The sequence below is a fragment of the Pipistrellus hanaki genome, assembly GCF_964339955.1.
Source record: "Pipistrellus hanaki genome assembly, chromosome: 8".
Lineage (NCBI taxonomy): Eukaryota > Metazoa > Chordata > Mammalia > Chiroptera > Vespertilionidae > Pipistrellus > Pipistrellus hanaki.
Genome location: NC_140510.1, coordinates 37,775,358 through 37,914,631, shown reverse-complemented (window position 1 = coordinate 37,914,631; position 139,274 = coordinate 37,775,358). Strand labels below are relative to the sequence as shown.

Sequence of the window (139,274 nt, the reverse complement as noted above, 5' to 3'; positions counted from 1 at the left end):
CTCAGAAGCTCCTGAGACACAATCAAGCATACCAACATATGTACGATGGGAGTCTCAGAAGGAGAGGTGAAATAAAGCAGAAATACTATTTGAAAAAATATAGTCATAAAATTTCCATATTTAATGAAAAACTACACATCCAAGAAGCTTATAACTCCAAGTGGGATAAACTCAAAGAAACCCACACTTAGACCCATTATAATCAGCCTGTTGAAAGCCAAAGACAAGGAGAGAATCTTGAAAGTGTCAAGAGAGAAGACACTTATCACATATTTGTCAGTAAGATTTACAGCCAAAGCTATGGAAGCAGAAAGCAGTTAGATGACATTCAAATACTGAAGGAAAAGACTTCCAATGAAAAATTCTATATCCAAACACTATCCTTCAAAAATGAAGAAATTAACACATTACCAAAATATATGTATAAACAAAATTAGAGAGAATAAGTCACTAGGAAATTTGCCCTCCAAAAAATACTAAAGGGTGTCCTTCAGGCTGAAATGAAAAGACACTAGGCAGTAACTCAAATCCACACAAAGGAATGAAGGACACTTGTATAAGGAACTACATAAATAAATATAAAAGACAGTACAAATATGTTTTTGTTTGTAATTCATTTTTTCTCCTATATGAATTCCTGAGTTGCCATATTTTATTATTTTAAATATCCAGTTTTCAAAATAAAAATATGGAAAACTATGATACTTACTTACAAAAAAAACCTCACAGCAGAAGCCGGTTTGGCTCAGTGGTAGAGCGTCGGTCTGCGGACTGAAAGGTCCCGGGTTCAATTCCGGTCAAGGGCATGTACATTGGTTGCGGGCACATCCCCGTTGGGGGGTGTGCAGGAGGCAGGTGGTCGATGTTTCTCTCTCATTGACGTTTCTAGCTCTTATCTCTCTCCCTTCCTCTCTGTAAAAAATCAATAAAATATATTTAAAAAAAAAACCACAAAAACAAAAAACACACCAGAAAACAACTGAATAAAACATATTTATAAATCTATGTTGATGGGCATTTAATGTATAAAGATATAATTTGTATTACAATAACAGCATAAAGGAGAGGAAAGAGAATGAAGCTATATAGTAGCAAAGTTTTCCTGAACTACTAAAGTTAAATTAGTATTAATCTGAACTATCCTATATAATAGAAGGCTAATATGCAAATCTACCAAATGATGGAACAACTGGTCACTATGACGCATACTGACCACCAGGAGGCAGGTGCTGGACTCAGGAGCTGCCCCCTGGTGATCAGTGCACTCCCACAGGGGGTGCACTGCCCAGCCAGAAGCCCTGAGCTAGGCTTATAGCTGGCAAGCGCAGTAGTGGTGGAGGGAGCCTCTCTCACCTCTGCAGCAGCGCTAAGGATGTCCAACTGCCAGGGAGTGGGCTTAAGCCCTCAGTCAGACATCCCCAGAGGGCTCCCGGACTGCAAGAGGGTGCAGGCCAGGCTGAGGACAACCCCCCCCCGCCTAGTCAAGTGCACAAATTTTGTGCACCAGGCCTCTACTATCGTTATAATTTGATAATTTTAATCCCCAGAGCAACCACTAAGAAAATATTTTTAAATGTATAATAAATAACGGGGAATTAAAGTGGTACATTACGAAGTATGTATTTAACACAAACAGCAGCAACAATGGAGGAATAGAAAAAATGTACAAGTTCAAAAGATAAATTACAAAATAGCAAATGTAAATACTACTACCTTATCATTAATTACATTAAGTGTAAAGATTAAACATTCCAATTAAAAGGCAGCAATGGCAGAATAGGTAAATTAAAAAGAAAAAAAAGATTGAACTACATGTGGTCCACAAGAGACACAATTTAGATTCAATGACACAAATATATTGAAGCTTAAGAGGATGAAAAGAATTTATATTATACAAACAGTAACTATAATGGTATAATAACTTTGAAAATTGTTCTGGCATTTTTTATAAAGTTAAAAACACAATTATAATGATAATTGATGCATAGCAACTCCACTTTATATATTTACAAAAAATAAATAACTGTCCCTCTCCCATCTCCTATGCCCACATTTCACCTACCTTTTTGGAGCATGGTCATTTAATATCATCCTACAGTCAAATTTTATCATCCCTGTTTTACTTATCTGCCTTCCAATCTAAACTTTTTTTTAAAGTTAATGTTATTTTATTTTTAATATGTTGTTATTATTATTTTTTAGTTCTCATGCATGATATTTTTCATTGATTTTTAGAGAGAGTGGAAAGTAAGGAGGGAGGGGGAGAAAAAGAGAGAAAGGAGTGGAGTAGAGAGGAAGGGGGAGAGAGAGGACAGGAGAGGAGGAGAGAGAGAGATAGAGAGAAACACTGATGTGAGAGAAACTCATTGATTGATTGTCTCGTGAATGTGCCCCGACTGAGGCAGGAATGGAACCTGCAACCAAGGTACTTGCCCTTGATTGGAAATCGAACCTGCAACCCTTTGATGAGCAGGCTGATGCTCTACCCACTGAGCAACACCAGGAAAAGGAGAGGGATAGACAGATAGAAACATCAATGAGAGAGAAACATCAATTGGCTGCCTCCTGCATGCCTGAGCCTACAACCAGGACATGTGCCCTCACCAGGAATTGAACTGGTGACATCTTAGATGAGGTACCTCAGTTGGGCCCCATCTAAACTTTAAGCTTGAGAACAGAGAACATAGCCTGGTCACAGAATGTACTAAAAATTAAAATAATAGTTATCCAAGTACTTTTGCTTACTAAGAATATTCAAAAGGATCAAGAAATTTTTTTAAAGATTTTTTAAAAGTGATTTTGGGAGAGAGAGAGAGAGAGAGGGGAAGAGAGAGAGAGAGAGAGGGAGAGAGAGAGAAACATTGATGTGAGAGTGGTACACCATTTGGCTGCCTCCTGCATGCCCTACAGGGGATTGAGCCTACAGCCAGGCTTATGTCCTGACCAGGAATGGAAATGGCAACCTTTTGGTGCACAGCTGAACCACACTGGCCAGGGCCAGAAGTATTTTAAATCCACATACAGCCCCTTTTGAGATTAAAAAAAACCCACAAATAGACAAATTCAAATTTATGGAATTTGAATGACCACATATTTGATTTGAACATTACATGCTAATGCTTAAAGCATTCATTGGGTAACACCCATTGTGGCTTTGTATGCAATTATGAAATGTTTGATATATGTCCTAGAATCATAAATTGCCAAAAGTTCACATTATTGAATATGTAATACATACATTGTTGTCAGAGAAACTTTTCTATTCATTTGGTATCTTCTGAACCTGACAGTATCGTTCAATGAAAGACTATCTCTAGCTAGTAGCATTACTAACATACCCGCTCCAACTGTATCAACCTTATAAAAATTTCCTCCCCCTTTTGAAGGGCATTATATGCATATACATATAATTTCTTCTATATAGAAAGTCTGACTGTGTGTCTAATATGATATTGCAACAGTAAATGCTTCAGATAACCCAACTTTACAATCATGAATCTCAGAAGAGGGCTGTTGCCATTTGAATTTTTAAGACATACTTGGAAAGAATTTAAGAAACACATTGTTTTCTGTTCAAAATTCAAAATCAGTTTTAATTGTTATACCTAATTATAGTTTTTGAGTTATGCAGTTTCTGAGTATTATAAATAAATACAGATCTAACACAAGAAAAAGGAAAAATAAGAAAATATTTACTTTTTAAAGTACAGTGAATTAATTTAATGTATAAGACCAATAGGATAATTGTTACTTCTGCCAGATGGTATTTTACATTTTGATAAAAAGATATATTCTTAATGATATATGTCAAGAAAAAGCGACCATATGTTGTTAAATTCTTCCAATTTGTCATTTAATTTAAAAGGCACTACTGATATTGCCATAAAATTTTTGATAATGTGGCCTGAATATCCTTAACGTCAATAAAATTTAATCTTCTCAAATAATTTTCTTATTTCTCTTTGACTTTTGAGAAATTAATTTAACGAAGAGTTTTTTTTAGCATCTATAAAGAAACAATAGTATATAAAGGCTAAATCAGAACCTAGAGTCTATATTCCACTTGCTAATAGGTAAAAAGCAAGACCTCTGTTTTCCATGAGCCTCTAAAATGTAATTTACTGTATTCTAGCAAAGTAAATACAATATACAGAGTAATTCAAATGATTCCAAATTGATGTGGCTTAAGTTCAGAAACCCAGTATATTATTATTAAGGTTTAAAAAGTGAATGATTACATCACAAAATAATTTTGCACATTACAAAATGTTAGATATATGCAACTACAAATATGGACTAACTTTTAAAAACCTTATGGAGTCTGGCCCTTGTTGCTCAGTGGTTGAGTGTCAACCTATGAACCAGGAGGTCATGGCACATGCCAGGCTTGCATTCTTGATAACCTATAATTAAGTCACTGCCTCCTTCCCCAGATACTGGTCTTGCAGAACTGGTTACAGAGGCCATGGGGCTGTGGACAGTGCACTGCCTCAGAGGGAGAGTTATTAATGCTGGTGCCAGGCCAGACCATCAGATATGGCCTGGAGACCCCCAACACCTGGGGGCATTCTTGCAAGGCCCATGAAAAGGACCGGAACAAAGACCAGTCCTTTGTGTGTGTGTGTGGGGGGGGGGGGGGGATGGAGGAGGGGAGGCAAAGACCACAGGGAGATATAAAGGAAAGCCCCATGCATGTTCCTTCACTCAGATTTGGAAGGCTGTTCCCTGAGTCCGTTGGTGTATTAAACATAGTCCCTCCTCTTCTTTGAAGCATCCTTGGTTTTCTTTGGTCTTCTGCAACAGTCCTAGCTTATGCCTGGAGAAAGTTTCCGAGCCTCAGCACAGGAAGAGAACCCAGAGGTCTATCTGAATTGAGGAGACAGAGGTGGGAGTCTGGGGAAGCCGTGCTGCTAGAATTCAGCGGGCAGAGAACTAGAGAGGAGGGAGATGCAGAGGGAGAACGCCAGAGATCTTCAGAGAGACCTCTTGAGTTCAGTGGTGATCAGTGCGATGTGTGTGACTGGAGAAAGAACCATGTGAAAGGAGAGGGAATGGTGACTGGCTGGAAGGGGCCAGAAATAATGCTTGTTTCCAGTACGAGGACCAAGTAGGGTATGCTTCAGCAGCGGGGAATAATTGTCCCTAGATTAAATGCAGGCCTGGTCCTGATTTAAAAAGTTAAAGCAAGACCCCAAAAGATCAAAGTGTTTCTAAGTAACTGAACCAGACTCAATAGTAAGATTCTCCCCAAACTGATTCTAAAATTCAAATGGAAATGCAAAGGACTTAAAAATAACCAAAACAACTCTGAAAAAGAAGAACAAAATTGAAGGACTTACACTAGCAGACTTCAAGACTTATACAGCTGTAATAATCCAGATTGTGGTATTTGACGGTTCCAGAAAGAAATCCTATTTCCATTTCTTACTTATTTTGGACAAGTTATTAAAAGACTATAAGCTTCAGTTTTCTTTATCTGTAAAATAACAATGTTAACGTCTTGTAGGATTAGGTGACTAAATGAAATAGTATACAATGCGTTTAGCACAGTACTGGACCTGTAAAAAGAATGTCAGCTTTTATGATCCACTCAACCTCAGGCTCCATAGGACACAGACTGTATTTGCTTTATCACTATGTCTTGGGGCCTTAGAAGGTAACTGAGATTCAACTATCTCAAGCAAAGAGTTAACAAGAAACCAGTTAACTAGCTAGTTAAAAAGCTTTAGATATTATCCAGTTGACAATTAGCTCATACTTTGAGTGTAAAAATATTAGTGACTCATGGGTTCGGACTTACATGAAGCTCTGAACCTTTTATAAAAAAAACTTGATTCATTTACAAATATGAAAATTAGATAAAAATGTGTTAAGTATCAGAAAAATGTTGCTCCAGCTAAACTTCAAAAGCTTTCTTGGCCTCTAATGAGGTAGCTTAAACAAGATCATTTTTGTTGGATGATTTTAATTGGGTCTATAAAGAACCCTATTATTATCAGAGTATAACTACTTTTATAATGAACTTACTTGATTAGTAGATTAGTTCACTAGAAACTCTTTTCATCTTTATATTAGTTTTCTTAGCATTGTGTGATTTTTTTTCTGTAATTGTTGTATGTTTAATAAGTTAAGCAATAGGTTTAATGCTTTAAAATGTTAGTGTATTAAATTAATTTCCTAACGATTTGGGTGAAAATGAGCTCATTCATGGAGAGGATTTAATATTCATTGACAAAATGACAAGAGAGATGGTCACATTTTAAATAAATCTCAGCCACTGAGTAAAAGGTTCAAAAATGGTAATTCTGAAACAACAGCTAGCTTAAGAATTAAATGAAGGGCAGATTATTTTTCTTCACTAAGTTAATTTTTTACTTTATGTTTCAAAACAAAATTGGGCCAATAATGCTTAACAGAGCAATTGAACTATTAATTGTTTTGACCAAAAAAATTAAAAATAATATTCACATATAACACATCAAATCTTTTATTGATGATAACATATATGTAACTTTATGTCACTAGTATACAAAAAGGCTCTCTAGGGTTGTAATACTAACCATGGTATCTATGGCACAGAATTTCCTCAAAAATGACATCTCAAAATAAAATTCTTTGGAAATTTGGCATTATGCCAATTTTCATTAGGTTGTAAAATGTTTCTAATGAATTTTTAATTGTTTAGAGAAATTTAAAAACAACTTTAAAAGCAACACATACACTGTATGTTTCTTTGCATAGTCTAGTCAATTTTTTCTAACTTGCACACTTCTAGACTCTATAGTGCTATCATAAGTAATTAATCAGTAATGGAACACACGCAAAAGATTTAAAACTAATCAAAACTACTAAGAACTAGCCGAAACCGGTTTGGCTCAATGGATAGAGCGTTGGCTTGGGGACTGAAAGGTCCTGGGTTCGATTCCGGTCAAGGGCATGTACCTTGGTTGCGGGCATATCCCCAGTAGGGGGTGTGCAAGAGGCAGCTGATCGATGACTCTCTCTCATTGATGTTTCTAACTCTGTATCTCTCTCCCTTCCTCTCTGTACAAAATCAATAAAATATATATTTTTTAAAAAACTACTAAGAACTAAACAAATTGAAAAAGTCAAAGGCTATTTATTTAATTACTACAAAAGAGGATTTAGTTCAATGGCTAGTGTAGTGTTTCATTTAATGTTAACAAAGGGTAGTAAAAAGAAAAACAATCAGCATGTCTGGACCACATTATGGGGCTAACTTTGTGACTTTAAATTGTTTAACTGCTCTGGTGCACAACTGGAGAGTGGTTCTAAACTTCTTCCTCTTCCTCTTTTTTCTTTTTCTTTTTTTCCCCCTAATTTTTTAAATTTTATTAAGGTATTATGTTCTAGTGTTAGAACATTTCATCAAATGGTGTCTGACATGGAGCATCAATATACACAGCGGGTACATGCAGGACGCCTCTGTGGAGATGGTGGACTGGACACTTGGAGCTCTCTGCAGATTTGTGTTTGCTGTTTTTCACTGTATAAAAGTGTATGTGTGTGTGTTTTTAAGTCTGATGACGTGGCTTTTGTTTCTGGGTTATATATACTCAGGAAAGGATTTTAGAGCAGAAAATTTATTTTAGACAATCATAGCTTCTTTCTTCAAAGACTTTTACATTTAAAATTTGATCTATCTGGATTTTACTTTCATGTAAGGAATAACTTAGATCTCCAAATTCACATTTTCAAAGGTTACTACCTAATTGTTCTTCCATTTATTATTTTTTTATCCTATTGATTTGAAATGTCATTTTTCTCCTATAATAAATTCTCACATCTCATCAAATAAATTTATAGTTTTTGGTACTTTAGTTTTAGGGATGCTTCCATCTCTCCATATCCTTTACCTATTGCCAAGAACAAATATTATATTCTAGTCCTTATTTTTTTAAGCTATAAAGACTTTCCGTTCTGTATACTGATTGTTAGCATTTTGTATATCTTTTCATGCCACACTTACTATCCTTTATTGTCAACTGAGCAAAAAATATTGACATGCATTGCAGTGATAACCAAATAAGACATGTAAAAATCACTAGCGTAGTGGTTAAGAGCATGAATTCTGAAGCCAGAATGGGGATAATTATGCTACTTAATCAATGGAGCTGTTGTGAGGATTAACTGTCTTAATATTTGTTAAACAGTTATTATGATAATTATTGCATGTAATCTAGAGATCAATTCATTTAACTAGTACATTATACATTTAACCTTTTGTAAAGTCACTACTACCCTTATATCTTAACATGACTTTTTAACTTATCGATGTATAAATTTAGTCAGTATTTCTCTCATTCCTCCACACCAAGGATCTTAAGACACTTGGACTCCAATAAACTCTTCTTTCATCTCCCATATTATTATTGTCCAGTTCCATCTTGCATTCAATATTCTCATAATCATTATACTTATTTTTCAATTCAATGTTAGGCTTATCCACATGGTATCCATAATCAGTATTCAATATAGTTTTTCTTAAACTTTCATGTGTTTATTTTTATGTGTTTATTTTTCATTTCATATCTCCTATTTTTAAATATATATTTTTTGCTACAAAGAGGAAGGGAGAGAGCTAGAGAGCTAGAAATGTCAATGAGAGAGAAACATCGACCAACTGCCTCCTGCACACCCCCTACCGGGGATGTGCCCCCAACCAATGTACATGCCCTTGACCGGAATCGAACCCGGGACCTTTCGGTCCGCAGACCGACGCTCCACCACTGAGCCAAAGGTTTCGGCCTCCTATTTTTTTTTTTATGTCGACCTGTCTTCACCATCTTCAACTTCTTCCTCACTTTGTAATATTCATTATCCTCAATTATTTTGGAATTCCATAAATAATTTTTAGTTTAATCTGTGCAATTTAAAATTTTATTTTAAACCTTAAACAGAACCTTTGGATGTAGCCGGTTCCATATTGTCCTAATCCAACGACAAAACAATTGCCCTGAAACTGTCACATTTTACCACTAGATGGCACCTATGTCTAAATAACACAATCTTGCCCTAGCCGGTTTGGTTCAGTGGATGGAGCACCCGCGTGTGGACCAAAGGGTCCTGGGTTCGATTCTGGTCAAGGACATGTATTGTACCTTGGTTGTAAGCTCCTCTCTGGCCCAGGCCTACTTGGGACTTGTAAAGGAGGCAATCAGTAGATGTGTTTCTCTCTGTTTTTCTCTCTCTCTTCCACTCTCCCTAAAAATCAATGGAAAAAGATACCCTCAAGTAAGGATTAAAACAGCAACAAAAGAACACAATCTTTACTCTTTAAGTTAAACTATTTGGAAATAACCTTTTCTTCCCTTGAGGCAAATCCTGCTAGTGAATTTTGATAGATCTTCCCTTCCCCCAAGTTATGTCATATTCCGTCCATCAGTTGGGGGAAGGGAGGATTTATCAAATTTTAATAATGGGTAAAATTTATCTCTTTAAGATGTAAAGATTTGTTAATTTTAGACAACTTGAATTAAAATCTTTCTAAATTTAGCTATATATTCCACTCCCTTAAACTAGAGCATAATAGAAATGTTCCTGATGATTTCCAGTGATCATTATAAACATCAACTTATAATAGTACACAACATTATTCTAGTGTTTGATCCTACATTAAACAGTATGCTTTTGAAGCTTACTTTTTACATTATTTTAGTCTAATCTAATATTTTGAGACTTGTATATTTAATAAGCATTTTCCTCTTTTTTCTTTTCAAATATTACTTTTTAAAAAATTTATCTTTATTGTTTTAAGTATTAAAGCTGTCCCCTTTTTCTGTTGTTGTTTTTTCCCATTGATCACCTCCACCCCCACCTGTGCCTGCCAAACCTTCACCACACTATTATTGTCTGTGTCCATGTGCTATGCATATATGCATATAAATTCCCCTGTTAATCTCTTCTCCCACCCCCAATCCCACCTTCCTTCTGAAATTCATCAGTCTGTTCCATGGTTCTATGTGTCTGGATCTATTTTGTTCATCAGTTTATTTTGATCATTAGATTCCACATACGAGTGAGACCATGTGATACTTATTTTTTTCCAACTGGCTTATTTCTCTTAGCATGATATTCTCCAAGTCCATCCATGCTGTTGCAAATGGTAAGAGTTCCTTGGTTTTTACTGCCATACACTATTCCATTGTGAAATGTATCACAGCTTTTTTACCTACTCATCTGCTGATGGGCACTTGGGCTGTTTCCAAATCTTAGCTATTGTAAATTGTGCTGTTATGAACATAGGGGTACATTATTCTGTCTGATTGGTACTTTGGGTTACTTAGGATATATTCCTAGAAGTGGAATCACTGGGTCAAATGGGAGTTCCATTTTTAATTTTTGAGGAAACTACATACAATTTTCCACAGTGGCTGCATCAGTCTGCATTCCCACCAGCAGTGCACTAGGGTTCCCTTTTCTCCGCATCCTCACCAACACTTGTCATTTATTGATTTGTTGATGACAGCCATTCTGACAGGGGTAAGGTGATACCTTCATTGTTGGGGTTTTTTGTTTGTTTGTTTGTTTGTTTGTTTTGTTTTGTTGCATCTCTTGGAGGATATGTGACTGAGCATTTTTTTAATATGACTCCTGGCCTTCTGTATGTCCAGTTAGGAGAAGTGTCTATTTAGATCCTTTGCCCATTTTTTAATTGGGTTGTTTGTCTTGCTTTAGTTAAGTTTTATGAGTTCCTTATGGTATATTTTGGAAATTAACCCCTTATCAGATGTATCATTGGCAAATATGTTCGCCCATGCAGTGGGGAAAAACAGCATACAATGGAGTGTCTTTAAGGAATGGTGTTGGGAAAATTGGACATGTATATACAAAAAATGAAATTAGACTACCAACTTACACCATACACAAGAATAAACTAAAAATGGATAAAAGACAAACATGTAAGTCATGAAACCATAAATATTTTTTAAGAAACCATAGGCAATGAAGTCTCAGAGATCTCTAGTAACAATATGTTTACCAATACATCTCCTAGGATAAAGGAAACTAACAAGAAAATAGATGGGACTACATCAAAATAAAAACCTTAGCAAAAGAAACCATCCAATATTACTTTTTAAAAATAACTTTTAGAAGCAAATATATTCTTTGCCCAAACTTTGTTTTGAATCATTGCTACTTCCAATGTATGTATTTTTATAAAATAAACCCCAAATATGTAGTTACATATTAAAATTGGGTTAAATATAAGTATATACTACATATAACTTTTTGTGTTACACATATTTTTATGGCATCTGATTTGAGCACTCTATGATCTGTTTGAGTAGAGATGAAGTTGTTTAATAAGTGACATTTGAATATATTATTATATTTATAATTAAATATTATGTACAGAGAGTTCAAAAATTTGAATGCTATTTAATATATTGATTTATATTTGATGTCTGCCTCCTTTTCATTTCTGCAAAATTAGTATTATTCATCCCATTAAGGTGACTCTAGGTGTAAGAATTCATTTCATGTAAGTAATTTCAGATCTATTTTTTATCCTTTACAAATGTATTTTCATTTCTATTGAAAAATAACTTTGTTTATAAAGAGAAAATATTTGTAGAAATTTATGAAAACATGAATATTAACCAAAAAATTTTTGTATACATCATAATCAAGTAGAGATTTTGTTACACATGTCTACAGATGCCAAGGCCCCCACTTCCAGAGATTGAATTTCAACTCCTATGAGATAAACACCTTAACTGATTCTTTTACCTCTCTGTGTTTGTCAGAATTATTAACTGAAACTAAAGAAGAAATTCTCAGTTGAATAGTAGATGTAAAGTTGGGTGTTTCATTTTGAATTCAAAATTAAGGTGTGTTATACAATTGTAACTTACAGGAAGGAAATTAATTTTCACGTCAAAGCCTTTTCCAAAGTAAGACAATATTGATAATTCAATTTAATACTTATTGTTTCATAAATATTATTTGAGGACATCTCTTCATAGTACAAGTCATACCTGAAGATGGCAAACTAAAGTCACGTCTGATTACTATTTATTAGTTGGACTTTCTTATATGCAATTATGAAAATTTAATTAAAATTAAGATTACTATCTCAGGTTTGCTTTTTTTAATATTGATCCTTGCTTATTTTTAAAATACTCTTTCTAGATCTGGATCTTTTTTTGTTTTTTTGTTATTAGATTCAGAGACATAGAAACATGGAACATCGAATAGACCATCAGACCTCAGAGGGAAGGCAGGGGAGAGTGGAGGAAGAGGGTAAGAGATCAACCAAAGAGAACAACACATGCATGCATATAAGCATAAACCAATGGGCACAGACAGTAGGGGGATGAGGGCATGTGCTGGGGTTGGGAGCGGTTAGACAGAGGTCAGTGGGGGGTGGGGAAGAGGAGACATATGTAATACTTTCAACAATAAAGAATTTATATTTTTTAAAAGCCGAAGAATGAATTTTTAAAAATGCTCTTTCTAAAAATAAACTTTTGCCCTTCTTACCTGGTAGTAACATTTTTCTGCGCCTTTTAAGTGACCCTGTTTTGAGAAGTATTGACACTGAGGGGAAATTTCCAGGTATGTGTCAGGTATCTTTTGATTTGCTTTAATGACAAAACAGTCTCCTTGTTATCCTCACTTACTCAGCCAATGCATGCGCTTACGCTTGTGTTTAAACAGTACATTATTAGTGTTTTTTTCCTTGTCTAGTCTTTTGCATCATAAAACTAGAGTTTATTACCCGCCAGGTAATGGGTCCTCCTATTTACAAATTACTTGCAGATCATGTGTGGGCAGCATGATTGCTGAACCTGCCTAACAAATACATTCAGTGTTTAATTTTTTTTCCTGTTGCTATTTTCTAATTTGAAGTGGGTAGACCAACACCAATTAATTCTATTCCAGTTTTCCAGGGCTTTGCTGCATGCTTCTCCTGTCACTACAGATGCTTCTGACTCTTAATGTATGGCTTTAAATAACATTGATATTAGAGATGTGCTGATATTAAACTACATGCTCCTGATAACTGCATCCTTCAGGTAAACCAGAGCTGCTAATTACTTTAAAAAGTCTTAGGTCACACACTCATAATTCAACTTAGTTTATCTTCCACAAAACTACTTATATTCAGATGGCTTTAATAATAATCATAGCCTCAGAACAAGAAATCTTTAAGAAATTCAAAAATATAGCTCAAAGACTGTAATATCTAGTTCAGTATGATTTTACAAGAGGGGAAATTTGTGGGGTTCTTAATACCTGAATATGAAATTAATAGATCCAGAGATACAGAAGCATGAAGCAGACTATCAAATTTCAAAGGTAAGGTAGGGGTATGTGGATGGGTGGGAAGTGATCAACCAAAGAACTTGTATGCACATATGCATAATCCCTGGACACAGACAATAAGGCCTGGGGCGGGAGTTGGAGGGCGTGGTGCTCGGGTGGACTAGAAGGGGTTAAAGAGGGAAAAGGGGAACATATGTAGATTTTTTTTTTAAATAGACATGCGATACTTTAGATGAAGCAGTTAGTAGGGTTTTCTACTCAATAACTAGTCAATAAAGATTATGAATGAAGTAGAAGAGCAATTTTTCATTGTAAAGACAAGCACTTATTGAGGCTATCATAAAAATTCCGAAATATGAAGTAATTTTTATAGTTTGTGACTGAGATGTTAGCATTAATATAAACAGAAAGGTGAATTTAATGGACAGGTAAATATTTATGCACATATACCTTGGTACAGTCATAACCCTAACATCACAAGAATCAAATATATAGTACAAATATCTTTATTTATTTTCATGTTGGAAAATTGTGAACTGATTCTATATCATAATATTAGACAAAATGACATTTCAGTAACCCTAACTTTAGCATAATCACGGACAAATTTATGTGACATGAACTAGCATTACACACTTGAAACATAAGGAGTAGTGTGATATAAGTAGATTTAAATGTAACTATTTTTAGTATGTATTATATTTCTAGCACTATGTTAGGTATAGGTTATTTTATTTAATTCTCAATATTTTACATTCAGTGTTTAATTTTTTATGTTGCTATTTTCTAATTTGAAGTGGGTAGACCAATACCAATTAATTCTATTCCAGTTTTCCTACACTAATGAATTTACTCTATAAACACAGGGGTAATCTCAATCTTCATTTTGCCAATGAACAAATAATAATTTTCTCCTGGCTTATTCATTTTCTTGTCAATTATGCATGCTCCTGCAGAAGTAAGCATTATCATTGCTTTGCCACAAAGAATATTAATGCTAAAGCCATGTAAGTACTTGAAGAGATTCATCCAACCCTAAGATCCTATACATTTATGTGACACTGCTCTATTTTAGATCATGGAGAAGTCTTAAAAACCATACAGCTAGGGCACAAAACCATTAGGATACTATGACTATGAGGCACAAACCATGTTCTGAGGCTCATAGGTAGATAGGGTGCATTCATGGCAATCTGTCCGGGAGAGTTTGGAACTGATTATGTATACAAAATTAATTGTTTGTTCTTTATTATCTACATCATAGTAAAAAATTACCTAATACATAATACATGGGAAAGATTGGCTAAAAAGGATTGCCCCTGCCCCATTTTTTTTAAACAGTAAGCTTTATTCTCTCACCTACAAAATGAGCAGGGGTTAGAACATTCTAATTCTATTTCTCTGTAGGACACCAAAAATAGAAGCAGCTTGCATTGAAATAGTACTGTGACTAAGCCTAGCCTCACTGTTACATGTTTCTAATTGCATGCACCTCAAGGTTTGAGGGGTTTTTTTTTTAGAAAGCTATTAAAAAGTGGGAAAGTAGGCTCTACAGTATGACAGAGTTTACTTTCAAAAAATTCAACTACTTAAGTTCACCAGAATTTAAGGCAGTGATATTTTTCACTTTTTTTACTTTAATCTTTTTCATGTACATAGATAATTATACAGACAAGTGGCATGCTCCTGTGTATTAGCTTAAAAACAAAACAAACAAATGGGGGAAAAGAAAATATGACCAGTTAGAAAAAATATAAAAGAGAGACTAAAGAATATTTAATAAACTTTGTCTTACTATAATATTATCTGTGTCTACTTCACATGGTATTTGTGTTTGAATGAACTCCACTGACAAAGAATTCTTAAATGTTTTCTTCAATAAACTTGGGAGAAAGTTTTTTTGTTTTTGTTTTTTTTGGTTTTTTACTTAATTTCTCAGATATGTTTGCATTCTTACTGCAATTGCTTCAACAGTGCAATTGCTTTTTTGTGAGTGTGGGGCCTGTAGGTTCTTGAAGTCTGTCCCTAATTTCATTCAAGTCAATGTTAACCTCGCTTTTAAAAAAATTGTTTAAAATATACATAATATAAAATTTACCATTTTAGTCACTTTTAAGGGCACAGTTCAGTATCATTAATTGTATTCACATTGCATTACAATCACCACCACCATTCGGCTCCATCCATCTTTTTTAAAAAGCTTTATTGCTAGAGATGTAGAATTGGGCCATTGCTGTAGCTTTTCTGACCCACACTTACATTTCTAGTTGGGTTCCATAAAATAAATTTTCCAAAGGCCTTCTAATCTAATACATTTATTTATCTATCTGTATTTGCTAACTACAAATACTAATAGCATAAGTGATGACAGAAAATGGATGAGCCAGAGCAAATTATGTGAAGTGATAAGGAGGTCTGCAGGCTCAAGGATATTTTAAATTTTCTGTAAAGTTGTAATCATACATTTGAAGAAAATAATTTGTGTTTTTATTGGTTTTTAGAGAGAGAAGAAGTGAGAGTTAGAGATAGAAACATCGATGCTGCAGGAACATTGCTTGGCTGCCTCCTAAATGCCTCCTCTTAGGAATTGAGCCCACAACCTGGGCCCTAACTGGTAAATGAACTAGAGATCTCTTGGTGCATGGATTGACACTCAACTATTGAGCCACATTGGCCAGGCTAAAGTAAAGAATTTTTTACAAATCTCAACAACTGAAAACTAAAGTTAAAAGCTATGAAATCCTGTAGCATGGAATTTTTTCTTTAGAATATGAACTCTAGATATGAATTTACACAAGATATGAATTTACATGGTATTAGGGATAAAACTTGTGAAAATATCAATTCTTTGTACAGTAATTATTTGTCTATCTGAACATTTTACCATGGATATTGAGTCTCCAAAAAAGCTTCCTACAGTTGCTCTCTAAATGTGTGTGTAAGATAAGGCCATACTCACTCTTCCAGTAAATCAATTCATTCCATAATTTAGTTTTCAATTGAGCCTGAACATATATCAGGTGAAAATAAGATGGTCCAGATCTGTCAGTATTGATGTGTTCATAGGTGGATCCTTTATTACAATTTGTGAAATGCTTGCGAGCTGTCATCTCACATGGAGAGAGAAAATCAAGATCCACGATGTCAAAGTTCAGTCAAGTTGTGCAGTTTCGTGAAGTGATCAAGTATAGTAGGTTTTAAATAAACAAGGCAAATTGTTGGTCCGAAGCATTTTAGTGCAAGTTATTTGATATCTTAAAAGTTATTTCTTCTCAGTCAAAAGTGACTGACAGCACTCCTGAATTCACTTGCTTCCATTTGAGTGGCATGTCATTAAAAACCCCCACGCTGAAACGCCTGTTATTTCTCTAGGAAGTACTGCAATCTACATCAAAACTGTCTGCAACCAGGAGTTGTCTTTACATTAGCTGCTTTTCTATTGTATTGAGAAAATCACTTTTGTTTTTCAATTACTTATTGGAACAGTTGTCAGGAATAAGCTTACAGTGGCGAATGGCTGCCTCAGTAGGTGTAAAATCAATTTGTAACTTTTATTTAAGAAAAAGGGACATGCCAAACTACCTACTGTTCCTTTAGTGACTGATTTTTGGTAGTGATGGCATACCTAATTCCAAAGAGAAGATTTTGGCCCAGCTGGTGTAGCTCAGTGGTTGAATGTCAGCCCATGAACCAGGAGGTCACAGTTCAATTCCCGGTCAGGGCACGTTCCTGGGTTTAAGGCTCAATGCCCAGTAGGAGGCAGCTGACTGATGTTTCTCTCTCGTCTTGGTATTTCTATCTCTTTATCCCTCTCCCTCCCTCTCTTTCTAAAATCAATAAAAAACATACTTAAAAAAAGAAAAAAAAATTTTGAGAAGCAAGATGATGTATTTTATCACAGAGTCAAGCATATCATGAGCTATGTTGACTTTTTCAAGCAATAAGTTTTTTTTTTAACCTTTCTCTCCTTCGTATGTCTTACTTTTCTCCCTGAAATATATGATCATCTCTTCACCCTACGAACAAATCTATCTCAGAATTAAACTTGACCATGGAGAACCAATGATTGAACTTATTTGTGGGTAAGATGGAGAAATGACAAAGACTACAGAGAAAGCTAAAGGAGCGAATATGCCAATAGGTGTTATGGTAAAATAAAGCTTGTAATTTTAGGGTTTTTTACCCTTTCTATTTCTCTTCAGGTCAACTTCTGCACTTCAAAATCAACGATGAAAGCAGCATAAGCAAGAACAGTAGGTAGATCTGCTGTCTAGTATGCTTATGTTGATGCCAATCCTCCTTTGACATAGAAGAACCATGGCTGGTGTGCAAAACGAGACCCCACAAGGCATTTCGGTTCTTGCTTAAACACACCAAACATTGCAATGAATTTGCCACGTGGAAGATTTTGATACTTATCAACTAGGCAAGTCCAGTGCTTGCAAGTACTCGAAAAACAATTTTAAATTACCCAAGGCAAACTACGAACGACCTGCAATTTGAAAACAAAACTGTTGCCTTGAAGTGTAGCCAAGTCGGGGGGAAAAACAAATGGTTGTGAGAAACCTGGTCAAGCGGGTAAGTTCTTGGGAGGTCCACCTGAGGAGGGACAGAGATGGGAGAAGTCACATAAGAGCATTCTGCTTTCTGCCTCTCCCGTTCTTGAGAGGGTGCCCGTTGTTAAAGCATCCAAACACAGAGCCACCAAGCGCCATTCACACCAGAATACCAGCTTGTGTTTACATCGCCAGCTCTGCGGGTCGTGCTCCTGCTCAGTGCACACAGAGCCAGCGCCCGCGTACACGCCGTCCGCCGTGGGGAGGCCCGAGACTGTAAACACAAGCTGGTATTTGGGTGCGATCACGCTAATATGGCGGGTTGTGGGGTCAAGGGCGGGAAGGTGAATCAGGGATCCAGCATTGCCTTGCTTTTGTCAGTGTAAGTCAGGCTGCTTTTGCAGGAGTTGCCTTTCAAACATGATTAATAACCCAGCTAGTTTAAAGGAAGACCTACCTTAAAATCTGACACTGGCCCTGGCTGGTTTGGCTCAGTGGGTAGAGAGTTGGCCTGAAAACTGAAAGGTGCCAGGTTTGATTCCGGTCAAGGGCACATGGCAGGGCTGTGGACTTCATTCCCAGTGCGGGAGGGGGTGGGGGGGGAAATTGCGGGAGGCAGACGGTCAGTGGTTCTCTCTCATCATTGATGTTTCTATCGCTCTGACCCTCTTCCTTCCTATCTGAAATCAATATATATATATTTTTTTAATCTGACACTGGAGAATGGCCCTCTGGACAAAGTAGTGGAAACTGCATCCCTCAGATCCTATAAAATTAGACCTCATGAGGCACGGTCACAATATAGTTCAGATATAACCATGTGGTATGTTAGTCACAGCAATAGGGTTGGGTGAGACAACCTGATGTCCCTACCTCTAACCTCAAAAGAAAACCCTTTCGGTGACCAGTTTTACTGTTAAAAGTCCATGGGGAGGAGAAACCAAGATGGCAGCATAGGTAAACACCTAAACTGATGCCTCGCACAACAATTTCAAAACTACAACTAAAAGATGAAACTATTGTACAACCCAGAATCACGGGAAAGCTGGCAGAGTGGAAATTCTACAACTAGAAGGAAAGAGAAAAGAGCATTGAGACGTGCACAAGTGCTGAAAAGCTGAGGTACGGAGGCACGCGAACTGGGCTGGTGGCGGGCATTGCTTTTTTCAACCCGAAGGGAGACAAGTTCCTGATTACTCTGAAATCCAGTTTCTGGGGAGATGCTGGGGACTCAAACTCCTAAGGGGAGAAGCTGGATTGTCTTCCATCAGGTCTGAAAGTGAGGGTAGCTTGCTTGCAGAGCTGCGTGCAGGAATCGTTGTTTACTCCCTGGGGCGCGAAACATGGGGATGTGGAAACTCGAAGACGCAGAGACAGCTGACTGGCAGCCATTGCAGTTTGCCATTCCCTAGCCTAGTGACTCCCTGAACCCAACCTCGCATAATCTACAAACCCACCCAAGCTCTGAGCAGCATCTTTTGCATATGATCTTTTCCATATGATCTTTTGCATAGCATCTTTTCCCCTATCGCAGCTTAACCTAACAAACTGCAGCTCTTGTCAGACTGCTCCAAAACCTCCAAACCCCAAGCAAAGAGGAGAAAACTGTAGTTCTCACTGTAGCTCCTTCTGGGTGGCCTCAGAGAGTAGCTGACCTGCACCCCATTGGAGATCCAGAAGCCAGTGTACCTAGTGGTAAGTGTGAGACGAACCACAGTTCAAGTCCTCACATCCATAAGTGACACATTCAAGAGGCAGACTCAGTGAGCACCAAAGTCCCCCTGAAACAAGTCCTGCCCCATAAGTGTGTCTCTAGCGCAGCAGTTCTTCCATCATAAACACAGCAGGTCTCACAGCCAATTGGCCTGGAGGTCAATTCCTCCCAGTGTAACAATAGCAATCAAGGCTTAACTACACCAAGACTTTACACTCAGCTCACAAATGGGTGCACCAAGAGTGTCCACCTCAGATGATTGGGGAGGCTGATCCACTGGCCCATATAGGTCACCTACCACACAAAGCCACTCCATCAACACAGGGTAGCAGCCAAAATGCAGGGACACAGAAACATGCCACGAATGAAAGAAATGGAGGAAAGCAAACTACTGGATGACACAGAGTTAAAAACCACATATATAAGGTTACTCAAGAATCTTCTAAAAACTGCTAAGGAACTTGATGAAACCTATGAGGAGCTTAATGAGAACTTCAAGGATCTTAATAAGAATGCCAAAAAAATGAAAAAGGAGCAGTCAGAAATTAAGCATACACTGTCTGAAATAAAGAATATACAGAAACTCAACTATAGATCAACACACCCCAAGAATCAAACCAAAGATCTGAAATATGAGGAAACAAAAACACCCAACCAGAAAAACAAAAAGAAAAAAGAATCCAAAAATATGAAGATAGTGTAAGGAGCCTCTGGGACAACTTCAAGCATACCAACATCCGAATTATTGGGGTTCCAGAAGAAGAGAGAGAGCAAAATATTGAAAACCTATTAGAATCAATAATGACAGAAAACTTTCCCTACCTGGTGAAAGAAATATAGTTACAAGTTCAGGAAGCACATAGAATCCCAAACAAGAGGAATCCAAAGAGGACCACACCAAGACACATCATAATTAAAATGCCAAGGGCAAAAGACAAAGAGAGAATCTTGAAAGCAGCAAGAGAAAAACAGTTAGTTACCTACAAGGGAGTACCCATGTGGCTGTCAGCTGATTTCTCAACAGAAACAATGCAAGCCAGAAGGGAGTGGCAAGAAATATTCAAAGTGATGAACAGCAAGAACCTACATCCAAGATTACCCTACCCAGCAAAGCTATCATTCAGAATTGAAGGTCAGATAAAGAGCTTCACAGACAAGAAAAAGCAAAAAGAGTTCATCACCACCAAACCAGGATTAAATGAAATGCTGAAGGATATTTTTTAAGAAGAGGAAAAGAAGGAAAAGGTAAAGATACAAGTTATGAACAACAAAATGACATCAAATATATACCTACCAACAAGTGAATCTAAAAATCGAGTAAATAAAAATCTGAAAAACAGAATGGACTAGTGAATATAATAGAATTAGGGAGTGGACTGACAATTCTCAGGAGAAGGGGGTTTGAGGGGAGTGGGAAGAGATTGTATAAAAATCTCTCACCTATGGATGAAGAAAGTGGCAGGGGGTAAGGGCATGGGGTCGGGTGGAGAATCAGGTGGAGGGGAAGTATAGGGGGGAAAAGAAGAACACCTGTAATAATCTGAACAATAAAGATTCATTAAAAAAAATAAAATAAAAGTCAAGAACAATAATACATATACTCCAAAAGAAAAGTAGGACTAGACTAGAATAGTTAATTCACAAATGTGGAAATATCTAGACCATAAACATATGAAAACTCAATAAAACTCATAAGTAATCAAAATTATAAAACTAATAGGACAATAAAGTATCATTTCTCACTTATCAGATTATAAAATATTTTTAAAATTTCAACATTTAATATTGCATAGGCTTGAAAACAAAATCACTATGACTTTTGAGGACAGTTTGGCTGTATTATCAAAAGTCTGAAAATTATGCAGACTCTTTGATCTAGCATTTTTTATTTCTTTTTTTTTTTAATATATTTTATTGATTTTTTACAGAGAGGAAGGGAGAGAGATAGAGAGTTAGAAACATCGATGAGAGAGAGTTATCGATCAGCTGCCTCTTGCACACCCCCTACTGGGGATATGCCCGCAACCAAAGTACATGCCCTTGACCGGAATCGAACCCAGGACCCTTCAGTCCCCAAGCCGACGCTCTATCCATTGAGCCAAACCGGTTTCGGCTAGCATTTTTTATTTCTTAAGGAAATAATGTCAGATGCAAAAAGATGTCTTAGAATATTAATTATAAAATATTAGAAACTAACCAAGTGTTGATCTATGGAGAATTATAAATTATGGAATATCATGTAATAAAATATAAATTTTTATGGTAGCCATTAGGAATTGTGAAGACCTGCATTTATGGACATTAAGAGATAGCAATGATTATACTTAAAAAAAAAAAAGCAGGCTAAAAACGAGTATGTATAGTGTCGTCTCATTTTATAAATATATAAAATTAATTAGTGGAGAATAGATAAAATATTATTAGCTAGTTTTTTTTTTGTTTTTTTTTCTAGATGACACAGCTATGGTTGACCATATAAGAAAATACTTTTTAAAATAGTATTTGGCCAAAACTGGTTTGGCTCAATGGATAGAGCGTCGGCCTGCGGACTGAAAGGTCCCAGGTTCTATTCCTGTCAAGGGCATGTACCTTGTGTGCAGGCACATCCCCAGTAGGGGGTGTGCAGGAGGCAGCTGATAGATGTTTCTTGCTCATCGATGTTTCTAATTCTCTATCCCTCTCTCTTCTTCTCTGTAAAGAATCAATAAAATATATTTAAAAATAAAAATATTATTTGAATGTTTTCACAATAAGAATATTACATATTTATAGTCAATATAAATTCTTTCAGTTTGATTGAAAGTCTTTTTAAATCAGAATAATAGCAATAAAATACTTCCCTTTTGAAAAGAAAAATATGAAAAAAAAAGCTGTATCTCTTACTATAAATATGGAAACAAGTCTACAGGACTCAAAAATAGGTCATATCTATTTTTTTCTTCCTTGTCTAGGTTCTCATAAATTATTCATGAAAGTTCTATCTATACTAATAATTATTTTTTTCATTGTTCCTTTGCATTTCTTTTCAGAAAGTGACAGTCATATATATTATATTTTATAATATTCCTCTTAATTGCTATTTTCTTAAGCCATGTTTACTTGATTCAAAAAATTAGAAATAAAAACAATTACATTGAGTAAAATTAGAGGATTTCTACATAAACCAATAATTTTAGCCTAAATTGGAACTGACAAACTTGAACTGAAATATTACTTCAGGATTATTTTTAAAGTTAAAGTCAAGATTATTTAAAAATCAAGTTTCCCTCAATTACTTAAAGAAAAAAGACAACTAGAAAATACTCTTCAATAAGACAAATTAACTTTACAAATAATAGCAATTATGCAATTTTTCTTTATAGCATTATATATCTATATTTATGTACTGGAGGCCTGGCGTATGAAATTCGTGTTATAGTCCCTTGGCCTGGCCTTCGATCAGGGCCATCTTCCCCTGCTGCCTGCAGCCAGCCCCTCACCCTACCGCCATCCACCCCGGGTTCTTGTTCACCTTCGGGCCATCAGAGCCTGCCAGCCAGGGGAAAGGGACCAAGAGGTGGTCTATGACTTCATAGTGACTGGTTGAACGGTGGTTCTAGTTGTTCCACCATTAGAGTCAATTTGCATATTACCCTTTTATTAAATAGGATATAAGTCTATTGATATATATACATAATTTACATATATTTGTAGGTATGTAAATCCTGGGATAAACTAATAAACTACAGAGCTTGTGTAGGACCCATTACTAAAGAAAATTACTAAACTTTATTGAGAGGCATAAAAATTTTTGAAAAGTGTCCCTATATGGGGAAAAGACAATATTATAAGGATGTCCCAATTTATTTATACATTTAATGCAATTCTGTTTTGAGTTCAGGTGAATTTTAAAGTCCAAACTACCTTATACAATAGTAAAAAGTCTACCTTATAGTGAAAAGTCTACCTTATAGAAAAAGCAAAATTTCCTCTTCCCTACAATGTCCATTCCTACTCCCTAAAGGTAACCACTGTTAACAATTTTTGTCTCTTTAAGGCACCCACTCACATACACATAGACAGACACTTCTATGCTTTTTTCAAATTTTTATAATTATAGAAGAGATCATATACATAATGTTCTAAGACTGGCTTTTTTCACTTAATATACCTTTGGCATTTTTCCATAGCAAAACATATGTTCTCAAGTGAATTTTTTTACTTCATAAAGTAATTCTGAAATATACAAAGATTAAACAGAAAAAAAGTGACAAAGAAAAAAAACTTTGGGAAAACAAACTACTGAAGAGGGACTTGAGATACCAGGTGTAAGAACGTATAATTAAGACATTGTGATAAAGGTGGAAGAATAGAGAAATCAATGGGGCAGAAATTAATCTCAGCAGTGGATCCTGGAATATAAATGCTTTCAGGTTGATTCAAAGTCTTTTTAAGTCAGTAAGAAAATGTATGTTATTCAATAAATAATCAGGGACAATTGCTTAACAATGGAAAAATGATCAAATCCTCACCTCACATAATAAGTATATTACTGATTAATGAAGCATTAAATGGATGAAATGAAAACAAAAACAAAACAAAGCCATCAAATATGTCATAAAAATATACTAGTAAGTGAATATGTAATCTTTGGGAGAAATATTTTCTAAATGTACATGCAAGAATAGACATGTTAATAAAAACATTTCAGAAATTGATCATTTAAAACAGTGTTTCCCAAACTTCTCTCATGATGAGAATCACCTGGTGGAGTTGTAAAAACACAGATTCCTGAACTAGAAGTGCTAAACTAGAATTTTTGGGAACATATAGGTAAAATTGTATACTTAACTAGTGCTCAAAGACAGATTTTATATACAGAGCACTAAGTTAGGTATGCAATTTTACCTATATGTTCTCAAAAATTCTAGTTTAGCACTTCTTAGTTGGGATTCAGGAATCCGTGTTTTAACAACTCCACCAGGTGATTCTCATCATGAGAGAAGTTTGGGAAACACTGATTTAAAAGAAAAAAAATCAATAAAAAAATATGATATTAGATTGGAAAAATACTTGTAAAATGTATGGCACAATGTTACTATTTTTACTATAAGAATGCTTGCCGAAACCAGTTTGGCTCAGTGGATAGAGCGTCTGCCTGCGGACTGAAAGGTCCCAGGTTCGATTCTGGTCAAGGGCATGTACCTTGGTTGTGGGCACATTCCCAGTAGGGGATGTGCAAGAGGCAGCTCATTGATGATTCTCATCGATGTTTCTAACTCTCTGTCCCTCTCTCTTCCTCTCTGTAAAAAATCAATAAAAATATATTTTTTAAAAAGAATGCTCATAAATCCATTAAAAAACACACACAAATATCTCAAGAGAAATAAAATTATTAATGTATAGAAAAAAGCAAGCCATAATGAAACAATATAAATAGCAAACAGACATATGAAATATTTTAAGTTTTTCAAGTAACCAAAGTAACAAAAACCAGAAGAACAGTTTTTTCAAACATTAAATTAGAAAAGATTAAAAACATTTAGTGTTGCCCAACCTGTGTGGCTCAATGGTTGAGTGTCAACTATGAACCAGGAGGTCACAGTTTAATTCCTAGTCAGGCACATGTCCAGGTTGCTGGCTCAAACCCAGTAGGGGACATGCAGAAGGCAGCTGATCAGTGGTTCTCTCTCATCATTGATGTTTCTATTTCTCTCTCTCTCTCTCTTCCTCTTTGAAATCAATAAAAATATATTTAAAAACAAACAAAACATTTAGTGTTTCTGATGATATAGAAAAATGCATATTCTTAGACATATTCTTTGACATTTTTTTAGTATCTTCCAAAATATACTTCTATTTTGGAAGATACTATGGGTTTATGTTCAATATTTAAAAACAAAACAAAACACACCAAACATTTTGACCCTGAAATTCCTCTTTTAGAAGTTTATGTGGAGTAAATAATTATAAGTGTATTAAAATATTGTCTATAGAGATGTTTGTCGTAGCGTTGCTTATAATGTAGGAAAATTAGAAGCCACCAAATACAGTGTTAGAGAACTTGTTCGATAAACTATGGTGCACTAGGTAGTCATTCTAAATAATTATGTTGACAAATATTACATGAAATGGGACATATTTGTTATATATTTCAAATGGATAGGATAGCTCACAATGAGAGATGTCATACATTCTAATTATTTTTAATATATGTTTGTTGCATAGTAAAATATGCTCTAAGGATACACTCTAAAATATTGACAGTTGTTATCTCTAACTGGCTGCCTTGTGGGTGATTTTTATTTTATTACTAGAGGCCCAATGCACAGATTTGTGCACTGATGGGGGTGTGGCCTTCAGGGATCGGCCCCTCCCGGTCAGCTGAGTGGCTGTGGACCAGCCCTCTGAATGGCTGCTGAATGAGGAAATTAGTCTGAGCTGATATTTAGGGGTAATGTCTTGGGTAAAGGTGTGTTCTGTGTCCTGGAGGAACCTGGCAGAGAGCTTTGCACCCCAAAGCCACTCTGTGAAAGTCCTTGATGTGTGATGCCAGGTTGGTGACACCTTCAGGGATGTTCAGGGTAGCCGTGCTCCAAGATCCTCAGCCATCAGGACAGCCTTTCTGGGGGGTCCACAGTCACATCCCCTCTTGCCATCCGCCTATGCCAGCTCTCCATGCTCTTTTTAGAACACACCTTAGGGGGCCTGCATCAGCTGGTGGGGTCAGCCCAAAGTCTGGATTGTCTCAAGTGTTTGATAGGTGCAGAGACTCGGCCTCACCCAGGGCCTGCCAGTGGCTGCTCCTGCTGCGGGAGTAGCCGCTCATCCTAGTTAGCCTAGTAGTGCTCCCCTGTGGGAGCACACTGAACATCAGGGGGTAGCTCCTGCATTGAGCATCTTCCCCTTGGTGGTCAGTGTGCGGCATAGCGAATGGTCAACTGGCTGTTCTGGTCATTCCACCATTTGGTTGCTGGGCTTTTATATATATAGATATTATTTCCATAATTTCCACAAGAAACACATTAGTTTTATAATCAGAAATAATCTTAGAACAATAACATACTTCAAAGAAATATTTATAACACTAACATTAGACTTATGGTTTTTTTTACAAGTGACTGGTTGCTTTGGGATACTTTATTTAGACATAATTCTAGGTCAGCTTCTAGGCATTTCATTTTTAAAAAATCATTAGAATAAAATTATATGTTGATTTTGTTAAAAATAAAAATCTTTTGCTAGACAAATCACAGAGCTAAAATATATTTTTGTTTTTTTAAATGAAGCAAATGACTATTATAATTAAAAATTAAATGAGCATTATATACACTGAGTGGCCAGATTATTATGATCTCTGAACATATAATAATCTGGCCACTCAGTGTGTATGTGTATATATATATGTGTGTGTGTGTGTGTGTGTGTGTGTGTGTGTGTGTGTGTGTTTGTGTGTGTGTGTGTGTGTATGTGTGTGTTTTAGAGGCCCGATACACAATATTCATGCAAAAATAGGACCTGGCTTCACTCCCAGCTGTCTGGGAGCCAGCAAGTCCCCACTCCCAGGTCACCTGGAGCCAGTAAGTCCTCGCTTCAGTAGCTCCCTCCGCCGCCCCTCCTTACCCTCATAGCAGGCTTCACACTGCTCTGTGCCTGCATATACAAATTAACCTCTATCTTTGTTGGGTTAATTTGCATACTCACTCTGATTGGCTGTTGACTAGTGGAGTGATAATTAATTTGCATGTTTCTCTTTTATTAGGTAAATATATATCTCGGTGCATGAATTCGTGCATGGGTGGGATCCAGCCAGCCTGGCCAGGGGAAGGGGACATGGGCAGTTGACCGGCCTGATTGCTGCTCAAACTCCTGGTTAAGGGGACAATTTGCATATTAGCCTTTATTATATATAGGATATACACTGAGTGGCCAGATTATTATGCACTCAGAGATCATAATAATCTGGCCACTCAGTGTATATTTAAGTAGAGATTAAATGTCCCCTACTCCTACTGAAAAAATATATTATATAATTTAGCTTCACTTTTTAATTACTGGAAACACCAAAAAATAATTTAATGCTCAGTAATAGATCATTTTTAATAAAAACTTTCTAAATAATTTTTCCATACACTAGTCATAGGGGAGAAGTCATACCATAAAATATAGCAAGTTGCTTCTAGAAAAAGTCTTGACTGATTCTAGAAAAAGCTGACTTGTTGACTTGATGGCAAACATAGGTACACATATTATATTGAAAATAAAATTAATGTAAACTTAATGAAGTATTGAAATTTTGAAGTGCAAAGCAGCTAGTTAAAACTACTGTTCTTTCATTTACTTTTAAAACGTAGAACAAACTTTGCACAATACTCAAATGGTTAATTAAAATGAAACTTTGGGCCTCTCCGGGTAAAGATGGCAGAGCGCGGGTACAGCTTTTCGTTGACTCCTTTCAGCCCATCTGGTAAACTTGTTCAGCTTGAACATGCTTTGGCTGCTGTAGCTGGAGGAGCCCCTTCAGTGGGAATTAAAGCTTCAAATGGTGTGGTATTAGCAACAGAGAAGAAACAGAAATCCATTCTGTAGGATGAGCGAAGTGTACACAAAGTGGAGCCAATTACCAAACACATAGGCTTGGTATATTGTGCCATGGGCCCAGATTACAGAGTGCTTGTGCACAGAGCTCGAAAACTAGCTCAGCAATATTATCTTGTTTACCAAGAACCTATTCCCACAGCTCAGCTGGTACAGAGAGTAGGTTCTGTGATGCAAGAATATACCCAATCAGGTGGTGTTCGTCCATTTGGAGTTTCTTTACTAATTTGTGGTTGGAATGAGGGGCGACCATATTTATTTCAGTCAGATCCATCAGGAGCTTACTTTGCCTGGAAAGCCACAGTGATGGGAAAGAACTATGTGAATGGAAAAACTTTTCTTGAGAAAAGATATAATGAAGATCTAGAACTTGAAGATGCCATTCATACAGCCATATTAACCCTAAAGGAAAGCTTTGAAGATAACATAGAAGTTGGAATCTGCAATGAAGCTGGATTTAGGAGGCTCACTCCAATTGAAGTTAAGGATTACTTGGCTGCCATAGCATAATGAAGTGACTGAAAATCTGGAATTGCACATAATCTCTATACTTAAACATGTTTAAAGTATGTTTTGTTTTGCAAACTTTTTGCATATTTGTTTCTACATGATTTAATAGATCAGTGTTTTTAAAATGATACTTATAACTCATAATAAACTGTTAAATTAAAAAAAAAAAAGAAACTTTAAAAGACTCCCAAGTAACAAATACTGCACATTCTCTTCTTTTAGGTGTAACTAATTTGACTGGCAATTCGATAAGCAACACCTGAATGACATATAAATAGGAGGGGGTAAATTCCAAGCACAGCCTGAATGAGAAGAGCAACTGATTTTCCATAACCCAGATAGATGCCTTTTTAACACATGAGGCCTTCTCTGTCTAAAACCAGGTGCTGTTCCCAAAGGAGAAAACACTGCCCTCCAGTGGTCATTATTGGAGAAACGGAAACAGTTTTAGGTAGTACCATGACTGCAGCATTTATACAAAACATCCTGTATGTCTCTAGTCTCATTTCTGGCTGTATTTCTTAAGCTGAAAGCTCCGATTACAACCGAGCATAAGGACAAAACCTCCTAAGTAAATGTTAACACATAGGTAGCTACTTCGGCTAAATACAACTGTTAGCTAAGAGGAATGCTCATGACTTTCTGACCCCTTCATTTGACTATCGTAATTGGACTCTGCCAGCCACCTATCGCGTCTCACTTCCCCGGCAAGGGAGAAGAGATTTCATCTCTGTTTCCCTTGTTGGCCAATTTTTTAGCTAAAAGACATTTAAAATTGTACAGCAGGCAGAACCCCAGGGGACCGAACAGTGTTCCAACATCCTTAAAGGCTTCCCATCACTTGAAAAACCAAATTCTTCCTCCTGTTTCTTAAACTAACCAAAGTAGGCAAAAGCAATTTTAAAAAGTCTTTGTGTCTAGCATTGGAACTTTCTCATATTTCACACCATTATATAAATGTCACTCTAACCTATATGTATCACAAATGCTACGCTAAATTAGGGCCAAATTTGCAACCTAGTTTAACTGGGTTTCCTCTTTTTGCAAATGCAGTTTTTGTGTGTCTGCATTTAGCAATGCAGCATACAAAACTGTCCGGGGAGCTGACTGCTTCGAATTTGCTAAAATTGAGAATGGACGTGGAGATTGCCTGAGTCTTGATGCATGTGCCAAAGCAGCCCTGTTTCCAGTCATATAAAGACTTCCTAATCAAAGGGACCTCATCTACACTGCTAAAGGCCCGGACGACTTCATTGACTCTTTTTTGATTTAGTAAAGGAAGAAAGGAGTTCTAAGAGGGGATGGATGGTTTTCTAACCTCCTCCATGCCGCTGTCCCTCAGACACAAGAGTGGAAGTGCCTCGTGTGGTAAGAGTGTGGACTTTAGATTCCCACGGCCGTAGAGCCTCATCCATTACTAGCTATGTGACTTAAACTTGGTCTCATTGGCGTTTTCAGTAGAATAAAGATGATAATGCTGGTCTCATAAGGTGGTTATTATGAATGAATTGGGGAGTATGCGTGAAAGTGTCTAGCATAGAGAAAGAACTTAACTAAGAAATTATTATTATTCTATCACCAACACTTCTTCGACTAGTAATCTAATGGTGTCCTAGAAGCATGATTTTCTAAAAATATTACCCTTTCTCATCTTTAGTAAAGGCTCCCCATTCAGTTCACTGTATAGATAATGTGCAGAGTTCTCCATATATATATATATATATATATATATATATATATATATATATATATAAAATTGATTTTTCACAGAGAGAAAGGGACAGGGATAAAGAGCTAGAAACATCGATGAGAGAGAATCATTGACCAGCTGCCTCCTGCACGCCCCCCACCAGGGATGTGCCCGCAACCAATGTACATGCCCTTGACTGGAATGGAACCTGGGACCTTCCAGTCCTCAGACCGATGCTCTATCCACTGAGCTAAACTGGTTTCGGCTCTCCAAATAAATTCTTCAAAACAAATGCCCCATGCTAAGATATGATATTTTAACAACATATTGATCCAATACAGTACCTTTAAATAGAAAACAATTTTTTTCTTTCCACTCCTACAGAAGGTGGTATCTATTATATATTCATCTGGATTCACAAAGCATTTTAGAATAAAAATGACAACTGTAAAACGTAATTATTATGGAAATAGTATAGGAATTCGATATATTTTCATATAGTGTAGTGAGCTATAAAGTTTCTGAGCTTGAGCGGACTGAGTTCCGCCACCACATCTGTTTTTAGAAAATGTACACGTCAGAAAGAAATACCACTTCCTTTAGGAAATTATGCACTCTCCTTCCAGATGAAGAGAAAGCTACACATATTTTTTAAGGAGACACCTAGTTTCCCCTTTTCACTAGCTGTGGCTGTAAATTTCTACTGAGCCATGGTCCCACGTCTTCATCTCCTCCCACTGTGTGCACCTGCAGCATTCTAAAACGTGATGTCTCTCTGGATAGGCTAATTGAGTGTTGTCTTCACTATCTATGACATCACACCGATCATCACATCATGATACTTTGAGACATATAACTTGGAATCTTTGATGAATCAAAATAGTTCTTATAAAGCAAACTGTTTGTAATTCAAAACAGTGGGATATATTGAATTGAGACTACAACAATGATTTGACAAATACGGTATATTTAGCAAACTCTTAGAATATTTTGAGATGAAGCTCCACTTGAAGTTGGAGCAATATTAAGTCCAGCTAGAGACTGCAGTGGGTTTCATTGAAGCTTGTGCATAACATTATCTATGCACCAAAAAATGCAAAGAAAATAAACTTTGGTTGTAACAGTTATAGCTACTCTAACTCAATGAATTTGTGACATTTTGAATTTTTAAAATGCATCATATTTGTACCAGTACCAAAATAATCTAAAGTCAGGACACTTTTTTCTTCTGGATATAATTATATTATTATAATTTTCTACCTTGACAGGTGACAATTTTAGAAAACTCTAAATACAACTTCTAGTGTATGCACTAAAATAAAATGTAACAGATAGACAACTCACCATAGTATAAGTAACACATTCAAATTTAGTAATTTATTTTCCAGGTGGAAACCAGGCTTCTTGGAAGACTTCAAACTCTGCCAAATGGTCTGATTTTACCATAGAGGTAGGCACTAAAGAACTAAATTTACTTCTGTATAATCTTTGTTAACTACATTTTACATGCAAATGTCTATACAACCATGTTAATGAAGTTATAGAGACAGAAAGAAAGTTGGCATTCCCATTGTTCTGTTTTATTCAAGAGCAACTTTCAACTGACTAGCTGCATCATTTTAAACCACTTTTTATTTAGTCACAAGAAAAAAAGAAGCCTAACAATGTATTCAAATTCAATCGCAAGTCAAGAAAAATGATACCTTAGTTTTGCGTAAAATTTAGGTTTGACAGTTTTTCTCCCATACCTCATGATCTTCAGGACATAGGACACTTCTACTGGAATCAAAAAACAGTTCTGTTAATAATAAATATTCAGAAAAGTACATTCTTCGGACACAGAGTTGGTTATTTAAAGGAAGGAATTTTTGTCCTCCTAAGTAGGGACTCAAATTTTTCTGTATTTCTAATGAAATGGATGCTTAATTAACAGTTATCCAAAATATTTTTCCCCCAAGAAATATAAATAAATATATTTAAATTCAATATGGGTGGATTTTCTATTAATATTTGGTATTCCAAGTTTCGAAACGTACATTGGCAATGAAAGTGCACGGTATCCTTTCAAGTAGAATGTTCATGATCCAAAACTTGTCTTGGATTCTAAGTGTCCCTAGGGTTGAAGAAAAAGAATGTTTTTAATCTAAAGTCACACTTGATATGTAATAAAATTGAAAGTAATAACACCAGGAGTGTTGGTGATAAAAGGAGAGAAAAAAATGGTGGCAACTCTGCATGTCTTGTCCATGTTACAGCCACAATGAATACAACTGCATCCCCAAACAAACAGAAAAATGAAGCAAAATAAACCTTCTTCACCCTTCCACATGGAAGAGAATCAGGATCCTGACCCAAATTTCAAACTCTGTAAAACCCCCATCACCAACGTCTCGGAAACCTGCCACACACATCCCAGAAATAGGCAGATCTTCAACCTTGGAAACAGGACTATTAAGAATTCACAGATTATCTGAAACATTTGCTAATCACCCCACCCCCGTGCTAGAGGAAGAGGAAGACTCGAAGCATTAGGGAGAGAGCCTGCTGAGAAAACGCCAGCCTGGCCCTTTTAGGGGTTTAGGTTGTCAACCTAATCCCAGACACAACTACCGTATGACTGTATCAGGGAATGGTGCACGTGTGTGTGAGGTGGGGGACTGGAATGCTAAGAAATTTAACCAAGTTAGATGATATTTTTTTCCCTTTAAACATTTGGGAGTGTTGTGTTTATACACGCTGGGCAACAGAAACCATAAATCGTGCTGGGTTTCTGCAAACTGCTGCGTTGCAGCATGCGAGCAGCATTCCTGTCGAGGGGAGGAAGAGACAGACAGAAATCCAGACCGAGACAGGCAGCCACCGCAGGGCCTGAAGCTGTTCCTGCTGCAGGCTGGAGGGGAAGGAGATGCTGGCGCCCAGAACAAAATGTCCTCGGCGGGGATGCGAACGCTCTCCCTCCGTGGTCTCTGTGCACAGGAAGGATGCTCAGTGGCAAGGACTTCATTCCCCTCTTTTTCTGGACTCAAAAATACAAGAAGGGCTTTTTAGTGATTTCGAAACTTCTTCCTGTAGAGTCCATTGTTGTGTTCCAGGAAACAAAATTCAGCAAGACAACAAAGACTTGCTCTGCTGGAGGGAAAGCAATAAAGCGCACGTCCTCTCCAGAGGGCAATTAATCCTTAGTCATTCATCCTGGAAGCCCCAGTTACGGTTGAGGTTAACGTTCAGGTAGCTTCTTTCTATTTCCTTAAGAAAAAAATTTTTTTAACGTTCCCCCCCCCCCCCAGAATGTTATACTATTAATTGCCAATTTGCATATGTGTGCAGCTGCTGTTTTGGCTCTGAACTCCATCCTGATAAGCTTGCTGGAGGTATCGCAGAGCACTTGGCAGCTTTCCTATTTGAAAAGAAAGCCTCTCCCCACAACAGAACAGCTGATCGTCTATCAGCGATAGACCCTGATGGCGTGAATTACAATTACACTACTTTTCACACTAAATCTGGGTGATAGCTACTTGGAAAGAAGTTTCATCATTTTTCACCACAAACTGGAAAAAGAATTACATGGTCATGCTGTGCTTTTAAAGGCGGTTTGGTTCACTTTTGTCTACTTAACACCTAATTCCAAGAAGTCCATAGGCATCCCAGAGATCTGAATGGCGCGCGTAATGAATTCACTGTTTAGGTGGGAGATTTTTTAAAAAATCTACCTCAAATTACATTTATTTACAAGGCGGCCAGGAAGTGTTAAAGTTGTGAGACGCTTCGTTTATTAAATAATTTGTGGGTATTTTCAGTTGTCATATCTAGAGTCATGGGGTTTGCTTTTTTTTTTTTTCTTCTTCCCTTTTTTAATTAGCAATCCAAAACAATGTAACTGCGATTTAACAATTCGTCGTCACATCATCTCGGGCTCCTGCTCAGCTGTGAGTGTGAGGTAATGGGGTTGTTACGTTGGTGCGTTGACAAGTGACGTGGGTCGCACGGTGCTGAGACCCAGCAGCCCGGGCAGTCCCTACCTCACTGGCATCGCCTGGGAGCGTGGGGGGCCTCCCAAGAACGCATGTTGGGAGTTTAGCTGCACCACCCCGGAGGCAACAAGGCATGGGGCGGGGACCCTCATCATGACTGGGTTTGTGATCACTCCTGGATTGACCTCCTGATGAACGCACACGTCCTGCCTGGGAAGCTCGGCACCTCTTCACCAAAGTGCTTCCTGCCGGAACCCTCCCCCGGCTCACTTTCTGGGACGTCAGGAAACACCGTCTTTCCTCCTCTTGCAGGAGCCCACCGGTCGGCAGACAATGCAAAGCGGCCCCTGACCAGCCCCCTGCCTCTTCCCAGGCCTCCCCCCCATCTTGACATTTAGACGCATTTGTAAATGCATAAATAATAAATAATTTGTAAACACACAAATAACCGAACAGTTAAACCCACCTCCAGCACAGAAGTGGGGCGCGGTTGCCCTCAGAGAAGGTTTCCCTCGCTTCCTCGCCGGCTGCATTGAGTGTCCCTCTCCCAGCCTCTCTACCCGGAGACATCCCCACTGATGGATGGATGGATCGCCCGTGGAGCTGCATTTGGTGTAAAGAAAGAAAAAAAATCACAGCTTTATTGGCTCCCAGGAGACACAACAAACAAAACAAGATATTCCTATTAATGCAAACAATGCAACAAACGAGGGGAAGGATCGCCCGCGGGACGAGGCGCAGCGCGGCCAGGCCGAACCGGGCCGGGTCGGGAAGGGCCTTCGCCGGCCCGGGCGCCGCTCGCCGGGCGGGACAGCCAGGCCCGAGGCCTCCAGCCAGGCCTAAGCTGAGCCCTCCGCGGGGCCGGGCTGGAGGGTCCCTGAAAGCCCCCTGGTTTCTCCCTCCCCGCTCCGTGCATTGGGACCAGCGCCCGTCTCCCTTTTGCCTCTGGGTCCGAAGGGGCAGAACGCAGGGCCCTCTTTGGAGGGAGGAAGAGATGCCATACGCATGCACACTCAGTTTGAAAGGCTCACCTTGTCGCGGAGGCTATAGAAACACACATTTAAACACAACACTACACAGTGTATAATCCAAAGCGAGGGGGGTAGTTGGTACAGCAAATGCGGGGAGGTATGGAAGAGGCCCCGAGGCTGCCTGCGGAATGAGGAAGGAAGAAAGAAAATTCCAGGCACAAAAAAAGGATGTTTGCTCTACACCTAACCACACGCCCCACCTCTCCCCAAACCCACAAAAAGAAAAAGAAGGAAAAGCTGTTAAGACTTGACTTCACATCTTTACAGTCAATGATGTATTAACAAATAGGGTCACCAAGTATTGCGTAGGGCATACTTATACTAAAAGTTATTTGTTGTTTGTTTCTAATTCAAATTTATCTGGGCACCCCGTGTTTTTATTTGCTCAATCTGTGTAGCATAATTTAAAAAGTATTTTATTGAAGAGACTATGCAAGAAGACAGGCTTATGCTGTGATGCATATCAATGAGGATACATATCAATGAGGCATTTTTACTGGGACTTGGCCTTGGAAAGGAGATGAGTCATCCCGACAGCATACTTCTCCAAGCACCTTGTAGGGTGGAGGAGAAGAAGGATTGACTGAAATGCTTAGAAATGTCCTTATATTTGGGGGGAGGTGGTACCATCCTTGACTGAAAAATGGGCCAGCATTCCTCCCTGGGTTGGCTCCTTTCCCGGCCAGGGGAGGTACCATAGCAGGCCCGGAAGTAGAGGGAAAGTTACTGTCGTACTCCCATGTCAGGAGTATACATTTTCTCTAAACTCTTACTATAGGGTCACCTTGCTCATTGGCATTTATTTTGAAAACAAAACAAGAAAAAGTTGGGCCTTGAAAACTTTAAAGGCAGAAGGGTAAGAGCACAATCTGCTCTGAAATTCGTCAAGTGCCCTAAACTACAAGTAGATTTTATCTAGGCCTTGTCGCTACGGAAAGAAAAGACTTTCACAAAGCCAACGGTAAAAGCTCAGAAAAAAATCACAAACAAAACAGTGGGCCTTTGCATATTGGAGTGCCGCAGTGTGTGTGTGTGTGTGTGTGTGTGTGTGTGAGTGAAAGCTGCTTAATAGAGGAAGCCTGCTGCTTGCTTTTCTTCCTCAGTCCGGTTAGAGAAGCTTTATCGGGAAGTTTTATCACCCTTACTGATCCTTTGGATTCCCAGTGAGCTTGCCTTCCTTCTAAGCCAATTGCTTGTCATTGCATAATGCCCCCTTTCTCACTGGCGATTAGTGCTATTTAACAACTTTAAAAAGGAGAAATTATTTATCTAATGAGAGCTGTTTCCAGAGCGGATTTATCAACAGTTGAAAAGATAATATAGCATAGAGACCTCCTCATGAGCCTCAAGGTTATCTCTAGACAAGTGCAGGCCAACTCTTAACTCAAATAAAATATCTGGTATAGAAAATGTTTTAGTTCTAGTTTATTAGAACTAAAACATTTTGGAAAATACGTAGACTCACCCCAGTTCATACTGGCTTGCTTTTTACCTCCTTTCCTACCTTAGTTTGGATCTCAGACTTAAAAAATATATTCCAACACTTGCTGTTCCCTCACTGGGGCAGGCATGAGAAGTGTTCCACACTCAGCATGCTAAAGTGCTTCTTACTCCCAGCAGAAATATTCTGGGCCCTGTATTCTGGTGATAAATGGATAATCCCTAAAAAGACACCCCACCCACTGGTCAGGTGGAGGCAGGCTCCTTACTATCTCATTGGTTTAGCATAATGGTTAGTCTCCTTGTATACAAAAGACTTCTGATACAATGATTTAAGCGTCCTTAAATTAAATTAAAAAAGTGTATCCTACCCTAACCGGTTTGACTCAGTGGATAGCACATCGACCTACTGACTCAAGGGTCCCAAGTTTGATTCCAGTGAAGGGAAGTTTCTAGCTCTCAATCCCTTTCCCTTCCTTTCTCTAAAAAAATCAATAAAATATATTTTAAAAAAGAAAAAAAGTGTATCCTTTTTTAAGGTGAGGGATTATTGTGGAAAAAATAGTGGATTGAAAGGCTGAAGAGCTTGATGCAGGTTCTACCCATTTGAGTGGATGTGAAGGACTCATTCCCTTTAAACAGGTTTTTTTTGTTTGTTTGTTTTGTACACACACAAAATATGTTGTATTATGCAGTCTTTAAGATTTTGTTATTTCTAAGGCAGTTATTCCTTGAATTAATTAATAAGCAATAACTCATATTCTCTACACTGCTTCCAAAGGAGATAAGCAAGATATTTTTATTTTTAAAAAATATTTATTTTTCTATTTATTTAGGAGAGGAAGGGAGAGGGAGATAGAAACATCAGTGATGAGAGAGAACCATTGATTGGCTGCCTCCTGCACGCCCCCTACAAGGAATCAAGCCCTCAACCAAGGCATGTGCCCTTGGCTGAAATCAAACCTGGGACCTTTCAGTCCACAGGTAGACACTCTACCCACTGAGGCAAACCAGCTAGGGCAGCAAGGTATTTTTTTAAAATATATTTTATTGATTTTACACAGAGAGGAATTGAGAGGGACAGAGAGTTAGAAATGTCGATGAGAGAGAAACATCGACCAGCTGCCTCTTGCACACCCCCACAGGGGATGTGCCCGCAACCAAGGTACATGCCCTTGACCGGAATCAAACCCGGGACCTTTCAGTCCGCAGGCCGACGCTCTATCCACTGAGCCAAACCGGTCCCGGCAGCAAGATATTTTTAAAAATTATTTGTGATATAGCTCTAAACAGCAAAGGAGGCATGGGCACACTCCAGTTTTCCAGGAATTCCAGATTCCAAGGGGATATTCAAATGAGGGAGACCAGTTCAACATAAAAGGTTGAACAATCAGGTGCGAATACTCTGGAAAAGTGACCTAAAGACAAACAACCCTGTCCAGACAGGACAAAGGCCCAAGTCTTGACCCCAATGAACTATTTGGTGTAGAAAATGGTTTAGTTCCAGTTTAATAGTTTGGAAAATGCATAGGCTCACTTCCAGTTGATACTTGCTTACTTCCCCCCCACCCCTTCTTCCTTTATATAACCTTTGGTTTGGAATTTGGACTATTACAAAGTGAACATTGTGGTTTGGACGTTATGATGAGGCTTGATTCCATGCTTTGGAGGTACATGTTTGAGCATTTATACATCAGTCCTATTTGGGGATTGAGAGCTCAGAAAGAAGAGGACTGAAATAGAGCAAAAGCTGAAGTTTTTTAGTAAATATACCAGTTTTGAATATTCTAGTGTTTTCTGTATGTTAAGTCTTACACATTCATCCACAAGGACCTCTGAGGCTGGAGGAGGTTAGTAATCTAGTTTGAACTGCTTCTAGAACTGACATAGGAAAATGTGCTTCCTGATTTTCTATCCGTGTTATAAGGTGACGTGTCTTAATTTCCACAGGTCCTCCTTGAACTGTAAGCTCCAACAAGCTTTTGCTAAACAGACTTCATTCACATTCTGAATCTGGTTTTTGTCTCACACATATTAAATTTTACAAAACAGAAAGAAACAATAGAGCTTATTAGGAAAAACTTGTTTTGAATAGTAAATTAATCTTAATGGAAATAGGCACATGTTTTATCACGCCCCCCCCCCACTTTTTTTTTTTTTTAACCAATTGAACATTTACATCTTTTTCAATGTGCTGTGATTTCCCCCTTAAGTCTTAAGCTGGCACCACACACTCAGTTCAAGAAATGAGACTTATACCACTTGTATCTACTGAGAGAAATCATTGTAATACTGTGGATTTCAAATGCATAGCTTTCCGAAAAGAGATTTAAGCAACCAGCCCTAAACTGTATTAATCAAATCATTGTGGCAGTCTAAGGATCCAAAGAACCACCTCATTTCAAAGACAGCGAAAATCAACTGTCAGTTCTGACTGGTTTCAGATTATGCCTTGTTCTTGGAGACTGGAAACCTGTACATTCAGGGGGACACCTGACTACATGGTTTGTTATTGAGAGATATGCCCCAGGTGGAGGCAGCTTCAAAGCCAATATATTTTCTTTATAACTGGTGTCAAATTGATGTATATATTAAAAAATCTTGGAAAATGATCTCAAAAAGGAAGTAACAGCCCAATGAGCCATATGTTCAGGGAACCTAACAGGTTTCCACAGGGACCAAATTTCACTTCACCTTTTTGTCCTTATGTGCAAATAAGAACTTAACTGTAAATGCACCATTAAAACAATCTTGCAAATTTGTGAAGTCTAAAGGCTGAGGAGAAATTACACTAAACCCATACCAACCAAATTGTTGGAAGGTAACAAATTTGATTAGCGATTAGAAATACGTCACATAGCATGGCATTGACTTACATTTATTTGAGCTCTATAGATTCATTGCTTCAGAGAGATACTTTGCTTGTATAGAATTGGTTAGTGAAAGAAAGGCTGATTAGAATAGTAAACACATTGCTTAATTTTGATGCTGATGGTGCATCTGAGTCTCCAAGTTTACGTTAATAAATATGTAAAGGTAATTTTTCCCTCTGTTATATAGGTTGCTATATTAACAGATTTCAGATGCCAGGGAGTTTTTCAAATGCCAGACCCTACTCCAGGGCTGAGAAAACGGTGAGTCACTAAGGACAGAGAGGCCTGCTGGGTGGTTTTCCAGAATGGAAACCACAAAGAATTAACATTTATTTACACACAATGCTTAATTTAAGTCTTTTAAAAACTGTTAAACATTCTGTATTATTTTAGTTGATCCTACTAATTTTACATTCAGCCATTGTATTGGTGTGCTGAGGCTTATTCTAAAAGGAGAAATACTTGCTGTGTGCTTGTGTAGCATTCATATAACTAGGTCAATCATGGTGATATAAAAAAAACAACAAATCTTTTCAAGTGATTTTTACTTTTTTGTGTTGTACTTTTATTGTGAAACATTACAAACTGAAGGGTAGAGAGAATAGTATCAATATGCATGACAGTTTTATCAAATCTTCACATTTTAAATTGATTTAGAGGAACAATCGTGTGTGTGAAGTTGTGCAATGGTAAAGGTCTACAGGAAAAAAATTGTACAGCATGGATTATTTTCCAGCTGCTTTCCTTTTCCATCTATGGCTTGGGGGAAGGAAGTTTATGTTAATTTAGGCACCTGCTTAGCTAAATAACAGGGAACCCATTAGAAGGAATTGCATTCTCATTCAGTCTAAGTCCTACCAGTTCTCTGCAGCTGTGTTTCCTTTAACCTACTTAAACCATCAGAATGGCAATGTTTCAATGTTTTTAAATCTTTAAGGGTAGTTTATGTTAGGTCTGTAATAGTAAGAAGGTAAGAATAAAAGTGTATTTTTAAGCAGAAGCTTTTAAACTCAAAAAGCAGGAGGAAATTATATCCAAAACCACAGGTCCTGGGCCTCAGGTTCTGAGGGATTCTTGGTCCAGGGGCAGCTACAATCCCTGATGTTTTGACCCAACTTCTCTCAGGCCAGAGCCCAGAGCCAGCAATCCTGACCCCCTCAGGCCTCCAAGACACGGAGCTAGAGGGCGGGTGGCCGGCTTCTTAAGGGCTTTAGCTCAACCAGGGCAGTTTAATGGTGCGTCACCAAGAGGTCTAGAAGCGCCTTAGCCTAGTCTTGGGCCAGGAGGCTCAGCCTTGGGAGCACAGGCCTATCTGTCTTCCTTCTGGGCCCACTACATCGTATGTTAGTATAGTTCTGACCTGCGCTGGGAAAGCGGAGGTAGGTGGGGGGTGGGGGGAGGGGGTGGGAAAGAGGTTTTGGGGTCTGCGGGAGATCTGGGAACAAGGGCGATTCTGCTGGCCGCTGCTCCCGGGCGGGCAGGAGGCCTATGCAGCGGCCACCGCTCTGGGGCCAGATTCGGGGTCTGCCGTCTGTCCAGGGGCCTTCTTTGTTGTTCTGGGCCCTACTCTCCCGCCCTGCCCGCCCCTGGGCCCCTGGGCCCCTGGCCCTTCCTGCATTCGCTTAGGTTCCTGTTCGGTGCTCAGCGCGTGCAATCCACCAGCAGAAAGCGAGTGGGTTCCCGTGCTCTTCTCCGAGACGTGACACCACGGCCCCCGGCCCCGGTCCCAGGCGCCCGGGCACGGGTGGCCTCCTCGGCCCGGGCCTGCGATCGGCGCCCCCGGGGGCGGGAGGGGGGCGCACGGGGCGCTGGGCCGCGAGGGCCGCAGCGGGTCCCCCTCGCCAGCGGCGGGCAGGGCGCGCGGGAAAGCGGGGAGCGCGGAGCGGGCGGCGGCGGCGCGGGCCGCGGGGAGGAGGGAGCCGCGGCGGGAGGAGGGGGCGGGAGGGAGGAGGGGGCGGGAGGAGGGCGCGCGGCAGGCGGGCGGGCGGGCGGGCGGAGGGAGGGCTGATTAGCATGCAGCAGCGCTCGCGCGCCCGGCTCCATTGTTTTAACACCTCCCCTCTCCTCCGCGCCAATCTGTCACCGTTCAGCAGGCGAACGCTGCCGCCTCAAATGCTGCTCTTCTCAAATGAGACGGATAATTAGTTGCCCCGCACGAATGCCGCACTCTTCTCACCCCTGATTGCTATCACCTTCTTGCTCCTGGCAGTTTTGACACCTCGTAATCAGCCTGCTGCTTTTCCCTTTTCTTCCCGACTTCTGCTTCCCTCCATCCCCCCGCCCCGGTCCTGCTCCGTGTATTTTTATTATTATTATTATTATTATTATTATTATTATTATTCATTTTAAATGCAATCTGGCTCCTATGTGGACCAGGCCCCCGCCGAGTCCCCCGCCGGCGTGGAGACACATGCAATTGGAGGCACGTGCGGGAGTGGGAGGCGGGCCTGCGGTTTTGCGGGAGACGCCGCCGGCTCCACGCGCAGAGCATTCTCTCCTCTCCTTGAGCTGTCTCCGGGAAGGGAGGGACGGGAGCGGGGAGCCGGGGAGACCTCCAGGAAAGCCTTAAAGATCTGGGAGAGAGGAGCAGGCCGGGAGCCTCGGAATCTGCTGTCAGGAGCGCGCTCCCCGCTCCCTCTAACGAGCACTGACAGGCTCATTACCGCGGCCGCGGGCAGCTGTCGCGCCAGCAGCCGGGAGGGAGGGAGGGAGGGGGAGGGAGGGCGCCGCGGGCTGGGCGCTCCGGGCCGGCCCGACCCCGGGGAGGTGCCGAGAGGGAGGGAGAGGAGGGCCAGGCCCCGCACCCGCGAGCCCCGCGGGCAGAAGGCGGGCCTCGGAGCCGGCGGACGCGCTCCCGGTTCCCATTTATAAAGGCTTTACCTTGAAGGTTAAAAGATGTGAAAGGAAAAAGGAGGGGACGTGGGGAGTGGGAAGAACATCTCCCAGCTCCCGGCCACCTACCCATCCCCTTTCTATAATACCTCCTCGTGCTCCCCGCCCCCCCGTGTTGGTGAACTAACCACGCACCGGGCGGCGGGCGGGAGCCGGGCGGGTGTGAGAAAGCAGATGTCCCCGCTGGCACCGCCGCAGCCTCCGGGGAAGCGGCGCCGGGGCCTCCCGGGGACATCACCTCCCACTGCTCAGGCGTCCCGCGCACAACTGCCGCGCCTCGGCGGGGGTGTTCTTTTCAGACTCAGCGTTTCGCGGGTGCAGCTTTTTTACCTGGGAGCTGTTCCTACCCGGCCACGCCGAGCAGATGTCAGGACGCAGCCCCTGCACGACTCAGCAGTCAGAGACAGAGGGAGAGGCCGGCGGGGCCCACTCTCCGCCCCTGCAGCGCGGGGAGGGCCCGGGCTGCCCCCCGCGGGGCCCGAGGGGGCTTTGTCCCTGGGAAGTTGGTAGTCCCGGGACCCAAAAGAAAACAAGGGTTCCTCCACCGCTCTTACTGCACACGCGGTGCATGTGGGAAAGGAGTGAAGAGGGGTCAACAATACACTGTCATGGGAGTCACTTTCCGGGCTGTCCTTTCTTTGCGTTGTCAGTAGTCTAGGTGTCAACTGTGCGAGAGGGGCTTTTCCTCTCCCGGAAAAGCAGAGAGAAAAAGAATTCCCTTTCGCGATAGGTACAGTGGTATATTCTGGCTGGTACTCACTGGAGTGTTTTTATTTTTAATGTTTGTGTGTGTGTGTGTGTGTGTGTGTGTGTGTGTGTGTGTGGTGGGAGAAGTGAGAGGGGAGGCTGGGGGGGGGGTGGAGGTTGGGGGAGAGGGGGAGGCTGGGATAATTGTCTAGGCATTTCCATTCAGACCCAGTGGCAATGAAAGAAAGATGTACATGCCTCAGACACCTTCACAGTGAATACCTAATAACCACCGTGTCACCTTGGTGAGGAAGATGTCAGTGTGATGTGCTTGGCACCCTGAGCAGTTGAGGCACTGCTCTCCTCCTTCCTCAAGTGAAGGCTCTTCACTGTGGCACAGGGGCCTGCTCCAATTCCCTCATCCTAAGCCCTCCAGCTTTTCCAAACACATGTTCCAAAGAAGGCTTAACTTTCTGTTTTGAGAGTTGCAAATCAATGTTTACTTCATAAAATGTAAGTCGTGCCTCAACCATTTTAAAATATTGGGGGTGGGGAGGGAGGGAAGAGAAACCTAAAAGAATTACAGGGAAGGAAAAGAAGGGGGAGCGTCATTTTAAACATTCTGCAGCCTTCTGAACTGGTATCTTCTCAAATGTCTTCCAGTGGCCATCAACCAGGCTGCTAACAATGAGTAACAAATCTATCAACAAGAATGTGAATATTACTAATATAAGTAAATATGGATAGTTTTAGATTTGCTCCCATTAAATACATGTTTCTTTAGTTAGTTTGAAAAGTAATTTAAAAATTCAAAGTGAGCTACTGGTTATAATAAAATATTACCTGATCTGGTATCACTCTTCTAACAAGTTACTGGGAATAAAACATGCATTTTATAAACTTCCCAAAAATGTGTTTTATTTCCTTTACATTTTGTCACTCAGGAACAAAGAACACATTAATGATCACTATATAAGTAACTCTTTAAATAAATTCATTTCATCATGTAGCTACACAGAAAAAATTAAAACCAAATATGTTATTTTAAGAAATCTAAAGTGTTTAAATAATTTTACTAGTGATTTTATCACTGGGCAATAAATGTCTTAGATTTTGTATTTAGATGCTCATGTTGTCTGCTATTCTCTATTATAGGTTTATTAAAAAAGAACATCACATAGAGCATAAATAATTTAAAATTTTTAATGAAAACAAATGAAACATTTGACATCACCAAATTCAATAGATATAACTAGGATTCCAAGCAATAAGCTTAGATAGTTGAAGCATACATAAATTATGGTCATACAATTCTGTAAGTCACATACATAATTTTGAATTATGGTAACAAACACTGTAAACATGAACACAATCAACTGCAATTTGATCTTTTAAAAGACAATAAAGGAGGGTTACAATATAAGTTTAGAAAAAATTCAAATATCTTTAATTTTTCAATAAATGATCTTGAACTAACTTTGCAATCAAGTATCTACAGTATTACAAACCCCGAATCATCACATAGAACAGTGATAAGTCTGTTTTCAAAGGCGTCTTAAGTCTCCTCCTTAAAGTGTGAATTAAGATGCCGGAGGAAATCCCCCATGGAAGTAATGGATGGCGGGAGAACTTCGTGACAGAATTCACATACTGGAGGTATATGCAGTTCTGAGCCTGTGCGACTTAGTACCGATGAGAAATCACTGTCTTGTTTAGGAAAGGGTTTCCAAACAGGCTGCAGGAAACAAAGAAAGACATTTCCTGTTATTTGTATTTAAAATCAATTTTCATTGAGTTTCAAATTCAAATAGTTGGAATGGGTATGTGCATATATATGAATTCCCTAATATGAAAGCAAATTACCTTTCCATGGAGTTAGCATGAGACATGACTCAATTTAAAGGGGTACAACTAAACTGTGATTAAAAAATCACTTAAAATACACTTTCATGTACTTTATTTTCACATATTTTAAAATCTTCCAACTTTAACACCAGCATATTTTAATACCAGTACCACAAAGGCAGTAATTATAGAACAACAGTTAATAACTGAGACTTTAAAAATTAAATTCTACCTTTTCTATTTTATAATAGAAACCTTAAATTATAGGGCCTAATTAATCAATAATGATACATGGTCCACTAGACATAATATGAATATATATGTGCATTGTGATGAAGAAAGATTCAAATTTCACCACCTATAAACAAATACATAATGAATAACGTATATGCAATTTTTTTTCATTTTTGAAGTTTTTTTCTTTGAAACTACTAAACAAATTCCATTGATTATTTGTTTTTTTAAAATCACAAACATTTAGCCCTAGCTGGTTTGGCTCAGTGGATAGAGTGTCAGCCTGCTGACTGAAGGGTCCCAGGTTCGATTCCAGTCAAGGGCACATAACTGGGTTGTGAGGGGGTGGATCCCTGGTGGGGGGCATGCAGGAGGCAGCCAATCAATGTTTCTCATCACTGGTGTTTCTCTACCATTCCCTTCTTCTCTGGGGAAAAAAATAAAGTAAAAAAAAAAAAAAGAAAACACACACAAACATTTAATCATTCAACAAAATCTAACACCTGATTTATTCTTTCTTATTTTGCTCCTGTTATGTAGTGCATAGTCTGGCCTTCTTTATTACTTTTAGTGGCCGAATAAAGTAAAAACTGTTAATAGTTACCTAATTAAAGACTTATAGAAAATTATAATTCAATAAAATTATAAGCAGCACATAAACACCCTTATATAACTGAATTTATTTGTAAAAAAAAAAAAAAAAAAAAAAAAAAAAAAAAATACCAGAAGGGCAAGGAAAAGCCTTTTAGCTCCTTAAGAGGTACGCAATAAATACTTGTTGAACTATCTTATTTTCCTAAAGTGTTGCAAGCCAAATTATTTTTTAAACTTGCTTTCTTACCTTGCATAGATGAATTACCTTGACATACCTAAATTCTGATAGTTTGAGGAAAATCACCTCAAAAAGTCAATTTAAAGAGACACCTTTGTGCTCCTATTAAGAATATGTTTTTAAAGTAATAGCCTAGTTCAACATCTAATACAGTATTAGTTTTCATTCCCTCAATCAATCTCTTTCATTCTAGTTAGCCAATCATTTACAAAAAAGGTATATGTATCACTAGTTGAAACATTTAGATAACATGGAGGACTAATAATAACACTGACTCAATTCCTTTTGTGAGAAGTGGTAATTTTATTACATAAAACAGTAATATCTGAAACATACATTTTGAAATAATTAAAAAAAAACCTTTTTCTTGATAAAGAAGCAGTAATAATTTTGAGTATATAAGCAAATGTCTAGTTAGCTAGATTTAAATTTTACTGCTTGCAGTTTAAACAAAAAGTACAATTGATTACTACCTACCACCCTAATGGGAAATTGATTTAGATATAAATAATAAAAGGCATGCTAAAATAATAATTATTAAGATCTATAAAATACTAAGAAACAGAGTCAGAAGCAATTTAACTTCTCAATTTGGTGAGCCAATCTTCTACTGCAATGTATCTTCAAAGTCCGTATTTATCTTTCTTTGTTAGCAGCTATTAATTAAGGTTTGATCTCCTCATAAAATTCCGATGGGGTCCCAATGACTGACTCAGCAAAAGTCGGAAGAAAAGAAAGTCACACAGAGCAAAAATAAGCAAGATATATTTTAGATTTTGTAATGACAGCTGAACGTATTTAAAAAGTGTTCAGTAATAATGATTGATAAAAAGTAAAAATTTGAAAGATGTAACCACAATTTTGCTCCTCTGTTATTTCAACTCAAGAATTTTGTATTTATGATACTAGCTTTATTAATACAAAAAAATAAAAAAATATTTTTAAAAACCCACCTTAAGAAATAGTTTTCCAATCCTAAACTGTACCATGACCTTTAAAACAAACTAATTTTGCCTTTCCTGCCAAAATATCAATTATCTAACCTTATGCACTGTGTCTTGTGACAGCTCAACACCAATTCTCCTGCATTTTTAAAGCTGAATCCTTTTCCATCAAGTTGTAATCACATACCAGCTGTTTCCCTGCTCTATCATAGAAAGCAAATGCACAATGCAGGGTGCCATCTACTGAAACATGAATGCACAGGCTAACTAACTAGTAAAAGAACAAGCAAGAAATATAATGGAGAAAAAAGCAACAAGCATTAGAACTGATGCATTTCACAGCTCCACAGGAATTCAACTTGCAATAAATGAAATTGCTTAATTTGCTTCATTTAGAAGTAACTTATCACTAAGACTATGATATGAAATAAGGTACAAAGTAGAACATAAGTGAGTTTATAATTAAAGTTTATTGTCAGAGATGCCTAGTTTTCCTCACTACTGAAATATACCACAGCTTGGCTACTGCATCCTTTGTATGCTGATTTAAAAGTCTATAATCTATCAGAATACTTACAAAGCCAAAAGGTATTCAAGTTGTTTAAGACAAAGAGAAATCAAACAAATGTCTGTAAGTTATATAGACATTTACACCAATCTGTATTTTCATGAGTGTCTGTTTAATTTTAACAATTATATATTTTCACTAGCCTTCAGGCATTAATAACTTTTTTTTTAAAACTAAAAAGTTATCCCTAAGTTAAATTATTACTGAATAAAAAAGATGGTAGGAATGGATTGGGAGGGCATTAAGAAGTCCTCAAATATTAGGAACATTAAAGTATTTAATTAAAATAATATATATGCAGAAACTATTAAAAATATATGTTAGGCTGCATGTTCAGTGCCAGATTAGAAACCAAAACCAAAACTGAACTGTACAAATCTATGCACTGCATAAATGAGAATGTAATAGGATTATTAGTTAAAAGACAGATTACTTATTTTGCTAAGTGGGAATATACAATGCAATTATTTACTTATGAAACATTACAGATCCTTGCAAAGATGACTATGATCTACACAAACTGTTCCATAGAGAAATGCCATTTGTTTCACAGTATGAAATTTAGAAAAGAATCCTATTATAACACTGATGCTGAGTGAAGGAGCTCTGTAAAGGACTCAGAAAGTGACACATGCTTGATATGGATAAGGCTTACGTATATTTTAAAATGTGCCTTAAGTTTTAAGGTACTTTATAATAGAGCTTTCCCATATTCATCTTTTATAATTTCATGCCATTTATTACAGAGCTTGAATTTTATTGGGAGCTTAAATTGGTTAGTCATTAGTTTAAAAGGATGTCTGATAATCTGAAAGAGATGCATATCTGTGCCTGTTTGGCAAAATGTGTGTCCACACATAATATACTTGTTAATGCAAAACAGTTACCTGCTGTGGTCCTCGGATAGCTTTTCCCGGGGAATCAAGTGAAGGAAAAGGTGTATGAGACAGGTCCTCAAGTGGTAATGTATTTACATACAATGTATTATGGTCTCCAGGTGGCAAACACGGAGCTCTATCCAGAGTGGTCCTGATACAAGTGTTTACAAGATTTGAGGATTCTGTATTGTCAGTTGTTTTAAGGTTTTGTATAGCTGAAGCTATGGGGTCAACTCTCTGAATTTCAAATAAAGTTTCTTCTGTTTTAGCAAAGTTTCCTGGGTTGTCTCTGATATCGATATTGAATTTATCCTGGCACACAGCCTCAGACGCGGCAGGACCAAGGACATTGGGTCTTTCTGGAGTGCTATGCAGGAAAGTAGAGTCACTGTCCATAGGTGGAAACTTGACATTGAATTTAGAAAGTGATTCAAAGGAGGTGTCTTCTTCATCTTGGCCCAGTCCTCTTGGTGTGACAGATGTGATGCAGGATGCACTTCTATTTATATCATCGTTAGCCGGAGGCTCGAACAGCGCTTCTTGTTTATCTGCTTTATCCGTACACTGTATAGGCACCGAGCACTGTGTTTCTGCAGAGTAAAGAACACACAAGGAAAACAGTCATATTCCAATCATTCTTAAAAATATGAATTCAATTAGCCTTGGACAGATAAGCATTATTTTTTTCTATTGGTTTTTATAGGAACTGAAGACAACTGTAATTTTTTACATTTGCTACCGTTTTACACAGAAATATTAGCATTCTCTGGTGGGTGAACTGGAACGTGCTTATTAGCTGCAGTTTAACTGCTTTGTTTTTTCCCCCCAGGTCTTTTGCTATAAGCTTTGTATCTTGTTCACAGTTCTACTCTTCTACACTTCCAAAAAACGTTTCTTGTAATGTATACATTTAAACATTTTGTCATGAAGAGAAGCTGCAACTGCGAGCTTGCTTATTAGACAAATACCTTGTTAAAAGGGAAAATCCTTACAAGATTACACACAACACACTTTAACACACACACACACACACACACACACACACACACACATTTATTACAGATTAAAAATTTATATGAATTAGGTCATTTTCCCCTAATATCACTGTGTGACAGTATATCACCAATCTATTTAGCCACTGTCTACTCTCAATAATCCATGTGAGAGAGTGGTGGAGAAGGTAGGGATTGGGAGAAAGAAGAGAGTAGAGGCAAAAGAAGGCTGAAATTTTGGAATGCATGTGCAGAAAATTATATATGAATATATAAAATTTCATCTTATAAATTTAAAACAAAGGCCTCGGTAGATAACAGGTAGATAGATACCAGGTCCTCTGTAGCTCATTTTACCCAGAAGTCACTTGTCCAACAATTTCAGCTCTCTAGGACTTAGGCAAAGCTAAAAAGTAAGTAAATGGAGCTTCTCAGGAGTCAGAATTAGAGCTTCAAGTGCTATAGATATATGAATTTTGCTCTTATTCTCATATTAGATTTATTCTAACAAGCTTGATGATATTTCCCTAGCTCAGTGGTCAGTAAACTCATTAATCAACAGAGCCAAATATCAACAGTTATAATTGAAATTTCTTTTGAGAGCCAAATTTTTAAAACTTAAACTATATAGGTAGATGCATTTTTATTAACTTAATTAGGGTACTCCTACTAAACTGGCCTTCGCTAAAAACTCAAAGGGCCAAAGAGCTGCATGTGGCTTGCGAGCTGCAGTTTGCCGACCACTGCCCTGACTCATAGCTGGTTAGAAGCAGCATATTAAAAGGTATGCACATGAATTGTTGAAGGCAGATATACTTGTCAACAAGAGCTGAAGGCAGGAGAGGAGACAAGAAAAACTAAAAAGCAGATATAAGAACTCAGAAAACACTGGGGCTACATTTTTCAATGAAAAAACAAACAACCCAAAACAATAAAACAGTGATCAAGCGCTCTCCATGTTGGTGACCCTGAGACATTAGAAAAGGTTCCATTATGCTCTACAATGTTACTTCCAGAGGCAGTGAGGCTGGAAGTTGATAACATACTAGTATTTTCATTAAACGGGGCAAACAATAAAAATTAAAAACCATTATCACTTTAACAAGGTAAATATCAATGAAGTTGTACATTCACAAATGGAAAATTGACCGATTTTGGAATGCCAATTTAAACAGACAGCTGTACAAAGAACCTTGCGCAGTATCTGTCCAGGTTCATAGATACTTAACAAATGTCAGTTCCTTCCCTTCCTCTCGGGTCTTTGCTGTCTCATACCAAATGACATTCCAATCATCCAACTGTTGGTCCCTCTGTTAAATACCTTCTACATTTTTTTTTTTTTTAAATACAAATCACCTTCTCTTGTTAGATTATAGTAGTCTTTGAACTGCTTCCTTGCCTCTAAATTTATCTCATATTTAATTCATTCTCTACATACCCCCACTCCCTACCGCCTTAATGTTTCTGAAGTGCACATCTGGTCCTGTTACCTTCCCAATAAAACCTTTCCATGGCTCTCCATGACCCTCAGCCCCTAGTCACCTCTCCATTCGCTCATATTCACTATACCTGTCTCACATCTTACTCTGGCTATGATGAACTTTGATAGAGTGCTCCAAAATAGATGTGCTTTCTTCTTTTCTGGTTTTTGCACACGTTGTGCAGACTATCTGGTGTCCCATCCCACTACTCTTTGTCTAACTCTTATTTGCTCTTCATTCCTTGGCTTAAATATTAATTTATCTTGATGGCTCTTCTGGCTTCCCAAGACTGGTTTAGGCATGACTCAGGGACTCTACGGACTAAACACTCTGTAGGTTTCTTAAGGTTCTAAACTATGTTTTGTTTTCTACTATTCCCAGTACCTTGCCCAGTGTCTGGCGCATAGTATGGCGTCAATAAATGCATTCTGAATGAATCTGTATTCTCTTCCCCACTGAACTAGGTATAAGAATCTATATTTACTAGAAAATCTGAACTAGCAGTGGTAAATTGAGATCAAGCTCAAATGTTTAGCAAGATTTCTTTGTCTGCTGAGGTTCTTAAAGTCCATTAACTCTCAAGTTGTCATTTTCCAAGTAGTACGTTTAAGAATGGCAAAAAATTCTAGAAAACAGTACTTCCTTTGCAGATTATACTTGCTAATTGCAAATAATAAGGAAAACCAACAGTTGAGGCACCCAAATTCTGTATCACCTTAGAAGGAAGGAACACTTATCAAAATGACTATAACAAGAGTTTGCTATTGCTGATAATGCCAATATTAATAGTGTTTCTATGTGCTATGCATTATTATAATAACTGTATATAGTACACAAATTCATTTAATATTAAAAATAATCATGTGGTAGATACTATTTTATCCCCACTTTACCAACGAGGAAAGGAGCCATGCATGGAGAGGTAATTCCAAGGTACTTGGCTAATGGATGAGTGCTAGATGTGGCACCGGGACCCAGGCAACCTAATTCTACAGCCTGTGCTCTGGACCATTATGCTAAGTTGAACACGCCAGTTTCTATACACAGAGGAGTCAACAAAATGACAGAAATGTGCTGTGAATTTCTTTTCCTACCCTCCCTGTGAACAAAACATGAAAAACCCAAACAGCTGTATTAAAGCAGTATTTCTTTCAGCATAGCTACCTGGCATAGATCAGTCACATTAAAAAAATATCTTCTGAATTAATCTGCTCAAGCAATGAAAGTTACTTTCTAAAAAAAATAAAATAAAAAAAATTTAGCCTAGCTCGCATGGCTTCAGTGGTTGAGTGTTAACCTATGAACGAGGAGGTCACAGTTCCATTCTTGGTCAGGGCACATGCTCAGGTTGTGGGCTCGATCCCCAGTGTAGGTGTGCAGGAGGCAGCTGATCAATGATTCTCTCTCATCATTGACGTCCCTATCTCTTCCTCCCTCTTTTTTTCTCTCTGAAATCAATTAAAAAAATTTAAACTTAAGACTTTTAAGGCTGCTAGAAATCCAAGTTTAGAAAACTTAAAACTCAAATAAGGTACACTAAAGCACTAACAGTATACTGAGAAACATGATCAGGTGAGCAAATTGCTTTTCTATTTTGTTTAGTTCAAGAAAACTTATTATTGCAGGGGGAAAAATATAAAAATAAGAAATATTTTTACATTTTTAAAATTTAAAAGTATAGGCTGTCCACTGAGACTATTTTATAGTTTAACTTGTATATTGCCAAAATAAAAAACCCAATGGTTGTGACCCTCTAATCCAATTATTCTTTTGCTCCAATCTCCACTGAAATAGAACCCTCCTTTCCATCAAATAGTGGTTTTTTTGAAGCTACATTTGCTTAAATGTACATTTTATCTTTATTCCTTCTCAAGGCTATTGCCATATGTGGGTCAAAAGGAAAACGAAAGTAATAAAAAGGAAACAAACAAGTCTACTAACAGCAATTTTCACAAATTATATGTTTATTTAAAAGTAAATATCAAATATTAACAAAAGAAACACAGAAACAATAACATTAAATGTACTTTTTTCAGATCTATTATGCAAATCACATTTGAAATACTTCTTTTATGCTTTTTCAAATTAGTGTTTTATCCTTGAAAAACATGCCTAGACATCTTTTCCCAAAACATTTCTTTTTTTTCTTTCCCCTTTTGATCTAATAATGTCAACAGCCTAATATTTGATATTTTGGTTTCTGTTTGGACCCAGCAAAACTTCAGTGGAATCTGTGGCACAACGTATTTAAAACATTTCAAGAATAATGTTATGTTTATTATTTGTGATAGTTAATATAAAGCATAAGAGTAATGTTAGGAAGCAGCTTTAATGGGGAAGAAATTGAAGTTAAACACTCAGTGTTCTAGTTGACAGATACATACTAGATTTAGACCTGTGCAATTTAAAAATGGTCAAAATATTAAGCCATTGATAATGTGGTAAGGCCAATGAATATATCACCATTTCAATGTTTTGATAAGATGTTAATGTTCAAAAAAGCATGTTTATGAATTCCAGGTACTATTTCTCTATAAAATATATTTTATATATTTTTTGATAATCAGAACGTCAAACCTCAGGGAAGGTGAGGGTAAGGGGGAGAGACCAACCAAAGGACTTATATGCATGCATATAAGCCTAATCAATGGATACAGACAACAAGGGGGTAGGGGTATGAATGGGAGGTGATGGGTAATGGGGGGAATAAGGACATATATACATATATATATAATACCTTAATCAATAAAATTAAAAAATAATCTAAAATATTTTTATTGATTTTTTACAGAGATGAAGGGAGAGGGATATTGATGAGAGAGACACATCGATCAGCTGCTTCCTGCACACCTCCTACTGGGGATGAGCCCACAACCAAGGTACATGCCCTTGACCAGAATTGAACCTGGGATGACCCTTCAGTTTGCAGGCTGACATTCTATCCACTGAACCAAATCGGTTAGGGCTATAGCTAGTATATTTTAAGTAAAAATAATCATTTCACTTCATAAGTAGTGTTTTTAGTTGGCACAGATTAATCAATCTCTAACAAACATGACAAAAATTAAGATGGAAAAATTACTTTGGAAGGTAAGAAAAAGGAGGAGAAGCAATACATTATGTCTATTTACAAAGACTGTTTTGTTTTTCCTACACAACATGGTGTCCTTTTCCTGAAAACAAAATGGCAGTAGTAAGCAAAAAGTGAATTTACACTACAGAATGACTTTTAAATAGCACAGATATAAGAGCTATAAGAAATGGAAAGTGATCTTTAATTAAAGGGGTATTAGCACTGCTGCAACATCTTTCAGAGTGAAAACTGTAAATCACATCTCTTGGGAATTGCATACAGAATGTCTCAAATCACAAGGGTAAAGAAGAATTTATCACAACTGATCAGTTTACCTTCCTTTTGTTTACATAAGTGCTTGGTAGCCAGGTTCAATCCCCAGAATTTTGCTATTCATACGAACTACTGATGCAAACACCAGGAAGCCGTCTGAGGTTTTAGGAAAGGGTGGAGCTTAAAAAAACACACACTGTAACATGTGTAAAACAGATGTTCCTTTTAAGTTATTTTTAATACTAAGTTTGTACTTTGTGCCTCCAACAGAACTGGCCTCATAAAATGTGTAATGTTTACTTCTCAAACCAAATTACAAGCATCTATCTATAGTGTTCAATTAACTTTCAGACAGAAGTTAACAACAAAGCTGATGTTATAATGTAACTCAGCTCATATATGTTAGTGCAGTTATAAGATTGCTTACTAACATATAAATTAAAGTTTTATAAGATGCCAGAAAAGTAACTAAAAACTATGAGATATATACCCTATATTATTTTGTACTTTTTATTTATTTATATATTTATTTTGTACTTTTTCCAAGGTGAAACTTCTCATTAAGATGACTAGTAATTGTGTCATTCAATTTAATCTACTATATGTATCACACACAAAATAGAGGGAAAAAGTCAAGAAATTACATAAAATTATACATTATAAAACATAAAGAGCACTTAAAATATTTTCATAACAAAAAAGAAATTTCAACCAATAAAATTAATATTATCAATAATATTAATATTATATTAAATCAAACCTTACCAGCTGCAGTGACTGGGACATTAAGTTTGCTTAAGTGGTCTTTTTGAGCTTTTGCTAGCATGCATATTCTATGAAATTCTTCTTTCAGATCCCAGAAAGTCTTCTCTATATAACTCCTAAAAATAAATCAATATTTAAAAATTTAAGGATATTTCTTCAAATATTCTTTAATCATAAAGTTATATAGCACATATTTATGTATCATAAAATAATTACTGAAAAGTTAAAGTTAAAAAAATGTTTTCAATTCCTAGAAAATATCCCTGAAACAATTCTAATGTTTGAAGAGCCAGGCACAAAGTAAGTGAAAAATGACAAGTTCTAATACATAAATTTAGGGCAGACTAACAAATGTACTTATTCATAAATCACACTTATGCTGGCTGTCTTATTCACACATTAGAAACATTAATGCATTGACTTTTGTTCTCTGTAAGCTTCTTAAATAGAAGCAAGTTAAATATTCCTTATTTTGATAAAGTTCACATTAAGAGCCATTGTATAAAACAATGTGACCATAATAGTTGGTCTAGAAATTCTTAAAATAAAATATTGCTTTAGAAAATTCAAATTTAGATTCACCTCTGCTATAAATTATCTAACTTATTTAGGTTATTTTCACATTCAGGAGACCTAGATTAGTCTCTTGTAGTTCTACTAAGAGACTGCTATTTTCTTACAACTGCTAATATTTACAAAATATGTAAGTAAAAATATATTTCAATATTTATAATTTTTAGAGTTGGCAAAAAAAAAAAAAAAAGATATAGAACTACCTTTCATGGAATAAAGGAATGTCAAAACTCCTTGGTGAAGTTTCTTTTCTAGTAGAAGCAACCTCTTGTCTTCTTTCCTTAGAGATACAAAATAATTAACACTTTAAATTGCTTCAAAACTCAAATGAAAATGGGTAAACAAAAAACACACTGAAAAATTTAAATTCCTCATTGAAAAGTAAGTTTAGGTAGCTTATAGATATATAATAGATTCCCCCCTTCCCCTTTAAATGAAAATAAGGGGAAAAGGAAAACAAAGGTAAAAAAAAAAAAAAAAATAGGATGAAGACAAAGTATTTCTGCTCAATTATTTCCAATACTGGTAATTCAAGAAATTTTCTCAGACCCAGCTATTGATCAAAATTGCTACTCTGATCACTAGTAGCACCTGAAAGGACCAGAAAGTTTAGGCAGAAAAAATGTGTGTGTGTGTGCGCGTGTGAGTGTGAGTGTGTGTACACTTCTTTTCCACTTAAATCAATGCCTGTATTTATTATATATTCTTTGCTGGGGAATGCAGCTGTATTAGAGGAAGAACCGAAGCATCAGCTCCTTAGCATTTAACAGGCATTTTAAAGATAGAGCAATTTTATGTATTTAAGTTTAACACAAGTTCTTGCCTTTCACTCCCACCCTGTGGTTTACACTGGTATTACATTTATTCTGACATTTAAAAGTCAACATTGAAAAATGTGATATAATCATGTATTGTATGGTTTAGATTTAAAAAATATTTGCAATCATACCTAAAAAACATTATGCCTTATAAAGCTATAAACTGACAAATTCCAAGATGTGAAGTACTAATATACAATCATAAATTATAATTCAGACAAAATGGTTAAGGACTTAAATTTAAGTTCCAACTAGTGGACATTTATTTTTAGTGACTTTTAAGATTTTATTCAGTTAAGGTCATCATAGCTTTTATGTGATTTTACATCACTGTTTCTTATCATCTGAGTATATCTCTCTTTAATCCTGCTTTTCAAAAACTTCTTTCAATTTCATAGGAGTCTCATTTGTTCTTTAAGACTTGATTCCTGTTTTTTCTTAAAATTAGTATCTTCCCCAATTTATTTCAGTGTATTGCTCTACTTTTCCTGCTTTTTATAATATACTAGAGACCCAGTGCATGGATTTGTGCACTGATGGGGTCACGGCCTGCAGGGATCGGCCAGCTGCAGGAGCGCTGCTCATCCCAGTCAGCTGAGTGGCTGTGGACCCGCCCTCTGGATGGCTGTTGAATGAGGAAATTAGTCTGAGCTGATATTTAGGGGTAATGTCTTGGGTAAAGGTGTGTTCTGTGTCCTGGAGGGACCTGGCGGAGAGCTTTGCACCCCAAAGCCACTCTGTGAAAGTCCTTGATGTGTGATGCCAGGTCGGTGACACCTTCAGGGATGTTCAGGGTAGCCGTGCTCCAGGATCCTCAGCCATCAGGACAGTCTTCCTGGGGGGTCCACAGTCACATCCCCTCTTGCCATCCGCCTATGCCAGCTCCCCATGCTCTTTCTAGAACACACCTTAGGGGGCCTGCATCAGCTGGTGGGATCAGGCCAGAGTCTGGATTGTCTCAGGTGTTTGACAGGTACAGAGACTCAGCCTCACCCTGAGCCTGCTAGTGGCTACTTTTGCTTCGTTTGTGATCTATTTCCTTGTCTCGGCATTTTCGCAGCTTCCCTGAGTTGGTAGCCTTAAAAGTCTCTGTGTTCAGCTTGGATGGGGCGGAGTTTCAGGGTGGAGCCTATAGCCTTGGCTTCCGTCAGCCACGCCCTATGAGGTTCCTGAGTTTCAGTGTTCCTCAGTGTCCTTTGGTACTCGCTGCAAGCACCTCTGAGAGAAAGGTGCCCTCGAGTTTCGCCCGCTACCAAACAGTCTAGGCTCTCCCCTAATGAGCCCGGAACTGGGGTTCAGTGCAGTTGGAAGTGGGGTTCAGTGCAGTCTGGAGCTTTTGTCTCCTTCCTGCTAGGGCAATCCAGCAGCAGAGTCATCAGTCCATCCTCTGCGCACAATATGCGCCCCTCCGGGACTACCTTTTGCTGCTCCGCCTTACAGCCTAGATTCCCTCTGTATGAGCCTGGGTCCCCAGGGTCTCACCCAGAACTGGGGTTCAGTGCTGTCGTAACTGGGGTTCAACAGTCCGGAGCTTTTATCTCCTTTCTGCTAGGGAACGCCAGCCAGGCACTCAGCCACCCCTCCTCTCCAGCTCCGTCCTCTCCCCACTCGCACACCGTGTCTCCGTACCTTAGGCTTTTACAGCTCCTCTGATTTTCTTTTTGGTTTTCTCTTTCCTTCTAGTTGTAGAATTTCCAGTCAGTCAACTTTCCTGTAGTTTTGGTTAATGTCCATTTTGTATTTTAGCTGTATTTTTTGAAATTGTTGTGTGAGGCTGCAGTTAGGTGTTTACCTATGCCTCCATCTTGGTTTCTCCCACTCTGAGGAATTTTTACTGTTCTTTGGGGTTAGAAATACAGCTCTGCTTACTATTATTTTGGACGAAAAGTATTACTGATTGTTCTAAACAATGTATTGCTCCTTTTATAATTAACACCAAATAAATCTGTTGATATATTTCAAGTAAAAATTTTAGGTCCCCAACACCTCAAGAAAAATATTTTTAAAAGGCACCTTTTGACATGTTAATTCCATTGGAGAGAGAGAGAGAGAGAGAGAGAGAGAGAGAGAGAGAGAGAGAGAGAGAGAGAGAAGACAAGTAGGGTTAATCTAGAATGTAGTATTTTCCATTGACACAATTTTCTCTAAATGATCATTTTTTTTTTTTAAAAGGATTTAGGATTAGTATAGTCAATGGCAACTCTAACACTTTTTCAGAAACTTAGAATTTCTTTTCAATGCTAAATTATCTTAATGAAGATGTCTCAGTTTGTTGAGCATCCTAGAGAGGAAGTACACATTAGAAGAGATAACTTGTATTTTCCTTTCTACTTTCAATATTATATAAATGGATTCTGCATTGCAGGAAGTTGAAGTCATTACAACTTCAAATAAGAAAGCAAAGGAGAGTCTAACCAGTATGACTCAGTGGATAGAGCACTGGCCTTTGAACTGAAGGGTCCCAGGTTCGATTCCGGTCAAGGGCATGTACCTTGGTTTCGGTCACATCCCCAGCTGGGGGACGGGGAGGGGGGGTGAGCAGGAGGCAGTTCTCTCTCTTTCTAACTATCCTTCTCCCTTTCTCTCTGGGGGGAAAATATATATATATATATGAAACAAAGAAAGAAAGGGAGAGAACCAAGATGGCAGCATAGATAAACACCTGTAGTTGCTGTGTCTTGCAACCACATCAAAATTACAACTAAAAGACAAAACAACTATCATCCAGAACCATAGGAAAGCTGGCTGAGTGGAAGTACTACAACCAGAGAGGTAAAGAAGAAAGCGCATTGAGTCTGGTAGGAGGTGAGAGGTGTGGAATGGGCTGGCACTCAGGTGCACTGCTTTTTTAATCGGGAGAGAGATACAAGCTCCTGCTTGCTCTGAACTCCAGTTCTGGGTGAGACTCTGGGTGACCCAGCCACATATGGGAGAAACTGGACTGTCTAGCATTGTGGCAGGGATGTGAGGGTCACTTTCTTTCTGATGAAGGTGCTTGAAACGGTCATTGTTCCTGTGCTGGAACGTCCCAGGTGCAGGGCTGACTGGCAGCCATTGCTGTTTGCTCCACCCTGGAGATTCCTGGACACCTCTCTCTACCCAATTTAAAACCCCACCCAAGCTGTGTACAGTAGCTTTTGCATATGAATGGCTTGTCTTTTCTGAACCTAAAACAGGCAGCAGCTGGAGCAGGGAGCTCTATAGATATCAAAAGAAGGCCCAATGCTGAACCAGCACCAGCCTGCCTTGCTTCACAGCTGGGCCTCGTCTGGGTACTTCGAAACCCCATACAAAGAGAAGTAATCTGCAGATCTCTCTGTAGCTCCTGCTGGGTGGCCCCAGGCAGTGGCTGACCTTGCACTTTCTTGGAGATCCATGAGCTGGTATACCCAGTGGTCACAGTGAGAACATACTGGATTACAACTCTTCACATCCATAAGTGACACAGTCAAGGGGTAGACTCAGTGAGTACCAAAGCCCCTCTGAAGCAAGTTCTGCCCCACAAGGGTGTCTCCTGCACAGCAGCTCTTCCATTGTAGACATAACTGGTTCTCACAGCCAATTGGCCGGAGGTCAATTTCTCCCAGTGATACCAATAGCAATCAAGGCTTAACTACAACAAGACTATGCAAACAGCCCACAAAGGAATGCACCAACAGTGCCCACCTCAGGTGACTGGGGAGGCTGAGCCACTGGGCCCTATAGGACACCTATTACATAAGGCCACTCTATAAACTCAAGGAGACTTAGCAGCTAACCAATACATAGAAACAAACACAGGAAAGCAGCCAAAATGCAGAGACAAAGAAACATGTCACAAATAAAACAAATGGAAGAAAGCAAAATACTGGATATAGAGTTCAAAACCATGATTATATGGTTACTCAAGAGTCTTCTAGAAACTTCCGAGGAACTCCCTGAAATCTTCAAGGATCTTAGTGAGAATGCCAAAAAAAAAAAAAGAAAAAAAAAGAAAAGGACCAGTCAGAAATTAAGCACACAATGACTAAAATAAAGAATAATATACAGAGATTCCACAGACTAGAGGATCCCAAGAATCAAGTCAGAGATTTGAAATATGAGGAAGCAAAAAAGGATATTAAAATCCAGTGGTTTATCTTGTACTTTGAATATATCTTTTACCTATACATGATTTTGTAGCATCATGAATTTAGTCATTTGGAAAATACTGGTTCACTGAACTATGTAAATCTTCCAAATATTGATTTATTGTAGAATATATTTAAAAATCACATTTAACATAATCACTGATCTTTTCAGAAAAGTCTTTTACCTATACATGATTTTGTAGCATCATGAATTTAGTCATTTGGAAAATACTGGTTCACTGAACTATGTAAATCTTCCAAATATTGATATGAAAATTAAAACTGGAAAAGCAAAAAGAAATAAGAATCCAAAAATATTAAGTATAAGGAACCTCTGGGACAACTTCAAGTGTACCAACATACAAATTATGGGGGTGCCAGAAGAAGAGACAGAGGGCAAGATATTGAAAACCTATTTGAAGAAATAATGACAGAAAACTTCCCCCACCTGGTGAAAGAAATAGACTTACAAGTCCAGGAAGCTCAGAGAACCCCAATCAAGAAGAATCCAAAGAGGACCACACCAAGTCACATCATAATTAAAATGCCAAGGGCAAAAGACAAAAACAGAATCTTAACAGCAGCAGGAGAAAAGCATATGCAAATTGTCCAGGAAGTCATCACAGTAACAGTAATGACCAGCAGGCTGCCTGAGCAACCAGGTCAGCAGGGGGGTTAGTGAGGGATGACCAAATCACTCAATGGCAGGCTATGTGGGGTGACCAGGCCAGCAGGGGGGGGTAGTTAGGGGCAATCAGGTCAGCAGGCAGAGGAAATTAGGAGAGATCAGGCTGGCAGGAGGGGCAGTTAGGGGAAATCAGGCCGGCAGGCAGGTGAGCAGTTAGGAGCCAGCGATTCTGGATTGTGAGAAGGATTTGGGCCTAAACCGGAAGTCAGACATCTCCCAAGGGGTCCCAGATTGGTGAGGGTGCAGGCTGGACTGAGGCCTCCCTCTCCTCCCCCCCCCCCCCCCCCAGCCTGTGCACGAATTTCATGCATTGGGCCTCTAGTGAAAATATAAAATGCTCTTGCATGTTGCTATGCTATGAGAAATAAAGACATTTCCCTCTGATCTAGGATTCTTGTGTCGTCTTCTAGCATCCATTGAGCAGTAACTGACTTATTAGCTTGTCATTTAGTAAAACCAAATCTAGACCCTGAAACTACTGTCATAATACCATTAAATGTTACTTGGGCTCTCCCCCCCCCCCCCCTTTTTTTTTTTTTTACTGTGTTGGCATTCATACTCTCAGTTAAAAAAGAAAAAAAGCCAATTTCACCTAATAATGTCCTTGATGAGCCTATAAAAATGTCTTGAATTTTATTCCCCAGTTAACCTCTTATTAATATTGCATGACAAAATAGGAAATATACACAAGTGCCTTTGTTTCACAGTGAAGCACAAGGGTTGTCTTGGGGAAAGCACTAGTGTAATTTTTGCATTACAAAAGGAACTAGTCACTTTTTTTTTTAATGGAATGCCATTTTTACTTGAAAGAATAGGCAAGCTATGGTTAGGCAGGTATTTTCTAAAAAGCAAATGAATTTAGACTCTGACTTAAAAAAAAAAACCCAAACACAACTGAAAAGATTTGCTGTCCATAAGAAAATTTAAGTTTTCATGTGAAAATTAAAATTATGGATAACTTGTATCCATTACAATAAACTTGAAAACTGCCCAATATTTAAAAGACTTTTCTGAAAAGATCAGTGATTATGTTAAATGTGATTTTTAAATATATTCTACAATAAATCAATATTTGGAAGATTTACATAGTTCAGTGAACCAGTATTTTCCAAATGACTAAATTCATGATGCTACAAAATCATGTATAGGTAAAAGATATATTCAAAGTACAAGATAAACCACTGGTTTTTAATATAGCCATAAAGTCCATTAGTTTCCATTGTTATACTGCTGTTAACATTTAAGAAACTACTATTCATCAAGTTTTGGAACTGTATCAAAGAAGAATATCTAACAATTCTATAAGGGTTATTAAAATACTCTTCCCTTTCCCAACTATATATCTGTGTGAGGCCAAAATTTCTTCATATAATTTAACAAACAAACAAACAAAAGACACACCAATCTCCTCCCCTTCCTAAAAATACAAAATACTACAACAGATCAATGCTGACGCATTTCGTAACAATGAAAACCAAATATTTTAAATTTTGATGATTTTTAGGATGAAAGATTATGGCATATTAATAAGAGAAACCAGGTTGTTTTGAGGGCTAGTTCTAACCTACTGAGGTTGAGAACAGCCTTTTCTGCCTTGGTCAAGAGAAATCTGGGCTGAATAAAATATACAAGATCTTTTTTGTAGGCTCTGGAACAGAGTAGAAAAAAAAGAAAAGAAAATTGGGATATGTGAAAAGGGGAATAATTGGGGGAACTAAGGGGAGAAAAGCCATACATACTAAAGATACTCAAATTTGCTTAGAAACCCAGGAAGAGATTTAAAAACTAATATACCACTTCTCATTGTCTTCTCCCCTCAAAAACCCTGAAATGATGTATTGAATTAAAAAACACCAAAAACCAAAAACCAAAAACAGAGATCCAGAACAGGAATGGGTTAGAATGAATTAATAATTAATATTTGGAAACAAAATTTCTGCAGAAGAAAGTATTAAAATGCTTTGGATCTCAGTATTTAAAAAAATTTTTTAATTTATTTTTTACAGAGAGGAAGAGAGAGGGATAGAGAGCTAGAAACATCGATGAGAGAGAAACATCGACCAGCTGCCTCCTGCACACCCCCCACTGGGGATGTGCCCACAACCAATGTACATGCCCTTGACTGGCATTGAACCTGGAACCCTTCAGTCCACAGACCGACGCTCTATCCACTGAGCCCAACCGGTTTCGGCAGTATTTTTTTTCTTATTGTGACATATTTATTATGACACTTTGGAAAAAAACTTTGAACTTTTAAGCAATGAACTGTTTGAAGGTAATTATTTTTTCTTCTAATTATTCTACCAGAGAGTCTATAAACAAAAGACTAGTTTCCAAAGAGGAGTACTATAGAAGTGTTATATACAAAAAGATGGTTATATTTGATACAGTATCTAGAAATACGATAGAGGGAACGGGATATTTGCTCTGACTGAGACGGCAAAGTGTCCCTTTCACCACCCTCCCCCCCCCGCCCCCACACACACAGGTTTTCTCCAACTTTCTGCAAGCCCCAGCCTAGATTAACATTGCCAATGTAGAGTGGGCACAGCACCATTTTTACTGAATAAAAAGATGATGAAAAGAAAGAATCAAATATTAAAGAACTATAGGAACTTTTTTTTTTTTTTACAAAGTTGAGTAATGAACATAAGTCATCAAATTTATTTCAAGTTCCTTTCTTATAAAATGCACTGTGTTTAAATGATGTAAACCAGATCTGAGTTTCTCACAGAAACCACTTAGTAATTATATATCTTGACTAATGGTCTGATTTCCAACCTTTGTTCAAATGACGAAAAACAAAATTTTTCATAAACCTATATACGGTATTCTATTTTAAAACTTTTACAATGTATATAAAACCACGTATCTTATATAGCAACTTAACAAATAAATATAATTTGAGAGACTTGCAATAGAGAAAGGAATGTTGAGAAAAGCTATGCGGCCCTAAAATTCAGACGGAGATCACTAAATGAGAGCTGCTACTAAGTCTAGAGTATATGAAATACCAACAGTTCAAGGATGGGGATGCCATCTAAAACCTAGACTTGTGAGGCCAGTATTTTATAAGCCACAGAGGCCAGAAAGCAGAACAGAGTTTGAGTTCATACACTGTTGCTGAACTGTTATACATAATACATCACAGACAAATGCCTCTCACTGAAGGACTAACACAAAAAAGTTGGGAGCACCGTCTCCTCTGAAGCCCTGATTATGTCACTTAAAAAGTAAATGAAATTGCTCTTTCAAAATCCTCTGTTTTGGCTTTCAGTAAAGATGATGCTCTCTAATCATATTTAAAGTAGCCTGGAATAATTTTGGTTCTTGTCTGGAAATTACTTTTTTTCCATTAAAATTTTGTAGACAATTTAAATTTACATATCTATGCACACATGACCAAGTAATAATTTATTTTATTTTCCCTACTTGAACTAAATGTTGACCCCTGCTCAAGCCTACCTTCAGCTCACTGAACGTTTTAGTTTTAAAAATAACATCCTTTGTTTTATCTGTACCATAAAGTTATAATTAGTATTTAATTTTGTCATACAATTAGGACTTCACATTGTATAAAATGCTTGTTAATTGGTTTAGGTCTGAAACTGTTTCTCCAATCAATTTGTAGCTCCTTAAAGGGGATGCATCATCTCTTACTCTTTTTTATTTTTGTATTCCTGTCATTGACTAGCAAGAGTAGGCAAATAGGAAGGGTTCAATAAATACTTCTTGTATAAGTGACTGGCAGGTACATTTTTTTTTTTTTTTTCGCATTACAATGATCTTTAATTTTTTGGCAGGTGAATTTTTATACATTAGTTTTCTTCAAACGTTAAAGTGTCTATATTATTTGCAATTGCCAGGTATAGCACATTTCCTTATGTTAGTCAGCGTTGAAGGCAACTCTACAGTTACCTTCACTGTTGTAGTAATCTAAACCCACAAAATCTTTCCTAAAAGCTACCACATACTTGCTGATTTAATGATGAGAGCACATTAGAAATTTGCCTACTTTCTAACTGGTAACTTAAAGTAACAATTACATTCTTCATATTTTAAAAGTTTTGCTTAAAGCATACAACTCAGATAAAGAAGGACATATATGAAGAATAAATTAGAAATACATATAGAAAAACCAGAAATGAAACTCATTATCAGCTCTTTGGACACATGAACACATAATCTCTATTTAATAGAAAAAGTTCAAATAAACTCATTCTATATTTACTTTGTGTCTTGGGTCCTAGAAGCTGAAAAAATCTTTACAATGTTTTATAATATCTACTTGGGTTATTAAAACAAGATTTTAAGTCAGAGGGCAGGGACAATATCTCTTTTTTCTTCTGGTGGCCGACAGTGTCAGGGACACAGCAGTTGAGAATTACTGAATAAATGAGTAAAGAAAATTGACCAGATCACCATTTTTTAAAATGTATTCTATATTATTGCTCTCTACATATTTTATTGTATTCAAACACATTAGACTTTTGTATAATTGCCACAAAAATAAAAAAATGTGGCCAAAAGATGAGGGCGGACAGTTTTGTCAAGCCTTAGGGCATCAAGTATAGTATTTAGTTTGACAAATTAAGTGATTCCCAGAAGAGATATTATAAAAACACTTTATTTTAAAAAAAATATTTTAATTGATTTTTTAGAGAGAGAGAGGAAAGGAGAGGGAGAGACGATAGAAACATTGATGGGATGCCTCCTGCACAACCCCTACTGGGGATCGAGCATATTGGTTGCTAGTTCAGGAATTGAACTAGCAACCAATCTTTTGGTGCATGGGATGATGCTCAATCCACTGAGCCATGCCGGCTGGGTAAAAATAACTTATTTCTAAGATCATACAAATGACCCAGTATGATACAATTCTAATTTTAAAAAAGCAAATTAAACAATGCCAATGTATATTTACATTAAATACAAAATGTTATTTAAATAACTGCTATCATGACGCATGTTACTATCTCTGACAATGGTGTTCTACAAATAAGAGACAATAGTTTTTGGCAGAAAAAAATAGTTTTTGCCAGAATAAGTATATGTATTTTAGTATTATTTGATTTTATCTATATAAATATGTTTAATTTTTAAAATTGGTTATAAATATAATTAATAATAACATGTAACAGTTTCTTCTCTAAAGCACTGTTCAGCTATTCTCCTCTGGTAAGGTTATTTCATATTAGAATTTTTGAAATTGTTAAGATGATAAACCATGATATTTCTTTCTTGAGATTAATAATGATAGATTCAGGAAGTTGAATTCATTATTAAATTCTGCCAACTTCCTTTTCCTTTCATTAATATTTATCATATGGTAAATTAAGTACTAGTCTCCCTCCACTCCACTGTGGCCTGGTGACTCAGTTCATTGGAGCATTGTACCACACACCAAAAGGTTGTGCGTTTGATCCCTGGTCTGGGCACATACAGGAGGCAACCAATTGATGCTTCTCTCTCCCATTAGTTTCTCTCTCTCTCTCTCTAAAAATCAATAAAAACATATCCTTGGGTGAGGATTAAAAAAAATAAAAAAATACTAGTCCCCCAACACACCTTGATCTTTGGTACTCTCTTCTATACTACCACAATCTACAATCCCAATGATGCTTTAAAAATATATCTATCTTCCTTTCAAGGGGTAGAACTTATTTCCTTGCCTCTGGAGCACTTAGTGACTTATTTCTAATGAACAGAATAAAGTGGAAGGGAAGGTTATGTGATTTTAAAGACCAGACCACAGAAAACACTGTGGCCTTTTCCTTGTTCTCTTTCTCTTGGATATCTTACTTTCTTACTTAAAGGAAGTTAGCTGCCAGGCTGTAAATAGAGATTCACATTCCAGGTCTCCTAATAACAGTCACGTGAGTGAGCCGCCTGGAAGTAGATCCTCCAACCATAGTCAAGCCTTCAGATAACTAAGCCTTTGCCCACATCCTGACTTCGATCATATGAGATCTGGAATCAGGACCACCCAGCTAAGTCTCCAAATTTCTGACACATAGAAACTGAGATAACAAGTATTTGTTGTTTTAAGCTGTTAAGTTTTGGGTTAAATCTGGGATACTTACTCTAACATATGATATGATATATAATATAATACAATGTCCCCTTTCCAAAATCAGATCTTATCAAGAAAGACTGTGCAACCTGCCATGGAATACAAGAGTTGAAAGGTTTTCCATTAAACTGAATACTTCTCTAATGTTTTTAAACTGCAAGCACCCAATGATACAGGCTCTGTTGTCTTGATTTTATACCTTCTTAGGAGTTAAAGAATTATTACATGCTGTTTGTATAGGATTCATATGAACAGAAAGTAAACTATAAATTTTGTGCTTTCAAATAAAATTTTCTTTTAAAGGGCCTCTTTCCCCTTCAACTTATCCCTCTTTCCTCTAATTTCATTTTCCAAAGTGACAATAATTGCCATTTGCCATAATGTCCATGGGTCTTCCCCCCCCTCAAATATTCTAACCAAATCCTAAACAAAATAATCTGAAGAAAACAAATCCTCAAGCCACCCACCAAACAGGCGGAGGAAAGGACTATGGGTGGTTAGTAGGAGCTTCCTTCTGTTACTAGCTCAATGACTATATAGCCAGCTCTCAACATTTAATAAATCCAACTTATTCATTCTTTTAGAATGTATTTCCTCTTCTCTTTTAATCCCTTCTATATCTAGTGTGCATTAGTATTTTGGTTCTAGATATATAAAGGAAGATGAGAAAGCTAAAATATTAGTTGCTTTTTATTTTTACTAAATGGTTACAATATAAGACTAAATAGGTGAGATATTGAAGGTATTAAATATGTAGTGTCACATAAATCTTTCCCCTTTTAGTAATGATAATTAAAAGAACTCCCTAAATTTAGATTATTTCTTACATGAAGCTTTATGTTATTTCCTCTTATTGTCTGTCCACAAATAGTTACAACTGATGCACTATTAGTAATTCTTTGAAAATAAGTTACCCCTGACATGATTTGTTACTTATGGTTAATTCCAGCATAGGGGTGTGTGTGTGTGTGTGTGTGTGTGTGTGTGTGTGTATTTAAAAAATTCTGAAGGTTCCCTTTGAACACTATTGACTGAAAACTAAATCTAAAACTTTCATAAATAATGATTAACTTAAAATAAACTAAATTATTAACATATTTTAGAGTCTTTCACATCATCCCTTATGTTTTAACCAAGACTACCATCTAAAAAATATCTTTTACAGCCGAAACCGGTTTGGCTCAGTGGTAGAGCGTCGGTCTGCGGACTGAAGGGTCCCGGGTTCGATTCCGGTCAGGGGCATGTGCGTTGGTTGCGGGCACATCCCCGGTGGGGGGTGTGCAGGAGGCAGCTGGTTGATGTTTCTCTCTCATCGACGTTTCTAGCTCTCCCTCTCTCTCCCTTCCTCTCTGTAAAAAATCAATAAAAATATTAAAAAAAAAAAAAAATATCTTTTACAGGCCGAGACCAGTTTGGCTCAATGGATAGAGCGTCAGCTTGGGGACTGAAGGGTCCTGGGTTTGATTCTGGTCAAGGGCATGTACCTGGGTTGCGGGCACATCCCCAGTAGGGGGTGTGCAAGAGGCAGCTGATCGATGTTTCTCTCTCATCGATGTTTCTAACTCTCTATCTCTCTCCCTTCCTCTCTGTACAAAATCAATAAAATACATTAAAAAAATAATAAAATAAAAAATATCTTTTACATAGTTTGAACTAGAGATATTTTACCATCTTCAAAAAATGTAATAACTGAAATAAAAATAATAATTTTGATTAAAAAATAATGGTAAATAATGAAATTTAGAAGTCTTTGAAATAGGAAAAGTATTGTAAATATTATTCACTTAAGCACTAAATTTATGTCAGCATTTATAATTCAGTGACTTATAATGTACTATAATAAATCAAATCATAAAATTGTATCATAAAGTCAGAATCATTGTTTCTAAATTTTGTCTCTTACAAAAGAAACCTAAGAGAATGCTAGTGCCATTGTTTCTCATGTTTTTCAGCATCTTTAGATAAATGGAAATTGAAGTGAAGGTAAAGAGAACTGAATGATTCAAATAAAAAAATGATTCTGAATTAAAAAAAATATGAACTGGGAGATACTATAGGGAATTTCTCATTCTAAAATTTTTATTTATAGAAAATTATTAAAATCAGATTTCTCAGATTTGGTGTTAAATAAAAACAAGATAGTTTCAGTTATGGGATAAGTAAAAAAATAACCCTGACACACAAAGCTAAAATCTACATAATTAAAAGGAAAGAAAGATAGTGCTCTTAACTTAATTGATATTGTGAATATTACATGTCCTCATTTGTTAGAAGATCCCATTTTATTCAAAAGCTGTCTCATCCCACCAAAACCCAACTCACTTTATTTAAAAAATTCATTTTTTAAACATAAAATTTCAATGATTCAGGAAATACATGGATAATAATATAGAACTATATATACACTACCTTGACTTAACAAGTGTTAACATTTTGTCATGTTTGTTTCAGATCTTTTCTTTTTTTTTGTTAATATATTTTTTATTGATTTCAGACAGAAAGGGAGAGGGAGAGAGAGATAGAAACATCAATGATGAGAGAGAATCATTGATCGGCTATCTTGTGACCTCCTGGTTCATAGGTCGATGTTCAACCACTGAGCCACGCCAGCCGGGTGATATCTTTTTTTTTTTTTTTTAAAGAAAAGTTATACATACAACTGAAGCTTCCTTATTGTCTTCCCAGAGTCACACTCTCTTTTCTCATGGACTATAGAAGTGGTCATTTTTAAAAAAAAAGATGTGCACCCTTCTTATACTTTTACTACGTATTTGTGTTTTTAGAAATAATTATCATAACGTTTTATATGTTAAAAATTTACATAAATTATTCATGCTTTGTCATTTTGTAGTTTCCATTTTTATTCAACATTTCTTTTGAAATCTAGGCATATTAATATATAAATTAAGTTTATTTTACATTTTCTAACGTGCTTTATTGTAAAGATATACCATTCTGCTATTGATGGATGATTAAATTGTTTCTAACCAACACAGCATGCACATACTTGTACCTGTCTCTTTGCAGATATGAAATAGTCTTTCCTATCCTGCTTCAATGAAGATGTTTGTTTAAGCTGATGATGTGGCTCCCCCCCCCCCCCCCCCTCTTATTTTTAACTGAAGCACAGGCAATTGATAAAAAACAAACCCAGAATGCTATTCATTAATTCGGAATCATCAGTGTCTTACTATCTACCTTTGCATAATTTTTTATTTCTTTGTTAAATGCCTGAAAAGAGAATACCAGAAAATATGAAACTTAAGCCTTTTTTTACTTGGAAATGGTACTTCTATTGAGGATCATGTAAGTCATTTATTTGTATATATAGAGGTTCCGTTTAGAATTCAGTGATGAATCTACCTTAGGAAAATAAAATGAAGATATGTATGTATCAGCATTTGAATGCTATTTTTTGCAGAAGCAATGTTATGGTTGAAAAGAATCTTGCCAATATTCTCCCCTGTTCCTGACTACCCAAGTTATGATAGAATACTGACTAATTTAGGAAAACCGTGCAACCGGATTTCTCATTTCTTTAAGGAATAAGCCAGCAGTGCAATTACCTTTGATTCTTTTTCTTTTGGTATTCCTGATTTTACTTTATCAAGTGGCTGTTTAAGGGTCAAATTATTCTTCCTTGCTTCACTGTCTTCAAGCAGGGGCATACAGCAATAACTGTTATCTGTAAAACAAAACCCTCTTGGACATAAGTAGGAAACTCTTGTTTTTGATAGTACCTGAAAATGTAAACAGAATACAAATCCAAACCGCTAATTTTAAAGAGTAAAGACTTTGACAATTTAGATTTGCTGATTTTGATTTTGGCATATTTTCTTTATATATATATATATATATATATATATATATATATATATATATATATATAAATATATATATATATATTGATATATATATATATTTTTTTCATTTCCACTAAACATACAAAATCCTTATTCTACTTAATCAATAGTGTGAAAAATATGTAGAATTTATATAAGTTGTATTTTCAGGTATGCATTTCTTGTTTAAGATACTCATTTGTATAATTATTCCATGCTTATTGTAGGAAAATTACAAAATACGGACATGCCAAAAATAAAAAAATAAAAGCTGCCGATAATTTTTTTAAAATATATATTTTTAATATATTTTATTGAGTTTTTACAGATAGGAAGAGAGAGGGATAGAGAGTTAGAAACATTGATGCGAGAGAATCATCAATCAGCTGCCTCTTGCACAGCCCCTACTGGGGATGTGCCCGCAACCAAGATACATGCCCTTGACAGGAATCAAACCTGGGACCTTTCAGTCTGCAGGCCGATGCTCTATCCACTGAGCCAAACTGGTTTCAGTAGCTGTCGATAATTTTTATTATCTGAGAATTATTCCTGGATTATATTTTAGAAGATTTTCATATATATATATAAATTCATGTGAGAATTTTTTTGTGGCATAAATAAAATATTTATTTTTTTTATCTTGTTTTGCTCATTTTGCTATATATCTTAAGTACATGTCATGTTAATAAGTTGATCTATTATCATCACTTTTCTTGACTACATAGCTGTTCCTTATATGGATGACTGTAATTTAACTGTTGGACATTTCTTTATTTCATGTTTTTCATTATTAGAAATGCTATCATGAGCATCCTTATATACAGATTTTTAAGAACTTGAACAAGTATTATCTTATAATATATTCTTAGACCTTAAAAAGCTTTTGCTACTAATTGGCAAATTGTCCTCTTGGAAGTTTTATCAACTTAAGAGTTCCACCATATAGGACACAAGAATACCCATTTCCCCAGTGATTGAAAGTGTTCACTTCTTAAATAAACATATGTAAATCAGAGAAACAAAATAGAAAAACGCGACTTCCACCTTTTTCTAAAAGTGGTTCAAGAAACACATAAAAAATTAGCATGAGCATACCTTCACTGGAATTCACAAGAAGTAACTGTGATTTTAGCTTGTCAATAATAGTTTGTTGACGGGACAGCTGTTCCTGTTGCTCACGTATTCTCTGCTCATAGTTTTCAGTCTGCTGACATAAAAACCAGTTAGCCTGATGTTTACTGACAGATATATACATATATTTACTGTCTATTAATAATTATATATAGATATGAGTTGCCCATATTGCTATTTCCCAGGTATTGTGAATTTATTTATGAGTTAAAAATTGGCTCCAGCAATGTACTTATAATCATTACAAACATCTGTGATTTGAAACACTTTACAATTTAAAATAATCTTAAAAGAAAATTTCAATTAAGAGTTCAACAGATGGTTTCTAGCCTTTCAGTTAGGATAAAATTATAATTTACAATTTTATCCTAATGATAACAAAGAAAGGCATAAATAAAATGATGTTATATTAAAGTTTTCTATAAAATACCCACTAACTTAAAAAAGGTAAGATTTTATATCTTTTTAGTAATCACACTTTTGAACTTATTCTTAGGGACAAAATAAAAAGAAAGTGAGTATAACTAAAACATTATGAAAACTAAAGGGACACATAAAAATTACAAAATCCCATTGATCACAAACTTCCTTTTTAAAAGTTTTAAGAACTCAAGAACACAGCTAATTTTTAGTGGACATCTTAAATACCTCAATTTCCCTTGTATTTTTAATCCATCTCTTTGCTATCTTATCTAATAAAATAATAATATGCAAATTAACCATTCATATGCTACACCACAAGACACGCCCACCAGCCAATCAGAGTGAGTATGCAAATTAACCCCAACCAAGATGGCCATGGCCACAGAGAACAGGAGGGAGGTTTGGGTTTCCCAGGCAATGGAAGAAGCCAAGCTTTCTGCCCTGCCCTAGCCAGCCTAAGCCTCCACTCAAGGTCACAAAGTTTCAACTGTAGAAGGTAAATAAATTCCAGATACCAGGGCCTCTGCTTGGGTCCCCAGGGGGTGTGGCCAGCCTGCAAACCACCACAGCCCCACACCCAGGCCACCCCACGCCCTAAGGGAACCCCCATCCTTATTCAGGATACCCTTCAGGGCAAACCAGCCAGCCTCCCACCGGTGCACCAGGCCTCTATCCTATCAAAGTAAGGATAATAAAAGAGTAATATGCAGATTAACCATCACTCCAACACACAAGATCAAGATAGCTGCCCCCATGTGGACATAAGATGGCCACCACAAGATGGCCAGCAGGGGAGGGAAGTTGGGAGGGACCAGGCTGGCAAGGGAGGGCAGTTGTGGGTGATCAGGCAAGCAAGGGAGGGCAGTTGGGAGGCACCAGGCCTGTAAGGGAGGGCAGTTGGGGGTGGTCAACTCTACAGGGAAGGGCAGTTAGGGGTGACCAGGCCAGCAGAGGAGGGAAGTTGGGGGCAAACAGGCTGGCAGGGGAGCAGTTAGACATCAATCAGGCTGGCAGGCAGAAGTGGTTAGGGCAATCAGGAAGACAGGCAGCAGAGCAGTTGGGAGCCAGCAGTCCTAGATTGTGAGAGGGATGTCCAAGATTGGAGAGGGTGCAGTTTGGGGTGTTTGAGGGACAACACCCCACCCCCCCATGTACAAATTTTATGCACTGGGCCTCTAGTCATATTATAATGCTCTGAGAATTAAGCAATGAAAGAAGAAACAATTTGCAGATTCAGATACTGTAAACCTTCAAGCAAATTTAAAGATGTTGCATATCCATTACCAAATTAATACAGTCTTAAAAATATAATATCACATAAAATTAATAGGGACATTTTTTTTAAAGTTTTTTTTTTTTAGGGGGAAGGGAAAGAACAACATGAGGGGGAATGGGAGGAAAGAGGAGAGGTGCAGAAGGGAGGGATAAGGAGGGGAGTAATAGAGAATGTTTTTTTTTTTAACCAATTTCTATCACCAGAGGAACCAATAAATGACTAATTTATAAATTCCTTGAAATGTGAGATGGGGTCCTAATAATCTCATAATGTCCCTTCAACAGATATTAAATATTTGATTCTGAGCTGATTCTTAACCAAAGTTCAAAATCAGTAAAGCTCTATTGTTTTCAGACACCAATAAGCCTAAAGTTCCTTATAAATTATACAGTTATTCCTAAATTCCCAAAATAAGTTAGCTTAAGAAATTAAAGCAACCCCCCCCCCCATAATTTTCCAAGGGAAAATTCTATAATACACTTTAAACATAACTGACAGAGCTGACAAATAAACCAAGTGATGTGCATGCTGCCTGAGAGTAGTCTTATATAAATTGATACTTCCATAGAGCTCTGCAAGGTAACGTATACATAGAATGAATTCAGTACATACTTATTGAAAAAAAAAATTAAGAAAATAATCCAAGTTTAAAAAATCTAAGTAAACTTCATTATAAATAGAAGAACCAGTCTTGTGAGTCCACATGGACCATATATCCTATGAGGATCTGTACTGAACCACAGATAACAAAATTCAGACTAAGGCCAGGCTTCCTAGGACAAGGTATCTTATTCCTACACTAGAGGTCCAGTGCACTGATTCATGCACCGGTGGGGTCCCTTGGCCTGGCAGCCTGACCTGCGGGGGTTGGGCAGAAACCGGCTCTCCAATATCCCCCAAGGGGTTCTGGATTGCAGACCAGACCGAGGCACCACACCGGTGCACCATCGGGACTGTAGGAGGGCTACAGGGTGTGTCCGGCCCATCTTGCTCAGTCCTGATCAGGGCCAGCTGGGGAGGAACCGCAGGAGGTTGGCTGGCCAGGGGGAAACCGCAGGTGGGCTCCAGGGCATGTCCAGCCCATCTCGCCCAGTCCTGATCAGCAGGACCCCAGCAGCTAGCTAACCTACCAGTGGGAGTGTCTGCTCCCAGTGATCAGTGCGCATCATAGAGACTGGTCAACTAGTGACTGGTCGGACACTTAGCATATTAGGCATTTATATATAATAAATGCCTAATATGCTAATTCTGTAATACCTTAAATTTACCTGGGCTACAAACAGCCACCAAGGCTGAAGAATTGGAGAACAAGTTGATGTTAGTTTTCTTTATTTATTTCTGTGTATTTAGAACTTTCTCCAAAGAACTCAAAGCTCATCATAAACATTGACCAATATTTACCCATTCTTTTATTATATTTTGATAGGTATGTACATTCTATCCAGAATTAAATAACCAGTACAAAAACTTAGCAAGTTAGAGACAGGCCCAACCCATTCTCTATTATTTATATTCTTCATCTTAATGAAAAACCAATTGACCTGTATTTTTCTTTGGAACCAACTCAGAAAGCCTCTGCCAGGTAATTTTCATCTGGGTTAAAAACCTACTTTAGTACATCTGAACATAACTTATTAAATAAATAATGTTGAAAATGGATTCATTAGCTTAGGTAAATTAACAGATCAACAACTACTTCAAAATGAAGTTTTGAATTATTTCTTAAGCTACTTAATAAAGTACTTTATAAATGCAAGCAAATCGCGTAATAATTTAAAAACTAAAACTTTCTAGTATAGCAGGGATACAGAATAGCAATGGCTCACTGCTCTTTCCACATACTTACATTATAGAAATTATAGTATTCTAGTCTAATTGTCCATATACCCAATTTCCCTTTAAACTATGACTCCTCAAGGGCAAAGACTATTTAGTCCTGATATCTCCACAGTATAGCAGAGTGTCTGGCACATACAGAGATGCTCAGTAAACATTACTTGAACAAATAAACAACTTAAGCAGTTAAAGAAGTATCAGAGAAATAGATATGCTTTCACAAGTGACCTCAAGGAAAGGACAACAGGCATTGCTTATATTTCTGTAAGGGAAACAGGAACAATGGAGATAAGGTCAGCAGGTGAATAAGACAAAAGGAAGTTAAGTTTGAGAAAATGGATGCAAATGATAGGCAATGTCTGAAGATTTTTCTTTTTTAAAAAAGGGGAAGCTTAAACCATTAGGAAAAAACCCTACTAATTTGAGAAGAGAAAATACACAATATTCAGGAAATAGTAAAACACAGACACACACAAAAACTGGCCACAAGGCTGTGAGAGGGAAACTCCAGAGAATATTATGTCAAGTTGCAAAATAATGATAGAATCCAGTTTATTTGCTATGCTTGGAAACAGGGGAAAAAAAAAAGGGGTGTTTTTTAAATTAAATGCTTTTGTGCAATGAACAGATCTGAATGAAATTATAACCTGAAAAGTCCTTTTAAAAGGTTAGATAATTATTGCACTGTCACAGTATTTAAAAAGAAAACCAATTACAAAGCAAGTGCATTCCAGCACTACCAAAGACCCCATAAAACAGAAAAATCACTAACAACCGCATTGAAAATGTACAACAGCAATGTCTTGTCAACACTTCTGTACAGAGCACAGACATGACAGCTAAAACAGACAGAAGAGAAGATGCTTTTGACAGCCAGTGTGTGTGAATGATTCTTTGAGTCAGATGGCAGCAACAAGTTACCAACTAAGAGATCTGCATGACAACTAACCATCCATCTGTATCAAATACCATCTGGCCAAGATGACTCTGGCTTCTGTGTATTTGACACTCCTTCCAATTCTAAAGACTAGCAAAACAAGTGGTCTATCAGCATCTAAAGAGGCAAAACAGGTTCTTAGGTACTTGTATTATAATGCACTTTGTATTCTTTCTTAGTGTTCAAAAAGTTAAAACAATGGTGATCACACATAATACATATCTTAAATTTATTAAAAATGGCTGGCCAAACAAACTCTCAACTATCAAATCAAAAGCTTACCTTAAGAAATGTCCCTTTATCTAGGCAAAATTTGATATATCTTCAAAACTATGGCAGCGTATTTTCCATAATTTTGGACATATAGCTACATAAGTTTTCATGAGTTTCATAAATATTAAAATAGAGTTTTATAAATTAAATTTTTTCTATTAGACACTGAAAATTCTCATTTTTCATATTTCCCAAAGCACTTATTCCTAGATGAAGAAAAAAAATCTAGTGTCCTTAAGTTATTTATAATACTGTAAATAGATCAAACATAAGTTATCTCTCCTTGAACATAATCTCTTCTTATCCTCAAGAATCTCAACATTCTGAAAAATACCACTGTTTTCCTCTAAGTATTAAAAAAAAAGAAATTTAACAAATGCTGAATGAATTTAAAAAATAGTCTTAATTTAAAAACCTTTTAACTGTACCAAAATTAACAAAGAGAACAAAAGCTTTATTGAAATATTTGACTGTCTACCACAAATGCTTTCAATAGGGAGCTGCAGAGTTCATGAAGGAAGATAATTAAATATTATCCCAATTAGACACAAACTAATTGTTGTATCTTCACACTTTGGTAAACTAAACATCAACTTCAATTTTAAGTAAAAAGAAAAAAAAAAGAGATTGTATAGGATAAATAACTCAGGATCCTGGTTTACACAGCTCACTCTTCACTCACTCTCTGCTATATTCTCTTATAACTAGGCAAAAGTCCTGCCCTCACCAATATCAAGATTTATCTAGGCTGGAGCTACAATTTAACAAATCAAATTATTAGGTGACGGTGTTGCCATCAGTTTCACAGCATGTCAAATGATAAAGTAAGACAAACTATTTTTATTTTATAATTCTGTGCTTTGGTCCTGATTAATTTACTTATTCTCTTTGAGCCTTGGTTTCTTTCTCTTTGGAAATGAAAATAATACAATATTTATCTGAAGCACTGAAGGAGAGTGCATGTATAAGATATCAGGCACATAATAAGCTCCTTGTAAACATTAATTCCTTTCCTTTAATAATGAGTAAGGTATCTACATAACATCTATTACCATAGCCTATAATGCACACATCTCTTAACTAAAGCTCTGATTGCCAGTGAACACTGGCAATTTTAACCAGACTAACCCCATGCTCTAAGCCATTTTTTTTTCAGTCTTTCTTCTAGATCAGTGGTCGGCAAACTCATTAGTCAACAGAGCCAAATATCAACAGTATAACTACTGAAGTTTCTTTTGAAAGCCAAATTTTTAAAATTTCTTCTAACGCCACTTCTTCAAAATAGACTCGTCCATGCCATGGTATTTTGTGGAAGAACCACACTCAAGGGGCCAAAGAGCCACAGTTTGCCAACCACGGTTCTAGATCATTGTAACCTATACTTCAGAAGTTTTTTTTTTTTTTTTTTTTTTTTTTTTTTTTAAGAAATCAGAGTGGTATCTCCGTTGAATAAAAAACATTCTGTCAAGTAAAAACAACAAAAACTCTGGTTGTTCAAAGCTTCCAAAGAAAGCTCATAAAGCCTATAAAAATAGGCTAAGATGTTGGTGACAGGATGTAAGCTGACAAGGTCCTTGCATCTGAGGGGGCTAGCAGGGCTGGCCCCCTACCCAAACAGTTTTCCCTGACCTGTTTGGATGGCGATTACCAGTAGAATGAGAGCAAACTTTCATGGCTTGCCAAGAAGTCTGTAACTATTTACTGAGATTTACTGTACTAAGAATTTGTCCTTCAGTTCTATCTCTCCTTTAGAGATTTAAGAGGAACAAAGAATACATTCCTCTGGACAGACTTCCTAATTAGTGCCTTGTGTATAAAAAGCATTACGCAGTGAATAAACTTGCTACAGTTCCTCGATGACTTGTAGTCCTCCTGACCCCGCTCTTCTGTCTCTCTTTCTTTTCTCAATTCCCACCTCCCTACCTCAGCCCGGTTCAACTTGCCAGGCAGGTCCCCCGCACTAAGATGATAAGGAATAATTAATGGCTGTTAATAATATAAAAAACAGCATGTTTATTGGGAAAAAAATGCAAACAACAAAATGTCCATCATCACCACCACAACAAAAAGCCAAATATGTATAAAGTAAAAAGTGGCAGCCTTTTCCTTTTTTTTTTTTTTTTTTTTTAAATATATTTTATTGATTTTTTACAGAGAGAAGGAGAGAGGGATAGAGTTAGAAACACCGATGAGAAAGAATCATCAATCAGCTGCCTCTTGCACACCCCCCACCAGGGATGTTCCCACAACCAAGGTACATGCCCTTGACCAGAATTGAACCTGGGACCTTACAGTCAGCAGGCCGACACTATCCACTGAGCCAAACCGGTTTCTGTGGTAGCCTTTTCCTTTTATTTGCTTTCCATTCCTCCTCAGAGGTAATTCTACTGACACTTTGGTATGTACCCTTACAGAACTTCTGTGTACATGTATACATATTTCACTTTTTAAAAAATACAAATTGTTCTGTAATCAAATTTTTCAACAACACATTATCCTCATATGATCATTTCGCTGAATATTTATTATACACCAAAATCAGAGAGTTATATAATATATTCTTTATATCTCATTTATTCCTTATACTAACCTTCTGAGGAGGTTACAGATATGAAAACTGAGGCACAAAGAGGTATAAAATAACATGCCCAAAGTTTCTAAGTAGGTAGTAGAGATGGGATTTGAATCTAGGTTTACCTGACCACAAAATCCAAGCCCCTAAATAACCATTATGGCATATCATGTGAGTATACCGGTATCTAGCTCTATTGAGGTCTTCTGTTTACTATATACTTTCCCCTTAGACAATCTCATCCCCAGTGGCCAGTTATATGCAAGACTCAAATTACTCCTTCTAGTCCAGACTTCTCCTTTGACCTCCAGATCTATGTGGCCAAGTGCTACTGGAAAAGCATTTCAAATGTTACTTATTCAAAATTAATGATTACCCTCCTCCAACCACCTTACTGTGCCCCGACCACGCCCTGCTGCCTGCAAAATTAGGTCCTTTGCTAGTATTCCTTCTTTCAGTATCTGGCACCACTGTCTATACAGAAAGTATAACTATACTTGACATCTATACTTGTTCTATAGCCAATCCATTATTGTCAATTTTAATTTTAAATATTTATCCAATCTATCCCTTTTTCAACTTCAATGTAGCCATTACAACTTTAATAAACTACTTAAATCTATCAGTCGATACATTCTCTTCACACTAGTTACTGTGTTCTTTGAAAAAATGCAAATCTAACCATAATACCCAACCTCCGCCTTCCACCCCTAAATCTTAAATGGTTTCTTATTGCTCTTAGAATAAAGAACCAAAAGTTCTCAATATAGCCTCTAAAACTACAAAGTCTTGCCGCTAGCTCTTCTCACTGCACTATTTCCCATATATTTTCAGTTCTTTCAGGCCAAAGGGTCTTTATAACACAGGTCCTTATACCTAAAAAGCACCACCATCCTGAACCGAGCCCTTTCAAAAATCACTTCATAAAGATTATCTTCTCTGACCTCTTAGATTAGGTGAAGTAGACATTCTAATAGCAGTTTACCTTTCTTCCTGATACTTATCAGACTTTGAATCTTTACATTTCTGAGATTGTTTGACTAGTCTCTGCTTTGATAGACTGTGCCAACATTCCACAAAGCAGGGAACATGTCTGCTTCTCATTGCAGACCCAATACTTAGAGCAGTTCCTGTTATATTGAGTAAGGTGCTCAAAATAGTTTTGAATAAATATCAGAATTTTAATTTTTCTAATTATTAATGGATTTTCTTGAACCTAGCATAACTGTCTAAAAGTTTTGACAGGGCATATTTCTGGAAATAAAAACCTGGAACAAAGGTTACATTTTAAATTCTGATAGGTGCAAATGAGTCTATGGCAAAGCACTAACAGTGCAATAGAAGAAGTAAGGCATTGATTAGAAACAGCCAGAAGCACCCTTATTCTAATACCAGTCATTTCAGGAGAAAAAGCAGAGTAAACTGTTCTGTTCTCACCGATACTTTACACAGAGAAATATGTTTTTTGGGAACACAGAAAGGAAAAAAGGGTGGTAAACAATGAGATAATTTACATCTTAAGTAAAAGAAAAGGCATTAAAAAATAACATAAACCTCTAAAAGTTTGTAAAACATGTTTTAAAATGATTGCATGAAAGCATAAAATGCCTTTTTATAGGTACTATTTTTTTTAATGCCTAATGGTATAGAAAATAGAAAAAACAGTATTTAGGAGTCAGGGAATGTAATTATACTTGATGATCAATGGTAGTATGAGGGATCATCCTTTAAAACTTAAGTGAGGTAGTTTAGGATACATAAAAAGGCAACTTATAAAACTCTTCACTCCTTTGAAATGGTACAAATGAGAAAAAAGAATGGGTATGTAAGTTCAGGTCTGACATCAATTTAATGTGCCTTCCAAATGGAAATGAGATAGATGAGTCTAGAGCTCAGAGCCCTCTGTACCTGTTAAACACTAACTCTCCATTCTCTTCTCCTAGCCTCTAGAAACTACCATATTTTCTGTCTCTATGAATTAGATTACTCTAAGTATCTCAGAAAAGTAGAATCATCTTTTGTTATGAGTCTTATTTCACTTAACATAATATCTGAAAGGTTCATCTATTTTGTACCATGTGTCAGACTTACTTCCTTTTAAAGGCTGAATAATATTTGATTGTATGTATATATAGCATTTTGTTCATCCAAAAATTCTGTTAAGATGGTATTATCTTGACTGATTTTGTATGTTAACCATCCTTGCATTACAGGAATAAATCTGATTTGGTTAAGGTATGTAATGTTTGTACTATATGCTGCTGAATTAGGTTTGCTAGTATTTTGTTGAGGATTTTTACATCAACACCTATAAAGGATATTAGTTTAGTTCTCTTTTCTTGTACTATTTTTATTTGGCTTTGGTATCAGGGTAATGCTGGCTCAAAGAATGAAGTAGGAAGTGTTCTATCCTAATCAAATTTTTTTGGAGAATTTGAAAAGGATTGGTATTAATTCTTATTTAAAGGTTTGGTAGAATTCATCAGAGAAGCATCAGGGTCCTGGACTTTCTTTGTTGGGAACTTTTTGATTACTGTTTCAATCTCTTAGTTTTTTTATTTTTCATGATTTAGTCTTGGCAGCTTGAGTGTTTTTAGCAATTGATCAAAGTAATTGTGATTCATAGATATTTCCTTTTCATCAGCATTGAGCCAAGATCCTCTACCAGCGAAAAGATTATGACTTACTGAAGGCTCAGATGAATTTACTGATAAATCTGATGTGTTACTCTGTGCAAGTTTAAGGTGAATAGCATGTTATTTTGATACATGTATATATTATAATAAACATTGTAGTGTTATCACATTACATAATTATAGCAAAATGTTATTGTCTCTATTCATTTTATTGTTCATTAGATCTCTGTCTTATTTATTACTTGTTTGTACCCTTATTTACCATATGTTTGTAACCTTAAACACCATCAATCTTATTCCGCCCCCCCTGCCCCCCATGCCATCCCCTGGTTACCACCATATAACTGTTTGTTGTTGTTTTTTTTATAAGTATGACTTTTTTTAGATTTTACATATAAGTGATACATGATAACCCTTCTAATTTCTGGCCACTACTCCTTCCTGTCTGCAAACTTATTTTCATTTACAGCTATTTCTTTCCCTTTTGTTCCCTCTAGTTCTCAGAGGAATAGATGTTTTTCCTCTTGTTCACAGTAAATTCCTTAACCTATTACTGATCAATGGGTTGGTCTCATTTCCTTCCTCTTACCTTTTGATCCTTCAACTATTTCCTCACCCTAAACACTCTAAAAAATGTTATCCACATTCAAGGCTATAATAAAGCCTGTTATTTTATTTTATTTTTATTTATTTTTTATATTTTTATTGATTTCGGAGAGGAAGGGAGAGAGGGAGAGAGGTAGAATCTTCAATGATGACAAAGAATCATTGATTGGCTGCCTCCTGCATGCCCCCTACTGGGGATCGAGCCTGCAACCCAGCATATGCCCTTGATCAGTATTAAACCCGGAGGCCCTTCAGTCCGCAGGTTGACACTCTATCCATTGAGCCAAGCCGGCTAGGGCAAACCTGTTATTCTGTAATCTGCATTTGCAATCTTCTATTCAGAACTCTACACAGGCTCTAGATCCGGATTTGCAAACATCCATTAAACACTCCACCTGCATGCCCCATAGGTAACTAAACCTAATGACTAAAATCGAATTACACATCTTATTTCTCTATCTCCAAATTTGCACCTTGTCTCGTTCTTGGTTTCAGTTATCAGCACCATCATTAACCCAGTTTCTACTCCAGATATTTGGTTATCATTCTAGAATCCAGGCTGTCACCCTTAGAATGAGCCTGCATTCAGGTGTCACCTGCTTTCCATTCTATCTCCTACATAAATCTTAGATCTCTTATATTTCCTAATACTTAATTTAATTACTTATTTTGATTGCTTGAAATGGATGTCACTCATTTTTTCTTTTAAAAACAGAAGTATAATGTAATTATATATTAAAAGTACATAAAGTTCAATTGATGGTTGCCATTTACTTTTAAATTCCTGGCTCTTAGAACATTGCTTAGCATTGATTGAATTCCATATTGTTTTCTATCCTATCTTCTATGCCACAGTTTTTTATATAACTATATACTAGACTTTTCTAAAGCATATATTAATCCTTAGTAAATTCTGACTGAATAAGAATAAAGTACAAACTACTTAGACATATATTAATATGACCTATTATACCTTCACAGCTTCTTTTAGGAATCATAAGATCACACTATGTATAGAGGTAATTTTACAAAGCTGAAACTTCTGGTAAGACCTTAAATATTTCACTGAGATAGCTATTTTTCTGTTAAGACTATTATAAATTAGTAACAAATTAGATCTAGGATTCTTAAAAATTTGTACTGTCTTCCTACTTGACAAATAACAATGTAAAAACAAAACAAAACATGCCCAGCCAGGATGGCTCAGTGGTTGAGCATTGACCCAATGAGGTCATGGTTCCATTCCTGGTCAGGGCACATGCTTGGGTTGAGGGCTCAATCCCCAGTGTGGGGGATACAGGAGGCAGCCAATCAATGATTCTCTGTCATCACTGATGTTTCTCTCCCTTTCCTTTGCTCTCTGAAATCAATAAAAATATATAAAACAAACAATATATAAAAACAAAACAAAACACAAAACTAAGACAATGGTACTTCTTTCAATTTGTCATTTTATGGAAAAACTATGAAACTAATATAAAATATTGAATGTCAACAGTAATTGAAAAAAATTTTATGAAAGACCATTTGTAATATTTTCTTTATACAATCACCTTTAAATGAACTCTTCCCACAGGTCACATAAAAATCTCAGATTATATCCATTAATATAGCCCCATGTTTCAGTAATTATAGTTCTTCAGGATAGTTTCTAACAATATAATATTTTTTCTGTAGCAAAAGACTCTCAAATTCCATTTACCAGGATAAATAACTTTGAAAACCAAAACCATATACCTTTTGCTGTAGTTCTTTAATTGCAGAATCTCTATCCATACATGCCTGTCGGAAGGCTTCATAAGCTTTATTGAGTTGCTCACCAATGTTTTTATCCATTCCTCTCTGTCCTGTAGCATCCCTATAGAGGATGGAGTAAATGACAGGTCTGGAAAATAACCAGAACAATTATTGCTATTAAGTTAGATAAATCTCACTTTAAAAATGCATTTTTAAAGACAGTTCTATTAATATATAATTTATTATGAACATTATAGCATCAAGTACTTTAAAGGTTTATAAAGGCATAAAAATCTCATCTTAAATTCTAGTACGAAATACTGTGAAACCTTAACTTCTACATTTTAAAAAATATTCTTTACTAATGTTTAAGAAGCAAACGTGGTTCCAGTTGATAAAGATACTACTTTGAAAATAGTGAAGTGCAACCTAAAAATGGAGAAATATAAAAGGCCATTGTGTTATTAATACTTTATAGAAATGCACAAACGAATTAACAACATGGGAAGAGATTTCTTTTTACTAAATGGTCAGTTACTCCCACTTACAAGGTGATTTCTTGCTACACTGAAATAAGAGCAAAATTAAATACACAATAAATGTTTGTGGTTGAAGTTCACACTGTTGTTATCACAGAGCAATTAAGATGTGTGAAAATGCTTTTATTTTAGCACAAAAATCTAGGTAGAGCTGCTGTCGGATTGTATATTTAAAAAGAAAAATCACATTCCTTCAAGTATTGCCCCCACTCCATATTTGTTTTCCAACCTCCCTGCTGTTCTTGAACTACAGGTGATTTTCTCAGTGGAAGTACAGTAATTTGGTTTTATCATCTCAATTTATATAACATCTCTAACCACATTCCTTAGCTCTGAGCAGAGAGCCATCCAATAACTGATTCCTCCTGTCCAGCTGTAAAAACCATACCACAGGACCTTTCTTTTAACCTGCTGAAAGCCACGGAGTAGACAACATTCTTTATCAGTTATAGGAGGTATTGGGAGTACCAAATTATTTAGCTTCTTTTTAAAATTTAAGCTCTTTATTTTTTAAAGTATTACATGTCTCCTTTTCCCCCCATTGACCTCTTCCCAGCCGCTCCCACCACTCAGCACATGCCCTCACCCCCTACTGTATGTGTCCATTGGTTGCATAGAAGTTTTTCGGTTGATCTCTTATCCCCACCCCGCCAGGCCTTCCCTCTGAGGTTTGATGGTCTGTTCAATGCTTCCATTTCTCTGGATCTATTTTTGTTCATCAATTTATGTTGAGTGAGAGATGTTTATTTTTCTCCGACTGGCTTATTTTGCTTAGCATAATGCTCTCCTGGTCCATCCATGCTGTTCCAAATAGTAAGAGTTCTTTCTTTTTTTTACAGCAGTGTAGTATTCCTTTGTGTAGATGTACCACTGTTTTTTAATCCACTCATCTGTGGATGGGCACTTAGGCTGTTTTCAAATCTTAGCTATTGTTAAGTATCTATTAATACTTTACAGAAATGCACAACATAGGGTGCATATATTCTTTCTGATTGGTGTTTCTGATTTCTTGGGATATATTCCTAGAAGTGGGATTACTGGGTCAAATGGGAGTTTCATTTTTAATTTTTTGAGGAAACTTCATACTCCACTGTTTTTCACAGTGGCTGCACCAGTCTGCATTCCCACTAGCAGTGCACGAGGGTTCCTTTTTCTCCACATCCTTGACAACACTTGTCATTTGTTGATTTGTTGATGACAGCCATTCTGACAGCTGTGAGCGGTACCTCACTGTTGTTTTGATTTGCATCTCTTGAATGATTAGTGACTTTGAGCATGTTTTCATACATCTCTTGGCCTTCTGTATGTCCACTTTTGAAAAGTGTCTATTTAGGTCCTTTGCTAATTTTTAGCTTCTTTAAAATTAAAAATTCTTCACAATATCAGTTTCTAATCTTTCATAATGTCTTTCATTTTATCTTTGGGTATAATTCTTTTAATTTACTATTTTACATTAAGGTATAATTTATATAATATAAAACACACCAGTGTGTGTGTGTGTGTGTGTGTGTGTGTGTATATAAATTTTAGTGTATTCCCTATGTTGTGCAATCATTGCCATTATGATTCCAGAACATTTTTGTCACCACATAAAGAAACACTGTACCTATTAGAAGTCCCAATTCCTCTCTTACTCTATCCCTGACAACCACGGATCAGCTTTCTAATGCTATCCATTTAACTATTTTAGACATTTCATATAAATGGAATCATACAATATATGGTCTTTGTGTCTGGCATTTTTCACATGGTATAAAATTTTCAAGGTTTATCCATGCTTTAACAAGTAATAGTTCTTTATTGCTTTTTATGCCTGAATAATATTCCTCTGCAGATATACACATTTTGCTTAGTCATTCTTCAATTAATGGGCATTTAGGTAATTTCCACTTTTTTGGTTATTTTGAATAAAGCTACTATTTGTGTACACATATTTGTGTGAACATGTTTTCAATTCTCTTGGATGTATATCAAGGTGAAGAACTGCTAGGTCAGATGGAAATTCTGTTTAACTTTTTAAGGAACTGCCAAAATTGTTTCCAAAGAAGCTGTATCATTTTATATTTCCACTAGCAAAGTACAACAGTTTCAATTTCTTCATATCTTCCCCAACCTTTATTATCCATTTAAAAATTATATGTATCCTAGTGGGTGTTAAGTGGTACCTCACCATAGCTTTGATTTGCATTTCCTTAAAGTTGTTAAGCATTTTTCCACTGTCTATGGGAATAGGGGGATGAGGACAAATTTGTGATACCTTAATCAATAAAGAAATTTTTAAAAAGTGCTTTATTCAAAGTAATATCCATCACTAGCTACAAATTTCCCCCATCTTTCAGGTAATTTGTGGATACCGTCCCAATAGAACTTTTCTTGTTTTGAGGCAAACCATTCAGAGACCCAATTTTCCACTTCTTCATATGTTTTGAAGTGCTGCCAAGAAAGTGCATGTGCCATGGATCGGAACAAGTGGTAATCTGAAGGAGCAAGTTCTGGTGAATACAACGGGTGGGTTAATACTTCCCAGGCAAGATCTTTTAATGTGTCAAAATTTGACATATAAAGTTTTGAATCTTATTGTCAAAACAACAAAATAGCATAAATATCAAATCGCATATATATGTAATTCCAACTATTGAAAAAATCCATATTAACCGGTATACATGGTAAGAATTCTTTATATATTCTGAAAACTACAGACTTATCATATATACATAATATATATTATATATAACACACACATATATCACACACATATATATTGTACACATATATTATATACACACATATATGTATTATGTCTTATGTATTATCTATATAGTATATATGTAATATATCTGAACACACACACACACATATATACATGTGTGTATATATAATTTGTAAATATTTTCTTCCATTGTTTAAATTGTCTTTTCATTTCTTTGATAGTATCCTTTGATATGCAAAGTTTTAAATTTTGATAAAGTTCAATTTATCTATTTTTTTCTTTTGTTGCTTGTGCTTTTTGTGCCATATCTAAGAAACTACTGCCTAATCCAAAATTATACAGACTATCATCTATGTTTCCTTTTAATAATTTTGTAATTTTAGCTTTAGATCTTTGATCCATATTGAGTTGATTTGTATATGGTGTGAGGTAGATGTCCAGATTCCTTCTTTTGCACGTGGCCATTCAACTGTCCTAGTACTATTTGTTAAAAAATTCTTCTTTTTCCACTGAATGGCCTTGGCACCTTTTTAAAAAAATGGATGAACATTAATCACAATGCTCTTTTATATACCTAGGTAACATTTCAACCTTATTGGACATTCTTTCATTTTAAGATAATAAATACATTCTGAGGTCAATTTTCAGGCTTACTAAAAACAAATTCAAGGTTTTTAATTATGAGGACCACAGTGCTATTACTTTTTTTTTTTTTTTTAAATATATTTTATTGATTTTTTTAGAGAGGAAGAGAGAGGAATAGAAAGTTAGAAACATCGATGAGAGAGAATCATCCATCAGCTACCTGCAACCAAGGTACATGCCCTTGACTGGAATCGAACCTGGGACCTTTCAGTCTGCAGGCCGACGCTTTATCCACTGAGCCAAACCGGTTTTGGCGGCACAGTGCCATTACTTTATGAAGAAATAAAAGAATGTAATCTCTTTAAACATTTCACTCAGGAATTTTGTTTCTATTGCTACTTCTGATAGATGGAAAAGATGAAATACTGTTAGAATAATCAACATTGCCAGGATTTCTGACATGCCATAGTCATGATGGAAACATAAATAATTAGTATTAATACAATTAACACAGTTTGAATACTTTATATACTAAATCAATCAAATGAGGATTTAAGGCAGCTTACACAGGAGATTACAAATAAGCATATAATCAGGAAAAGAAATATATGGGTTAGGTAGCTACAGGGAGTATAATATACTACAATACGCTAATATAGAAATTAGAGGTTTTAAGTTATTGTATCACTGTCTTAAGAAGCCCCACATATCAGTACAAATTGTCAATGTAAATCTCATCCATATAGATTTAAATGTTTTTTAGATTGACTCTGGAGAGAGAGAGAAACCTCCATTGGTTGCCTCTGTATGCAGGATGCATCTGGACCGGGGATTGAACCCACAACCTGATTATGTGCCCTGACCGGGAATCGGACCAGAGACCTTTTTGGTACATGGGATGATGCTCAACCAACTGAGCCACACTGGCCAAGGCTTCTCCCATATTTTAAAATCTGGGACAAACAAGAGCCCTGAATTGGTAACTCATCTAGTTTCTTGTTTTGTTCTATCACTATCTGACCTCTGACCTTAGTTTAGGGCCATTAAATCTTTTTGTACCCAAGTTTTTTCCTCTCTAATATAAAAAAGATATTTGGAATCGATTTCTAAGAAACTACTTTGTTCTACAGTCCTTGAATCTGCAAGTCTAAAAAGCATGTCTGTTCCATCAAGAAGGTGCATTCTTGTTTTTTAAAATGTAAATGCAGAATTAAAAATAGTTGCATCATATGTAAGTAAATCATGTGGAGCCTTCAATTCAGGTCCTTGAATTAGATCATAAAAATGTCAATGAGTTACTGAGTAAATTCCACATGGATGCATTCTATTTCTTGAAATAAGAATGTATGCTGGGTAGATATGATTCAGGTCAATACAACTAAATAAATGATACATTTAATTCCTATCTCACAACCAAGAAGAGAATTGGGTGTTAGATCAGTGACACTGACCAGAGAAAAAGGAATCAGTCTCTGGGACCCAGATAATTAAACTGACAGATTTCAAATAGTAACACTTTGAACTTTAAAGCTACTTGTTCCTCTATTTTTAAAAGCATTTGTTAAATGTAAATTTCATTTCACAATTTAAGAAGCAGTCACATTTCAATTACATTTTGGCATGTCTCCTGCACAGACTCTTGGGAAATGGCTTTATTTATAGTAAACATGCTCAAACCCAAATCTTATGGCCATTCTCACAGCCCAAGCCCAGGAAGTCCAAGCTAGTGTAATCTCTGCCTTGGAAATACTCTGCTACTTATGGTTTAAATATATTTTTAAGAAAGCCTTCCATAGTAATTTCTTTATTTCTGGGCTTGGTTTGCTGGTTTCTTTCCATCACACACTAGGAAAAGTGCTCCCTCTCTCCTACTTCTCCAGAGGCCAGGGTAGTTTCAACCCACTCACCTCCATCAGGAATTCCTTTTTTCCTCTGGGTGGTTCCTGCCAGAAGGAAAATGGGGGGCAGTAAGTTCTTGTTCTGCTTCCCAGGTTCAGCACATACCACCCTGGAGGAAGTACCAAGATGATCCCTGGGCAGCAAGTTGCTTCTTCCTTTACTGATTCTTGGTTCAATAACGAAACTGTCCTAGGCTAGGAGAGGCAGCCTGTACAAGGGAGATAATCTTATCTTCCCTTGGTAAAGTTGCCCAACTCCAACAAAAGTTTGCCAACTGCTGGGACAAATTTTAATTTTAATAAAATACATCCCATTATTACTGAATTCAATTACAAAAAACTAAACTATTTGCTTGCTTACAACATGTAAAGCACTGTGTCAGGTGCAGCAAGGGGCTTCAGAAGCGGCACTACCTTAAGAGTTGGGTTCCTTTCACAAGGTTTTTTCACCAAGTCATTATTTCCTATTATTCATATTTCCATTGATAAGGCTCGGTGCAATTGAAATACTTGCCTACAGTTACAAATCCTTAGTTAAAAGACTTTCATTCAAACCTGTTGCAAAGCATTCTCCCAGAGTGCTACGGTGGATGTTCATTCAATACAACATTTACTGAGTACCAACTACGATCAGAGCTTTGTTGGACACCACTGATGCAGTGAGAACAAAACAAACATGAAACCTATTCTCGTGAAGGCACCACTAGCTGCAACTTAAAACATATATATATTCTAGCTGGATGAAATATTGTGGTGAGTCAACCAGATCCTGTGGTGAGGGCAATACTTCAAGGGATGGTTAAACAAAACAGATGGTGGAACAAGAATGAAGATGCTTAGGTTCTTGACATTGTGGGACTGCCAGATCAGCTCTGAGTGTCTTCTACTTTCAATTGGAATATACAAATGAAATAAAATTTCTGTCTTAAGCCACTGTGTTTGGGGGTCTCTTAAGAGAGGAGCTGAGATGTACCCTAATTGGTACAATATTCAAGACTGGTTCAGTGCTGAACAAACAGTAGGTAATCCTTGCCTTTTCCCCCTTCTAATTGGAGCTCATAATTTCATAAGGCAGACACACATGAAAACGATTAACCATATCAGTAGTCAATTACAAATGTGTAAAAAGATATGAGCATAGCTTAATAGGGTTCTGGAGGCACATGTAGAAGTGTATGTAGGAACTCACCTAATAGTTCACTCAAGATATGTGCATTTAATTGTATATAAAATTTACCTCAAAAGAACAAAAAGAAAAAGAGAACTGTTGGGCTTCACAGAGGATCTAACAATTAAACTAAAGCATCTATCTTATATAAAAACTGCTGTTTGAAATTTTAACCCTGCTATTTGGCTTCTGTAAATGCTTGCTTGCTTAAATAATAAGGAAAATAAGACTACTCCCACTTCAGAGGGGCCATTATACCTTCCCCAGACAAAATTATCAGTGCTGGCACCAGGCCAGGTCTTTGGTTGAGGTCTCAAGGCCCCAGCACATAGGGGCTCTTTAAGAACTTGCAAAGGGGGCTGGAAGCACACCATATTGGGGAGACATTTTCCTCTGGATCCGCACATAATAAATGTAACTCCATCTCTCTAAAAACACTGCTTGGTTTTTGTCTGGTTTTCTGTAACAAGACTGCGCCCTGAATATGAGAAGGATTTTAACAAGTAGAGAATGAGAGGAAAGAACATGCACTCTGAAAGGGCAGAGGTACTGAGTAGTATCTACTGTAGTGCATTTAGGGACTGGAGGTATTCTACTTATGGAAGTCTAGCAGATGTGTGGGATGAGAGGAAGTTCAGATAATCAGGGCCACCATCTAAGTTTGTGCTGCACTGCAAAAACCTTAGGGGCAGCATTCATGCTGGAATAGCATCCCCTAGAGATGCAGAGTGTACTAACTGCATAAACTATATGCAGCAAACTCAGTTATGGCCAGATTATAGTAGACCTTGAAATTTAGACTTTAAGAAATTTAGACTTTAACCTGCTGACATTAAGGAGAAATGAGGATTTACAAGTAGAAGATGGACATGTTTTAGAAAGGTAAACTGGACACCAGCATGGGATATAAACTGAGGGAGACAAAACGGGAATATTTGTAGGAAAGTTGCTCTATTTTGGGTGGGAGATGAGGGCTTGAATAGAGCAGGGGGAATGAAAGGTGGATGGATTTAAGAGATATTTATTTCAAAGGTAAAATCAACAGGATTAGTTGGCCAGTTGGATCTAGACAAGAAGGCAGCATCCAGGTCCCTGCATTCAGAATCAGTTACCTGGGAGGGGGCCCTGAAATCTACATTTCGATAAGCACAGTGAGCCAGGCGATTCTGTTGAAGATGGTTCATCAGCCATAACTTTCTTTCTTTCTTTCTTTTTTTTTTTAAAATATATTTTATTGATTTTTTACAGAGAGGAAGAGAGACGGATAGAGAGTTAGAAACATCGATGAGAGAGAATCATCGATCAGCTGCCTCTTGCACACCCCCTACTGGGGATATGCCCGCAACCAAGCTACATGCCCTTGACTGGAATCGAACCTGGGACCTTTCAGTCTGCAGTCCGACGCTCTATCCATTGAGCCAAACCGGTTTCGGCACCAGCCATAATTTTCAAAATACTTGGCAAACAGTGCTGATAGCCAGAAACAGAAACAGGAAGAAAAATTTTCAGGGGAAAGGTATTCAATTTTGGACAAAAGTTCTTGAAGAGACATTATTAACAATAGGCAGGGGAAAATGTAGCTTCTAAGTGATATAAAAAATCTAGAGGAAGAAATAAATACTATGCCTTCCCTCTTGCTTACATTCTTGAAGTACTGATCTGAATGTCCAATGTTATTTGATACAGATAACCAGACCAAAATATTTTTTCCATTGCAAGAAAAAATACTAATTAAAAAATATTTGTTTTTGTTGATTTCAGAGAGAAGAAGGAAGAGGGAAAGAAACATAGATGAGAAATATCAATCGGCTGCCTCTTGCACACCCCTACTGGGGATTGGGCCTGAAACCTGGGCATGTGCCCTGACCAGGAATTAAACTGGTGACCTTCTGGTACACGGGTAAATATACATGGGTCCACTGAGGCACACCGGCCGGGCAAAAAACACACACCCTTAAATTGTTAAAAATAATGGAGAGAGAAAGAAACAATATGCATTATTGTACCACTGTATGTCATAAGATGTACACTTTTTTCCTCCCAAGTATAAACCAAAAAAGAATAGGCTCACTTATTAGCTATATGTCAGACGGAAAACTAGGTAATTCCTAAAATAGAAAGGCATTTTAGTAGAAATCTGTGGTTTTATGTAAAGAGACTATTAACCAAAAAGGTAGGAGTGTTAGCTAATGCTTTGTTCTATTAACTCTTACATACTACTAAATAACACACAAAAAAAACCTCTTGTAGCAAGTTTGAGCTTATGATTTTTCTTAAGTCTTTGTTTTCCATTCTACCAAATTCACGACAATAAAATAGCATTACTAATGATGTTAACAAGAGTAGGACAACATTGTACCTATGCTCTGGTCTTAACCAAAAAAGTTTTTGGGAAAAAACAAACCTTCAAGTTATCTGAAAAAGATCCCTCAAATAGAAGACAATAATGTAAAAGATGTCACAGGATACCCCAGATTCATAAAGAAAAAGAAGCAGTTAATCTCATGAATCAACAGATTAGGGCTCTCCAGCATCTCCTGAGATATTTACTGTAAAAGAAAAAAACCATTATGAAAGAAGAGAACTCTTTTTTTAAAGGAGTTAAATTTCAGGAGACGGAGGACCTTTTCACAAAAAGGCCTGTTTTCTCTTAAATCACAGTTTAAATTGCTAAGCAGTCATTTAGCCTTGAGAATATTTCCGATGATAAATGGGAACAGGCAAAAGCCCACATAATCATAAAGCTGTATTCTGTGCTCTTATCCACTGGCACAGGACTCTACAGCTCTTCATATTCCTTCTTTTAATTTCCCCAAGGACACCTACAGACTGTTGGGCAAATGCTTGCAAGTCACAACTTGTTTTATTAGAAGTAATTGTGAGAACTCCAGTAAGAAAATAAATAAGATTACAGAGATCTCCAGATCTACATTTTCAGTCATCCCCAAGATGTTTAGGGTGTGACTTTAAATGTATTAATATGATAAAAAGTTTAAAACCACACATATTATTTTTACACCATGCAATCCACTCAAACTGCTGAATGCTCCTGAGAAAGGACCCACAAATCTCTGTGTGGCCTGACAAACCAACCTTTCAAATCTGCATTTGTGCCGAAATCACCCAAGTTTCCACTCTTTTCAAGGCCACACCATTTTTCTCTCAAATATGAATATTCAGACCTAGTAAATCCTAACACTGTTGTAGGGAAATTTAATAAGATCTTTGATTTGCTGTTTACTTCCTTTTGTATCTGGAAAAAATACAAGAAATACTATAAAATAAAGATTCCAAATAATTTTTAGATGAGATCACATCTTGTGTAATAATTTCTCTATTAAGATAATTTATAGATTATAATTAAATTTAAAAAGCCTAGTTAACTAAAGATAAAGTCAGAGTTGGCATAGAGAATACATGTCAAGTCTGGACATGCTTGTTGAGGTGAGAATGAGCAAGTCATTTAACCTTTCTGAGGACCTCAGTTCCCTCATATGCCCCAGGTTAGTATGTAGGGATAGAACATGCTGCAGGATATAGGTTTCCAACCTGTCAATACATTAGAATCATTAAGGGTAGTCTAAAAAACAAACACACAAAAAAAACAACCATCAACAAACAGTGTCCAAGTCTTCTTGGATCATATTTGCGGGTTGGGGGGGAAGCAGATGTGTCACAGATTTAGAATCACTGCCATAGGAGTGTCTAGTTATAACTGGGAAAATACTGTACTCCATAAAACACTACATAAATACGCACCAAGGTAGGGAAACAGGCTTTCATAGTGTCCTTTTGTTTCACAGTAATTTGCGTTTTTAATTGTTCTAGAAGAAGTATATAGAATGTGAAAACAAAAATAGCAGTTGCTAAGGTAGAGATTTTTATTTTTAAGGTATTTTGATATGTTGGCAGATGGCCCAGAGCAGTGGTCGGCAAACTGTGGCTCTCGAGTAGCAATTTGCCGCTCTGTTGATTAATGAGTTTGCCGATCATTGGCCCAGAGCAACAGCACTCCAAAAATAAAATTTTATTAGTTCCATAAAATTTCCACAACTCATCTATATACTTAAAAGCCTAAACAATCGAACAACCAACCAACCAACAACCAGTCAACTGGTAGGTATGATGCACACTGACCAGGGGGCAGACAGTCAATACAGGAGCTGCCCCGTGGTGGTCAGTGTGCTCCCATAGTGGGAGCACTGCTCAGCTGACACTGGGCTCATGACGGGCAAGCACAGTTGCTGTGGCATGAGCCTCTCCTGTCTCTACGGCAGCAGCAGCGTTACTAAGTGGTGGTGGCAGGCGCAGCAGGGCTGGGATGAGCAGGAGTGATGTAGTGCCTGGCCCAGGCTCAGGCTCCTCCCTGGCTGCCTGCTGCTTCATGCATTACTACTTCCCCTGAGGGGTCCTGGATTGTGAGAGGACACCGGCCAGGCTGAGGGAGCCCACCGATGCACAAATTCGTGCAACAGGCCTCTAGTCTATCTATAAGTGTTTTATCTATGAATGGAAGAGACTTACATTAATGGCATTTGTACTGAAGTTCATGTATCTGAGTGTGACCACAGCTCTTCTACCAAGCAGCAGTGATCCTTTTAACATGATGCTCCTCTTATCAATATTCTAATCATGTCAATTTTATTTAAATTCTCAAACTATCCACAGATAGTTGAGATAGGACATAGCTCCCAATAGCATGTCTTCAGTCCTGAAGAAGCACATAGCCTTGGGACAGAAGGACAATCTCAGTCTTGTTTGAATGTCAAGCATCCCAACAATGAAGGAGGTGGTTCTCTATTTTCTAATGGGAAACATTAGGGCAAGAGGTAGTGATCGACACCTATTGAAGGAATATTACTTGCTAGATGTTTTACATAAACTACCTATTTTAATCTTCCATCTGCAGAAGCATATATATATATATATATTTTTTCTAAATAAGGAAACAAGTCGTCAAAAGTTAAAATACATTGACTAAGGTCACAGAATTAGAAAATGGAAGACCTAGAAAATCCAGGTCTCTGTGACATTAAAATCTAATCTCTAGTTCTTTCCCCCCTAATTAAGTTTTTATTTTGTAATTTTTTTTTAATCAGTCAAATAGCTTCACAGGGCTTAAGAAAAACAACAGTCCCTTGCTCTCCTTTCCCCATTCCTGCTTCACCTTGGCAACAATTTTCAGCTCTTTTGGTTTATTTCTTTCTGTATCTAACATACTACATTGACACTATTAATTTTTCAGTTTTACCATCTTCCCACTATGTAAAATAAGGATTAAGTTCTCTTTAACAACCCCCCTCTCTACTTAATGTCCTCCCTGTTCTCCTATTTTTTGGTTAGAATAGGATTCACTTTTTACTTTCTTAAGACTATGTAATGTTATTCAATGCTAAATGATATTATAGAGTGGTAGGCAAAAGTAGATTTACAGTTGTGAATACTCAAAACACAAGAGCTTATTCTTGTATTATTATTTACTTACTATTATACTATTTATTTATATTATAACTGTAAACCTACTTTTGCCCATCCCATATATATGGCTTTTTCCTTTTATAAAAAACCTTTTCCCTGAAAAAACTTATTTATTTCTTTTCTTTTCTTTTTTTGTGTTAATCCTTACCCAAGGATATATTTTCCCATTGATTTTTAGAGAGAGTCGAAGGAAAGAGGAGAGAAACATCAACGTGAGAAATGATTGGTTGCCTCCTGCATTGTGCCCTGATCTGGCAGGGATCAAGCCAGTAACTGATGTATATGCCCTTGACCAGAATCGAACCATCACCCCTTCAGCTTGAGGGCTGACAGTCTATCCACTGAGCCAAACCGGTTAGGGCAGTTTATATTATCACTAATACAACTCCTCAATCCATTCAAACACTTGTTATTTTATCAATTTATCTTTTTAGAAGAAACTCTCCTTGAGCTTTCTGACTTGCTCCAGTCTAGACTTGTTGCCCTCCATGCGTAAAGGAGACCTTCTTTCACCTTGAATTTGGGAATTCCCTTTGGGATCTATGTCCTATCTCAACTATCTTTCTCTAGTTGAATCCCTCATTTTCAGAATCCCAAATCTTTATCCTTCTTGTTTACTTGTCCATTTGGTGAAGTTAACCCCACAATAGCTACTTTTGAGAAAGTGTTTGTGAAATTCATTTTTTGAGACCTTGCATAACTGAAAATAGCTTTACTCCAGCCTCAGATTTAACTGATAGTTTCCAGGTTAAGAGTTTTAGGTTAGAAGTAATTATTCCTTAGAATTTGGAAAACCTTGCTATGCTCTCTTCTAACTTACATTTGTTTTTGTTGAAATCCAGAGACATTTTGATTCCTGATTTTGTACTTAACCTATTTGGAAGTTCATCCTTCAGTTTGTGAAATTTTCTGGAATTATTTTTTGGGCAGTTTCATTTCTTCTGTGTCCCTTTCTGGGACTCTAACTATATGGATATTGAAACTTCTAAAGTGGTACTCTAATTCCTCCCAGTCTCCTTTTCAATTTTAAATGAACTTTTTTTCTTCTTTTCCTATTTTTAGATAAAATATCTTAAGCCTATTGTCTATGGCAATTAGTATTATTCTGCCAAGTAATAGGTAATCAATCCTGAATAAATCCTATCTAATAAAGAGGGAATAAATGGTGGAGCCCACAGTTAATAAAGAAGGAATATGCTAATTGATTGCCATGCCCTCAAAGATGGTGGTACCCACAGCCAATAAGGGAATATGCTAATTGATTGGTCTGCCCTCAAAGATGGCGGTGCCCACAGCCACAAGATGGCAGCGCTCAGTCCCCTCAGCCCTGCTGGGGTAGCAGGCACATGGCAAGGCTGGGCCTGCCCCAAGGCAGGCCCGGCCATTCTGCACACCTGCCCCGGGAGCCAACCAGTCATCTCAGCCCCCCAGGGCCAGCCTGAGGTGCAGGCAAGTCTTAGACGGTGGCTGCCCAAGGCTCAGGTAACCAGGGTGGGCCTAGGCTTGTGCTGTCAGCAGTGGCAGCAGCAGAGGTATGATGGGGCATCACCTTCCCCTGATCGTCAGGTTGCCTCCCGCCTCTGAGGGCTCCAGGACTGTGAGAGAGGGAAGGCTGGGCTGAGGGCCCCCACCTCCAGTGCATGAATTTTCATGCACCAGGCTTCTAGTAAAGTAATGGTGCTTATGGAGCTCCACTGAGACTAGGACTGTGTGAGCCAAACAATGATCCACCACCATTGCCCAATTTAATCAGAGCAGCTCAATTCTGATTATTTATACACACACGTACACACGCATTTCAAGATTAAAAAGAGACACAAGCTTAAAGATAGATTCCTACAACCTTCACCCCAGAATGATTTATAATTCTTTAATAAGATCTTCAAGATTAAAGAGACACAGGCTTAAAGGTAGATTCCTATGACCTTCACCCCAGAATGATTTATAATTCTTTAATAAGATCTACTTTTTGTGGGGTGATAGACAGCATGAGTGATTTGGGAGGTCGGAAAGACCGCTCTGCTGGGTTTCCCTCACTGCTAACACTATTCTAAGTATTCTGCCAGTGTTCACACTGTGAGAGGCCAGTTTAAATCTAAAGTAGTTTCAGGATGGAGGAAAGAAATTACCTGAAGTACCTACTACCTCTTTCACTATGCCCTAGAAAAGAAAGTCACCTGCTTTTCCCAGTCCCTTGGGAAATGAATAGTAAGAGTTCGAATTCTACTTAAGAGAAGTTGCCACCTTAGCAAACAAAGAGTTGAATAAGTGAGAGACACATCCTATCTTTTCTGTATCTGAGTTCTGTTGGCCTCCTCAACCACAAAAAACATCAGAAGCAAACAGCAGAAAGTAAGTCCATCATGTAGTACACAGGCATAAATAAAAGAATACCTCTGTCTCAGAAAGTTAAGGTAACCCTTTAAAGAAGTATGTGTGTTTTCCTTATTTGAAGAAAGGAAATGAATGAAAACTGTCACTCGTAACATTTACTTAACATCGTTTTCCACTTTTAAGAGCGCTCCATGGCAAAAGCAGCCAATTCCCCACATGACAGCTTGCATTTCTAGTCTCACTTTCCAGGTTGTAAACTTTGGTTATAGATATACCCATAGCATACTGCACTCTACTAGTACTGTTCCTGTGTCCCAATCAGACAGCTGAAATAATGGCAACTTACAGAGCCAGCAACGTCAGAATCTGGATTTTGTATTTTTTCCATAAATACAAATGCATAAGGATAAACAAGGTTGGCTAAATGCATAAGGATAAACAAGGTAAGACAACTTCACTGATCAAACTGAAAGCTCCCCGGATCAGACTCTCCATTTTGCTGGATGTTAGAGCTTCTTTTTGTGCTATCTTCTGAGAATTAAAAGAAGATTTCAAAGTCAGAGACCACACCCATGAGTCTCAGCTTTACCTCACTCCCTTTTCTTCTTGAGTTGTACAAAACTTCTTTCAATTTATCAAACGTGATGAGTTGAAGTACACAACTAAACAATACCACACCAAAAGGGAAACTGGCATGTGTTGTGCCCCTTTGAGGTGAACATAAACACTGGTACTGCTCAGTTAGCTTGCTCCGTTTATAAGGGGTCTCCCTTCCTCTGAGTAGGTGCCATGTTAGAATCTGGAGATGGGGTAGTGGCTATTGAATATTAAAAATCTGTTTTTATAAATTACATAAAGTAGGACTTTTTAGAATATTCTTGAATGGCAAAACTATAAGAGAAAGCTTATATTCTGTATGAGGAGGCATAAGAGGACTGTGTTGGAAGCAGAGGCACAAATTACAATCTCCTAATATATGTGAGATTTCAATGTTTATAATAAAGGAAATATGGACTCAAAAAGGTTGAGAAACATCAATATCAAAGAAAAGGCATTTCTAGTTTAGGGGTAGCATATATATGATGTTATAAAATGCCACATAATACATAGCTATGAATAGTAAAATCATTTAAATATCCCACAATAACAGTTAATTTTCTTCAATTAATTTTAAATAATATATTATCTGAGTTCCTGATTTCTGTCTTTTCTTTCTTCATAGCAAAATTCCCTGTTGTTTGTTCTGCCACTCATGGAAACAATTCTCCATATCTCATTCCAGATAATATCCTCCCTTTTCTCCATGATTGAACACCATTGCAGCAAGCATAGGCCATAGCAGAGTTTTACATCAATTGGCTATCTATTTTCATCTACCATTTACTTTTGGATAATGGGTATGGTTTAAAAAACATGCAATTTTTCTTATAAAACATGCCCTCAAATCATGTCAATAGTTATTTTTTCTAAATTAATAGATGGTCAATTAAAATACTCAAATATCCAATCATTCACATAATGCTTGCATCCCTATGTAAATGTATGAGTCTTCAGAAGTATATTTCACAGTATACATTTGCACACTGCTAAATTATATTACCTGCCTAAGGTAATATTCTTGATCTTGAAGATCAAAAAGTATCTTGAAGTAATCAAAGTATCTTGAAGTAATCAAAAAGTATTTAAAATAATCATTTATAAAAGTTAATAACTCTACGAAAGGTTACAAAATATACTATTATCCACATATTAACAGTCAACTATTAGTCACGTGAAAAGTAGTCTTTGGTTAGATAGTTTGTATTCCTTAGAAGCCAGCCCTGTTCTATGTGTGCCACACCACACACATACCTGGACTGTGAGACTGATATTTAAGTAAGGACAAGCATGCTTAGCTTGTGTATTTTCTCACTCACTCATTTTGAAACCACCTTTGGGATTTACCTGCAGTAGAATGTCAGCTTGGTTAGTACCTATAAAGGAAGAAATTTCCCAGCAAGAATAGGAAGCCAATGACAACAAACTGAAACTGATGCTCTTTCAATTGAGTTTCACTGTTGGTTTCTTTCAGGGCATATAATACCTTACCCATGTAGAAGCAACACCTTTTCTTTTGTACTATAACTGGAATAGAGGTGAGAAAGAGAATTTTATTACCAGCCTCAGTGTACCTATAGTATTTCCCCGGACCATAAAAAGAGGGGGTAGGGGGAAGGAGAGGGATAAAAACAAGTAGTTCTTTGTTCTCAACATTATTTGTGTTTCAGACCCTTTCATTTATTTTGAGAAGTTTTTATTTGCTTTTTAAAGTTCTGGATCTGTTTGCAAAATATTGTTGCTGTTTTAAGAACAATGTACTTTCAAACCAAGATGGTGTCACGAGGAGTGAATTCTTTCAGACTTTCAAAGGACAGAGAGCTCTTATACTATTTACACTACTTTAGAGCAGAGAAAGAAGGAACTCTTCACAGCTCTTTCCAGGAAACCTGCATAACCTTGATATCGCTTTGGCAAAAACAACACAGAAAAAGAACACTACAGATGAAACTCAATTATTGATTTTAAATAAAACTGATACCAAAAGGAACCTATATGCTTAAATATTACTCCACAACCAGGTGTAAGTTTGGATCACAAACTGAAAATCTACCAAAATAATTTACCATCCTTAAGTCAAAGAATTAAAACACATGATAGGTTATGACAGATGCCAAAAGCCACAGAATAGAATTCAATTTCCAGTCCTGATAAAAATATCTAGTGAAGTAGTAATGAAAAGACAGCATATTAAGAAGAAATAGACAAAATGAACAACCAACATCTGTTGCTTAAAAGTCCTCTCAAAGTGCTAGCCAATGCGTAGACAAAATAGACTTTGCACCCAATCCAAAATCTAATCTCAGCAAAAATCCTATTAAGCTAGAAACAGTAAAGACACATCCTTGGTAAAGAGAATTTATTGGAAATTAAATAACAGCTAAACAGGATTATTTTAATGAAATATGAGCAGTTTATATTTTACTGAAAGAGTGCAATATTCTAGAAAATTTTGAAAAGTGAAGAGGGGCTTGCTTTATGAATTACTAAAAAAGCCATTAATCAAAGAGATTAGTATTTGTATAGGAAGAGACAAATAGAACAATAAGAAGAAGAAGAAGAAGAAGAAGAAGAAGAAGAAGAAGAAGAAGAAGAAGAAGAAGAAAAACAAACCCATGTACACATTTTTACTATTTTAAGGTTGTATTATTTCTAGTCGGTTGGGGAAAAGAATTGATTTCAGGAAAAATGGCTAAATATCTATCTTGAATCATGTACAAAAATAACTCAGATGTTTTAATAAGTAAAGCATAAAAATTATTTTAAAAATTAAGACATATTTTAATAATTTTTAAGTGGGGATCACTTCAAGCAATATAAAACCTAGGCATTTTAAACTGAAAGACTGATAGTTCTTGAAAATATATTTCACAAAGGATTAATATATCTGAATTTAACAAAATATAATTTGAAGAATAAAGGGCAAAGGCTGTTTTAAGAGATAGTTGACTAGGTTATGGTACACCCAGGCAGAGGAATACCACGCTGCCGTTAAGATAAGGGGGTGTTGCATAAGGCATGACTTCCACCACATATTATTATTATTATTTTTTTATCTGAGAAGGCAGATAACTGAGTAGTATGCATATATCATCTTTTTTTTTTTTCCATAAGAAAGTGAAATGACATGTGTATGTACCTACAAGAGAGAGATGTCAAAGGCCATGGTGAACTTGGTTGGGGGCAGGGCTGAGAAAGCGTTTCCTTTTCTGCTTTATACGTGGTTGCATCATGTTAGGGTTTCCTCCCGTCCCCAAAGATAAGGGACACAACAATTTCCCAACAGAATAGAGCGCATGCTTCTCTGCTGCCTCTCGTTTGAAATGTATATTCCGATCGTGGCAGAGAAAAAGATCATTTTATTTTCCTGTCCCTTCACTTCCTTCCTTACCAATTCTCCCTTAGGAAAACTTTGCCAAACGCATCTGCGGTGACTTTTGACATAGCAAGGCTGCTCTAGCTGTGCTTGTTACAACATCACAGGACAGACAACTCCTTTTCCCCTGAGTATCCCAAGCCCTTCCTCCGCACCTCCCGCCAGCCCGGCTTTCCCAGCGGTGCCCCCGGGTTCCCCGGCCCGGATGGCGAGCCTCCGCTCCCCGCCCGCCGCCGTCCCCGGGACCCCGGGGAGGCTGCCCCACCGCCCACGACAGCGCTGCGCGGGCCCACGGGAAGGCCGAGGACACAATGTGCAACAAGTTGGGAAAAGTTTTCGGGAGCGTCACCGTGACAGCACGAGCCTCTGGAAGAAGGCAGCTCCGGTGCCGACTGAAGCTGCACGCCGGGCCGGGTCCCCGGCCCCCGGCCCTGCTCCCGGCTCCCGGCCCCCGGCCCCCGGCTCCACCGGGTAAGGCGGCGGCCAGAGCGGGGACACCGGGGCCCGGAAAGCCCCTCCCGGTCATCCCGGAGCGCAGGGCCCGCGGCTCCTCTCCACCGAGTCCCTCCCTCCCGGTCCGAGATCGGTTCTCCCCAGCTCCCCGCTTTCCCTCCGGCGGCAGCACACTGCCAGCTGTGCCTCTCACTCACACACACACTCACACACACTCACACTCACACTCACACAAAATCATACATACACACACACTCACACTCACTCACACACACACAAAATCACACATACACACACACCACACACACTCACTCACACACACACAATTACACATACACACAATCACACACACACACACAAAATCACACACACACACACACACAACCACACACACTCACTCACACACACACAATTACACAATTACACATACACACAATCACACACACACACAAAATCACACACACAATCACATACACACAAAATCACACACACAAAATCACAATACACACAATTACACACACACTCACACACACAATCACACACACACACTCACACACACTCACACTCATACACACACACACACACACACAATCACACACACACACTCACACACACACACTCACACACATACACACACAATCACACATACTCACACACTCACACACACTCACACTCACACACAATCACACATACACACACACTCACACACACACTCACACACACACACACACACACACACACACACACACACACACGTTCTCCGTCGCCGTGCTCACGGGCTCGGACACACCTACTCGTTCACGAAGTTTCTTACTCACAGTTCAGAGGCTCCGCGAGGGTCGGGTTCCGAGCGGGCCTTCCCGCTCCGGGTCGGCGGCGCCGGCCAAGTGACTCCGACCGGAAGTTGCTTTCCTTCCAGTTCAGAGGACAGCGCCTGCGCGCGGGAGCCATTGATCCTCACCCTGCACCCCCGGGCCACGCGGGGCCTCCCCCGCCCCGCCCCTCTCCGCCCACACCAGTCCTGCCTACCGCAGCCCCGCCCCGCCCCCAAAGCTCCGCCCAGCGCAGCCCCGCCCCGCCCTGCCCCGCACGGAAAACTGCCACTGAAAAAGGACCAATGTCAAGTATAAAGGTCACCTGAAGGTCTTGGTTAGATTTTTGCCCAACAATAAATAAACAACCAGGTCTAAAATCACCCTGCAGGTGAGCTAACGAACCCAGAATCACCCGAGAGTCTTATTAAGGTTCTAACAACTCACCCATAGAGATGCCTAGAATTCAGAGGATCTGGGTGAAGCCAAGGAAGCTATATTTTTGACAGATCCTCGTGTGGATATGATTAAGGTCTACGCTACACACACACACACACACACACACACACACACACATACACACACATTGTATTTCCCCCCCAACAAGTAACGCCTTTCATTCACTGTACTTGCTAAAATTTGAATGCTTGGTAAATGCAAATTTCCCACGATGTTGCCACTTCCGACCCATGCTTGAATATTGTCCAAGATGAAAAATTTAAAATAATAACTCGAGAAAAGTGTTTGTACTCCCAGTTTTAGCTTTGGTACCTACAGGCTAAGGCAAGTTGCTTAACCTAATGAACCTTAATTTTTTTTTTTTTTAAATCTGACAAACGAGGACAATAATAACCTTCTTTACTGGATGGTTGGTTGAGAAGATCAATCCGATAATGTAAGCAAAAGCTCGTGGTAAAGAGTGGAATCTACAAATAAATGAAAGGTAGTATCCTAAGTCACTCGCATCATGCTGGCTTCTTCCCATCACCAAGGTTTTCCCTGGGATTCCTTTCAGGAAATGAAAGTAGTCAAATCCACAGCACATGTGGTAGCTTCCTGAGAACACCTAAGGCTGGGACTCTCCATGCTGACTGCAGTATGATTGCATCTGGCTGAAAGCAGGTAGCATTCTCAGAAGCTTCCATGATCATGACCTATTTATTTATTTATTTATTTATTTATTTATTTATTTATTTAAAATATATATATTTTAAAACTCTCACTGCTTTTGCATATATTTGACATGGGTTAATGGTGTTTGAAAAAGACCTTACCGCCAAACACAAACATACTAAGCATGTTGAAGTAGCTCTCTAGAAGCCAAGAAAAAAATGCCCATGAATAATATCTATTTTTGTCAGGCAGAGCCTGCTCTAGAACATAACTTTATATCCATAGGCGTGACAAGATGTTTTAAGTCAGAAACTCTTCAGTCCTGGTGACCTTGGCCAAGCCATGCCTGAATGTGTCTTCAGTTCATATTTTTTTCTTCATCCTGAAAATGTTAAGCCTAGCTCTGTAGTTCTCAAACTTGTTTTTTTTTTTAATTGGTCATATGGTCCATATAACTTAGAAGCTGCTATCTCCCCAGGGAAGTCCAGCTTCTTGCTCCTCCTGTGACAGAATTTTTTTCTCTGTTAGAGCAGGAGGATCAGGAGTTAGCTGCCCCAACTTCTCCCTACACTCTTGAACCATGGATGTTTGGACTTCTTTCCTTAAGCTAGTAAGTCCGAGGATTTAAAAATGTGACAGTGCATTTTAAAATATTGGGCTTCCTTTTAAAAGTCAAAACCAAAATATAGTTTTAAAAACTTTTTTAAACAAACACAAACTTCTTGTATATAAATTGTGACCAGTTGAGCAGTTTTCTTATAATAAGTTACTGAGTTAAACATGACAATACAAAACTTTTTTTTTAAAAAGAATTAATTTTTTTTAGAGAAGTCTTAAGTTCATGGCAAAATTGAGAAGAAGGTACAGAGACTTCTCGTACACTCCCTACATTGAAACATGCACAAGCCTCCTCCATTATCAGCATCTCCCAGCAGAGGAGTGCATTTGTCACAATAGAGGAACCTACATTGACATATCGTTACCATTCAAAGCCCATAGTTCACATTATATTTTCGACAGATCCTCGTGTGGATATGATTCAGGCTCAGGGTTTTATGTACAAATATTCATTTTATAGGTTTGGACAGCTATATAGTAGCACATACCCAACACTATGGTATCATATTAGCTTTCCTGCCCTAAAAATCCTGTGCTCCACCTATTCATTCCTTCCTCCCCTCAGTCTGTGGCAACACTGATCTTTTTTTTTTTTTTTTTTTTTTTTTTAAATCAATCTTATTGTTCATATTACTACAAAGGTTCTTCATTTCTTCCCCCCTCCCCCAGGTTCCCATCCCACCCTCTGCCCTTTCCCCACCCCCCATTGTCCTCATCCATAGGTGCACAGTCTATGTTCAATCTCTTCCCGCATCCACCACTCCCCTTTTCCCCTGAGAATTGTCAGTCCAACACTGATCTTTTTACTGTCTCCATAGTTTTGCTTTTTCCAGAATGTCACATAGTTGGAATCCTACAAAGTGTAGCCTTTCAGATTAGTTTCTTTCACTGAGTAATATGCACTTGAGTCCTTCCATGTTTTATTCATGGCTAGATAGCTCATTTCTTATCAGCACTAAATAATGTTTCATTTTCTGGATGAACCACAGTTTGTTTATCCACTCACCTATCAAGGACATTTTGGTTGCTTCTTAGATTTGGCAATTATGAATAAAACCTGTATAAATGTTATTGTGCAGGTTATTGTGTGAACATAAGTTTTCAACTGCTTTAGGTAAATTCCAAGGAGCATGATTGTTATATTGCATGGTAAGAATATGTTTAGTTTTGTAAGAAACTGCCACACTGTCTTCCAAGGTGGTAATACAATTAAGCATTCCCACCGGTAATGAATGAGAGTTTCTGATGGCCCACATCCTTTTCATAATTTGGTGTGGTCAGTTTTCTAGATTTTGGCCATTCTAGTAGGTATGTAGTGGTATCTTGTTGTGGTTTTTATTTTCATTTCTCTGATGACATATGACATAGAACATCTTTTCATGTGGTTGTTTTCCATCTGTATATCTTCTTTAGTGAGATGAATATCAAGGTTTTTGGCCCATTTTCAAATTGAGTTGCTGGTGTTTTCTTATTGTTGAATTTTAAGAGTTCCTTGTGAATCTTTGATAATCAGATGTACCTTTTGCAAATATTCTCTCCCATTCTGTGGTTTGTCTTTTTGTTCTCTTAACAGTGTCTTATGCAGAGCAGGAAATAGAAATTTTATTTTAAACGATAGTTTGTTGATTTTCTTTCTTTTTTTTTTTTTTCAGAGAGAGGAAGGGAGAGGGGGAGAGAGAGAAATATCAATGTGAGACAGAAACATCAATTATCAGCCTCCTGCATGCCCTTTTCCTACAACTTTAATAATACGTAGAATCTAAAACTGAATGCATAAGCATTTTGAAAGACGGAAGTGCTGAAAACTTTGAAAAAGAAAGAAAATTTAAGCATACACATTTTTAAAATGTGTATTTTTTCTCTCTTTCTACTCCTATGATGAGCCGTTAGGAGCCAGCAGATCCAGATTGTGAGAGGGATGTTGTAGTTATGAAGAGAAGTGGATGCATCCTTCCCCAGTGTGTGAAACATGAATGCTGGGGTAGATGCAGGAGTTCTGTCCTACAACAGTGTAAAACATTTTCCTTTTTCTATAATTATGATGAATTATTTAGAATTGACCTTCAGTATATTTTATTGAGATTAGGAGTTTAGTTGAGACATTTATTTGAGAATTATCTCTTTAAATAAATGACATAATTTTACTCCAATTTTTCTTGACTCATATTATTTCATTAGAGGCCTGATGCAAGGGGCTCAGCCCTTGCAGTTGTGGTGGCTTGCTTTGGCCCTCACAGCCCTGGCGTCATATGGAAGGATGTCTGGAAGGTCATTTGGCTGTCAGGTCTAATTAGCATATTATGCTTTTATTATAGACTAGAGTCCCTGTGCACGAAATTCATGCATGGGGAGAAGGAGGTCCCTCAGCCCCGCCTGCACCTTCTGGCAATCCTGGACCCCTCAGACATCCCTCTCACAATCTGGATCTGCTGGCTCCTAACGGCTCACCTGTCTGCCTGACTGCCCCTAACTGTCTCTGCCTCGGCCCCTGACCTGCAGCTTCATCCAGAAGGTAATACAGCTGTCCAGTCTAATTATCATATTACACTTTTATTACCCTGTTTTCCCGAAAATAAGACAGTGTCTTATATTAATTTTTTCTCCCAAAGTTGCGCTAGGTCTTATTTTCAGGGGATGTCTTATCTTTCCATGCACTAGGTCTTATTTTCAGAGGATGTTTTATTTTCGGGGAAACACGGTATTATAGATACCTTTAGGTTAGCAAGCAGTACTGTGTGGTAGGTTGAGATAAAAATGATAATTACAGGCTTATGAAAAATATTTTAGGAGCTATTTTTAAAACTACTTAATATTTTATTGTGAGTTCTAAATATAAATCCAGGGACAAGAAAAGCTGCCAGCATAAATACTACAACTTGGAATGTCAGGTAAGTATCAATGATCTCACTCAAATCTTAGATGTGAAACATCACTATTAATAGAATCTGGTTGACTTCTGATTTAAGATGACATCTGGACTAGCTGTTTGTGTCTCAGATTCTCTAAACTAAATGAAAAAATCAGGAAAATATGAGAACTCATAATAGTATTGAGAGGCAGGATTGACAACCAGGTGTATGGCTAAGCAATCTGTGCCCTATTCAGTGTACCCAGCTGACAGAGGTGCTCACTTGCCGCTTGGGCTTGAATCATCCCCAGGGGGGTGCTTTTTTCTAAGCCACAAAAAGCATCAAAAGAGTAGCTGTAACCCTGGTGACAAAATTTGACAGGATTTTCCACCCTTTGCAAGAACTGTGGCGGTTGAAATGGATATGAACTTTGTTATTTGAAGGTAACCAAATCTGCTGGCCTGAAGAAAAATAAATGTTTCTATCTCTCTTCCCTTCTCCTTACTTCTCTTTCTAAGGTCAATAAAAAAAAAACAACACATATTTTAAAACAACAAGAAACCTATCTGCCTCCTAGCACATACGAATGAATTGACAGTAACCCCATTACTATGTGTAACTGACAATATCCCTCACTAGCACGTCTATTATCCATTTTGGAGCTATGGTTTGGATTATACCAACATGGTTCCAATGGGAGTAGAGAGATATGATGCTCTGTATTTAAGGATATGTGAAGCAAAATATCAAAGGGGCTGGGCAGACAGAACCATGTGTTTGACTCTCACTGGGAGTTTAAATTTTCCATATATGGTTCCAACCAAGGAAAAGACCAGTGATTGTTTCTGATTAACTAGGAATTAGTCTCTTCATAGTAAAATAGGCAATTAGAATGAGGAGTCTTGCCACAAGCCAATACCTGTGGTGACAAAATTGATAAATGTCAGTTTCAGGCCAAAAAGTTAGCTGTGAACTGTACATGTATACTGTCTCTAAGTCCAAGATCTGTGCAGAGAAACTAATAGAATTCAGGCAGATAATAAGGAGAATCAAGGAAAATCCATACATTGTGTTAGTAAAGGATACATGAGGCTTAGAATGAGTAAATTCAAGAGAAAGTATTCCTTTTTAAAAGATTACGCTGCAGGAATGAAGTAGGAGAGAATCCTCAAAATGCTGAGAAAGTGAATACTTTGGAAAATGATACCAGAAGCATAAGTAAATGAACTGTTAGGTAGTTAGGTGCTGAGCACTGTCAGAAAAAAAAAAAAAAAAAAAAAAAAAGTAAACGGAAAGACTCAGCTTTGCATTTTCTATGAAACAGGAGATGAAACACAAGATATTAGATTAAGATTAGGAGAGATCTAGTTAAGTGGCAGGGAGAAATAAAAAACCAAATAAGTTAAGGCTATAAGGACACAGAATATGCAATGGCAAAATTCAAATATTATTTAGATGTAACCCAGGAAGAAATCAGTACTGCAGAATATTAAATGAACATTTAGAGTAAAAACTTAAAAAACTCCATAAAAATGTGAATGTAAAGGACAAATAGTTGTAAACCATTGCATGAAATAGTGGAAAGTCAGTGCTCCAACTTCTTCAGAAGAGATCAGAGTAAATAGAACAAATTAGCAACCAAAGATATATCAGAAGGTATCTGAAGTAATAATTTAGTCCAAAGCAGAGAGGAAAAGGACTCAACAAGCTTTGAAAAATATTAAAGGAGACCAAACTTTGACCTTTCCTGGTAAAAATGTGATATTAATGATTTATCCATTTATTCAGAAAAATTTTTGTGAGTACCTGACATATGTTAATTTTTAGGGATACAAAGAAGACCAAGACACATTCCTACCTAAATAATTTGGAGTGTCTTGTGATTGAGCTACATAAAAGAAGCAGGCAATTGCTACATGATGTGGTATTACAATATTACAACAGAGGTAAGTGCGGGATACTCCAAAAACGCATTGGAAAGGCTTTAGTCCAGGCTTGAGAGGGGGAGGGAAGGCTGCCTACATCTAAAGTATGGAAAAATAATCAACAAGAATTTAAGCAGAAAGGAAATTACTTGCAAAGGAAGAAAAAGATAGAAAAGTCATTTTATCTTCATTATTAAACTTCAGAAGCTGAATAGAATAACACTTATAGTTGCTTGGGAACTGTCTATACAAAGGCTCTATAGCCACCCAAGTTATCATTCATATAGGAAAGGAAAACAAAGACATTCTTAGATACTCAGGGATCAGAAATATACCACTCACTTCCTGAAATAACTGAAGATATACCTCAGTTGGTCAAGAAGGGAATCAAAATAAAAAAACCCAAAGATGAAATTCTGATATAAAATAAATGTTTATAAATATTTGAAATAACTTAAATTCTGGATTAAGTAAAAACTTGTTGCAAATATAATGAGAATATTAAAAATAATTTTAAGACATAAGGTATAAGTATAAATAATAACCTAATAACATATTCTAAACTTCCTAATTATAGCAACAAAAACTCAAGTGGTGAAAAAAAGCTGGCAGGAAGTAAAAATTTCTATTGACTCACTTTTTATATTTTATATGTGGAAATAAGAAAATGATAGATAGGGTCTCACTCTAACTATAATTGAACCTATGTTATTTTAGCTTTTTTAAATGTAAAGATAAATAAGTACAAGTAGATTAAAAATTGTATGTTCATTTTTTATCATGTAAATAGAAGAAAGAAAATAAAACATTGCTCACATAACATAAAACTCTCACTTCCCAGCATTTAATCAATCACCCAATAAGGTAGCTCATGTCAGAACTCCTCTGCAACATTTCTTGCTGCATATACTCTGTGTCCCTATTGTCACTATGTCTATTGTCACCCCTTTTGAAGCCACTATCAATTCATATCTACCATATCAGCCTTCTCCCAGCTTTCCTCACTTTTACTCTTGTCAGTTTCTAAATGTTATGTTCCTGTATCATCTAAAATCATTCACTGGTTTCATATCACCCTTAGTATAAAACCCAAGCTCTAAGCTTGAAGCTTCTTCTTATGTCTCTAGATTCATATCTTCTCTCTTCCTCTTGCTGATTTGGGGCTTTTTTCAATACTTCAAAAGCTCCCTGTTCTGTCTTTTTCAGTGTTTGCTAATGTGTTTTTCTCATTCCAGAACATGTTTCCTCATGTTTTACTGGTCTGTTAGGCCTCGGCTAACTGGACTGATTCTAAGCAGGACCTCACTTGACTCCCCTTCCAGGTTAGAACTATGGGCTCAGCTGTAGATCCCTATTTCACTGTCCTTTCCACTCTATATCATGCTCTACACTTAAAATTCCAATATGCACATCTAGATGTTGTTGAAGTTAGGATGGTTATTATAATGATATTAAGGATAAGTGCAAACACCAGTCTGAAGCCTAGGTGGTTATTGTTCTCCCTCCCCTGCAAAACAAAACTCAAGCTAAGATAGGTAATTCATATTGGTAATAAGTAAGAATTCTGAGTTAAAATTGTTTCATTCGTATGTTGGCTTTGCCATTTATTTACAATATGACTTTATTAGCCCTATGTCTCAGTTTCTTTATCTGCCAAAGCAGATTACAGTAGTACTTGCCTCAAAGTTTCTGTGTATGTACAATGAGATAACATATACACAGGACCTGGTATACAGAAGAAACTCAATAATATTAAATAAAAAATAATTTCTGTAATTTAAGTATGTGGTTCTACATGTAGTTACTTTTGATTTAAATAAGTGGTTGTAATTATAATTTAAAATGTCTTTAAAAGCTCTTCCTGAGAAAACCTAGACATTGGACTTGCAAGAAAAAATTCTTTAAATCAACTATCTTAAATATGCCCAAAAGAGCTAAAGAAAACCATGGACAAAGAACCAAAGAAAATTGGGAAAATGATAAATGGAAAAAACAAGAATATTAAGAGATAGAAACCATTAAAAGGAACAAAATAGAAATTTGGAGCTGAACAATACTGTAAGTGAAATAAAACATTTACTTAGAGGGGCTTGGTTGCCGATTTGAGGGCAGAAGAGCCATCGAATATGATGAAGATACAATGGAAATTATCTAGTTGGAGGAACATTATAAAAAAGAATAAAGAAAAAAGAGCCTAAAGACATGTGAGACAACATCCAGTGGACCAACACATGCATTATGGAAGTTCTGAAGGAGTAGTGAGAGAAAAGGAACGGAAAAAAATATTTTGAGGATATAATGGCCCCAAATTTCCCAATTTGATGAAAGACTGAATCTGCACATTCAAGAAGCTCGATAAATGACAGTAGGATAAGCACAAAGAGATTCATACTTAGGTATTTTATAATCAAACTGTTGAGAGCCCAAGATGAAAGAATCTTGAAAGTAGTAAGAAAGAAATGACTCATTATGAACAAAGGATCCTCAGTAAGAATACAAACAATTTCACTTTGAAATTATGAGGGAAAGAAAGCAATAGAATGACATATTTAAAGTGCTGGAAAAAAGAAGTCTCAACCATGAATTCTATCTCTGCCAATACTGTTCTTCAAAAGTAAGGAGAAATTGAAATAGTCTGAGATAAAAATAATGGTAAATGAGTTGTTAGTAAACTTACCCTATGAGAAATGATAAGTAGACTCAAATAAAAGTCTACTAGACAATAATTTAAATCCACACAACTACATAGATAAATATAAAATCCAGCATGACTATTTTTTGTTTGAACTCAATTTTATCTCCAACATAATTTAAAAGACAAATGCTTAAAAATAATTATGTGTTAAAGAGCACATAATGTATAAAGATAAAATTTGTGATTACAACAACATAAGAGCCATATATGAGTAGAATGTTTGTATATTATTGAAGTTCAGTTAGTATTAAAATTAGATTGCTATAAATTTAAGTTGCTAATTTTAATCCTCATAGTAACCACTAAGACAGTATCTTTAAAACATATAAAAACAAATGAGAATGAAATAAAATGGTATATAAAAAAAATATATAAGAGTTAACAAAATACAAAAGAAGGCAGTAATGGGGGAAGTAAGTGAGGAACAGGAAAACGGTGTAAGGGATACAGAAATCAAATAGCAAAATTGCAGAAGTAAGTCTCCCTTATCAGTAATTACTTTAAATACAAATAGATTAACCTCCCAAACCAAAAGGCAGAGCTTGGCAGCATGGATAATGCAACATGATCAAACTATATGTTGTTTATTATAGACTTACTTTATTTAAAAAAATTATATATATATATATATATATATATATATATATATATATATATATATATATATATATATATATTTTATGGAGAGGAAGAGAGAGGGACAGGAGAGTTAAGAAACATCCATGAGAGAGAATCACTGATCAGCTGCCTCTTGCATACCCCACCACTGGGGATGTGCCCGCAACCAAGGTACATGCTCTTGACCGGAATCGAACCTGGGACCTTTCAGTCTGCAGGCTGATGCTCTATCCACTGAGCCAAACCGGTTTCGGCTATTATAGACTTACTTTAGATAACAAGACATAAATAAGTTAAAAGTAAAAGCATGAAAAAATTCTCAATGCAAATAGTCACAAAAAGAGAGATGGAGCAGCTATACTAATATCAGATAAAATAGCTTTTATGTAAAAAACTGTTGTAAGAATGAAGAAGGGCATTATATAGTGATAAAAGTCATGTATCAAGAAGATAAAACAATTATCCAGATATACACATTAAACAAACGCCTGCTGTCCCTGCACACACATAAAGCAAATATTGATAGAACTGAAGGGAGAAATAGACAATAGAGAGTAATAGTTGGAGATACCACTTTTATTATTATTGTTTTTAAATATACTTCTTTATTGATTTCAAAGAGGAAGGGAGAGGAAGAGAGAGAGAGAAACATCAATGATGAGAGACAATCATTGATTGGCTGCCTCCTGCACGCCCCCTACTAGGGATCGAGCCCACAACCCAGACATGTGCCCTTGGAGGGAATCAAACCTGGGACTCTTCAGTCAGCAGGTCGATGCTCTATCAACTGAGCCAAACCGGCAAGGCTAGGGCAAGGAGATACCACTTTTAATAAATGATAGAAAAAAGAAAAGGAAATAGAGGATTTGAAGAATAGTATAAACAACTGGACGTAACAGATATATATAGAACCATCTACCCAACAACAGTAGAATACACATTCTTCTTAAGCAGATGTAAAAACTACTCCATGATAGATTAAATGTTAGGCCACAAAAACTCTCAATATATTTAAAAATATTGAAATCATACGAAATATCTTCTCCAACCAAAATGAAATGAAGCTAGAAATCAATAAAATAAGGAAAACTGGAAAATTCATAGATATGTGCAAATTAAACAACACATTCTTAACCAATGGATCAATAGGAAATCACAAGGAAAAGTAGATTTACTTAGAAATAGATTGCACCATGCCAAAACTCACGGGAGGCAATGAAAGAAGTGATCTGAGGAAAATTAATAGCTGTAAACATCTACATTTTTAAAAAAGAGAAAAGTCTGAAATCAATAATCTAATTTGACATGCCAAAGAACTAGAAAAAGAAACAAAGCTAGCAGAAGAAAAACAATAGAGATCAGAGCAGAGATAAATGAAACAGAGGATGGAAAAACAATAGAGTCAATGAAGTCAAAATCAGTTTTTAAAAAGCTTGACAAAAAATATTTAGCTAGTTTTATAAGAAAAGGAGAGAGAACAACAAATAATTATAATCAGAAATGAAAGTGTGGTCATTACCACCAACTAAACAGAAATAACAAGGATAATCAGAGAATACTATGAGTAATTATATGCCAACAAATTAGATTACCTAATAGTAATGTACAAATTCCCAGAAACACGCAAATTACCAAAACTGAATCTAGAAATATAAACATAGCCGAAACCGGTTTGGCTCAGTGAATAGAGTGTCGGCCTATGGACTGAAAGGTCTCAGGTTTGATTCCCGTCAAGGGCATGTACCTTGGTTGTGGGCACATCTCCAGTGGGGCAGCTGATTGATGTTTCTAACTCTCTATCCTCCTCCCTTCCTCTCTGTGAAAAATCAATAAAATATATTTTAAAATATAAACATACTTATAACAAAGAGATCTAATCAGTAATCAAAAACTTTCAAGGAAAGAAGGTCCGGGACCAGTTGGTTTCACTGGTAAATTCTATCAAATGTGTAAAGAAGAATTAACACCAGTCCTTCTCAAACTCTTTCAAAAATATAGAGGAGAAGGAAATACTTCCTAACTCATCATATGAAGCCAGGATTACTGTGATACCAAAGCCAGACAAACACTGAAATAAAAGAAAACTGAAAACCAACATTCCTCTTCCCTCTCATTTCTTCAGTGTCACAGGCTGTACGATATAGAAGGACCCCAGCCAATCTGGAGGTAGAAGTGGCAGCCGGTTCATAGCCACTAGCAGTTGTGAGGCTGAAGCCAGAGTGGATGTTCTTCTGGAGCCACCAGCCCGTCATTTCTCAGGTATCGCCGAGAGCCCAGCAAGGCTGAACTATGAAGAATGGAAGCTAATGCATCTGTTGAGATGTTTTCAAAAGTCCTGGACAATCAGTTGCTTCAGACTACCAAACTAGTGAAAGAACATTTAGATGCTGAAATTCAGAAACTGGATCAGATGGATGAGGATGAATTGGATACCTCACAGAAAAGAGAGTTGAGGCACTAAGAAAAGCTCAACAGCAGAAAAAAGGATGACTTTCAAAAAGGACCTGGGGAATACAGAGAAATCACCAGTGAGAGATACTTTTTTCAAGAGAGTAAAAAAGTGCTTTGCCATTTCTACATAGACTCCACATTCAGGTGTAAAATGCTAGACATTCACTTGGTAATATTGTCAAAGAAAGATCTGGAGACCATGTTTTTTGAAGCTGTATGTAGAAAAGCACCTTTCCTTTTTTGAGAAACTGAGGATCAAAATCATTCCCACACTGGCATTGGTAAAAGATGAAAAAATACAAGATCATGTTGTTTGACTTACTGGCCTAGAAAATACAGATGACTTCACCACAGAAACTTTAGAATGGAGTCTTGGTTGTTCTAATATTCTTAATTACAATGGGAATTTAATGGAGCCACCATTTCAGAGCCAAAAAAAATTTGGAACAAACTTCCCAAAGCTGGAAAAGAAAACTATCGTGGAAAGAAATACGATTTGGACTCTGATGATGGAGAGCAGTTATAATTCTTTGTAAAGTGACTTTTTTACTTATGCTTACTTTAGAATTAGATGTATTTTCTAAATTCTGTTGACTTTTGATGCATTGATCATCTAATGATCTTATTTTAGCTTTATACGGTTGCATCACGTTGAAAGACATCTTTAATATTTTCTGTGTGGAGCTCATGTGTAAGTTGAGGAAAACTGCTGAGTTCTTATATTAATCTGGGTATGAGAATTCTCTATTTTTGCAATTGATTTTTATCATAATATGAGTTTTTATGTCTTTGTATCACTCACAGTTGTGTTTTTAATCCACTGGTTTGGAAATAGAACTTCTGCGAACAGTTTCAGGACTAATTCTCATGCATCATTTACTTCATATAACAGGTCAAGTATCATTTAAAGGTGTAACTGACTGCAATTGTAAATGAATTATTAAGCCTTTTCACTTCTGTAATATATTTATAACTATTAACAAACTGATAAAAAACAACAACAACAATCAAAATCACTTATAAATAAAGATGCAAAAATTCTCCATTAAAACTAGTAAACTAAACTAATAGCATACATTATGACCAAATGTGATTTATCCCTGGAATGCAAGGGTGGTTAAACAAAAGAAAATCATTTAATGTGGCATACCACATTATAGAATAAAGAAAATAAAACACCCCACATGATTATCTCTATTGATGCAGAAAAGACATTTGACAAAATTCAACACCCTTTCATGATTTAAATCAAAAGATGCAGACAACTAGAAATGGAAGAGAACTTCCTCAATATGATAAAGAGAATTTATGAGAATTCCATAGCTAACATATTACTCAATTGTGAAAAACTGAAGGGTTTCCCCTTAAAACCAGGAACAAGGCCACTGCAGTTCAACATTGTCCTGAAGTTCTAGCCAAAGCATTTAAACAAGAAAAAGAAATAAAAAACAACCAAATTAGAAAGGAATAAATGAAAATATCTGTTTTCAGATATTATCTATACATAGATATAAAAGGTTAATATGCACAAAGTGTGCCCTCAGGAGTTCAACCAGGAGACGGGGAGTTCTATCGCTTGCTATGACATGCATTGACCACCAGGAGGTGGCACAGAGCAAATGAAGGCCCAAGCTGGCAGCTGAAAGGCTCTGATTGGCTCTGATCACCCACCAGGCCTAGGGATCCTACCCATGCATGAATTTCGTGCACCGGCCATTTGTCTTATATATATATATAAAAAAATCCCAAAGAATTCATAAGAATGGACAAATGATTTTACCACAGTTGCTGAATATAAGATCAACATTCAAAAATCAGTTGTGTTTTTATGCATCACCAATGAGCAATCCAAAAATGAAATTAAGGAAATAATTCTATTTACAATAGTATTCAAAATAATTTTATGTAATGTGAATTTTACCTCAATTTTTTTAAAAGGGGAAAAAAGGAAAAATTAAGGAAGTCTAAATGAACTATGGACTGAGTTAGTAAAAATGTATCAATATTGGTTCCTTAAGTGTAACAAATGTACCATACTAATGTAAGATGTAAATAACAGAGAAAACTGTGTGTGATGGGGTATATGGAAACTCTGTAATGTTTGCTCAATTTTTCTCTGAATCTAAAGTTATTCTAACAAGCTTGTTAAGTAAAAAAAAACAAAAAAACCCCCCCCCTTTATTATCCTAAGTAAATTTTGGATCAAGAAGGAAATAAAACTGCAATGAAAAAATCATAAAATAATGGCCATGTGAAAGTGACATAAAAGTGAGTTGTAGTTAAAATGGTACTTAAAGAAAATTCCTAGCCTTAAATATTTTCATTACAAAACAAGAAAGAAAAAAAAATCTAATCATTCAACTCAAGAACAGAAAAGTAAAATATTCTAAAATAAACCATTATGAAATATTAATAAATATAAAAAAACTAATTATTAAAAAAATGAAAACCATAAAAGTGATACATCCAGGAGATTAACTGACATGGCAATCAGGAAAAAAAAAAAAAGAGAGAGAGAGAGAGAGAGAGAGAGAGAGAGAGAGAGAGAGAGAGAGAGAGAGAAAGCATAAATCGTTAAAATAAGTAATGAAAAAGGGTTATCCACATAGTTATAGAGATGATTTTTTAAAAGTACAGGAGAATATCATGTATGCTAATACATTTGAAAAATTTAATTTAAAAAAAATCACATGAACAAAACAGCCAAAAGTGGGTGCCAAGAATAAATAGTGTTTAGGTTTGCTCTTTAAACATTTCAAAAAGCAAAGAAAGCCCATTAAACTTTTTGAGAGCATGGTAAACCGGTATTTTTTTATTTTTATCAGAAAATAAAAAATACAGTCTGATTTCATTTAAGAATATGAAAGTAAAATTTCTCAGTAAATTACAGACATTATTCAGCATACATTGGTGTAAGATCAGTGAATTTGGACACTTTTGCATACCACTGTGGGTTGTAACTGAATTGTGGTCTGCAACTAGCGCTGTCATAACAGGGAGAAAGCTTTTTGCACAAAACGCAGGGACGGCTGCTTTGTTTGAGTATCTGGTTGCTCTGCTGGGAGAGGGATCTTCGGCTGTGCCGCATGGCTTTCATTCTTTTCTGTTAATTTGAGTTGTGAACTAAATTGTGAAGCCAAAATAATAGGGGAGAGACCTCTAAGCAATGTGGATTGAAGAGAAAATGAGGAAATGTGTAGGTTTGATTGGTTTTGATCAATTTATTATTTTAACCAGAGCAAACATATATATATACTTTATAACTATAAATCTACCTTTATACTGGGGCCATGATTTTTGATATCACAGAATTAAAAAAAAATGAAACTATTGTATAGTGTAACAGCATAGTACTACATAGTTTAAAACTATATAGAAAACTATATAGTTGTCTCTAATGATATAAAAAAGATGTTGGATATGGTTTTACACGAAGTCTTGATACACCTTTAGCAAACTTGGGTTAGAAGTGTATTTGGTAGTTATTTGGTTTTTATAACAAGCTTATTTACTTCAAACCAATAGCCAACGTCATTTTTAATGTTAACCACTAGGGAAATTCCCACTGAGATCAGAACGAGACAAGGGTGGCTGCTATCTCTTCTGTTATTAAACACTGTTCTAGAAATTCTGGACAATGTGGTGAGAAGAAGAAAAAAAAGGATACAAAATTATATATATTTTAATCTAGACATCACATGTAAATTACCTAAAATAATTTAGAATAAAGGATCAATATAATGGCTAAATGCAAGATAAAATTACGAAATCAAGAACTTTTTAAAATCACCATCCCACTCAAAGAAAATAAAACATGCTGAAACGCAGCTTACTATAAACAAAAACCCTATGTGTTTCCAGAGGCCGTAAGTACACGGAGAGAAAGAGTGTTTGCAGACAGGCAAGTTTTCCACTGCAAGGATGATTCTTTTCATTGAATAAGTGTATGTTTTATGAAATTCCAACCAGAACTCTTTGGGAGGAATTTAACAGATTTGTTTTAAATCTTCCAGTTGGCCATCTCTTTTATTGTCACAAGTGCTTAACAGAAGTAACTGAGCATTCCTTAGGGCCTGGGCACTTGTTAAGCAGGAACCTCAGTCAGGTTGGACTTGATATACAGCCCACATCCCTCCTGCATGGAGACAGACACCTGTGTGGGCCTGTGAACAGGTAATAGTCCACCCTGGAGGGAGTGAGGAAATGGAGGGAACGAGTGAAGAGAAGGAAGACCTGGAAATAACTCCTGAGCTCCAGTGAATGACTTGGTTGCTCTGGACCCTTGGCTAGGTCATCTTCTTTTCTCGCCCATCGTTTTGCAGTTCAGATAAGACATCTCAAAATATTGTTTTAATGTTGTAAGAAGGCAGGGCAGTGGAAACAGAGAGCCATGGAAAAAGTGATATGAGATCATGTTTTAAGCCCTGGTTCTGCCCTGAGCTGGAAGATCTTGTGATTGTTTTCCTCCAGGAGACAATAAATGGCAGCTATTAATATAACAATAGTGATAATGATTCTTGATGTTTAATCTTTTTGAACTACCAACATTGTCTAGGATTATCATTAAAAATACTATACAATCTTTAGTATTCATCATTGTTTATGTACATAAAAACCAATTAGTAATAGAAGAAGACTGGATTACTCTAATTATGTAAGTTTAAATGTTTTAAGACAGGAAATGGAAAATTTCCCTGAGGTTAATACATTATTGTAAAGATATATTCATTAAATATATTTCTTAGAAAATGGAGAAATATAAACTTTAGTTAATGTTTGAATAAATCCACTAGATGAGACCGAATTGATCTTTAAAATTTTAACCCAAAGGAAGCATGACTATAAACAATATTAGTGTGCTTTTCGACCTAGTAAGATATATGCAACTTAACTTATGTTAATTACATATCTCTTAAGTCTTACATTGTTATAAAACCACTCAGAGAGGACGTATGTTCCAGATATAAACGAAAAAAAAAAATCATTTCAAATAGATACAAATTCTATTTTAAATGTTGGGGAAAATGTAAAAATAAAATAAAATCACAGTATTTTAATTTTTCCTTTAGTTTTAGCTAAGGACCCTATTTTGTAAACATCAAATTTCTAAGGATGACAATAAATACAAAGGCATTATTGAATCATGTCATAAATTACTCACTTAGCAGAAGCAAGAGGGGAATAAGTCAGCCACACTTCAGTTTAAGACATCCTGGCCACCTTGCTTAGGTTGCGAATCAATAGGAACTACAGAAATTTTTGCTCACCTCTTCTTCAGATTACAAGTCTTCCTTCACAGACTACTCTTTTAAGATGTGGGCAGTTACAGAGTCTGAAAGCTTTGCACACAGGCTCTAGAATGCTGCCCAGACCTCCCTGAGCTCTCCCTTGTGTTGAACTGGGAACTTCCACTGAGAAATCCCCTGACTTGAAAACTTCCTTATTTGTAGCTATCAACGGCCAATCATGGCAACATATTGAAATGAAGCAAAGACTACCAGAAATTGTTCTGTAAACCACCCGTGACTGTAGCTCTGACTTCCTTTTGAAGCAAAGACACTTTACTTGAATAGTTAGGGCATTTTAAGAAAAATCCAGAAATTATAAACACAAATATTTTAGGTTTAAGCAAATTTTCATGTAAGAAAATTAAAAAAAATAAGTTTATTTGACAGTGTTTTTTGTTTTGTTTTGTTTTTTGTTGTTTTATTTTTAGCTTTTAAGAAGTCACTCTCCCTCCTAAGTAGTATATTTATAAGCAGATGGCAAAGACTAGTTATCTTTGCTTTATGGTCAACAGGTCATTCAGTTGGATGAAGCCTAGTAATAATAATGTTTATGCTGGATTTCAGAGCCTGACCTCAGGTACTTAGAAGAAAAGGGAAGTGAAGAGGCTCTTATGACAGCTTTTTTCCTTGGGAACTAAGGAGCATGGGTGTATGCTCCAGCTTCTCGGGCTATTTGGAGTAAAATATGCACATGGAAGGCAGCATAGGGACCACTGACGTTTTTCTTTGTTGTAAAATTTTAGAGCTGGAAAGGTCCTTAGATACCATCTGTTCTATTTCCTTTTCATTCAGATGAGGAAACAGGAAAGGATAAATCCTCAAAGTCACAAAGAAAGTCAGAGGCAAAACAAAGATGAAAATCTGAATCTTTTGAATCCGAGTGTGTTTCTTTCTTTCTTTTTACAGTCCTATACTGTCAGCATCTCAAGTTATTAACTAGGAAAAAGACTGTAACCACAAAAAGACTGAGAGTCTCCTGGTTCAGTTCCCACATTTTTCAGATAAGGAGTCCGAGACCTTACCCAAAGTTCCTCCATCAGTAAAAGGGTTAGAATTTAGAACTTCTGATTCTCAGTCTAGTGGCCTGTCCATTTGAAAACACTGCCCTCTGTAAATTAGATGTTAAACATGCCTGAGATATTTCTACTCATGATGAAATTATTCTATAAAAAGGAAATAATTTTGAAAGTATCTAAAATGATGAATAGGCTTATGATTTAACAAGTTCCATTTACTCATCTGAGATAGAATGAACAATTAATTTCCTTCAGTGCTTAGTGTAATAATAACTACCTTACTGATATCAAATGTTAAGCTTTCTTGTATGCAATGGAAAAATAAAACCCAACTAATACTGCAAATGTAGAAAAAGAAAAAAGTAAGCCACTGGTGGAAGGAAAGCATGCTTCTCAAGAATTTACATTTTGAATGAACAGGATCTTAAAAACAAGACTTTAAAAAAAACACAAAAAACAAAAAAACCCAAAAGAACAACTGTGCTGACGTCTTAACTGGGAAATGCCCCTTTGATTTCTCCATCTGTGCCCCTTTCCTCTTCTATTCGCTTTGGCCTGTTAGCTTGGCTGATGCCCAAGCTTCAGCGGAAGTGCCAGTCCTGGCGATCTGGCCTCAGCCTGGAGGGGCACTGCTTGAAAGAGGGTCCTGAGGCCAAGACAAAGAAGCTATAGTTAGAGATCTTTTTGAGGAAATTCTGTCTGAGTGAATGGAATTCTGCTCTTGGCAAAACATGTGAGGCAGATGGAACTTTTTATCTTTTTTGTTTCTTGTGGTTCCTTTTTCTATTCCCTCCCCCTCCTTTTCCCCCCTCTCAGAGTCATAAACTATGTAACCTGGGCAGATAGAAATGCAGATTCCTGTAGGAGAGAAAGGAGCAAACTGGCACTAAGCCACAATCGGCAAGGGTTAGGGTACAAATGACTAGAGTAAGAGGGGACTTGAGGTGCTCCAAGCCCAAATGAGAGGAAGGAAGGCAAAAGTCAGGTCCCCATTTGAGCTGAGATGAATGGCCAAGGGGTTGCTAATCAAAAGATGAAGAGATCACTACCGTGAGCCACAGGATTCTCAGGGAGATCTGGGAGAAAGACCTCCCTAAGAATTCCTGGAAAGCAAAGTGTTATCTAGGGACAGTGGAGGGCAAGACACCCAGGCTCTTAATTGCTGGCTGGGATTCAGAGCCAGAGATATGTGCAAGGTGCCGTGTGTGGGGAGAGGCAGTTCTCAGCTAGAGAAGCATGGACATCCAGGAACTGAACAAGCAAAAAGGATTTAGGGTTAAAGTTTGATACTTTTCCCCATAGTCTCAGTAAGTTCACTATGATTTTTTTTAGGCTAACCTTGGGGCATTTTACTCTTTTCTATAACTTTATTAAGTAAAGTTTTTCTAAAAACCTTAGTTTGCTTTTTTTTTAAAATTTTTTAAAAAAATTTTATTGATTTTTTACAGAGAGGAAGAGAGAGGGACAGAGAGTTAAAAACATCGATGAGCCGAGACCGGTTTGGCTCAATGGATAGAGCGTTGGCTTGGGGACTGAAGGGTCCCGGGTTCGATTCCGGTCAAGGGCATGTACCTTGGTTGCGGGCATATCCCCAGTAGGGGGTGTGCAAGAGGCAGCTGATTGATGACTCTCTCTCATCAATGTTTCTAACTCTCTATCTCTCTCCCTTCCTCTCTGTACAAAATCAATAAAATATATTAAAACAAACAAACAAACAAACAAACAAACAAAAAAAACCAGAAAAAAAACATCAATGAGAGAGAAGCACTGATCAGCTGCCTTTTGCACACCCTCTACTGGGGATGTGCCCGCAACCAAGGTACATGCCCTTGACCGGAATCGAACCTGGGACCTTTCAGTCTGCAGGCCGACGCTTTATCCATTGAGCCAAACCGGTTTTGGCTAGTTTGCTTTTTAACCTTTAGAGGTAAACAAATCTGTGAGTACTCAAATGTGGAATCTAATGAACAAAATAGACTGATGAAAAAAATAGTTACAGAGACATGCCTTATTTAGTTGGCTTGTGTAAGCCTTTGAGTTGGACAGGCTTGCCCTCCTACATCATCCTACAACCATGCCACAACATCGACTATCCTACAAAAATACAGGAAAAAATTGCACTAGCCCAGAAAGGTGATGATGAAATGCAATTCAGTAGCAGTCATACAAAAATGACTTAAGAGTTTTACATGAGGTAATGTTATGAGGATGTTAAAAGAATTCCACAATGAACTAAGACACTCCAGTCTTAGAAGTTCTTCTAGGATGAGGGAAACTGTGCTTTCAGACCCTCTTTCTGGGAACCCCCTTTAAGAAAACCATGGACAAACTAGTTATTAAATACTTATCTATAATATATGTGTGTGATTGTAGGAATGAAGGATGCTTAACTTAGAGAAAATGAGAAAAAATATCAATTCAAATATCAGTTATCTTTTTTTATATCACTCCTACACGGTCCTCAGACTAGTAAGTAGGAGCTAAAAGGAAAATCTTGATCTCTCACTATAGAGAGATCAACATTCCAATAGTAAAAATAATAGCAAGTCACTCTGGGAGATAATGAGTTCTCTGTTCTTGGGGAAAATCAAACATAAGATAAAGGACCACTTCTTGGGAATGTTGAAAGGGCATTAACATCTCACTCGAGATCATAATGACTAATATGGCATTTACTCTGGTCCTGGCATGATTCTAAGTACTTCCCATGTACCTCTTCATTTAGTCCTTACAAGTACCCTATAAGGAAGGTGCTCTTTTATAGAAATAAAACGGAGGCATAAAGAAGTTAATTAACCAAGTACATGTAGCTAGTAAGTGGGAGCCCAGCTATTTGTCTCCAGAGTCTATACTCTTGACAACTTTACTGTAGTGCAGCTGGGATGTTCACTATAGCGTGCTTTATCAAACAGAGTCCCTTATTCACTGGTAGCATGGAATTTTAGAAGAGATGAAAAGAAACTCAAATGTTTACCTGACCACTTTTTATTCCTTCTTATGCCCAATTTTGAAAGCTTCCAACCTAACAAGAAGTTAATGAACTGAGAGTGTGCCATCTCTCATGCCTGTTCAATATCCACCCGTTTGATATTAGGATGGGCATGTAAAGATAACATAATTGTAGACAGCAAGAGGATGGGAAGAGAAAAGGCGAGTGCTACAGAAGTAGAACCTTTGTTGAGAAATGGAAAAGGGAACTAGACTTGCTTCTGTTTCTCAAATGCCAATTTAGGAAAACCGGGAGGCTTGGAGCAGAGTCAATGCCATTAGTTAAGGATGATGACAGCGCACAATTTGTTTCTGCAGATTTACTTATCCTTCAATTTTTCCTTTTCAATCTGTTATGTATAGCTTAGTAAGTCTCATAAAAAAAAAAAAATCCATGATACTTTCTTCAGGGTACCAGGTGAGCTATCAGGCTCCATAAAACTTTACTATGAGTTGACAGAATTCATCAGGGAGTGACGGCACCTCTCCTTAGAAAGGTCTGCTTCAGGTACTTCACATTCCTCTTTCTGTTTTAGTGGTCAACGTAGCAATGCATTTAGTTTATTGCCAAATGGCCCTTTTATTTTGATCTATGTGCTGAGGTTCCTCCTATCTAAGGTTAATGAGGACCACCACCCAAAAGAAGGAGTCTCACAGACATTTTCTTTCTATATTGAGAAACCCAGAAAAGTGGTTCAGATATTAGAATAAAGAAAATAGAAATTACTTGGCTCCCTCATAGAGATCCAAAATTTACAAATGGTTGGAAAACAAATTTGCATTACTTAAAACATATTTCTTTTGGATTTACAAATCCATGAAATTGCAATGGCTGTGAGATGCTTAAGGTCATCAATAATTTTCTATGTGAGAACACATAATACAGTAATTTAGTTCTGATTCAGTTTCTAATATTAATAGGATTAATAGCTCATACTTTTAATTCTCTGTAACTGAGGAGATAAAAAAAGCATGAGAGCTTATAGATAGCAATAATAGCGAGAGAGGAATTAGAGAGAAGAAAAAAGAGGGAGAGACAAGAAAGATAATCCATAAAGTCTGAGTTTACCCGTGGCTTTAATAAGTCAGACTTCCAAAAAAATTTGACCTTTGAAAACCGATTAGCTTGACTACAGGGGGAGGTTGGGAAGACTGAGTAGCTGAAGCTCACAGAGAGATTTCAAGATTCCTTCTGTTCTTAATTCTTTGGCTTCCCAGTTAAGTTTCCTTTTAATTTTATAAAATTTGGGGAATGCCAGAGACATGATGAGAGATTCAATAAACATGGGTTTCAAGTAAAATCACAAGCGATTGTTTGAGGGGGGAAATTGAAGCAGTGTTAGAAGTGCAGGAATCAAAGAGATTTTCTCAATATCAAATAGCTGATTAATGGTGTTGAGAAATTTCCACTGGCATTAGAGATCCTGCCTCCAAAATACTCAATCAGCTCTGACTTTAAAATTTGAGGATGCTGTTAAGGTTTGGGAGCTGAGTGGAGTGTGATTGGAGAACTTTTTCTGATTACTGGGGAAATGCCGTCTCATCGCTTTTCACTGGGTTTCATAATTTAAAATACTATTTGAATGGAAAATAACCTCTCTAGGGACACCCATTAGTATTTCCGATGTCATCCATTTGTTTATCAGTTGCTTTAGGTTAATCACCTCTGGGTAGAGGGTGCCATAGAACCAAGCACTTTGATCGGAGGAATTAACATCACCTCTGTTGTAAGAGGCACTCTATCAGAAGGTTAGACACACATATGGTGGAGCCATTTTGCCTACATTCCAAATCCTGACTCCATTCTTGAATAGTTCTTTGCCTACCTCTTATGGTAGTTTGAGCAGAGAATGAATGAATTACTGTATGTAAAACATAAAACGCTGAGCACATGGTGAGGCTATGTAAGTTTTTTGTTATTGTTTTTTACTCTCTGGTATATTTTTATTCACTATCTCTGTGAAATCATAATGTGAATTTATACAAGTATTGCTGGAAAACTAGAGGGAGAAATTAAATGAATAAAGAAGATAAAGAGACATATTTATCAAGGAACTTTATCGTGCCAGGCACCATGCTAGTTGTTGCATACAAATACATCACCTTACTGAATCATCTCAACCACTCCAGGAAGTAGGTTGAATTCTCATTCTATAGGCGAGAAAACAGGAGAAAAGGATCACACCGCTTCTGATGCGGAACCAGGATTTGAATTGAGGCCTATCTAACTCTGAAGCCCATGCCTTTTCTACCACATGACACAGTCTCCCTTAAGAAGAGAATTTATAATAATCAGAATGAGTGGAAAAATCACTTTTTAGTTTAGGCCCATGACCTGAGTTTCCTCTAAAAGTGGGAAAATTTTTCATGGAGCTTGAGTTTGTAACTTTGAATGAAATTAACTAGAGTGGAGTGGCGGCTAGTTAGAAAGCTACCTAGACAGGAAACAGAGGTTTAATCCAGCTGGTGGCCTAGCAAGGAGGGGGGATGCTGGTGAAGATTCTCTCCAGTGGGGTGATCCTTTTCTTCTTTCTTTCTTTCTTTCTTTCTTTCTTTCTTTCTTTCTTTCTTTCTTTCTTTCTTTCTTTCTTTCTTTCTTTCTTTCTTTCTTTATCTCTTTCTCTCTCTCTCTCTCTCTCTCTCTCTCTCTCTCTCTCCCTCCCTCCCTCCCTCCCTCCCTCCCTCCCTCCCTCCCTCCCTCCCTCTCTCTCTTTCTTTCTTTCTTTCTTTCTTTCTTTCTTTCTTTCTTTCTTAATAAATATATTTTTATTGATTTCAGAGAGGAAGGGAGAGAGATAGAAATATCAATGATGAAAGAGAATCTTTATTGGTTGCCTCCCGCATGCCCCCTACTGGGGAGCAAGCCTGAAACCCAGGCATGTGCTCTTGATAGGAATAGAATCTGGGACCCTTCAGTCTGCAGGCTGATGCTCTATCCACTGAGCTAAACTGGCTAGGGCAAGGGTGCTCCTTTTCAAAGGTGGGGCATGGTCTGGAAACAAGTGGCACCACAGCTATGTGAGCTTTGGAGCCTGGGAAATGTTTGAAGATAGAAGTACATGAAATATTTATTTCTTGGGGTTTCCCGTTACATTTTTATGTTTGGCTTCTGTGAACTAGAAGAGACACCTTTTGTATATACATACCTTCCTGAGGTTTCAGAGGAAATGGTTCTTTAATAGCTGAAAACTCTAGTCGAGTAGAATAAATTATTTTGAACTACTATGTGGGATACAGAGAGGAAGAAAACATTATAATCAAATGAAGAGGAGAGAGATTAGAGACAGGGAGATCAATTAGGAAGTTTCAGAAGTTTTCTAAAGCTATAAGACATATAGTATATATATATATATATATATATATATATGTGTGTGTGTGTGTGTGTGTGTGTGTGTGTGTGTGTGTGTACATGGGACTGATTAAATAAGGGAAACCAAGGAAAGGAAGTTGTTGAAGAAGCTCCTGCATTTTTAATTGTGTGACTGGAAAGCTGGTTTATTAAGGTAAGCCCTAATCCAGTGATTGTGAAAGTCACTGTGGTGCCAGACACCATTCTAGCTACTGCACACAAAGATGTCACTTCATTGAATCTTTCCAACCACATTAGAATCTGGAAGAAAGGATTTAGAGAAAACAGAACCATGTTAGTGGAGGAGAGATGTTCATTTAAAAAAATATATTTTATTGATTTTTTATGGAGAGGAAGGGAGAGGGATAGAGAGCTAGAAACATCTATGAGAGAGAAACATTGACCAGCTGCCTCCTGGGGATGTGCCCACAACCAATGTACATGCCCTTGACCGAAAATTGAACCTGGGACCCTCCAGTCTGCAAAATTACAGTTATGAAGTAGCAACGAAAATAATTTTATGGTTGGGGGTCACCACAACATGAGGAACTGTATTAAAGGGTCGCAGCATTAGAAAGGTTGAGAACCACTGCAACTGAAGCTCTGAATCTTAATCCCCAGTCCCATTTGAAACTTTTAAACAGATGGTATAAAGCTGCTCTCAAATATTCCCTTCTTTTCTAGCTATAGAAACATGACTAAAGCCTTGAAGGTAATACTCTTGTTTAAACATATGTGTACTAGTATATTTATAAGAAAAGTTTACTTATTTCATGTAAGGGGAAAATAGTTTATTTTTCTGACATGTGATAAGATACAGTATGAGGCTACAATATTTCAGACATTACATATTAGAAGATTTGAAGACAAAGAAGATAGTAAGCTTCCTAAAAAAGATGTTGATTGAATTCTAACTTGATTTTTTTAGGTTGATTTTAAGTGTTATAGAGTTATGCTTCAGAAGTTTTCTAAAGCTATAAGACATATAGAATTGAGGTTAATAAGCAGAAGAAATGTTCCCTCTATTAACTGGTTTATTAGATGCATTAGTTTACCAGGGTTGCCATAACACAGGCCAGGTGGCTTACATGACAGACATATATTTTCTCATAGTTCTGCCAAAAACCTGGAAGACCAAGATCAAGGTGCCAGCAGAGATGGTTTCCTCTGAGGACCACTGGGGAGGAAACTGTTTCAGACCTTCTCCTTTGCTTGCAGATGGCTGCTCTCCTGCTGCCTCTTCACATGGTGGCCTCTCTGTGCAGACATGCCTCCCTGGTATTTCTTAGTGTGTCCACATTTCTTCTTTTTTTAAAAAAATATTTTTATTGATTTCAGAGAGGAAGGAAAATGGAGAGAGATAGAAAAATCGATGATGAGAGAGAATCATTGATCAGCTGCCTCCTGCATGCCCCACACTGGGGATCGAGCCCACAACTTGAGCATATACTCTTTTGGAATCAAAATCTGACCTCCTGGTTCATAGGGTGACAGCTCAACCACTGAGCACACCGGCCAGGCAATGTTTCTTCTTTTTTTATAAGGACACCAGTCAGGTTGGACTGGGGCTCACCTAATAACCTCATCTTAATCTCCTTTTAAAGGCCCCATTTGCAAATACATCATTAGGAATTAGGGATTAGAGCTTCAAAAGAAGATTTTTAGTGGAACACAATTTAGCCCACAACATTATACAAACTGAACTTGGCATGGGACAAACAGAAAGCAACTTATATCCTTTTATCGCCACTTTAAAAAGCCTTGTTCCATCTAAATAAGTACTAATTTTTTCCCCCAACTTGGGCCTGACTTGTACTCAGAATCTACAGTGAGGGAAGGAGCATTAAGAAGGAATGGTAGGCCTTTTCACTCTTCTGGTTTACTCTGATAGTCCTCAATTTCCGTCTCACTGTGATACCAACTATGACTTTGCTGCCTCAGTGTGGTTGGCAGGTCAGCACAATCAGAAATGCAGATTATCAGGCCCTGCCTCTGCATTTCTCAACCTGAATCTGATGAATCTGCATTTTAACAAGATGCTCAGATGACTATTGCTCTTTCCAGAAAACCAGGACCTTCAGGACCAGCAGAGAGAAACTCTGTGTCTTCCAGACATGGGTGCGAGATTGTGAGAATGAAGGAGAGGTGTGGGTCAGAAGATCTATTGCTGGAGTGTTAATCTGATTTAGAAGTCCTCGGTGTAGCCCTAATCCCAATTGTTTGTGAGTCATTTGACTTGTCCCTGGCATGAACAATGTAATCTCTGATTTCTTACTATTGCCCATCAGCCTCTGCTTCAACAGTATATCCTACATAGACTCTTTGTTTTGGGACCTTGACTTAGACCTGATTCTCTCCTCTTGTGTCTACCAGGAAACCTGTGACATCTCTCTGCCCAGTTGTAGAAGTGTGGGCTACTTCTGCAACAAACCTGTTTCCTTGCTCTGTCTTCAAAGGTAGGTCCAGGCCAGCCTATTGCTTGAGTTTCTACCCAACCAATGTCAGTGGACACATCCAGGCTCCCTCTCCCTCTCACCTGGCTGGATACATTATATGTTTGCGAATATTCTCCCAAATTCTACAATGAAATGGATAGAGAAAAATGCCATCTGCTTTGATTACTCTCTCCGGATTGAGTTTCTGGATTACTTTTTTGGGTCACCCTTGAGAGCAAATTTATGGATAATTTAAGCTCTTAACTGTTCCTTACTGTGAGGCTTCAGATGAAAATCAGAGGCAACAGGAACAAGTCTATTTATAATGTTATATATATATATATCAGTAATTTCACCTTTGAGACAATTTAAGCACATTTAGATCCAGGCTTTATCTATAGACAGAATTATACGACTTAATTTATGGACTTGTTTTCTCAAGGTATTGCTTCAGTCAATATGGTTGGACCAGTTTGGTGTGTAGAATTAGTCTCAGAGACTTTAATCATTCTTTCCAGGTGGTTTCTTTAGACAGGCAAATGATAGACAGAGCAAATGGGAGTTATTTTGTAGGCTGGAGATGACAAAGGAAGAGATTTCCAAGAAATAGATTTAAGTTCTCTTTAGCCTTCTTTCCCAGAAACTCTGAATTAAAGCACTTCATTTAGCAATCACTTATCTTGAGTCTTTTGTGTCCATACTCCTCAAATAAAGACTTAGTTCTGATCTACTGTATTGCTAATTTTGGCATGATCACCAAACTCCAATAACCTGTGTTTCTGTGCTATTTCTGCTTTGTTCTTGATTTCTTTTTTTTTTTTCTTCATCCCACAAGAAGCCATAAGTGTATTAATGATAGAAAGAGTACAAATTTCAAACCAAGCTGCAGTTACTCTTTTAAAAAAATATTTTTATTGATTTCAGAGAAGAAGGGAGAGGGACAGAGATAGAAACATCAATGATGAAAGAGAATTATGGATCAGCTGCCTCCTGCACACCCTGCACTGAGGATTGAGCCTGCAAATAGGGCATATGCCCCAAACAGGAATTCAACCTTGACTTCCTGATTCAACACTCAGCCATTGAGCTACCACAGATGGGCTGACGGGCTGCAGTTACTCTTTACACACACACACACACACACACACACACACACACTCCTCATTTTTAGATGGTTATATTTACAATGTCATTGTTGTTCCTCAGGGCTTGGACTGCCTTTGCTTTCAACACATTTGCTTGTGACATTGACCAACTCTATGCCTTTAACTTCCACATCTGTTTAATCAACCCCTTCCTCCTGTATAGTTGGAGTCTGTGTTTTCTTGAGTGTTGTGACAGCTTCACCTTGAACTTTGAATTTCTCAGCAGCTGTTAGCTGAGTTTGCTGAGATGAATCTTACATTTTGCCTTCCCCCTCAAATTATGTAGATCTCTGAAACAGGGCATGTGTAGACATCTGGTTTTGTGATTTTAAAGAGGATATTCTTAGATTTCTAGATAGTGACCCTAGTAACCTCTGAAACCTGTTAGGACCCAGTTTATGTTGCCTTCTTTCCACTCTGGCTCTCTTTGCTTTACTGACTTGTTGTTCATCAATTTCAGCAGCTGCTGCCAGCTGGGCTTGTGTGGTTGCCCGTGTGGTGGTCCTCGAGTTCTGGTACTGATTCATCATGGTCCGATTCTGTTCCAGACTCTGTCTCAGCCTGGGGCTATGGCAGCTCCTGCTCTGTAACAGGGATGATATCTGTGGTTTCCCTGGGTTCTTTGTGGGGAAAACGCAGAACCTAGATGATGGCAGAAAGAGAGACAGTGAGAGCGTGACCCATACCTGTTGTAGAAAGAAGCATGGCAGCTTTACTCTCGATTTCAATGCTCATACTTCCAACCCTGAATTTGCCATCTGTCTGGATTTCTGCTTCTCCCTTGTTGAGTTTTGGTGTCTGTGGCCTTGAATTTGCTAAGATTTGTACCATTGTCATGACTCAGAAGGAAGGATTCTGCGACTGCTTCCAATTCTCTATGATTGAGGAAGATTTCAAAAGTTAATGCATCTTTAACTACAAAGTCTTTTCTTATTTTAATCTTTACCTTTGTTGAAGTCATGTTTGAAACATGGGGGAAACATAGCGTTGCCTTCTTTTCAAAGCTACCACAACTTCCTAAAAATGGTGGCAGAATTAAATCCTGACATACTCAGAAACTTGTTCCTTTTCTACGTAATTACATTGTATGGGCTGCTCATAAATGGATTCATTAATGTAGCTCATACAGTGTAAAACAGTGTATGGCAACTAGGGGGAAATCAGTGATTCATGTTCTACAATAACTGAAAAAAAAAGGAAAAGTTCTTTTGACTAGTGCCTAGCATTTCCTCAATAGATAGGAGATTGGATTAGCACTGGTTGGCCTAGATAGGCCAACAGGGAACAGCAGGTAGAAAAGGGAAGCTGAAGTGTAACACACGGAAATGGAAACTGGCCTTTCAGGGACAGCTGGGTGTCTACAGCACAGGGCACAAAAAACAGGTTATGTGGTGGGATGATTTAGCAGATACTGGTTTTCAACCTGGTTTCAGAATCGCCAGTTCACTTCCTCAGCAAATATTTTTGAAGTTCTGATGTAAGTCACTCATTATATAGTGATATACCAAATGACAAAGACACAGATAGCCTAATCAGAAAGGGAGCATGTTCTTTGGATGGTGGCAAACAGGTTGTGGAGCAAAGTGGCAGCAAATTTCAGATGCAGTTCTCCAAGCCAGCAGCAGGAGCTGAGCCCAACTTAAGTGTTGCCTATGGATTTTATATCAGTGCTACTTCTGGGAACCATTTGAAATTGTTGTTGTTTTGTAGTATTAATAATACCGTATGTCAGGAAGATGAAAATCAAGGATTTCATGAGAAGTATCAGCAAAACACGCATTATAATTACATAGTTACAAATAAGATGAATATTTAATGTTATTTTAAGTGTGTGAACACTTAAACATTCTAGTTGATTTTCACTGGCAGGTTGGCATCACAAAGAAAGAACATTGTCTCGCCAGGCTAAATCAAAATCAATTCCCTTAGGGAAGTGCTCCTACTTGAAGTCAATTGTTTCTTTCTCTGAGCTCTCATCATATCAATATATCAGGGATGCCCATGTTGGCTATTGGGTAGGTCTCTGTGTTGGGAAGGATTCTAAGGCTAACTATGATCTCAAAGGAATAAAAGAATGTTATGAATGGTCATTGATATCTGCCAAAGACTTCAGAGGGAAGACAATGGGACATACTTGTGATTGTTGTGTCTTTGCCATTTTTGGTCTGTGCCTTCATTTGATACTCAACACGTATTGCTTCAGATGTATAACTACTTATCATTTTACTTATATAGGAAATTCTCACTCTTCACCATGGAGCTTCCTGTGAGCTGAATGTAAAACTGAGTTTTCATCAAATGGATTGTGCTTTTCCAAATGAGGAAAGTTTTCATTGTGCGATGTATTTCCAGCATCAAATATACCAAACAAAGAATGTCTCACAGGAGAAAATAAAAGGCTGGAAACAAAAGGATTGTACCTGCTTCAGAACTTAGAGATGAAAAAGACCACCTATGACTTTGCTCCCTAAATGTGGTTGGCAGATCAGCAGCATCAGATTTGATTATTAGAAGTGCATTAGATTAAACCATTAGATTAGTAGAAGTGCAGAATACCAGGGCCCTGCCTTTGCATTTCTCAATCTGAATCTGATGAATCTGCATTTTAGTAAGTTCCCTAGATGCTTCCAGTTCTCTCCAGGAAACCAGACCAGGAGGACTAGCAGACAGAACAAAGTCTATTACAACCACGAGATGGGCGCATAAGCCCAGTGCAGGGGTGACACTGGGCCAGGCCAACTCATCTGGAGGGTTGCAAGGAACAGCTACATCATAAATGCTTCCAGCTGGGCCTGGAAAGGCACTGCCAGCTCACAGGGCTTCTTCCTGGGAGAGATGATGTGGCTCTTCCAAAATCCCAACCAATGTCTTGGCAAGAGTTGGCACTTAGAGATTAATCAGTGGGGAGCAGGGCTCTGAGGTGTAATAAACAAAGGGGGAGAGAAATAGTCATGTCTACTCCATCCAACTTCCCTCAGGCTGCTCATTAAAATCATCTGGGGAGTCTTGGACACCCTCCAGAGCCTGGAACCACCCTAGAGATTCTGATTTAATTGGTCTGAGGTTTGTCCGAGGATTCAGTACTTAAAAAATTTCTCTAGTTATGTGCAAACAGCATTGCAAAATCTGTAATATTTTATCTCTTTATAGAACTTTAAAATAAAGATCTGCAGAGAAAAAAAAAAAGTATTTACACTCCATAAAAAAGCAGCTGTAGCACAGCCAGAATGGCTCAGTGGTTGAACATCAACCTATGAACCAGAAGGTCACAGTTCGATTCCCAGTCAGGGCACATGCTGGGGTTGTAGGCTCCATCCCCAACGTAAAGGCATGCCAGAGGCAGCCAATCAATGATTCTCTCTCATCATTGGTGTTTCTATTTCTCTCTCCCTTCCTCTCTGAAATAAAAAGACACACACACACACACACACACACACACACACACACACACATATATATATATATAATATATATATATATATATATATTATATATATATGTATTTTAAAAACAAAACAGCTATACTACAACATAAATATCTGCTATACAAATTAATATAAAAACTAAAGTAAACATTTAATTAGAATTGTCTTTTTATTGTGTCAGAACCTTGAAGGATGATAGTGAGGATGAATTTGAAGATCTGTATATATATTTTAAACAACAAATAAAATATTCTGTTTTAATTTTATTTAATATTTTTGTCACAGATTCTCAGAAATATCCATTGGGATTAAGAACTGGGAGACTGGATCTGTTCTGTGACTTCTTGCTAGCCATTAACTGTTCTTGAAACTGATGAACGTGTGGGTGAAGGTGAAGACTGGGTGTTAATTAGACTGTCTGGAAGTGGAGCAGCTCCACAAAAGGCTAATCTTGGAAACAAGGAGATTCTTTTTATTACCTTAACACCTAGTTTGCAAATTCTTATGACGATAAGGAGCAAGAAGCTAACTCTCACTGGGTGCCTATTCTGTGCAGAGCAAGATTTTCTCCTTTCAATTTGACGATTACCTTGTAAATTATATCTTTTTGGAGGGATAAAACAAGCTCAGAGAGACTAAATGTGTACCTTAATAAATGACAGATCAGGATTTGATCTCAGGAATGTCTGTGTCCAGGGTCCAGTGTCTTTGTATGGCACATAAGCTGTGTTCCCCAGAGGGCAGAGGGCCTGTTAGATCATGTTTCTTTATAGCCATAAAGATATTTCTACACATGCAAGATGGCTGACAATCATTTCTTTAAGATTCAGCAATTGTTTTGCCTGTGAAACATACTAGGTAGATGTGTACAGCTCTGTTTTACATGGTGTGAATGGGCTGTGGCCTGGCTCCCCTCACTTTTCATCACCTCCCTTCATTCTCTTTTTTGATGAATTTTTGACTATCCCCATCCTATGATATGTTTTTTTCTTTCCCTGAGGATCTACATAGCCAAATGTCAGCTGAATCCCCAGCTTCTCTCTAAATTCTGTAGCTGCTGATTGTGGCCTGGTAGTCTGTAAGTTTAGGTGGAGGATCAGATTGGTCCAAGCATGATGTTTGAGCCTTGATTTGAGGTAGAGCCAGGGGGAACTGGGGAAGACTTGTGGCCTCAAACACTCTTAATTTAGAGAGTAGTTCAGGCTTACCACTCAGTAGTTAACATTATGGGTTTCTGAGCCCCCGTGAATTTCTGAATTATTAATGTGACTGAATAAAACAGGCTGTTTTCAAAGGTTAATTCTGAGGCTGCCTCTTCTCTATAATTTGGTGCATTTAAGACTGAATCACGAAGGCTGGGCTCATGGGGAAACTTTTTTGATAATAACTCTACAAATGGACACAATGTTGAATCATGAAAATGAAAACTATATTTTTAAAATTTCTTTATTGATTAAGGTATTACATATGTGTCCTCATCCCCCCATTATTCCCCCAACCCCCTCAGAAAGCTGTATTTTTTGTTGGATTCGAAATTGTTGGATTTGAAATTGTTGGATTAGAAAGTGTTAAAAATGAGCAATTCTGTAAAAAAAAAAAAACACCAAAAAAACCCCACAAAACACACACACACACACACACACACAAAACAACAACAACAACAACAACAACAACAACACACACACACACACCAAAAAATCCACCAGTGACTAAAAATTAATAACAGAGACTAAAAATTAATAACAGTTGTAAGATGGGTTTCGTGATTAAAACAGACTTGTGGTGGATTAGGGCAGCTGTATGGGCACATGACTGTCACAGTTACAGTTTCACTACGAAGCATGATGTGAGCATTCGCTAGGCTGGGTAACGGTTCGTTAGCTAAGTGGAAAATGCAGTTGTATAACTGCTCTGAAACTTACCCAGGGCATGACTGTGGGATCTCCCCACCTCCAATTTAATGTTTGACTGATTTCCTCTCCACTCAGAGCTTAGATGAGAAAACCAATAATCATGTTAATAATATTGTGATTCATTAGGTACTACTATCCTAGGTATTGTTTTAGGCACTTGTATACATTAGATGTGAAGTTAAAAGCTCATAACTTCAGGACTTAGGGTAGGCACAGAGTACCGGTTTATATCTCTTACTCCACATCCTAAAGGAGCTAGGCCATTTTCAGGGACACCAGCATCATTATCATTGAGCTTCTCTGTAATTTATTTGAATGGGACAGATGCTAGAGTTGAGGATTTCCCTCTTACGCACAAGTCAAGCTCTGTTCAGGTGTCTGTGTGCCCAGAAAAAAATGAGCATTAAGAGTAGACTTGGTAGCATCTGATCCAGATCCTTTGTGTCTCAGTATAGTTAAAAGAGTAAGAAAAATATAAGCACTAATAAAGGGAACAATTCTGTGTTCACAGGTTGTCCCATATATTTTCCTGGGCAGGAATATTTGATGGGGTGAAAATCATGGAATCAAACAGCTTTAAAAATAAACATATAACCGATTTCTTCTCCCATGAAAAAAATGGACACTCTCTTCTGGGGGTTGCGTCAACAAAAGAACAGAGCTGGTGAGCCAAGTTCCAGCTGGATATTGGCTGCCACTCATCCTCTTGCCTGAGCCCTGTGCAATGGCCCATCCCAAAACACCTTTCATGACAACCCTGACATAAGATTTTTATTTGTATTATTTTATTGCTTTCACTCTTCAAAGAGTATTTCATCTTGAGATTCTCGATATCATTTTCAACTTG

At 37.2% G+C, this 139,274-nt stretch overlaps 1 protein-coding gene and 3 pseudogenes across 12 annotated transcripts; 2 read left to right on the top strand and 2 right to left on the bottom strand.

Annotated features, from left to right (window-relative positions):
* The first annotated feature begins 27,954 nt into the window (after positions 1–27,954).
* LOC311626315 (proteasome subunit alpha type-2-like) lies at positions 27,955–28,741 on the top strand (annotated as a pseudogene). The gene has a single exon. The product of its transcript is annotated as a proteasome subunit alpha type-2-like (transcript).
* A 15,680-nt stretch (positions 28,742–44,421) lies between these two features.
* TANK (TRAF family member associated NFKB activator) lies at positions 44,422–122,268 on the bottom strand. Of its 9 annotated transcripts, none has more exons than XM_084891542.1 (9): positions 122,136–122,268; positions 90,391–90,426; positions 84,650–84,797; positions 72,318–72,426; positions 70,947–71,065; positions 55,896–55,972; positions 55,120–55,235; positions 48,545–49,125; positions 44,422–44,969 (listed from the first exon to the last, which is right to left on the bottom strand). In XM_084891542.1, exons 3-9 carry the CDS (start codon positions 84,746–84,748, stop codon positions 44,790–44,792), a joined length of 1,281 nt encoding a protein of 426 aa, XP_084747668.1. In that variant the 5' UTR covers positions 84,749–84,797; positions 90,391–90,426; positions 122,136–122,268; the 3' UTR covers positions 44,422–44,789. The 9 variants fall into 9 exon arrangements, with proteins under 9 accessions (XP_084747668.1, XP_084747664.1, XP_084747667.1 ...); XM_084891538.1 differs by having other exon boundaries at positions 72,318–72,429; positions 122,136–122,154; XM_084891541.1 differs by lacking the exon at positions 122,136–122,268 and adding an exon at positions 104,606–104,766.
* Positions 116,714–117,394, top strand: LOC311626969 (thioredoxin domain-containing protein 9-like; annotated as a pseudogene). The gene has a single exon. The product of its transcript is annotated as a thioredoxin domain-containing protein 9-like (transcript).
* Positions 122,269–133,111: 10,843 nt separating the features above from the next.
* Positions 133,112–133,920, bottom strand: LOC311626968 (nascent polypeptide-associated complex subunit alpha-like; annotated as a pseudogene). Its single transcript has 2 exons — positions 133,776–133,920; positions 133,112–133,709 (listed from the first exon to the last, which is right to left on the bottom strand). The product of its transcript is annotated as a nascent polypeptide-associated complex subunit alpha-like (transcript).
* Positions 133,921–139,274: the final 5,354 nt, after the last annotated feature.

Coding starts and splice junctions, on each gene's coding strand:
- TANK (XM_084891540.1), bottom strand. CDS start 84,748: ATGGATAAAAACATTGGTGAGCAACTCAATAAAGCTTATGAAGCCTTC. Junction 71,066..72,317: donor TCTTGTGAATTCCAGTGAAG/GTATGCTCATGC, acceptor TTTGTTTTACAG/ATAACAGTTATTGCTGTATG. Junction 55,973..70,946: donor CAAAAGAAAAAGAATCAAAG/GTAATTGCACTG, acceptor TGTATCTCTAAG/GAAAGAAGACAAGAGGTTGC.